The sequence below is a fragment of the Cibotium barometz genome, chromosome 56 (assembly GCF_041138505.1).
Source record: "Cibotium barometz isolate CiBa-2024 chromosome 56, ASM4113850v1, whole genome shotgun sequence".
NCBI classification, from domain to species: Eukaryota; Viridiplantae; Streptophyta; class Polypodiopsida; order Cyatheales; family Cibotiaceae; genus Cibotium; species Cibotium barometz.
In genome coordinates, this window is record NC_141101.1 from 49,514 (window position 1) to 193,692 (window position 144,179).

A 144,179-nucleotide genomic window follows, 5' to 3' on the forward strand; every position below is an offset into this window, starting at 1 on the left:
AAGAGGGCACTAAATGTAGTAGATTCTTTGGCTCCTTTTCTTGCACACCTGTTTAACAGGGCACTAGCAGAGGGTTTGCCTGCGGAGTGGACGATGCACACAATTGTGCCGATCCACAAAACAGGGGATATGCTCGATCCGAGCAACTACAGGACGGTTATGGTTGGCCACGTGTTGGCCAAACTCTATGGTGCAGTGTTGGAGCAAGAGCTTAGCTTATATGCTGAGTGAGCAGGTTTACGCTCATCAGGGCAGGCAGGCTTCAGGAGAGCTTTCTCTACCACTGACCATGTATTCACTTCGAGATGTATGATAGATCAAGCCAGAGTGAGGAAGAGAAAGCTCTATTGCTGCTTTGTGGATTTCCGCAAGGCATTTGACACATTACCACGAGAGAGGCTCTTTCAGTGCCTGCAGTCTCTTGGCATACCAACAGATATGACATGGGGCATCTATGCATTATATGAGCAGGTTTTTGGGCGAGTCAGATGCCCATGAGGTATGTCCGAGACTATTGCTAGCACCACTGGGGTGAAGCAAGGATGCCCACTTTCCCCCACGCTATTTGGGTTATACATTGATGAGGTGGCTGACTTCATTACATGGGGAGGCGGAGATGGAGTTGATCTAGCAGGTACCTCAGTACATATTATGCTTTATGCTGATGATATTGTATTAGTGTCTGAGTCTCCAGGAGGTCTACAACAGCATCTACATGCACTCGATGATTTTTGCACACAGAGGGGTCTTACTGTGAACCTTGGCAAAACCAAGGTTATGGTCTTTCATACATTGAGACAGGGCAAGAGTCAGCTGACATTCACTCTCGCAGGACGCCAGGTGGAGGTGGTGACATCATACGTGTACCTAGGGGTTACCTTCTCTGCAGCAGCCACGCGCTTTGGTTCAGCAGCCAGAGCCAGATTGACACGGGGATATGCAGCATTGGCTATGCTAGAGAGACAGTGCAACCAGGCGGATTTTCAGGAGCCCCGGACGAAAGGGTGGCTATTTGACACATTAGTCACACTGGCAGTGATGTATGGAGCAGCGGTATGGGCGCGAGGACTTGCTACCCATCGGTGGACACAGATAGAGAGACCACAGGCCCTCATGATGGCACGCATGATACGCAGCAAACCGTCAGTACCTCATGACATTATCCGAGCACAGTTTGTTGCGCCTCCTATGATGCTAGAGGCCATATTCCAGACTATATGCCTGCTAGACAGATTCAGAGAGATGCCACAGGACAGATTGTCATACAGAGCTTTTGAGGCATCTAGACAGCTGGCTGAGGCAGGAGATAGAGGATCATGGTATGCACAGGTCACACATTGGTTCTCACAGCATGGCCTAGACATGGATCATCTACCACCATTCCAGTATGACAGGGATGCACCACATATCCGTCTCTCTCATAGTGAGAGGAACAGAGTATTGAGACAGGACCTATGGCAGCTCTATACACGAGAGACATGGATATCACCTACACAGCCTCTTCCACCGAAGATGCTATACTACAGAGATCACTTCATGAGTATCACTGATGATGGATTTATAGAGAGGCCTAGATACATGGAGGGCTTTTTACCATACGGCTCCCGAGTAGCTATTGGTCAGCTTAGAGTCTCATCACATCAATTGGAGATCGAGACTGGCAGAGCAGCACGGATCCCCCGAGAGGAGAGGGTATGCAGATTGTGCAGAGAGGAGGTGGAGAGTGAGGAGCATTATGTGTGCAGATGCAGAGCATATGCAGCCATCAGAGAGAGATATCCCATTTTATTCAGAGAGCCACATTCCCTACGCCAGATCTTTGAGGCAGCAGACCAGCGCATACTGGGGAGATTCATTCTAGACATATAGCGTCACAGAGAGACATCATTACAGGCTCAGACAGCTCCAAAGGGGGGACGACAGACACAGGTTACTACATTTTTTCAGAGATCCACCCCACTCCCAGCCCCTACACAGCAGGGAATTACTCTCCAGAGAGCAGAGACACTCAGAGCCCGCAGGAGACAGAGGACACCTGGCTTTCGGACACCACGCCTATACCAGAGAGAGATGACAGAGATCAGAGCTCAGTTTCACAGAGAGGGTGCGGAGCGACTGGCTCACTTCAGAGCAGACCTAGGCATGTTCTTCAGGGAGCTGTGGACACCCCCTTCATTGATGTATACCATTCTATACCCCCAGTATGGTACAGGATGGAGCTAGCTAGGTTGCATATCATGATTGTATACTCCATGCATATAGCTTTGCATTCTCCTAGTAGTAGAGCTCCATCACCTCCCCCACTCATTGTACTTATTGCACACCCAGATTCAGCTTTTTTAGTTCAGTACTTTTTCATTTTGTTGGGATGACGGAGGATACCCCACACAAGTACACTGATTTGTCTCATAGGCCGAGTTCGGTCTTTTGGAAGACGTTAATATTCAAATAGATTTCTTGTACCTCATCAGTGATGGCCAGTAAATTATACTTGTGGCAGAGTGCCGCAATATCTGAAAGCTCCTGCCTGCTGAAAACTTTGCCTGTTGGGTTGTGAGGGCTGCTCAAGACAAAAGGAATTAATATCTACCTGTCCAGAAAGCACTCTGCATGTTATTGCTTACATTATACAGTGTGAAAACTAATGTGGAGAAAAAGGGCTTCTTCACAAGCACGTGTAACAAATACCCATCTACCACTACTGCTCTCATACAAGCACTAAGGCTGGCCTCATGCAGATACACCATACCTGTTTACCACCATTGCTTTTGTCCTTGCGCTAATGCTGGCCTCAAGCTTATCTATGTTTAAGCTCCAATATGGAGGTTCCATTGATACATAGACCTAAGAAAAAAAAACACTTCCTCAAACTAATGTATCATCCAAAAATTCTCAATAATTCAAGTATAGTCGGGCTAAAGTAGTAAAACCCAACTTACTTACTGGAATACCTCCTGCCAAAAGTATGCAAGCCTCATATGTCTCATAGGCTGGATCCAATAGCAGCACCTCATCACCCTCATCCACCACTGGGCAGCAAGATCATAACGTTTACATGAGCAAAATATTGCTCCACGATTAAGCTTTAGAAAACTATAGAACAGTTCAAGGTGGTTAGAAATGATAGGTACGATCATACAAAACATATTCGATAGGAGTACGGAAAGTATTGATGACATAAATTACTCATTAAGTACGCCAATAATTTTCTATTTTGATTAGTATAAATATAAATTATTGTAAATTGGGAAGAATTGTGTATACGTAATGTGTGCAAGCTGCATGGGAAAGCACATGGGATATATGGATGATGCATAGGGATCGCCTAATAAGGAAAACATGAACTTCAAAATTTTTATAGAAGCGTGTGCATGTTGTACAGTGTATGGTGCGTCCATATGCGCGTGTGCATGTATGGATCACAAGGTTCAGTGCAAGTACAGAATGCAACCATAGAACAGTTTGCACATCTTCCACATAAAATTTCTTTACTGATGACTTTGAGGGTACCAACACCAACCAGCCAGCACTGAGGCTGCAAAAGCTTCCGATTGACCGCAGCAAACTGTCACATTTAGAGGATCTATTTGCACTCCTTGTGTCGAATTAAAAACTTCTGCCACCATCTCACATACAGCTTGCACATGCCTGGAAATCAAAGGCATATAAGTAGACAGAAAATTTTGATGGAAAAGAGAAATCTCAGTGCTGACCACCACCATTAAAACTAATATGTACTGCAGGGCTAAAACATGAGATAGATGAGCCAGTGACTTCTATAACATTCTGAGGCAAACAAAATTCACAATTCAAAAACAGAAGAAAGAGATCACAAAGCCACCACTAACAAGACTAAAGACTTTGAAGGCGAATGCAAAAAATGGCTCACAGAGCAGATAAACGCAAAGCTTCCAAAGGTAGGAAGGCAGCCAGAAGATCATCCACCATGGCATCTAATAGTTTTTCCCAGCCGAACTGCTAAAGCTAATTACTCACATATGTGTAACCTTTATCACACAAAGTTGTGTACTGGCCAATGATGGATCATTTACTTGGGTTTTAAATTGAAGACTTTATCTGCCTGTTTAGTGCCACCCTCCTGAAATAGTAGAATTTAGATTGATTTTCAAAGGTAAACAGTATTACTAAACTTGTGTTTTGTCTGGCGTTTCACTTCAAAACGTTTCATGCACTACTGAAACACACACCTCTCCCAAAGTCAAGTTGTGTGTGTTGTAAGTAAAAATTATGGTTTTTCTCTTAACTTTAGCAATTAAACCTGATTAAGCTTTCCCTAGGGTTTAATTATGATGCTAATGTGCTATGGAGTGTTGTAGAGTATCCTGGGAAGCCATTTCTTGGACCTTTCTATTCTTCTCTCTCTCTTTCCAGAAGCTTGAAGTCGCTTTACTGCTTTATTGTGTTCCAATATCCTATGGGGCAAGTATGCCGGTGGCAGTGGGCTGAGCTCCGCCTATGGCCCACCTTGCCAGCAACCACCCATTCCGAGTGCTGCCTCACTCCCCTGCTTCAGCAACAACTGCCCGCTACTTCCTGCGCACAACTTTGACAGCACCTATGTGCACCCAACTCCACATCACCACCCACCTGCAGTAGCTACACAGCTGTCCAGCTATTGCCTGTAGACAAGCTGCACTGGTCACCATGTGTGCATGCTTCAGCCACGTCATCTGCCTAGCGGCACACCTAGCCTCGTCAACAATGCCCACGGCCTGTAAGCTTCGCCTTCTCCCTATCATCGCCAGCAGCCCTCAGTACAGGTCAAATCAATTTGGGCCTTTTTTAATTTTTGGCAAAAATTGACTAATTAAAGGTCTGCATTCACCAAAAATTTGGGGCTTCTTGCAAAAAACAGCTCTCTGCACCTAATTAGAGCTCCTGCAGGATTTTTTCTGAAATTTCAAACAATTAGTTCAAATTGAATTTGGGCCATTTTAAATTCAAAGCCTCCTGCATCGATTTGAAGCCGAAGCAGTGTCATGGAGTCATGGCAACGCTGCCATAAAAAGCTGGCATCGACATTCTACCAGCATGGAGGTGGTTAAAGTGTCTAAAAATATATATTTTCCCTGTTTTATGTGTGGGCCATGGGTCCTCTGCCTGGGTTGTCCCCCCCGAAAAAGATTTGTAATAAATGTTTGTCATGTGTGAATTTGTTTGTATCGCCTTAATGTTATAAAAGGCTCCATTATTTACCCCTATTTACGTCGCCGGGGGGGGGGGGGGGGGGGGGGGGGGTGGGGGTGTTTTAGTATGCTGATGTAGGCTGTCTTTATCTCGCAAGGTAGGACTTGACCACTCAGTCCTTTGCACTGAACCATGCTACATGAGCCTCCGAGCCATGCTACTTGAGCCTTTGAGCCATGCTCATGAGTCTCAGAGTTAGTTGTGGGTAGCATGTCTAGTTTCTTTGCTAGTGTTGGAGTAGAGACTATTGAAGGTCATCCAAGCATCTCCACCTTCACTCTGAAGGCGGGTTTGTTGGGTATTCGGAGCTTCGCGTGTATGTGTACCCTTGTTTGTGTACCCACATGTGCCTGCGTGTGAACAAACCCTATAAGGATTAAGTGTGTTTGTATGTGTGAACACTCTTAAGTGTATATGTATGTGTGTGAAGCCACCCTTAGGTGTGGATAACATAAGTGTGTGCCATGTGTCATTATTGTGTGTGTTTATGTGATTCCCTTAAGTCAAAAGATAAGGCTCTAAGCCTATAAAAGCATGCACTTGGTGTAAGCATTGAACACCTATCTAATCAATCATTCATTGAGTCGTGCAGATTTGTGTTCTCTCTACAGTTCGTCATATTCTCTCTCTCTCTCTCTCTCTCTCTCTCTCTCTCTCTCTCTCTCTCTTACAGCACCCCATGAGAGAGAGATTGAGATGAGAAAATTACAGTGGATATGTAGCCCTAGGGGCACTAGAGAGACAATGTGCCTACATTTAGTTTTAGGAGCCGCGCACCAAACTCTGGTTGTTTGACACATTGGTCACACCTACACTCTTATATGGCTCACCCATATGGGGACCCAGCCTCTACCACACGAGGAGGGAGCTGCTTGTCGACCAGGCCGGACCAAAGAGAGATTTCTATGATGGATGGTAGGTACTAGAGAAACCACTGGTGACTATGATCGCACGCATGATTCGGAGCAAACCATCGTTACCTCATGAGATTGTCAGAGCACAGATAGGAGCCGCACCAGTGGTTAGCAAAGCCCTGTTCCAGTCAGTGACATTTTTGCAGAGGATATGGGAGCTCCCCAGACAGAGATACCCACACCTAGCACTTATCTCTTCCAGGCAGTTAGTAGCAGACAGCGATACACGATGTTGGTACGCCCAGATGTGTACCTGGCTGAGATTACATGGCATGACGATTGATGCACTCCCTCCATTTGATTACAGCCTGGACTGCCCCTTCTTGGACCTTAGTCGCTCTGAGCAGAATAGGGTGATCAGGATGGACATCGTGAGGCTAGATGCAGAAAGGACATGGTCCAGCCCCCCCCTACCACTAGGCACGAAGATGGCCCACTTTCGGGACCATTTTCTACATCTCTCCCCATATGGCTTTGTGACACGTTCTACATACATGGACACCAATCTCTCACATGGCATTCGCAGTGCCATTGGACAGATCCGCACTTCATCACATCAGCTAAGGGTAGAGACTGGCAGATACAAGGGGATGAAGCCAGAAGACCGCATTTGTCAGAGGAGCACTACATATGCCGATGCACCGTGTACTATGAGATACGAGGGAGATATTGGTGTCTCTTCCAAGAGGGTTTTGGACCAATACGACATGTGATGGAGTTTGAGGATCAGAGGTGTTTGGGGCTTTTCTTATTGGAGCTCAGACGCCATCGAGAGGCTCTCCTACGAGCCTGGACAGCACACTAGGATCCACCCCGCCAACGAGCCATGACAGATTTTTTCAGGGCCAGGACCACCTCGGCAGATACGACCAGGACCTCCACTACCCCCTCGGCGAGCTAGACGTCCCATAGACGTCCTTCAGGAAGAGTCACCCTTGACAGAGCCATAGCACTTTGTTGAGCGAGACGCCCACGCTTACCAGGACGTCGTGCACGGCCGCTTCATCACCGGTGGATTAGAGCCATCATCACCTGCTGCTACAGGAGACGACTTCCCCGCCACTTTAGTTTCTCTATCTTACAGCACCCCATGAGAGAGATACTGAGATGAGCAGATTACACCAGTCTTATGCTAGTTTTATACACTTTTGTTGTACCTCAATAGGAGTATTTCCTTTCATAGCTGTTTAGGACTGTTTTAGGACTTCTTTTAGTCCTTTTTGTCTTACTTTTGATGAGACACCATCAGCTGTGTACTATGTTTTGATCTCATAGGCCATTTTGACCTTTCGCAGACATTAATATATCTTTCTTTCTTTCTCTCACCTTCTTGTATCACTCATGATGGAAATCTTGGATGGGCCCTGGTCTAACATACACGGTTGATGACTGTTTTTATTCAGCTCTCCCATCCCATCACTTGTTGTACCCTATACCTAGCCTCGATTTTTCATCTTGTATAATCTCAGAGTCTGAGATCTTAGCTTTCAGTTTTCAGTTTTAGTTTACTGTTGGCTTTTCTTATTTCATGCATGATGAGATTTCATGGACACTATGTACACATCATGTTGATCTCATAGACCCTTTGGGTCTTCTGGTGAAGATGTTAATATAACTCTCTCTCTCTCTCTCTCCCTCTCTCTCTCTCTCTCTCTCTCTCTCTCTATCAGGAAGGACATTGTCAGACTGGATACTCAGAGGACATGGAGTTCACCTAGTCGTCCACTGGGGACGAAGATGGCCTTCTACAGAGATCACCTCCTATGCCTGACAGAGGATGGGTTCATCATCCGTCCACGCTACATGGACATACACCTTTCCTTTGGGGTGAGATGTGCGATCTGCCAGATCCGCACCTCGTCCCACCAGCTGAGAGTGGAGACTACCAGATATGGGCCTAGGGCGGCCGCACCAGAGGACAGAATATGCCAACTCTGTCACACAGAGCCCGAGACAGAGGACCATTACATATGCCGATGCCCTGTATACTATGAGATTCGGGGGAGGTTCCACTGCCTCTTCCGAGCTGGGTTCGGACCACTTTCCAAGATCATGGACTTCCCGGATCAGAGATGCCTGGGAATTTTTCTTCTAGAGCTCCGTAGACACAAGGAGTCCTTAGTGAGATCCAAATTAGATGTACTTGCTCGAGGACCAGCACAGAGAGCTCTCACCGACTTCTTCCATACCAGCACTCCGAGGGCCGATCCACCCATCATACCCAGACCACGGGCTAGTGTAGGAGCTCGGCCGAGAGGTGTGACACTCGACAGAGCCATTGAGTTATGCAGAGCTCGACGCCCCAGACCCCATGGCCCTCGCCCTCGCCCATGGCCATGCCACCACAGGAGGATCCGGGGCATCATCTCCCATCATCGCAGGACCTTCCGGCGCCAGCTCAGTTTTACCACCTCGAGCACCATGTCGCAGCGGCCCATGAGGGATGTATTAGGGTGATATGAGAGCTCTCTGCTCATGTACCTAGATCAGATTTTAAAGTTCTAGATTTTTGTTATCTTTCTTTATTACTATTTTGTACCCAAGATGATGTACCTCATGGATATGATGTAACCTTTTGGTCTCATAGGTCTTATTGTGAACCTTGGGAAAATACATCGAGACAGGGCAGGAGTCAGTTGACATTCACTCTCGCAGGACACCAGGTGGAGGTGGTGACATCATACGTGTACCTAGAGGTTACCTTCTCTGCAGCAGCCACGCGCTTCACCATGGGTTCAGCAGCCAGAGCCAAATTGACACGGGGATATGCACCATTGGCTATGCTAGAGAGACAGTGCCACTAGGCGCATTTTCAAGAGCCCCGGACGAAAGGGTGGCTATTTGACACATTAGTCACACCGGCACTGATGTATGGAGCAGCGGTATGGGCACCAGGACTTGCTACCCATTGGTGGACATGGATAGAGAGACCACAGGCCCTCATGATGGCACGCATGATACACAGCAAACCGTCAGTACTTCATGACATTATCCGAGCACAGTTTGCTGCGCCTCCTATGATGGTAGAGGCCATATTCCAGACCATATGCCTGCTAGACAGATTCAGAGAGATGCCACAGGACAGATTGTCATACAGAGCTTTTGAGGCATCTAGACAGCTGGCTGAGGCAGGAGATAGAGGATCATGGTATGCACAGGTCACACATTGGTTCTCACAGCATGGCCTAGACATGGATCATCTACCACCATTCCAGTATGACAGGGATGCACCACATATCCGTCTCTCTCATAGTGAGAGGAACAGAGTATTGAGACAGGACCTATGGCAGCTCTATACACGAGAGACATGGATATCACCTACACAGCCTCTTCCACCGAAGATGCTATACTACAGAGATCACTTCATGAGTATCACTGATGATGGATTTATAGAGAGGCCTAGATACATGGAGGGCTTTTTACCACACGGCTCCCGAGTAGCTATTGGTCAGCTTAGAGTCTCATCACATCGATTGGAGATCGAGACTGGCAGAGCAGCACGGATCCCCCGAGAGGAGAGGGTATGCAGATTGTGCAGAGAGGAGGTGGAGAGTGAGGAGCATTATGTATGCAGATGCAGAGCATATACAGCCATCAGAGAGAGAGATCCCATTTTATTCAGAGAGCCACATTCCCTACGCCAGATCTTTGAGGCAGTAGACCAGCGCATACTGGGGAGATTCATTCTAGACATACAGCGTCACAGAGAGACATCATTACAGGCTCAGACAGCTCCAGAGGGGGGACAACAGACACAGATTACTACATTTTTTCAGAGATCCACCCCACTCCCAGCCCCTACACAGTAGGGAATTACTCTCCAGAGAGCAGAGACACTCAAAGCCCGCAGGAGACAGAGGACACCTGGCTTTCGGACACCACGCCTATACCAGAGAGAGATGACAGAGATCAGAGCTCAGTTTCACAGAGAGGGTGCGGAGCGACTGGCTCGCTTCTAAGCACACCCAAGCATGTTCTTTAGGGAGCTGTGGACACCCCCTTCATTGATGTATACCATTCTATACCCCCAGTATGGTACAAGATGGAGCTAGCTAGGTTGCATATCATGATTGTATACTCCATGCATATAGCTTTGCATTCTCCTAGTAGTAGAGCTCCATCACCTCCCCCACTCATTGTACTTAGTGAACACCCAGATTCAGCTTTTTTAGTTCAGTACTTTTTCATTTTGTTGGGATGACAGAGGATACCCCACACAGGTACACTGATTTGTCTCATAGGCCGAGTTCGGTCTTTTGGGAAGACGTTAATAAAATCTTTCTTTCTTTCTTTCACGAGGATGCAGCTTGAGCATAGGAGAGCTTGCATGCCACGAGTCTTACCCGCGAGGAGAGAAGGCAAGAAGGCCTTCTATCGAGATGGTCGGGTCATCATTGATGGCCGGCCCATGGATTAGCGGTTTGGAGCCTATGGGACACAGACCAGGCCACTGACAAAGATACACATGGCAGTATGGAACTGTAATGGTTCACTATGGGTGCAGCCTGGACGATTGGAGCATGTTATGGTGGGGAGAGACATCATACTTTTGACAGAGACACATCAGAGCCCAGAGAGAGGGCTACGTCAAGTAGAGGGATTCCAGTGGGAGTCAGCATACAAGAGGACCACACGCCAGGGTACCTCGAGAGGGTCGGGGGGAGTAGCAGTTCTATTTAGACGGGAGCTACAGGGGAGACTGAGAGTGGTAGCACAGGATCCAGAGGCCAGATACATGTGGATCAGCTTATAGCTCTCACAGGACAGGGTTATATACATAGCTCCATGTTACTTTTCTCCATCAGGATCCTCCTATGTCATTACAGAGAACATGCCACAGGAGGAGGAGACAGGAGCCTCTTGTCTGTCAGAGGAGGAGGAGACAGGAGCCTCGCCATACACTTGTCTGTCAGAGGAGATTATGCATTATTCTACACTAGGGGAAGTATTTCTTACGGGCGACTTCAATGCCCACACACAGAGCAGACAGTGTGAGGTGTATGACTATGATGACATGGAGATCCTCCACCCTATGGATCCAGAGGAGATAGGGGCTAGTCAGGCATCAGAGGACACTGGACCAGACAAAGGACATTATGGGGACCCTTGACTAGAGTTGGGAGCCAGGCATCGTCTCGTTATTTATAACGGGATGCTACAGTGGCTGGGATCAGGAGGGCTAACATGCTTCCCACATGGGGGTCATAACGGACCGGAGGCACGGTGGTACATCATGGGGTCTTTGGAGGCATCACAGCTTCTCACCTCATTCTCCATTCCACCTCGTCCTATTGGGGCATATCATACATACTTGGCATTTTCACTAGCCAGATCACCAGTATCACCAGCCCCCCACATACCGACGCCACACACTACCATCTACTTCACACATGACATGGCAGACATATACACTGGCAGAGTAGAGGACGGGCTCCTACTCATGGATCCCCTGGCACCTATGGATACCATTACAGCCCAGCTGGCATCACTCCTACACACGGCTGCATTACAGAGCTTCCCACATCGTGCCCACTCAGGAGAGCCTGCGAGATCTGGGACTATGCCCCAGAACAGATGGTATGATGACGAGTGCAGAGCCCTATACTCACGGCTCCACATACAGAGAGCCTTGGGAGCCATTACAGAGCAGGAGTCGAGGAGAGAGATGAGGAGACTTACTCGCCGCAAGAGGCGGGCCTTCGCAGAGATACAGGAGCTAGAGATCATTCATTTCTTCATGAGTAGAGATAGCCCTGTCTCATGGCGGCACTTCAGAGAGCCCCGGACACCGACACCTATTGCAGACCCACAGACATGGCACACATATGCAGAGGGCCTATACCACGCCCCACAGCAGCCACCTATACCTCAGCCACCACAGGAGCCTCGACCTACCACAGCTAGTTTCTTTACCCACTCAATGGTACAGGAAGCTATCCGCCGCCTATAGCATGGACGGGCCGCCGACCATATGGGCCTGCAGGGTGAGCATCTCATATATGCAGTAGATTCTTTGGCTCCTTTTCTTGCACACCTGTTTAACAGGGCACTAGCAGAGGGTTTGCCTGCGGAGTGGACGATGCACACCATTGTGCCGATCCACAAAACAGGGGATATGCTCGATCCGAGCAACTACAGGACGGTTATGGTTGGCCACGTGCTGCCAATCTCTATGGTGCAGTGTTGGAGCAAGAGCTTAGCTTATATGCTGAGCGAGCAGGTTTACGCTCATCAGGGCAGGCAGGCTTTAGGAGAGCTTTCTCTACCACTTTGAGATGTATGATTGATCAGGCCAGAGTGAGGAAGAGAAAGCTCTATTGCTGCTTTGTGGATTTCCGCAAGGCATTTGACACAGCACCACGAGAGAGACTCTTTCAGCGCCTGCAGTCTCTTGGCATACCAGCAGATATGACATGGGGCATCTATGCATTATATGAGCAGGTTTTTGGGCGAGTCAGATGTCCAGGAGGTATGTCTGAGACTATTGCTAGCACCATTGGGGTGAAGCAAGGATGCCCACTTTCCCCCACGCTATTTGGGTTATACATTGATGAGGTGGCTGACTTCATTACATGGGGAGGCGAAGATGGAGTTGATTTAGCAGGTACCTTAGTACATATTATGCTTTATGCTAATGATATTGTATTAGTGTCTGAGTCTCCAGGTGGTCTACAGCAGCATCTACATGCACTTGATGATTTCTGCACACAGAGGGGTCTTACTGTGAACCTTGGGAAAACCAAGGTTATGGTCTTTCATACATCGAGACAGGGCAGGAGTCAGCTGACATTCACTCTCGCAGGACGCCAGGTGGAGGTGGTGACATCATACGTGTACCTAGGGGTTACCTTCTCTGCAGCAGCCACATGCTTCACCATGGGTTCAGCAGCCAGAGCTATATGCAGCATTGGCTATGCTAGAGAGACAGTGCCACCAGGCGCATTTTCAGGAGCCCCGGACGAAGGGGTGGCTATTTGACACATTAGTCACACCAGCATTGATGTATAGAGTAGCAGTATGGGCGCCAGGCCTTGCTACCCATTGGTGGACACAGATAGAGAGACCACAGGCCCTCATGATGGCACGCATGATACGCAGCAAACCGTCAATACCTCATGACATTATCCGAGCAGAGTTTGTTGCACCTCCTGTAATGGTAGAGGCCATATTTCAGACTATATGCCTGCTAGACAAATTCAGAGAGATGCCACAGGACAGATTGTCATACAGAGCTTTTGAGGCATCGAGACAGCTCGCTGAGGCAGGAGAGAGGATCATGGTATGCACAGGTCACACATTGGTTCTCACAGCATGGCCTAGACATGGATCCTCTACCACCATTCCAGTATGACAGGGATGCACCACATATCCGTCTCTCATAGTGAGAGGAACGGAGTATTGAGAGAGGACCTATGGCAGCTCTATACACGAGAGACATGGATATCGCCTACACGACCTCTTCCACCGAAGATGCTATAGTACAGAGATCACTTCATGAGTATCACTGATGATGGATTTATAGAGAGGCCTAGATACATGGAGGGCTTTTTACCACACGGCTCCCGAGTGGCTATTGGTCAGCTTAGAGTTTCATCACACCGATTGGAGATTGAGACTGGCAGAGCAGCATGGATCCCCCGAGAGGAGAGGGTATGCAGATTGTGCAGAGAGGAGGTGGAGAGTGAGGAGCATTATGTATGCAGATGCAGAGCATATAGAGCCATCAGAGAGAGATATCCCATTTTATCCAGAGAGCCACATTCCCTACGCTAAATCTTTGAGGCAGCAGACCAGCGCATACTCGGGAGATTCATTCTAGACATACAGCGCCACAGAGAGACATCATTACAGGCTCAGACTGCTCCACAGGGGGGATGACAAACACAGATTACTACATTTTTTCAGAGATCCATCCCACTCCCAGCCCCTACACGGCAGGGAATTACTCTCCAGAGAGCAGAGACACTCAGAGCCCGCAGGAGACAGAGGACACCTGGCTTTCGGACACCACGCCTATACCAGAGAAAGATGACAGAGATCAGAGCTTAGTTTCACAGGGAGGGTGCGGAGCGACTGGCTCGCTTCAGAGCACACCCAGGCATGTTCTTCAGGGAGCTGTGGACACCCCCTTCATTGATGTATACCATTATATACCCCCAGTATGGTACAGGATGGAGCTAGCTAGGTTGCATATCATGATTGTATACTCCATGCATATAGCTTTGCATTCTCCTAGTAGTAGAGCTCCATCCCCTCCCCCACTCATTGTACTTATTGCACACCCAGATTCAGCTTTTTAGTTCAGTACTTTTTCATTTTGTTGGGATGACAGAGGATACCCCATACAGGTACACCGATTTGTCTCATAGGCCGAGTTCGGTCTTTTGGAAGACGTTAATAAAATCTCTCTCTCTCTCTCTCTCTCTCTCTCTCTCTCTCTCTCTCTCTCTCTCTCTCTCTCTCTCTCTCTCTCTCTCTCTCTCTCTCGGCAGTTACCTTTTTACAGCGGCTCTGGGAGCTCCCTAAGCAGAGGTACTCCCGATTGGCATTGACCTCATCCATACAGTTGGTAGAGGATGGAGATAGTCATTGTTGGTACGCTCAGATGAGATCATGGTTTGACCTACATGGTTTGCGGATAGAGGCACTACCACCCTTTCAGTACAGTCTGGATTGTCCATTTTTGGATCTCACCCGCTCTGAGCAAAACCGCGTGATCAAGATGGATATCATCAGAGTGGACACAGAGAGGACATGGACTAGCCCCCTTGAGCCCTTGGGCACGAAAATGGCTCATTACAAGAGCCATTTTCTACACCTCTCACCGGATGATTTTATTACCCGCCCGGCGTACATGGATGTACACCTATCACATGGGATACGTTGTGCCATTAGACAGATCCAGACCTCATCACACCAGCTCCGGATTGAGACAGGGCGATATGTGCATCAAATCATGGATGACCGCATTTGTCAGCTATGCTACCATGAGGTAGAGACAGAGGAACACTACATTTGCCGATGTACAGTCTATTATGAGATCCGAGGGAGATATCACTGCCTCTTCCGAGAGGGTTTTGGGCCGTTACGCAGGGTCATGGAGTTTGAGGATCAGAGATGCCTGGGATTGTTTCTACTTCAGGTCAGGAGACATAGAGAGACCCTCTTGGCAGACAGGAAGCCGAGCCATGATGTACCTAGACAGAGGACCCTGACACATTTCTTCGGCACCAGCACCAGCAACCCAGGCCACACACCTCCTGATACCTCCTCCATTGGGCCATCAGGGCACCGACCACGCTCCCAGGGAGTCACCACTAATAGAGAATTATCTCATGTCGTGCTCGTTGGCCACACCCACCAGGATCCTGACCACGGCCTCCTCACCATCGCCAGATCAGAGCCATTATTGCTCGGCATTGGAGGCACCTACCTCGCTTCTACGACCTCTCCATTCTAGACAGCCCCATGGCGGAGATACTTGATCTAAGGAGAGGGCAACACTTCAACTGATCAGCATACATGGATCTACCTGATATACATTTTTCAGTATTTTCCAATATTTTCTACTCAGTATCATCTCGGAGTCTTACAGTTCTGTTCTTATAACTGTAGGACAATTAGTTTATTGTACTTTTTAGTCTCATTTAGTTGTTCTCTTTGATGAGACACCAACTTCAGATGTACTCTCAGTTTTGGTCTCATAGGCCACTATGGCCTCTTAGAGACATTAATATATCATTTCATTTCATTTCATTTCTCTCTCTCTCTCTCTCTCTCTCTCTCTCTCTCTCTCTCTCTCTCTCTCTCAGATTGACGGGCGGAACCTATGTACCAAGCTAGGACTAAAGGAGGATGAGCCGCTCCCATTCACTAGAGTATGGAGGACAACCCTGTCTATCATTTCATTTCATTTCTTAGATTGACGGGCGGAACCTATGTACCAAGCTAGGACTAAAGGAGGATGAGCCGCTCCCATTCACTAGAGTATGGAGGACAACCCCAAAGGACTCCACCAAAGGCAAGGCCTTAGTGCTACAGTTCTTGGACGAGGAGAGTAGGATGAGCTTTATGAGAAGACGGGCTATCTTGAGGAGCTTGCCAGGGGACCCCATCTACTTCGATGATGACCTCACATGGATGCAACTGGAGCACAGAAGATTATGCATGCCGAAGATCAAGGCGGCACGCAAAGAAGGGAAGAAGGCACATTATAGGGATGGTCACATCTACATTGATGGGAAGAGGGTCGAATAGCGCCATCTGGCCTATGAGACACGGAGGAAACAACATGAAGACAAAGAGATACACATAGCAATCTGGAACTGTAATGGAGTCCTATGGACACATCCAGGGAGACTTGAGGAGGTGATGGAGGGCCGGGATATCATCTTGATGACAGAGACACATGAGAGCCCGGAGAGGGGCTTACCACGGGTTGAGGGTTATCAGTGGGAGTCAGCTCACCGACAGGGGATGAGACAGGCCACCTCCCGAGGTTCAGGAGGTATTGCAATGCTTTTCAGGCATGGGTTACATGAGCATGTTCGAGTCGTAGCACGAGACTCGGAGGCGAGGTACATGTGGATTAGCTTACGCCTCTCGGAGACCAGATGGATTTATATCGCCCTTTGCTACTTTCCTCCGAAGGGGTCGCGGTTTGCCACCACCGAGGAGCCGGGTGGAGGAGAGGCTAGTGAGTCTCCATACTTTGTCTTATCTGAGGAGATCTTACACTATTCGACACTGGGAGAAGTCTTCTTGATGGGGGACTTCAATGCACGGACTCAGAGCAGACAGTGCGAGATCTATGACTTTGAGGATCCCTTGAGACTAGAGCCGCTAGCTACAGAGGATACAGGGACCACTCGGATCTCCGCTGATGGAGGAGCTGACAGCACTGGATATGGGCAACATTTGCTGGAGCTTGGGGCCCGACACCATCTCGTTATTTATAACGGGATGACTCAGTGGCCAGATTCAGGTGGGTTGACTTGCTTTCCAGTGGGAGGCGGCAGTAGTACAATGGATTATGTGATGGGATCTCGGGAGGCAGCAGATATGGTGTCTCACTTCACCGTACCACCATGCCCCATTGGGGTGGATCATACATACCTATCCCTCACTTTCAGGAGCTTATTGGAGACCCACCCACCCATCATACAGCCACCACGCACTATTTTTCACTTCACTCAGGACCTAGCCGAGGTGTACGACTATCATGTTCATGATCAGCTATTTGCCTTAGATCCATCGGCACCCATGGCCATGCTCACCTCCCAGCTCTCACATGTACTGCACTCCGCAGCCGCGAGGAGTTTCCCATACCACATACAGACAGGACGGCCACCTACATCTGGGAGCATGCCCCAGAACCGATGGTATGATGATGAGTGCAGAAACCTTTACCGCAGTCTCCGAGTGCAGAGGGCTCGCGGGGAGATCACCCGGAGGCAGGCAGGCAGGAGGATGCATACTCTCACCCGCCGTAAGCGGCGAGCTTATGAGGAGGCTCAGTATTGGGACACATATCACATGCTCATGAGCAGAGATGCTGCTGCTGCTTGGAGGAGACTCAGAGAGCCCCGTCCACCCACACCTATTGCCGATCCTCAGACCTGGCAAAAATATGTAGAGAGACTTTATGATGTGCCTGCACAGCCCCCTATACCACAGCCCACAGAGCCATGCTCCATAGTCTCCACCTTCTTCACCCCACCTATGGTTAGGAGGGCCATATGCCGACTCCAACATGGACGGGCGACAGATCATACAGGATTACAGGGAGAGCATCTCATCTATGCTATTGCTACATTGGCACCATTTCTTGCTCATCTCTTCAACAGAGCTCTGTCAGAGGGGTTTCCGGCTGAGTGGACGATGCACACTATTGTGCCGATCCATAAAGCGGGAGATGTACTAGACCCCGGGAACTACAGGACCATCATGATTGGCCATATATTGGCCAAACTATACGGGGCAGTTTTGGAGGCAGAGCTGAGCACTCATGCAGAGGTTGGGGGATTGAGAGCAGCAGGCCAGGCAGGCTTCCGTCGAGCCTTCTCGACCATCGACCAAATTTTTACATTGAGGTGCCTGATTGATCAGGCCAAGGCACGGAGGCAACGGCTCTATTGTTGCTTTGTGGATTTCCGCAAGGCATTTGATATTGTGCCCAGAGAGCGCCTCTTTCGGCGACTACAGACACTAGGCATACCTTCAGACATGATGTGGGGTATATACAGGCTATATGAGCAGGTCTTTGGGAGAGTCCGATGCCCAGGAGGCTTGTCTGACACAGTTGCTAGCACCATTGGTGTGAAGCAGGGGTGCCCGCTCTCCCCCACGCTCTTTGGGCTCTATATTGATGAGGTGGTCGATTACATCACACAGGGAGGAGGCTCTAGGGGTTGAGCTATCAGGCATTACTGTCCCATGTTATGCTTTATGCTGATGACATCGTCTTGGTATCCGACACGCAGGTTGGGCTTCAAAGACACCTTGTGGCTCTTGATGACTTCTGCACACAGCAGGGGCTCACAGTGAACTTTGGGAAAACCAAGGTTATGATCTTCCACACTTCACCCGCAGTCAAGAGCCACACTACTCTCACATTAGCAGGAGGGCGGGTCGAGGTGGTGAGCTCTTATGTTTACCTTGGCATCACATTTACTAGCTCAGCTGGACGCTTCTCCATGGCTCAGGCAGTCCGAGACAGAGTGACCCGGGGGTATGCAGCTCTTGCTGGCCTTGAGCGTCAGTGTCATCAGGCACATTTTCAGGAACCCCGCACGAAGGGGTGGCTCTTTGATACATTAGTGACACCAGCCTTGATGTATGCAGCAGCGGTTTGGGCACCAGGGCTTGCAGCCTCCACATGGGTACAGCTGGAGAGACCACAGATCTTGATGCTCTCGAGGATGATACGCAGCAAACCATCCGTCCCGCACGACATTGTTCGAGCTGAGTTTGCTGCACCACCTATGGCAGTGGAGGCATTGTTCCAGACGATCTCCTTTATATACAGGATGAGGGAGATGCCCATGGAGAGATTATCCCGCCGAGCTTTTGAGGCATCCAGACAGCTGGCCGAGGCTGGACACATTGGATCTTGGTATGCACAGATGCTACAGTGGTTCTCACATCATGGTATAGACATTGAGCGGTTGCCACCTTTTCAGTATGATCAGTCTGCTCCACGGGGTTACCTCTCTCTCAATGAGAGGAGCAGAGTGATGAGACAGGACATATGGCAGCACTACATACAGGAGACATGGACAGCACCAGAGAGCCCACTACCACCGAAGATGCTGTATTACACAGACCACTTTATGAGCATCTCAGAGGATGGGTTTATACATCGACTGCGGTACATGGATGTATACATGCCACACAACTCTCGCGTTGCTATTGGACAGCTACGAGTCTCATCACATCAACTAGAGATAGAGGCTGGGAGAGCGGCACGGGTTCCTAGAGTTGAGCGGATATGCAGATTGTGCCGCGAGGAGGTGGAGACTGAGGATCACTTTGTATGTAGATGTAGAGCCCACCAGGGGGTCAGAGATAGATATGTAGGATTGTTTGAGGAGCACTCTTCACTACATCAGTTGATGGAGGCCTCGGACCAGCGACAGCTTGGCAGACTACTACTAGAGCTTCATAGTTCTCAAGAGAGACTCCTCCAGACACCCGCTCCCACTAGGGGTGGGAGACAGTCCCAGCTCACAGATTTCTTCCAGAGAGCTATGCCAGTGCCAGCTGATGTACCACGTGGGGTGACCGCACAGAGAGCAGAGGAATTGAGAGCCAGGAGGAGACCTAGACAGACCGGACATAGAGCACCCCGACTCCGTCACCGAGAGATAGCAGCTATCCGAATGAGACACCAGATGGAGACACAGGAGAGGCTAGCTCGCTTTCATTCAGACTCAGGGTACATGTTCATGCCATTCACAGCCTCAGCATCGGCGATGTATGATATCTTATATCCCTCTTATGGCACTGGATGGAGTTAGACATAGATCTGCATAGCATGCTTGTACTACCCCTTCAGCATATAGAGATGCATCTTGCCTTAGCACTCCATCCAAATCCCCACCCCCCTTATATTGTTTGTATATGGGCTCCACCGATCCATGATGATTCACAGTTGTATCCAGACACATGCACACTTTTTCTTTTGTTTCTTTTCTTCCGATGACCGGAAGAACACAGTTGTATTATTTTTTGTCTCATAGGCCGACTTTGGCCTCTCGTAGACGTTAATATATCTTTCTTTCTTTCTTTCTTTTCTCTCTCTCTCTCTCTCTCTCCAGCCATATCGACCATCCTGCACAGGTCTGTAGAGGCAAGCCAGCGGCTGCAGCACAGAAGGCGCATAGGGCTGAGCAGGCTTTCTCTCTCTCGTGGAAGGTGGCAGATTACAGGAGAAACAAGGGGGGCGTTGCTGAACAGTGACAGCCGACCAGTTTAATCTCTCTCTCTCTGTATCCATGTACTCATGTACCCCATTTTGACTAGTAGCATTAGCTTCCCACTCTCCCTAGTTGCTGCTTCCGGATGCTCCCTACTGATGTATTGTAGGGCTAGATACTTACCTTCAGTTCTTTCTTTTCTTTGCCAGATAGTGTATCAGATGTCACATGGTTGTAACTTTGGTCTCATAGGTCACTTTGGCCTTTTGAAGACGTTAATATAATCTTTCTTTCTTTCTCTCCGCCTTGCAAACAGTCGGGCGCAGGAGGTGCAGTCGGGCAGAACTCTCTCTCTCTCTCTCTCCACATTGAATTCTCTCTCACGCTCTTGTGAAGGGTACGGCAGGAGACACAGAGGCAGACAGGCGACTGGCTGATCCTCTCCTTGGGCACACAGTCGGGGGCTGCAGCATACGTGGGTGGTTTTTCTTTGAAAAAGCTGGTCGGCTGGGCACACAAGAAAAAACGATCTTCTCTCTCTCTTTGGCGACAAGTCTGGACTGCACATGGTAAGAATTTTTGGTGTGAGAAGGTTGGCGGGCTTGACCTGTGCGCCTGCTCTATGTTCACCCACTTGCACGCCTCTCTGCTGTACTCTGTGCGCAGCCAATTCTCAGTTCTGTTCCCTTTTCTCACCCAAGGCAGCAACTAGTAGGGGAAAACATTTCTCAACCCCTGGAGGAAGAACAGGATGGTGAGACAACCTTTCACACCCCCACGAAGGCACCAAATGCCTACCGCAGAAGACTGAGGGAAGGAATCATGTCCCCTGGCTCACGAAGGATTACGAAGATGGCCCGACGAGATGAGGCCCTTTATGAGGAGCTACCGCTTCACATAAGGACAGAGATGAACACCATGCGACAGGAGCTTGAAAAGGAATGGACCAAGCAGATGCATGCCCAAAGGAAAGTGATATACGAAACGCTGAAGGAAGAGATATATGTCCAATTGAATGGAGAAATGCAAGCCCAAGTAAGGGTTGAGATGGAATTAGCCCAAGCCTTGATGCACACGGAAATGAAAAAAGAGATGCAGAAATGGAAGGATGACATGCTCCGAGAGATTGGCACAACAGTTGCATCGTACGAAGGCACTTTGAAGACATGTATGGCTGACCGTGAAAAAGACATCACAGAAATGCAAAACACTTTGGAACCATGTAAGGCAAAAGTGGCTGCAGGTGAGAAGGAAATGCATTCATGGGCTGAAATTGCGAGTGCCACAAAGAAACAAATTGAGGAAGTCAACCCATGAATTGAAGTAGTAAAAAAACAGAAGGATAAACCAGTCAATAAAGTAGAGGTGATGAATGCTACATTGGAAGAGGAAGCCAAGAGACGGGCACGTGCCTTACATGTATGTGTAGTTGGGTGGGAAGATAAGGGAAATCCCCAAGAGGATGCAAAAGCTCTTGCAACAAAAATTGGAGCCACTGATGTACCCATTACCGGAGCATGGCGAGTAAGGATGGCCCTTAAGGGGGAAAAGATTTATTTGGATGAGGACCTTACACCGGCACAGATAGCACACCGGAAGGAACACATGCCGCGTGTGCTTGAGGCAAGGAAAGAGGGGAAATGGGAGGTATACAGAGATGGCCGAGTCATCGCCGCTTGACGGTGCGCGGCCTATGAGACCTTGCGATTCACGGTGTGGAATTGCAACGGAGCCCTTAGAACAGATGCAGGATACTTTCAGACACAGTGATATTACTATGTATACGGAGACCCATCAATGCACAAACAAGAGGCTTCCTGACGTCCGGGGTTATAGATGGGAATCAGTTTTCCTCAGCCAGGCACAGTGGGAGGTACTAGAGGATCTGGAGGAGTGGCAATACTTTACAGGGAGGAGCTTCGTGACAAAATACATGTGGTACATAGAGATGCAGATGCGAGGTACATATGGGTCCGAATATGCAGAGAGGGGCTCCGCGAGCTATATGTGGCGGTATGCTACTTTCCCCCAGCCCACTCCAGGTTTGCACCATCAGGAGAGTCGCCCTATATACCACTATATGATGATATCATGAGGTTTGCTAGCATGGGAGACATATTACTATTGGGAGACTTTAATGCACGTACAGGCACAGAGCAGCCAAAGTTGTATGATACTCAAGAGGTTATGTACCGAGAGATCATGGCAGAGGATGTAGGGTTGCAGAGATCAGCACACGATGAGGGGGAGATTACAGATTATGGCAGGCATTTTCTCACACTCGGGAGTGCACATGGGTTGGTCATATACAATGGCTTATCGAGATGGCAACGATTAGATGCTCTCACACACTGGAACTCTAAAGGGGGAGCGAGCACAGTGGACTACTTGATGTGGGATCTCCTTCATTGATACTTGATGTGCGGGGTTTCACGATTTCCAGTAGGCCCATTGGCATAGCAGCGGATCATGCATACCTGAGTTTCACACTAGTAGGTAGATCCCCGAGAGATGGGCCAGCCACTCATCTACCTAGGTACCCGAGATATCAGTTTACACGTGAGACAATTGGGGTTTATCGAGATGCAGTATCTGATGGCTTGTTCGCCTTAGACCCGCATAGCCCTCTGGACGAGATCACGAGAGGATTGGCAGGTGTACTACATGCAACCGCCTCATATGCGTTTCCCTGCACTATGATCCCTTCCACCCACCCCTGCAACACTGCCCCGCAGAACAGTTGGTATGATGATAAGTGTCGTGAGACACGAGCACAGCTACAGCGTGAGATTGCCATTGGGTCTCACACGCATAGACACGCCAGGATGATCTTTCGGCGCCTTGTGCGGAGGAAGAAACGAGCCTATCTGGCTAAGCTAGAGGAGGAGATCTACCAACTCTTCCTGGGGAAGGACAGCAAAAGGGCATGGAAGATGTTTCAGGAGAGACAGCCTGGTACTCCGATTACTGCACCTGAGGCATGGCATGCTATATGATGCACCAGGACAGCCCCCCACCCCCCCCCTCCACTGGGAGCTAGACTGGCTAGCAGCACCTTTTTTACTATGCCGATGGTGCTAAATGCGATAGACAGGTTACAGAATGGAAAGGCATAGGATCATGATGGGCTAGTTGGAGAGCACTTCTCATATGAACGAGACACTTTGGCTCCGCTCATTGTACATGTGTTTAATCGTGCCATTTGTGAGGGTTTCCCAACGAGCTGGACAGAGCATATCATTGTACCACTCTTTAAGAGTGGGGACCCCATGGTACCAGGCAACTACCTGACGATCATGATTGGTGATTACTTGGCCAAATTATATGGCTCTATATTGGAGTCGGAGCTGAGCCGATGGGCAGAGAGGCATGGTCATCGAGCACATGGACAGAGAGGCATGGTCATCGAGCACATGGACAGGCTGGCTTCAGGAGAGGATTTACTACCTTGGATCACATACTGACACTTCGGGCACTTATTGAAGAGGGCAGGGCACAGAAGAGAAGGATATACTACTGCTTTGTGGACTTCCGCAAAGCCTTCGATACCGTACCACGTGCCAGGCTTATGCACAGATTTCATGACATTGAGGTACCCGAGGATATGCAGTGGGGGATATATGCTTTGTATGCGTCTGTGAGTGACAGGCAGAGTCCGAGCTCCAAGCGGACTATCTGATAGGGTGACCAGCACGATAGGGGTGAAGCAGGGATGCCGCTATCGCCCACCCTCTTTGGACTGTACATTGATGTAGTCTCTGATTATGTAGATAGATTGGGAGGCCTAGGGGCATGCCTGGCAGGGGTGTTGATACCCATCTTGTTATATGCTGATGATATTGTTCTAATCTCAGACTCTCCAGAGGGATTACAGAGACACCTGAATGCATTAGAGGCTTTCTGTGCGGATAGAGATTTGACAGTGAACCTTGGGAAAACCAAGGTTATGGTGTTTAACACCACACAAGCATGGGTGATGAGATCAGAGCCTCGGTTCACTTTCCGAGGGGAGCCGGTAGAGTACGTCAGGTCATATGTCTACTTGGGAGTTACTTTCACACAACCGCGTTTCTCCCTGAAGGAGGCAGCAGCAGCTAGATTAGCTCGAGGGCATGCAGCCTTGGGGGCACTTGAGAGGCAGTGTGCACACATACAGTTTCAGGTGCCACACACCAAATTGTGGCTATTTGATACGCTTGTCACACCGAACCTCCTGTACAGAGCTCCAATTTGGGGGCCCAATACACATCACAGATCTCAGAGAGGGACAGATGAGGGATGGAGGCAAATGGAGAGACCACTGATTATGATGATTGCCCGCATGATTCGGAGCAAATCATCAATACCACATGAATTTGTTTGGGCTGAGCTGGGTGCCCCACCAGTAGTAACCGAGGCTCTATTCCAGGCAGTTACCGTTTCACAGCAGCTATGGGAGCTCCCTCAGCAGAGGTACTCCCGATTGGCATTGACCTTATCCATACAATTGGCAGAGGATGGAGATACTCATTGTTGGTACACTCAGATGAGATCATGGTTTGACCTACATGGTTTGCGGATAGAGGCACTACCACCCTTTCAGTACAGTCTGGATTGTCCATTTTTGGATCTCACCCGCTAGAGCAAAACCGCGTGATCAGGATGGATATCATCAGAGTGGACACAGAGAGGACATGGACTAGCCCCCTTGAGCCCTTGGGCACGAAAATGGCTCATTACAAGAGCCATTTTCTACACCTCTCACCAGATGATTTTATCACCCGCTTGGCGTACATGGATGTACATGAGATACGTTGTGCCATTGGACAGATCCGGACCTCATCACACCGGCTGCGGATTGAGAGAGGGCGATATGTGCATCAGATCTTGGATGACCGCATTTGTCAGCTATGCTGCCAGGAGGTAGAGACATAGGAACACTACATTTGCCGATGTACAGTCTATTATGAGATCCGAGGGAGATATCACTGCCTCTTCCCAGAGGGTTTTGGGCCGTTACGTAGGGTCATGAAGTTTGAGGATCAGAGATGCTTGGGATTGTTTCTACTTGAGCCCAGGAGACAGAGAGACCCTCTTGGCAGACAGGAGGCCGAGCCATGATGTACCTAGACAGAGGACACTGACATATTTCTTCGGCACCAGCACTAGCAACCCAGCCCACACACCTCTTGATTCCTCCTCCATTGGGCCATCAGGGCACGGACCACGTTCCCAGGGAGTCACCACTGATAGAGCAGTTATCTTATGTCGTGCTCGTCGGCCACGCCCACCAGGATCCCGATCACGGCATCCTCACCATCGCTAGATCAGAGCCATTATTGCTCGGCATCGGAGGCGCCTACCTCGCTTCTACGACCTCTCCATTCTAGACAGCCCCATGGCGGAAATACTTGATCTAAGGAGAGGGCAACACTTCAACTGATCAGCATACATGGATCTACCTGATATACATTTTTTAGTATTTTCCAGTATAGTATCATCTCGAAGTCTTACAGTTCTGTTCTTATAACTGTAGGACAATCAGTTTATTGTACTTTTTAGTCTCATTTAGTTGTTCTCTTTGATGAAACACCAACTTCAGATGTACTCTCAGTTTTGGTCTCATAGGCCACTATGGCCTCTTAGAGACGTTAATATATCATTTCATTTCATTTCTCTCTCTCATTGACTTCCAGGACCAGCGTTGCCTAGGCCTCATCCTGCTTGAGCTCCGCAGACACAAGGACACCTTCTTGAGAGAGCTTCGGCCCTAGCCACCTCGCCCCCTCCCTCGCCAACCAACCATCACCAGTTTCTTCCAGACCCAGGAGGTGGACGACACCGATATAGTGGACCCTCCACGAGCTGCTCTAGACCTACCTCGCCCGAGAAGAGTTACCTCGGACCAAGCCTCCGCACTCCAGCGTGCCCGACGCCCCCGGCCCCTCGTCGGCCACGATCACCTCATCAGCTCCAGATCTAGGACATGCTCCACCGCCATCGAGCTACCTTTCCACATGACATAGCTCAGGGAGACCTCTCGGCCATACTCATTAGCCCCATGCTTGATATTTTGGAGAGTGGTACACCATCTACTCAAAGCTGATGCTGCTCTCATGTTTCTATGTTCTTAGTATTTCCATAATGAGTTTCCATGAACAGTTTTGTATCACCCAAGTGAGATAGCTATGTTTATGTTTTCTTTCTATTTTATTTTCCATTCCATGATGAGATATGCCGTGGACATTATTGTATCACTTTGGTCTCATAGGCCCATTGGGTCTTTAGTAGACGCTTAATATATCTTTCTTTCTTTCTTTCTTTCTTTCTCCTAATAATTACAAGACGATCATGATTGGCCACACATTGGCCAAACTCTCTGGATCAGTGCTAGAGGCGGAGCTCAGTTCATTTGCAGAGAGCCAGGGATGCAGAGCCTCAGGATAGGCTGGCTTTCGGAGGAGCTACTCTACCCTTGACCACATCTTCACCCTTCGTGCCATCATCGAGGAGGGTAGAGCACGACATCCGAGGACTTACGCTGATTTGTGGATTTCCGCAAAGCTTTTGATACTGTACGCCAAGCCCGCTTCCTACACCGTCTACAGGAGATGGGAGTCCCATCTAACATGGTTTGGAGCATCATCGCCCTCTATGAGTCCATCGACGGACGAGTGAGAGCCCCAAGAGGTACATCACAAGAGATTTCCAGCACTATTGGGGTGAAACAGGGCCGCCCTCTATCACACACTCTTTTCGGCCTCTACATTGATGAGATCTCGAGCTTCATTGACGGATTAGGCAAGGCTGGTCCCACACTGGCAAGCATATTGATCCCCATACCACTTTATTGCAGATGACATCGTCCTCCTCGTAGACTCAGCCAAGGGGCTTCAGAGACAGTTGGATGCCTTACAAAGTTACAGGACTTTTGCACTCAGCAGGATCTCTCTGTTAACCTTGGTAAAACCATGGTAATGGTCTTCAATACCTCTCACCCCTTCACATCCAGATTGAGCTTCACATATAGAGGGGATCTTGTGGAGATTGTCTCATCCTATGTCTACCTTGGTATCACTTTCAATGGCCCACGCTTCACCATGCTTCCCGCAGCACATGCTAGAGTGACACGGGGTTATGCAGCCCTGAGCTTACTTGAGCGGCAATGCTTCCAAGAACATTTCCAGGAGCCGAGGACGAAGGGCTAGCTTTTTGACACCCTCATCACACCAGCCTTGATGTATGGAACAGCCTTTTGGGGGCCAAATTTATCCGATGAGGATTCGCAGCGAGTTGAGAGCCCCCATGTCATGATGTTCTCCCGTATGATCCACAGCAAGCATCAGTCCCACACCAAATTATCCAGGTAGAGTTTGCTGTAGCCCCGATGGTAGTGGATGCACTCTTCTAGACAATCACTTACCTCCAACACATCAGTCACATGGATCCCCACAGGTACCCAAGCCCTAGAGTCCTCAAGACAGCTAGCACTTGAGGGCAACTCTGGAGTATGGTATGCACTAGTTTCCACTTGGTTCTCAGTATATGGGCTCCGCATGGACCGCCTACCCCCCCTTCAGTACAGTTTGGACTCCCCTTTTCTCCGGCTCTCTCACGAGGATACCAACCGGGTTATCCGGTTAGATCTTCTCAGCCTCTACACCCATTGCACATGAATCACACCTTCGGAGCTCCCCACGAAGATGCACTTCTACAGAGATCACTTCCTCACACTCACTAAGGATGGATTCATCCAATAGCCAGACTACTTGAGTGTTCACATGTCCCATGCCATGTGGATTGCGATTGGCTAGATACGGGTTTCATCCCATCGCCTCAGAGTGGAGACAGGTAGAGCAGAGCGCATCTTCAAAGCCGGGAAGCTTATACGGAGACCCAGAGAGGAGAGGATCTGCCAATTATGCCACACAGAGGTTGGGACGGAGGAGCATTACATATGCCGCTGCCCAATATACTATGAGATCCGCGAGAGGTTTCACTGTCTATTTCGTGAAGGATTCGGTCCACTCTCCAGGATCATTGACTTCCAGGACCAACAATGCCCAGGCCTCTTCCTGCTTGAGCTCCGCAGACACAGGGACACCTTCTTGAGAGAGATTCGGCCCCAGCCACCCCACCCCTCCCTCACCAGCCAACCATCACCAGTTTCTTCCGGACCCAAGAGGTGCAGGACACCGATATAGTGGATCTTGTGGACCCTGCACGAGCTACTCTGGACCTACCTCGCCCGAGAGGAGTTACCTAGGACCGAGCCTTCGCACTCCAACATGCCCGAAACCCCCAACCCCCCTGTCGGCCACGATCACCTCATCAGCTCTAGATCCAGGATATGCTCCAGCGCCATCGAGGTACCTTTCGACGTGGCATAGCTGAGGGAGCATTCTCAGCCATACTCATTAGCCCCATGCTTGATATTTTGGAGAGTGGTATACCATCTACTCAGAGCTGATGCTGTTCTCATGTTTCTATATTCTTAGTATTTCCATGATGAGTTTCCATGGACAGTTTTGTATCACCCAAGTGGGACAGCCTCCCTCCCCAGCCCCCCCCGTCCAGACCGGAGGACCCCAAGATTGACCTCCTCCCAGGCTCGGAACCCCCCAGCAACTTTCCGTATCGCCTTTCCAAGGCAATGGAATCGGAGTTGGACCGCCAACTCCAAGAATTGTTGCAATCTGGCTTCATCCGCCCCAGCGTGTCGCCATTTGCAGCACCGATCTTATTTGTCAAGAAGAAAGATGGGTCTTCCTGTTTGTGTGTCGATTATCGTGCACTCAACAAGCTGACTATCAAGAGCAGATTCTCGATGCCTCGAATTGATTATATTCTCGAGAGGCTGAATGGAGCAAAGGTGTTCTCAAAACTAGATTTAAAGAGTGGGTACCACCAGGTGCGGATTGTGGAGGGGGACATCCCCAACAGGGTTAGTTCCGTACGTCGTACGACTGAAACCGTACGTACCTGCTGTACGGTACGGTACCGTACAGATTCGTACGATAGCGTACGATTTTTATTTTTTATTTTGTTTTTTTATTTTTTTTGGGTGGTGTTGTTGTTGTTGTTGTTGTTGTTGCGTGGAGCAATTTCAATCTTCTAGAGAGCCATTCATCGCCCTTTGCAGCCTATAGGGAGCTGTTTGTCAGGAGCGTGTGCACTTGCCATTGCCATATTAGGCAAGCGATCATATTGCCTGATGAGGAGGAGGAGGCAATCTTCATGGAGCTCTATAGTGAGCTTGTGGCAGCAGATACTTGCAGCACTAGGAGTCAGCATGGACGGGGCCGAGCAGTTGGAGTTCATAGGCCTCCTCCTTCGGTATCGGCAAAGGGTGGCCTTCGCACATATGGGAGACGGGGATCCTCGAGCTCCAATCCCCGCCTTCATGATGATATTCCATTGCCCCCTCATGATGATACCCCACTGCCTAGAGAGCCCTTGTTTGATGATGATGGCAACCTACTTAGCGAGAATGATCCCCAAAGTGTCTCGTCCACCTTCGAAGAGTCCTCTTCAGAGAACTCTCTTGATGGACACTCTAGTAGTGATCATGTTGATGATCATGCAGATGTTGGTGATGATGTAGACTTTTGATATGTTATAGCTCTCTAGGCATTGGGCATCTATCTCCTTCTAGCCCATCGATGATGTATTGTAGTATGTAGTATCATGTATGTACGCATGTTGGCGGTCGCCCATGCCATGAGTTTTTGGCCTATCCTTTTGTAGCAATTTTGTACTCTAATGGCATGATGACATTATGTTCATGGTTCTACGATTTTGTAACTTCTTGTCTACAATTTTTAAGTTTAGGAAGTATTTTTAAAAAAAAAACGTACTAATATCGTACCGTACCTCAAAAAATTTTAAGGTACCAATTAGTACCGTATTTTATCGTACCGTACCGTATCGTACCTTTCGTACTAACTAACCATGATCCCCAAGACAGCCTTCCGTATAGAACGGGCCCAACTATGAATTTGTGGTCATGCTATTTGGCTTGACGAATCATGCTATTTGGCTTGACGAACACCCCAGCTACATTTAACCGCATGATGATGCGTGTTTTCCGGGATTTGATTGGAAAGTGTGTGTTCATATTTCTGGACGACATACTAGTATTTTCAGCTACGGTTGAGCAGCATGACGTTGATGTGGAGAAAGTCCTTAAGTTGTTGGAAAGCAACGAGCTCTACGTCAATGAAAAGAAGTCCGAATTTTATCTGTTCCAGGTGCATTACTTGGGATATATAATTAGTGCTGAAGGCATTCGACTTGATCCGGCTAAAGTGGCCGAGATTGTCAACTGGGAAGTACCTCAAACAGCCTATGACATTAGATCTTTTGTGGGTATATGCGAGGCATACTCCACTCACATCGACAAGTTTTCTGACCTCTCGGCAGATCTCACCGATCTGCTAAAGGGAGTGAAGACAAGACGGCAAAAGATTCGAATGACTCCACGAGCGTTGGAGGCATTCCAGAACCTCAAGGTGGCTTTGTCAGAAGCGCCTTGTTTAGCACTTGCCTCGTGGGACGAACCATTTCAAGTGATCACCGATGCGAGTAACATCGCAATTGGAGGTGTTTTACAACAGAATGGTCATCCAGTAGCTTACATGTCTCGTAAGTTACTGCCCGCCGAGAAGAACTACTCAGTTTATGATCGTGAACTCCTAGCAGTGATACAGGCCTTGAAACATTGGAAACATTTCCTGTATGGCCGTGACTTCGAGGTTCACACTGACCATCAGGCGTTACGCTGGATTCAGACAATGCCAAGTGCACAGTGGAGTGATCGACAACACCGCTGGAGTCAGATATTCCAGCAGTTCGGTGGTATGATTGAGTACCTTCCAGGAAAGGCCAATCCAGTGGCTGACGCTTTGAGCAGGGACAAGTGTCTACGATTTAGACCACTAGACTTGATCTTGTTGGTACAAGACTAGAGGACATGAAGCACACGTACGCGGATTCCGAGGAATTCGGTACACAATGGGAACAGGCATTGGATGCCACAGGACCATGCCACTTTCTGATACGCGATGGTTGGTTTTTCTACAAAGGCCGACTGTGTGTCATGAAGTCGTTCAGGGTAGCTCTTCTCCATGATGCCCATGACGCCATTACAGGTGGTCATAGGGGCATGAATTCGACTCTGGAGAAATTGGAACGGCAATACTATTGGCCAAAGATGAGGCGTGATGTGTTTACATATGTACAACGCTGTGACATTTGTCAAAAGGTGAAAGCTCCTCGTGGAAAGAAGATAGGGTTGTTACAGCGCTTGCCAATTCCTGAGGGTCCTTTCCAAGACATTTCCAGGGACTTTGTCACGAATCTGCGAGGATGTTGCCCAGTTGTTCATTCGACATTGGTACCCGATTGGCGGGATTCCTAGGACCATAGTGTCAGACCGAGATGCCAAGTTTACCAATCATTTGAGGGCATTGTTTGATAATTTTGGTACTAAGTTGAATTTTTCCAGTGCATTCCACCCACAGACAGACGGCCAGACAGAGATATACAACCAGTTGGCCTTTGATGTGCTGAAGTGTTATGTCCACGATCAGCAACGTAAGTGGGAATCGTATTTGCCTTTAGTTTAAGCTGTTTTGAATGATTCTTTTTCTTCAGCTATTGGCAGGACTCCATATGAGGCAGCGTTTCGAAGACCTTTCCAGTCATTGTTAACTAGGACTTCGTCTTCAGTACCGGAGGCGAACAGAGTGACGGAGTCTTACCAGGAGATTTTAGAGTCAGTAAAGAACAGATTGGCTAAAGCGCAAGAGGCCTACACTTGACAAGCCAATAAAGACCGAAGGGATATGAAGTTTTCGGAAGGGGAGTGGGTTTATCTTCGGATTATGAAGCAAAGATTGAAGCAGGTGGGTAAGCGATGCCCAAAGTTGTCTTTCAGGAGCTTCGGACCTTTTCCCATCAGGAAAAAGATTAATGAGGTGTCTATGCAGTTAAAGCTACCTCCGAGTTGGACTATGCACGATGTATTTCATGTAAGTCGGTTAAAGCCATATGCAAGTCCAACCCCTTCAGAGGTCAAAGACGAAGCGGAACCAGACATTGTGGATGAAGTAGAAGTTATGGTTCCAGAACAGATCCTTCTGCACCGTTTCAAGCATGGCTCAAGCCGAAGACTACGACAGTTCCTCACAAAGTTTCAGGACCGAGGAACTCATGAAGCGGTATGGCTCGACAAAGTTTTTCGAAGACTATCCGGCGTTATTGACGGATTATTTGGAGGCTATGTAGCTTCCGTCAAGTTAAGCAGAAGGGGATGTCACGTGCATCCCGCACTTGGATGCCACGTAGACATTTTTGTACAGAAAGTGCAGGACCTAGGATGGTGAACTGGTCCCATGTGAGCCCAGTCCGGGACGAGTCAGCCAGGGATCCATCTCAGTCGTCCGAGGTCAGGTGTGCATTGTCCTGCACATGAGTCTAAGGTCAGGTGTGCACTATCCTGCACATGAAACAGTGCCCGTCCGCGCTGTGAGTCTCCCTCTAGAATGATGTCAGGTCAAGGGCAGGGTATTCGCAACCAAGAAAAGGTCCAAGATTGCTGTATTTTCTTTCAGATTTCTCATCATTCTAATAAAGCAAATACACCATCCGTGGTGGGGGCCCTACAGAGGGTAATTGGGACCCAATACTGTGTCCTCTCCACCTCTCTCCCTCTCTCTCTCTCTCTCTGCGCGTGGCTGCAGGCAGAGAGCACGACTCTCTCTCCTCTCCCGTTGCGCCCCCCCCTCCCGCTGCTTGCCTCGCCCCCCTTCGCTCTCTCTCTCTCTCTCTCCCTCCCCCCCCCCCTCACTTTGTCCACATCTCTCCTTCCCCTCCACCCCGCCTGTGCGCCTTCTTGCCTGCCTGCACCCCGCTTTTTGACCCCTCCATCTCTCCCTCTCTCTGCCCATGCTGCCATTTAGGTTTCTAGCTGCGTTACTTTCTGAATTTCAGATCTGCAATCTCTCTCTCTCTCTCTCTCTCTCGCTTCTTCCATGGCTTCCCCCTTGCGCAACCCGACGAAGGCGACCTTTATGGTCACAAACAAGAGGATAACAAATGTGGAAAAGGAGATGAAGGAATGGAAGGCGGAGATGGAGGGATGGTGGAGGGAGAAAGCCAACTTTCTCCAAATGGTATTCAATGAGGGTAAGCGGTGGAAAGAGGAGAAGGAGGACCTCATAGCAGAAGTCAAAGACCTTCACGGGGAAGTCAACACGCTTAAAGGCGTAATTTCAGCTCTTCAGAGGGAGCTTGCAGAGGCTAAGGCAAATGGTGGACTTGAAGAAGGTGAAATTCAGCCATCCATGATAGAAGAGCTCAAGGTTATCAAGGAACAAGTACGGGCAATTAAGGAAGAAGAGAAGCAACACGAAGCAAAGACTTCCTCATGGGTGGAAGTCATCACCAAGACTCAAAGGAAGATGGATGAAGGGGAGAAGTGGATAGAGGTCGCCAAGAAGGGTAAAGGTAAGGAGATAACAACCCCTACACCTACAATCATTAACATGACTTTGGAAGAGGAACAACGAAGACGTACACGTGCTTTGCATGTGAGGATTACCAGCCTTAAAGACGGGGATAAAGTTGAAGAGGAGGTGAAAGAGCTTATGGTGTTGATGGGGATTGACAGTCCGGCACACGCAAAAGCCTGGAGAGTGGGCAAAAAAAGCGGAGGCAACGGGGAAACAACAAAGGAAAGAGCTCTCATACTTCGCTTCCCCTCTATTGAGGCGAAGGAGTTCTTGAAGAGGCGACCCACTTTAAAGAATACAGGCATTTTTCTTGGTGACGATCTTACTCTTTCACAGCTTGCACATATGAAGGAAGTCATGCCAGAGATTAGGGCGGCAAGAGAAAAGGGAAAGATAGCATTTTATAGAGAAGGGAGGGTGGTCATCGTGGAGCGACGCTCTACATGACGGTGTGAGACCTATGGGACCAAATTAAAGCTGGCAGCCAGGAACTGCAATGGATCCCTCAGACTTGATGTAGGTGCCTTTGAGGACAGCTTTAGAGATAGAGATATAGTCTTCTACTCGGAGACTCACCAGGCCCCTGGTTAGATGATGCCACAGGTAACAGGATATAGATGGGAGACAGCTTGCAGAGTAGGGACGAGATCGGTACACAATAGTAGAGGATCAGGGGGGGTGGCAGTTCTTTTCAGGGAGGAGCTGCAACCGCTTCTACACATCGTTCGGAGAGATGATCAGGCCAGATATATGTGGGTGAGACTGAGGGCCGACACAGGCAGATTCCTATATATTGCCATATACTATTTTGCTCCTAGTACATCGACATATGCAGCACCTAGAGGGTAGTCTCCTTTCTCTGTGCTAGATGATGACATATGGGAGTTCTCTAGGGATGGAGACATCATCCTGTTAGGGGACTTTAATGCCCGGACGGGCAACCGCCAGCAGACAACCTTTTATGATACCTCAGAGGAGATGCTGAGAGAGCTAGACACTCTGGATATGGGATTAGACAGACGCTCACAGGATGTGGAGTGCACAGAGTATGGGAGATATTTGGTAGATATGGGGACTGCACATGGGTTGGCCATACTTAATGGCTTGCAGAGGTTTCCGTCAGCAGCTGGATTTACTTGCTTTCCACATAGACATGGTGCTAGCACAGTGGATTATGTTATGGCTATGCCGAGCTTTGTTTCATGCATTGAGGACTTCACAGTTGGATCTCGGCCCATTGGGGTAGTAGTGGATCATGCATTGTTGACATTGACCATCTCTTTTCACCTTACCACAGCTCAGAGGACACGAGGGGCAGATCACACTCGATATACTTTTACTTCAAAGACTGATGCTGTCTACAGAGATGGAATTTATAGACGTCTGTACACAGAGGAGCCAGGGAGACCTTTGGAGGAGCTGACCCATATACTGACAAAGACTTTACAGGATGCAGCGAGAGAGGCATATCCACATACTCAGCCTGGACAGAGACAGCGTTCTGGGTGTATGCCCCAGAACAGCTGGTATGATGAGGAGTGCAGAGAGACAAGAGGGTACCAGGGAAAAGAGTTCCCAAGCCCCCTAGCCGGATATTCATGCAAATCTAACGCCAGTCACACCACTTACACACCCAATATGAAATTGCCTTTTTCACAGATTCAGCTATCTTTAAACAATCATTTATTGAAACCATAGTGTCACTGATCATAATCCTCCAAAATATCTGGTTGAATCCTAATTTCCAATCATTCCTTCATCGGTGTACCTATGGCATCATTGGCAACCAGAACGCTCACCACCTGTCCGTTGAAGATCAGCAAGATCAACCAACAGATCCATATAAAAGAGCCATGGACTCATCCGTTGAGGACCAGCAAGGTCAATCAACCAGATCCATGCCTGGTTTCAGAAAACAACTCTTACTCCTTGTTCCAATATCTACCCCGATGCATGTGTGGGTATCTTCGGCGACCCAGAGCCCGAGCACCGTATGGTCAGCACCCTCTAGGATCCTTCTTCGGAGGTCACCTAGCGCTTCACTCATAGGCCGCTTCCTTGGTCCCTCATCCACCGTACCGAAAGCTCACCATTTAAATCGAACCGAGGCTGGTCAAGACCTCGCCCAACCTTGCCCGACTGCAGCGGGAGGTTGCTTTGGGAGTCACTACTCACCGACAGTCACGTATTGCCTTCTGGCGCCTTGTGCGAAGGAAGAAGTGGGCCTTCCTTGCTCAGCTAGAGCAGGAGTTATACCAGCTGTTCTTGAGCCAGGATTCGAGGGAGGCTTGGCGTTTGTTTCAGGAGTCCTCCCCTGCTTTGGCCATCACTTCTACAGAGGTTTGGGGTAGTTATGCAGCATCTCTATATACAGTTCCTGGACAGACGCCTTTTCCTGACCTGCCAGCACCATGCCCACCACAGACATGTACTTTCTTTACCGCAGAGATGGTAAGGAAGGCCATTGATAGGATGAAGACTGGGAGAGCATATGATCATGATGGATTGGTCGCTGAGCACTTTATTCATGTGAGAGACATGCTGGCAGAGCTTCTAGCAGTGATGTTCAATCGTGCTGTGTGTGAAGGCTTACCCGAGACTTGGAGTATGTCCACCATCATGCCTATCTTCAAGTCAGGGGACCCTATGGAGCTAGGGAATTATCGCACTAATATGATTGGTCACACACTAGCACGATTGTATGCATCCATTCTTGAGCAGCAGTTGAGTAGATGGGCAGAGAGAGAGAGGGCATTCGAGTAGAGGGACAGGCAGGGTCAGGAGAGATTTCTCTACTCTTGACCACATCTTGACTCTGCGGGCCATTATTGAGGAGGGCAGGTCGCATGGGCGACGGACTTATTGTAGCTTTGTGGACTTCCGCAAAGCATTTGATACAGTGCCCAGAGCCAGATTGATGAGGCAATTACAGGAGATGGGGGTACCCACAGAGCTCATATGGGGGATTATGGCTTTATATAGATCAGTTGCAGGACAGGTACGCACCCCAGAGGGGGTCTCTACTTTGGTTCACTCCACTATAGGAGTGAAGCAAGGTTGCCTGTTATCTCCTTCATTGTTTGGTATGTATGTGGATGAGGCTTCTGACTACATTGAGAGATTGGGGGACAGAGGAGCCCAGCTAGCAGGTACATGGATCCCACTATTGTTATATGCTGATGATATTGTGTTGATCTCTGACTCCCCTGAGGGTATGCAGCGTCATCTGGATGCTTTACATGAGTTTGCACATGATAGTGGATTGTTTGTCAACCTTGGCAAAACCAAGGTTATGGTGTTTAACACCACACCACAGTGGGTTAGGCGATTAGCTCCCACATTTACATATGGGCAGGAGATTGTGGAGTATACAGATGCATATACATATCTTGGGGTAGTATTCAGTAGTTTTCGATGAGGAGAGCAGCAGTGACTAGATTGACTAGAGCACATGCAGCCCTGGGTGGTTTGGAGAGGATGTGTTCGCAGGTTCAATTTCAGGAACCTCCAACGAAACTTTGGCTTTTTGACACTCTAGTGACATCAGCTATGCTTTATGGAGTACAGATATGGGGACCTTCAGTGGGCCATCACAGCACAGGCGGGTGGAGAGGTATGGAGAGGCCTTTGGTATCTATGATTGCTAGGATTATTAGAGCCAAGGCCGTGGTACCTCATGAGATTATTCGAGCAGAGCTGGCGGCTGCCCCTTTGCTGATTGAGGCTCTTACGAGATCATTCTCCTACATACATGGCTTGTGGGATCTCCCCCGAGACAGATATGCACGCCTCGCCCTCGAGTCCTCCCGACAGTTAGCTTTACAGAAAGACATGGCTTGTTGGTATGGACAGATGACATCTTGGTTCCAGGCACATGGTTTTAGCATGGATAGATTGCCTCCCTTCCAGTATTCTCTGGAGGCACCCTCTCTCACTCTCACACGGACAGAGATTACTAGACTCATCCGTCAGGATTTAGTTCAGCTGGACATTAGGAGGACATGGATACAGCCGACTGAGGAGCTGGGCACGAAGATGGCTTTCTACAGAGAGAATTTTCTTCAGCTCAGAGCAGATGGCTTTGTGATCAGACCCAGTTACATGGATATACAATTGTCTCATGCAGTACGATGTGCTATTGGTCAGAATTGCACATCCTCACACCAGCTTGAGGTTGAGATTGGCCGATATAGAGGTATACCAGCTAAGGCCAGGATATGTCGAGTATGCCATGGGGAGCCAGAGACAGAGCTACATTATATATGCCATTGTACTGCATACTATGAGATACGTGGTCGTTTCCACTGTTTATTCAGAGAGGGTTTTGGACCACTTTCCAGAGTCATGGGGTACCAGGACCAGAGGTGTTTGGGATTGTTCTTGCTTGAGCTGCGGAGATATAGAGATAGCCTGCTTAGGCGCACAGAGAGCCAGACTCAGAGGCACATTACAGACTTCTTTAGTCCAGCCATCACTGCCCCAAATGGACCACAGCAGCACCAGGACATGGATACCGCCCACACCAGCGGTACACTGATTGATCGTGCGATTGAGCTTGGGTGGTCCAGACACCCACGACTACGGAGGAGGGCATCCCAGCATAGACGGAGGTTGCAGCGGCGGATTCGGATTATTCTTGCGAGACATGCGGGACACCCAGTCAGGGTGCTGACCACAGAGGATATTGAGGAGATCCGCCAGCGTGCGATGCGGCACATATTATGAGATGGAGGCACCTCCATAGTGTACCCCCCCGTCCCACATGATATTGTATCCCCTCACTGTACTCCACTCACCTCCATAGCGTACCCCCCCCCTCACTATATTCACACCCTATAAGGGTTTCTGTTTACCTTCCAATTCCAGTTTCATTTTCTAGGTGCCAGTAGTATCATCTTTATTTTTCATTTTCTGGTTTTTTTATCCAGACATTGTATCAGATCCACCATGATGTAACTTTTTGGTCTCATAGGTCATTATGGCCTTTTGAAGACGTTAATATAACATTTCATTTCTCTCTCTCTCTCTATTTTCTACACTTCTCCTTTCAGTTTGTGCGTTAATTTCCATCGCGAAAAGAGTGCTGAATTCTGAGTATTGAAGTTACCGATTCTTCTCCGAAGCTTCCACATATTACATACGTCTTGCGATCAAGACAGATTCAAGAGGTAAGGATGGTCCAGATATACTTGAAGTACAAGCATATACGTCTTGCGATCAAGACAGATTCAAGAGGTAAGGGATTGTAACTCTAGCCCTCTTCATTATATATATATATATATATATATATATAACGGTTGGTCCACATATATTTGAAGTACAAGCATATACGTCTTGCGATCAAGACATATTCAAGAGGTAAGGGATTGTAACTCTAGCCCTCTTCATTATATATATATATATATATATATATATATATTGGAATGGAATTGATCATTATTTTGCTTATATAATGGTTATTTGTGTCACGATTGTGACGTATGTATGTATCAGATCCTCTCTTCATTGCTGATTCCTGTTGCAGATGCAAAGAATAACTAGCCAAGGGAACCCCTACCCTCGACTGGTTGCGACTCTTCGCCAAAGGATGTACCTCTTCATCGAATAGCCACATCCCTTCGACGAATGGTTGTATCCCTTGATGAATGGTTGTGCCTCTACATCGAATAGACACATCCCTTAGCCTAAAGTTGTATCCTTTCGTCTATGGTCATGTCCTTTCGTCAAAGGACATGCCTCTTCAAATGTGTCTCTTCATCTCCTATATAAGAGAAAAAAGAGTGTACACGAGTGTGAAGCACTGCCCCCCCCCCCCCTCCGTTGGCGATTCGACGCTTTACCCCCCCCCCCCCCGGCTGTCAGGATGCCGCCGACTGCACTTTCGCCTTCATCCTCTCTCCCGGCTCTGTCCACATCACACTGTGTGTGCGCTCTTGCCATCCACGTGCATGCTTCATGGACAATTTTCCAGAGGAGCCCTACATGCACATCCCCTACCTGAGTTACATCGATGAGATCCCCGAGGCTCTCCTTCCCAAACACAGCCCTCTTCGTGCCCCCACTCCGGAACCGGTGCCACTTTCTGCCGATGCTGGGTGGATTCCACGTCTCCCGGACTCTCCTATCCCAGTAGCCCCGGCCTCACAGGTGTACCGCATACATGTCAGCAGCCCGCATGTAACCAAACCCGACACTTGGGCGATCTGGACTATTTTCCTCACCTGCGAGCCACTGCACCTTGCTCATTTCAAGTACTTCCTGTCACGGTACCCTCAGTTGGCACACTTTCTTCCAGAGTGCAGTGTGGATGGCCTCCGCAATATCTCCTCCACGCGCCCTCCTGTGACATTCTACTGCGAGATCTTCGTCCCCAATTATACTCCATTATCTCCGGTGCCCAGCCCTTTGGCGGAACCAAACGAGGAAGTGGAAGCAGACGAAGTAACCTCCGAAGACGATCCCAAGGAAGTGGAGGACCCCGACTTCGAGTACGAGGATCCCGTTACTGCCTCTCCAGCAGCTGTTCCTTCCATCCTACATCCCGGGTGGACCTTTCCTGCTTCACCTCAGTACTCTCTCTGAGTTCTCCAGATGTCGACTTCGCACGACAACGTGCCACCCGCTGATCCTCACATGGAGGCCTTGCAGATGACCACTCTTCAACAACACATCAATGCGATCACAAATGGAAGACATGCAACAACGGCACCAACACCAGCGCGAGGGATCCAGGAAGTCACAGCGAGCGCGTCGATCGCGTTCTCCAACATCATCATCATCCTCGGTGGGCCAGCTGGACAATCCCTCAACTCCTCCCGATCCGACCGCCGAGGTAGACAATGTTGAACTCAAACTTTTGTATAAAATAATGACCACAACACAGACAAGAAAGATGGATATCAAGTTACCTGAGCCCTACAATGGCCGCCGCGATAAGCGGTTAATCGATCACTGGCTCTACAAGATGGAGGTTTATTTCTCAAATACCGAATTGCCCAAAAATAAAAAGGTGGCATTGGCCAGTACCCTCTTGAAAGATACCGCCTTCCTTTGGTGGCGACGCAGGATTTCAAATGGCAAGTCTACTCTGACGTGGGATAAATTCCGGCGTGCTCTTCGCAAGGCTCAGCCTGCAAATGCGAACTTTCATGCCAGGTCTTCTCTCCGCCGCCTGAGTCAAACTGGCTCCGTGGCCGCGTACATCTCAGAGTTTCAAAAACTGGCTCTCGAGATAAAGACACTCAGCCCCTCTGACCACTTCACAGCTTCATTGACGGGCTTGAACCCACGATCCAAGACGAAGTCCATAAGTACAATCCTGCCACCCTGGATGAAGCAATCTCGTATGTCGAGCGCATTAGTGATTACAAGCGTCCTCCCAGGAACTTTTCATCCGGCGCCCGTTCTTACCAGCGGAATCGACCCAATGGGACTAGCCAACCCTAGCGTCCCAATCCTGGACAACCAAACTCTCGGCGACCATATTCTCGACAAGAGTCCTTCCGGTTGCGCTTCTTCGGGCAAGCTCCCGCGTCAAACGTAGGATCCTCTCAGACCGAATCCTCTGGCGGCAAAAACCGAGATCTTGGTCCCAACAGGACCGTCGCAGCAATGATCAGCGCAACTTCAAGCGAGAAACCTCTTCAGGACAGCAAACCTCTTCATCAACTGCCACTTCATCCCAACCTAGTCGTCCGGGCCTCTGTACAATTTGTTCTGGCGATCACCGATGGTATGAATGTCCTCAGCGCCCTAAACCCTCCAACACTCCGCGCAATTCTCAGGTGGACAGTTGCCACCATGCTGATCATGACCCGCCTCCTGTGAAAGACAAAAACAAACAAATATCTTGCTCTGTTCGCGTTTCTGAAGTTGTCAGTACCCTGATGCTTAATGGCCAAAGTACCAACCCTGTTCTGGTGAATCTTTCCAAGCAGGTCCTTAGCCTTCTGGGTTTCATTGGCGACCATCCCATCAATGTGCTGGTGGACAGTGGCTGTTCCACTAATTTTGTGGGCACTTCTTTGGTTCACAAGCTTCGCCTACTGACCTGACATTTTGTGGATGCTTTTCAAGTAGAGCTTGCTGATGGTTCCTTCCTTAATTGTAACAAAAAGGTGCAGCAGCTTCAGTTCCAGATTCAAGATTACCAAGATCACCTTAATTTTTCAGTGATGCCGTTGTCACATTATGACATGATACTGGGACAATCTTGGCTGTATAGATATGATCCAGTGATCAGCTTTCGTTCTCATTCAATCCAATTATACCATGATGGTCGAGAGCTGAAACTTCGTGGCCTTTTCAGTGCCAAACCCATCACTGTTGTTTCTGCCCTGCAAGTCCAACGCCTCGTCCGCAAACGTGACTGTACAACATCCTTGGTCATGTTACGGGAGATTGAAGCAGAAACTAGTGAGCAATCTCAAGCCTCGTCATCAACAACTGCTTACTTGGAGCAACCCTTCTTCAGGCCTTTTCAAGATCTGTTTCCGAATGATCTTCCGACGACATTGCCTCCTCGTCGTCCTGTGGATCACCCGATTGATCTTATCCCAGGTCAACCTCCTCCAACCCGAGCTCCATACCGTGTTTCTTACTCTGAATCTCAGGAGATACAAAGGCAATTACAAGAGTTGCTGGACAAAGGTCACATCCGCCCTAGCAAAAGTCCCTTCGGAGCCCCGGTTTTGCTTGTCAAAAAGAAGGATGGATCAATGCGGCTTTGCATTGATTACCGTGCTCTCAACAAGCAAAGGTGTTTTCCAAGATTGATTTGAAGTCCGGCTATCATCAAATTTGTATCCGTAATGGAGATGAATACAAGACAGCCTTTCGGACAAAATATGGCCATTATGAATTCTTGGTCATACCTTTTGGGTTAACCAATGCCCCGGCCATTTTCATGACCCCGATGAATGAAATTTTTGGGCCGTACTTGGACAATTTTGTGATCGTTTATCTCGATGATATTCTGGTTTTTAGCCGATCTATGGTCGATCACAAAGAGCATTTACAGATTGTCTTTGAAGTACTACGCACCAATGTGCTGTACATCAACAAGAAGAAGAGCGAATTTTTCAAGAACCATGTGGAATATCTTGGTCACATCATTTCTGCTAATGGGATTGCAGTAGATCCTAAGAAGATTCAGGCGATTGCAGTAGATCCTAAGAAGATTCAGGCGATTGTGGATTGGCCTTTGCCTCTCACCATTTCAGATGTTCGATCTTTCTTGGGACTTGCTAACTTTTATCACAACAAGGTGCATAGATTTTCAGAGATTGCTGTCCCTTTGACAGAATTGACAAAGCTGGACAAACTTCAGTGGTCTTCTGAAGCTGAGCAATCCTTCAATGATCTCAAGCATGCCTTGACGACAACCCCGGTCTTGGCCATTGCAGATCCCACCCAGCCCTTTGATGTAATGACAGATGCCTCAGATCGTGCTTCTGGTGGAGTTTTGATGCAGAATGATCGTGTCATTGCTTTTGAAAGCAGGAAGTTTTCAGCCATTCAAAGCAAGTATCCTATGTATGATAAGGAGTTTTTGGCAATCGTGCACGCTTATCGGACTTGGAGACATCTTCTTCTTGGAGCAGATTCAGTTGTACGTACAGATCATCAATCTCTGACGTACATTTTCACTCAGCCTGTAATGAACTCTCGACAAGGCCGATGGATTGAATTCTTGGCTAATTTCCACATGACTATCCAGTATGTTCCTGGTCTTTAGAATGTGGTTGCAGATGCTTTGAGCCGCATGCCTCGAGCCACTAATTTTGCCATCACAGATGTGCAAATGGAAATCCCTGCTTGTTTCAAAAATGAGTATTTGACTGATAGAGATTTTGGAGATGAGTTCTGTGCTCTCAAATCTTCTAATCCCAGTCCTGCAGAAATGAACATGTTTGCAGCCTACACCATCATAGATGAATTGCTGTTCTTTTCTGATCGCATTTGTGTGCCTCACAATACTTCATTGCGGAAGATTCTCATTCAAGAGCATCATGAAGTTCCTTATGCTGCTCGTCCTGGTATCAACAAGACATATCGGCTTTTGTCTACTACATACTTCTGGCCTCAGATGCAGCAAGATGTTATCAAATTTGTCAAAGCAGCTTGTCATTCGTGTCAGATAATGAAAGCCTCTCGACAACTTCCTCAAGGGTTACTTCAACCGTTGCCAGTTCCCAATGAGAGATGGGAAAGTATCAATATGGATTTTATTACTACTTTGCTCGTTCATCCAAAGGCAATGCTCAGATTCTTGTGGTGGTTGATCGATTTTCCAAAATGGTGCATTTCATTCCTTGCAAGATGTGGCATCATTGTTCGTACAACATGTCTTCAAATTGCATGGTTTGCCAAAGACCATCATCTCTGACAGAGATCCAAAGTTCACTGGACATTTTTGGACGTCTTTGTTCAAATCTCTTGGTACGAATTTGTTGTTCAGTTCAGCCTATCATCCTCAAACAGATGGACAGACTGAAAGAGTCAATTAGATTTTGGAAGAAATGATTCGACATTACATTCAATCCCGTTTGGCATCATGGGAAGATTATTTGCCACTCGTGGAATTTGCTTATAATAATTCCCATCATTCAGCAATTGGATTAACTCCATTTCAAGCAGCATATGGGCATACTCCTCTTGTGCCTACAAACTTTGTTTTACAACACAAAGTGGCGTTGGCAGATCAGTTGGTTCAGGAGATGCAAGATGTGCTTGTGCAAGTTCGAGATAAATTGGTCCATGTGCAACAAAAATATCAAAAACAGGCCAACAAGCATCGTCGACATGCAGATTTTCAAGAAGGAGATTTGGTCTTGTTGTATGTGGCACCTCACCACTACAAAACAGTGAAGTCAGTTTTTCCAAAGTTGCGACCTCGCTTCTATGGGCCTTTCAAGATTCTTAAGAAAAATTCAGTTGTCAGTTACAAGTTGGAACTTCCACCTATGGGGGAAGGTTCATCCGACTTTTCACATTTCTTGGCTCAAATAGTATGTTCAAGGAGATTCGCCTGTTCCAGACTTATCTTCATATGTACCAGAAATTGAAGATGACCATATTATCCTTGTTCCAGAAGTAATTCTTGACGTGCGACAGATGGAAACAAGAAGAAAGTTGACTATTGAATTTCTTGTGAAGTGGATGGATTTGGATGAGTCTGATTCCACTTGGCAAACAGATGAAGACATGCAGCAGTACCCTAATCTTCTTCAAGAGCTCTTTGACAAACGGATGTCTATCATTTGACACATGGGTTTTATTTTAAATGGGAGGGAATGTCACGATTGTGATGTATGTATGTATCAGATCCTCTCTTCATTGCTCATTCCTGTTGTTGCAGATGCAAAGAGTAACCAGCCAAGAGAACCCCTACCCTCGACTGGTTGCGACTCTTCGCCAAAGGATGTACCTCTTCATTGAATAGCCACATCCCTTCGACGAATGGTTGTATCCCTTGATGAATGGTTGTGCCTCTACATCGAATAGACACATCCCTTAGCCTAAAGTTGTATCCTTTCGTCTATGGTCATGTCCTTTCGTCAAAGGACATTCCTCTTCAAATGTGTCTCTTCATCTCCTATATAAGAGACCTATTGTACTCAGTTTAATCAATTCAATTCAATCTTCTCTCAAGTGTTCTCCTGAAGTCTCTTGTTCTCTAAGTTAAGTACTTAAGTAGTAATTAGTACACAATATGAGGGATTAACAACATAATCCTCACAATTTGGACATGCTCTAGTTTGGGTCGCAACCCAAGGAGCAAGATTTGTGTTTGGGTGGCAACGATGCCAGATATTTTGGACTTCATAGTCAAGCGGTCATTGCGACTAGATAGCCCAGCTAACTATTGATGAACAGTCGGGTGGTCATTGCGACCAGATAGCCCAGATGACTGTATTGGACTTCACAATCGGGCGGTCCTTGCGACCAGATAGCCCAGATGACTGTATTGGATTTCATAGTCGAGCGGTCAATGCGACCAGCTGGCCCAGATGACTATTGATGAAGTCTTGGGTGATCCTAGTGACCAGATGGCCTTGAGGATAGACTGAGCGGTTTCCCTTGGGAGCCAGATAGCTCAACACCGTTTTCGATGAAACTAGACAAGACAATCCATGAACATGAGGATTATTACTTGTGCATTGCATACTGATGTATGTTTGAATTTCTTGGACTTTGCGTGTTGTTTTTGATTTGTGGACAATGCTTGGATTTATGTCATGTGATAGTCCACTGGGCTCCAAACTACCTAGCCAGTACCTAGAATACCCAGTAGACGTGAACAATGCACACCTATTTGTTGACTATCTTCTATCTAGTTTTCGCAAGAGGTAAGTATGCATTTATTTTATCTAGCACATGCAATAGGCCATGAATAAGTACCATCAAGAACAAAGCTATTGGTCAAAGAAAAGGCATTGAGATGTTGCTAGATGAGCGAATGACACCATAGATATCCGGAAAGACCAGATGCACAAGCTCACCAGACAGGGTTAGTACTGGAACATGTGGATATACTTGGAACATATGGAACACTTGTATGCAGTTGAGGACAACTGCGATACAAGAGGGAAGGAATGTAACTATTTGGCCCTCTTAGCACTACGCACATGATGGAACCTGTGCCCGGACACCGGACAGGTAGAATAAGGTATGGGAACAGGGCCATGAAGTTTTCACAAGGAAAAGCACCAATCTTGGTCAAAAAGCAGAGAAAAGCAAAGAGTCAAATTGGGTTGACCGCGAGCCAGAGGCACTACTGGCAAGAGGAGATTGAGCCGTTGTTTTCTTACAAAAAACAACAAGAGTCGTGTGTGCTCTTGAGCTCCCTCCCATTTGATGCATCTCCTGCGCCCCCCCACCCCCCTCCCCCTCCCCCACCCCCCCGTTCCGCCCCTTGCCCGCCTGCCCTGTTCATCTGCACCACTCCCCCCAGCCCTCCCTCTCCCTCTCCTTCGCCTCCCCCACCCCCCCACCCCCCCCCCTCTCACTTGCCCCGCCAGCTTCCCCTCCCCCCTTCGCTGGCTTACCCAACACCACCTACCTCCCCTTCTCCTACGCATGCCCCCCCCTCCCTTGCCCTTGTTGCTGCCACCTCCCCTCCTCTCCACCTCCCCTGCCAGTTCCTTCTTCCTCTCTCCTCTCTCCCGCTTCCCACCCCCCCCTTTTTTTCTTCTAGTTTTCCCCTTCCTCACAAGTTGATTCTCAGGTTCTTCGGGGCATTCCTCTATTCGACAAGTCTCGGCTTTTCTAGTCTTCGCCCTCAAGAGGACTCCATGGCAGCTACTCCATCATCCCCGACCAAGGCCACCGTTGCTTGCATATCCTTTTCTGAAGCGGACCTTCAGATTCTCACCACGATCGTTGCAACGTTACAGGCCTCCAGCCTGGTTTGCAAGATTGTTGGTAGCCGCCCTACACGCGGACAACTTAGGGATCTTTTACAGGTGAGCCTCATTGGTGACCCTGCAAAGATCACAGACATTCACCCTCTGGGGCGTGGATACTACCAAGTGGAGTTCGACTTGCCAATGGCGTCAAACCGAATCATGCAAGTGAGCCCCCTTGCATTGCGTACGGCGCAGGCCTTCTTTGCGCCGTGGCGGCACGGCTTCGATCCTGCGTCTGACCCTCTGGCTGGTGTGTCGGGCTTCCCAGTGACAGTTTGCTTCCCAAGTCTTAGGAAGGAATACCTTCCTCTTCTCCTAGTGATTGGTGGTGCCATCGGGAGAGCGATGGAATCCCTCCCCCACAGCTGCCTCAGCCCTTGCATGGGCAGCCGGGATTCCATCCCTCTACATCTGTGTTGCCTTGTCGGATTCAGTGCCACACGTTATATCTATCCCGTGCCTCCAGGGAGACCCTGTCCTTCAGCGAGTGGAGTATTCAGGCCTTCCAGGCCAACGTTTCATTTGCAGGTAGATGGGCTATCTAGCCAGAGATTTCCCTTGTGGCAGCAAGACCTCATAGTGCTACTCCTAGACTTTGAGAAAGCTTATGACAGCGTGGATTGGAGCTTTTTGAAGGGCATGATGAGCCAGATGGGATTCCCCATGGAGTGGATTTGTGGAGTCTCGAGACTTTACTCAGCGTCACGCAGCCAGGTTCTCATATAGGGAGCCCGTGGCGACATATTCCCCCTTTCCTACTCGGTTTGGCAGGGCTGTCCTTTGGCACCTTACCTCTTCCTATTCATCGTCGAGGCCATGAGTAGTTTTCTCTCAGCCCAGGAGACCGGGCTTCAGGGACCACATCTTCCCCTCCGCACGTAGGAGGAGTTGCTTGACTCAGAGTTTGTAGACGACACAACAACTTTCCTTTCAGGAGATGTGGAGAATCTCCAGAGATTCGCGGAGGCAATCGAGATTTTCTACCGCGCATCAGGAGCACATATCAACTAGCTCAAGTCATGTGGTTTTTGGGTAGGCTTAGCACCCGCCCGGACTTGGTCCCCAGTTGGGGCACTCCAGTTCGTTATCTTGGTTGCCAGGTGGGCATTGATCTCTCTCCTAAGCAGCAGCTCGCCCCGCTTCTTCTGAGTATTTGGAGAAACTTTTATATCGAAGTTCTGCGAGGCTCTCCCTAGTAGGTAGAGTGGTGGTGGCGAACGAGGTACTTCTTGCCACCATGTGGTACATCACTTTGTGTTGGGCCTTCTCTCGGGCATGTATTGGCCAGGTACAGCGATTGATTCGGAACTTCTTATGGGCCGGCAGTGTGACAGGAGGCCAGCCAGGGCCAAGGTGGCATGGAGAGTGATCATTCAATCACGCCGTAGGGGGGGCTAGGCCTCATTGACCCTGCTATTCAGAGTCGTGCCCCCGATGGTGAGCCCTGGAAGGATTTCCTATTGGCCGCCCAGATTTCAACCTACACCCCGAATCTTGGGTGCCCTTGGCTGCAGAGTACTATATAGATTTTCACAGAGGTGCGGGCCTACGGTTTTAGTCTAGCTTTCAAGAACAGATTTGCAGCTAGCTTACTTCAAGCTTGGGATCATCTCAAGCCAGCCCTTAGACAGATAGCTCGGACAGCCTTAGAGGAGCGGCTTCGGTAGCCTTTGGTGTGGAACCCCTAATCCATTTACCCAGTGGCCACATGTTGGGGGCCCGACCGCATGTATCATGGGGCGCCTTGAGCATAGGAGGTCTCTTTAAGGTTGGATCGCACGCAGGTAGTTACCCCGGAGGTGCAGGAGAGGGGCCTGACAAGGGTCCGGGGTAGAGACAAGCTCAGCATTGACATTGACTCAGCTATCCCTCAGGAGTGGCTGACACCTATCCCAAACCTGACTCCCCCAATGTGGCTAGGTGTGTTTACTAGACATGATATTCTCATGGCAGTCCACGGAGCAGATGAGGGCAATGGTCTGCTCACTTTTTCTATTGGATCCCATTGCAGACTAGAGAGATCCGAGCTTCCCTTAGAGGACTTCAGGGGCTGCACCTTGCAGAGAGTGAGGGCGATTGGCTTTCGGGTACGGGAGTGACACATAGACCCACTACCGGCCAAGGTGGCCAGGAAGAGATTCTGGCGACTATGGATATGGGAGTGCCAACCTCTCACGTGCCTCCAGTGGGACCCGAGAGAGTGGACTTGGCATGATCCCGTTGATCGGGAGCAGACTCTGGATGCCCCCTTCTTTGCATATACTGCGTGGCTAGGTGGTTGGATCCAGATGCCAGAGATTGATGGCACTTCGGCAACAGCAGCACATTGGCAGTCATCATAGGGCCTCTCACAGCGTTTCCTTTCAGATTTTTGGAAGAGGCTATGGGACAATTTTCGGCCTAGAAAGATCACCCTCTTTCTTTGGCTAATGGCACATAGGAGCTTGGCGGTTGGCACTTGGTTGGCAGTTGGAGGTAGGCCAGTAGCTTGCCCGCGGTGTGGCCACCCTCAGGAGTCTCAGCAACATTGTCTTTGGGATTGCCCAAAGGCTTAGCAGATCTGGCAGCGAATTCTCTGCGCATCTTTAGTATGGACAGGGCCTCGACCCGGATCATTAAATGGGGCATTGTCGCTTGGGCCACAAAGGCTGTGGTGGTCAGGGCTTATGAGGAGGATGGGGGAGGGCTAGCCCTTCAGGTCTCTCACCATAGTATTTCAGCAATGCCAATCACATCCCCACCTACAAATCACTGGCAACTAGGCTCATGCCAGAGATGGGAGATTTGCAGCAGCATTGCAGCCCGGCACATTTGGCGAGCTAGATGCAGCGAGGCCATCAAGGGATAAGCTAGGGATTTGGAACTTGGATTTGGATTTGGATCTGGATCTGGATCTGGACTTAGATTCATTGGACCTGAGTTTGTTGGATTTGGATTTGGACCTGGTACTAGCCCGGTGAGAGATTCTTGTGGGTCATCCCTGTGGTGTGCTCGACATCAGAGATCTCGTGCCTCAACATCGATTTCGACTTAGATATTTCTACATCAATATATTTGTTTGCTTTTGTATTCATTGTTGTATTGATCCTAGCCAGCATGCCCTTGGACTATTCCTGAATAAATTCCTAAAAGGGGGCAGGGCCTATTCCTCACTCAGTGTGTGTGTACTGTGCAAGTTCCCTAAACCCTATTAGCATTCATCTCCTATTTGTACCATATTACACTGTAGGGAGTGAGGACCTATGATGTGGGTGTGCCCACCCGCGGGAGGAGTCCCCGTTTTTGTCCATGTTTCCCAATTTCGTAGGCGTGTCGTGGGGGGGCTATTTTTGCTTTCTCTGGTCGGCCTGTAGGAGTCGGCTGGCCATGAGGGGCCCGACCAAATGTTGGCCGACCAGGTCATGTTGGCTAACCTGGTCGTCGGCCCATGTAGGGGCTGTTGGCCTTGTTTCTGCAGGCCGACTGCATGCCCTAGCCCATATATATAGCACACCTTGCCCTTCCACATTGTTGTACAGGATATATTGTGTCTATAGCAGAGTTCTACACTACTACTCTCTTGCACCTCTACGTTTTTTGCTCCCAAATTTCTGTCTCATTTCCACTGCACATTCCGACATGGTATTAGAGCCTAAGGTGGCTTGAAGCGTACCATGCTTTCTTCTTCCGATCTTCCTGCCTCTTTTTGGGGAGAAGCTCTGACCACTACTGCCTACATCATCAACTATTCTCCCACAAAGGCGATTGCTAATATGACACTAGAGGAGGCTTTTACACGATAGAAACCTTTAGTTTCACATCTCAGGGTTTTTGGCTGTGATGCCTATGCTCTTATCTCTGATTCTGCCATGTCCAAATTTGATCCCAAATCCAGTAAGTGCAAATTCCTTCGTTATAGTTCTCAATCCAAAGCTTACAGATTATGGGATCCAGAGACAAAGTCCTTAGTGATTTCCCGCGATGTTCACTTTGTTGAAACCTCGTTCGATGATTCCCGGCCTCACCCCAAGCTTACTATAGAGGTTTCTCACCCTCCTACTTCTTCCTCTTCTTCCACGGCACCCCCACCTAAAGTAGCCAAGCTGGTGCACCTATGGGAATGGGAAAATTTCATTTGACTTGGAATGCGATTGAAACTGTATCTATTGAAGAGGGACCCGTTTGTCTTCCAATTGTAGACTTGTTGAAGTGAAGGTTGGTGACTTGATTGACCTAGTGAAAAATATCTGCATGCATGGACTTATCAACCTGCTCCTCAATCGAAACTCCTCTTCTCTATCCCTTAAGAGGGTCTTTCTTGCTACTGTTCTGCTTCATCTTAAGAGAAATGCTGGATGCTGGCTCGCTTAAGACTTGAGGTCCTAGTTTCAGCTTCTTCATCTTGGGCCTTTTGGCTATTTCACTTGAAAGTTGTAGAAACAATGAGTTCCTCCACAAAGCCTGATGGGGGCTTTCTTTTTTGAGATCTACTCACCTTCTTCTTCCTATCGCTAGTGGGCATTGACATGGACCAAAAGGATTGAACCAGCATTGAAAGGTTGCAAATTAAAATGTGCACTAGACTCATTAAGATCAAGCCTCCATTGCCAAATGAGATCATCCTCAAAGCTTTGCACCTTGAATTTGATGCAATCTTCAAGACCGTGATCTTGTGTGACTTATGAAGGGGAGAATGGGTATGCACTCTAACCCTTCATCTCAACTAACACAAGTGTGGGAGCATCTTTAGTTTTCAGGCTATAAGTGCACATAAAGATAATTAACAAAGTGTACAAATATTAGTGCCTAGAAAGTGAAACAACATGTATAAATGAACTTTGTAGAGAAAAGTATATTGCTCTCATTAATCTTTGAACTAACCTAGAAATGTAGTCATCAAAATATGTTCAATAGTGTGTAATTTCAACTTTTGTAATTTGCAAATGTTATTTCATTTCAGCATATTGATTTCAAAGCTTTGTAATAGGTGGATTTCATTGATGGGTAATGAAAGTGCATATACACTTTCTTGTAAACACATGATAAATATGTGTGTACTGTTGGACATGTCATTTCCAGCCCATTTTATGCCACTTTTTATCTAGATATTTATCTACTGTAATTAGGGATTTATCTACTGTAATTAGGGATTTTTCCCATATTTTTCAGCTATTTTATAGCTTAGTTTAGGCTTTTTTAGGCATTTTACTTCATGTGTGCCTCCTCCTTTACCTCATGCTTAGCATCCACTACTTTATCTAACTCCCTGTGTGATAGTCACTTCCTCTCTAAATATTTATCATCTACAAAGAGCCAAACGCAATACAATGTCCAAAAAAATCCTCAAACTCCCATAAATTCAATGTTGGATATTAATACTCCACCCTCATATTGCCTCATATGTATTGTCCAAGCACCAGCTAGCTCATGTTTAAATAGCCCCCATTATGAGGAGTGGCCATGGTTAAATAGCATGGGCATCAGGTTTTCTCGTATTCACATGAGATGGTGGCCTAGCCTAGAAGGCCATATGGTTGGAGAAGGCTTAGATTAGATTTGGCACCTCCCAAATAGGCTACATGCTACAGTGAATTGTTACTCCATAACGGTCCACCCATGGATTAGGTGAACTTTACTCTTGGACACCTTAACCTAACATTGTGGGGACCCAACCAAGTCCAAGATGAGCCCAGATGGCCATGGGAGGTGGGATAACTGCCTGGCAGTTACTAGTACATTTTTATGGGCCGGGTCTACACAACGGATAGTGGCACCAACTTGACCGTGAACCTATGCAATCATGTCATGGCCGCCCTGCATATACAGGCCTATATAGACACATAGCCAACCCCCTCTCCACACAACTCATTAGTTATCACTATGAGTGCACCACCTACCTTCTACTAGTACACAACCTCCGTCTTAGTAGTTCTAGATTAGCCATCAAAGCTCCCTTCATTGGAACACGGGTGTGGGGCTTTGCCATCTATTGTATCACTCCACTAATACAATATTCTTCTCTATCTCTGTTATTGTGCAATTTTAAGTTTTCAAGTTTTGTGCTATGAAAGAACCTACTTCTTGTGAGTGTTCTCTTGTTTATACCACACGTTGTATCTTCTTACATGGTATTGAAAATATTAACGGCACCAATTACCCTCTAAGATCAAGGCCATCTTGTCCTCCTATAAGCTTAGGGACACCATCATTGGTGTTGACGCTCAACCCCACCCAACAAGAGATGCATACGTCAACCTTGTACGACCTGCTGCTGCTACTGACCTTGCCCTTGCTTGGAGACAAAGGGATGTCGACTTTCTCTATTCCATTCGTCACTAGCATGGAAGATAGTGTGTTGACCATGGTCTAACACGTCTTGAAAACTACAAAAGCATGGACTATGTTGTTGAGCTTGTATGAGAAGACAAATCTCTCAAGGATTCAAAATCTCGAGAATCAACTTAACCTCGAGAAGTTGCGTGCATCCATTGATCCCGATGCTTATGGACATGTTTATCCTCATTAGCAAGTATATGGGCAGATTTAGGGGCCATTCAAGCCTATTAAAAAGCAACCTAGTGTTCATTCTAGGCATCTCGTCTTGCAGACAAGTGGTTGAGCACCTTGCCCACAGCAAGCATTTAGCCCAAGAGCAAGCAATAGGAGATCAACAAAGTTGTGAATTAGCAAGTCTTTGCATGCATCAATAGATCAGTATGCATAATCGGATCTAAGTCAAGATACAAGTTTGTCGTACATGTTTATGTTTTACAATATAATTAGATTAGCTCTATCTCTCCTTCTCTTCTGTGTGTTTGCTAAACATAATCTCTTTTGCCAACCATTAATCACATTCACACTTCCGCAATGCATGTCACATTGGTATCAAAGCTTAGATCGGCCTAGGGCAGTCCTTAGCTAGCGTATTCCATAGGTTGAATTAGGGTTTTCTCGATGGCTTCTCTCCTGAGGCATCAATCAGTTCAAGGCCACCATGATGCCTCCAACATCAATCTAAACTAAGATGGATTACATTTGGACATAAATTGAGCTACCTAATTTTCTCAGAAAATGCAGTTTCACAAGGCCATTTCTCAAAATACAAAGTTACATAATCACAACTGATTTGTTTATCTTGATCAGAGATGCATAGACCTCTTCATTTAGATATACCACTCATGAGTCACAAACACTCATCACCTCTTTTCAAATTGAAAAGAACATCATGAAGTGGGGTAGAGACACCTTCACTTCAGGGCGATAGACTAGACCACGGCAATAGACTAGACCCAAGGCATCTCAAAAGACCGTCCCGATGCGCCCATTAGAGACATTTGTATAGCGCCATCTACTGGTAATGCAGTTTGGGTGATGAGACACTGAATGTCCCATGCCCAAAACCAAGCACCCACCTGCTACCAGCTAGAGATAGGTAGCTTGATTCAACCTTGGCATGCTTCTGTTCTGCAGCCTATCCTTGATCAAGGAGAGCTTCTTGTAGAGGCTTGAGATAGGTATTATATATACCTAGATGAATCCAAGAACATGCCCAAATTCACCTTATAATGCTCATGCACACACTCTAGGTCTCTAACAGTGCTATGTGCATTTGTACTCAAGGTTCCATCCCCTATCCCCAACACTCTGAATTGAAACATTTTGCATCTTACATAGTTGTGGTACTTTTGCGATAATGTAGTTGTCATTTTTTGTTTTCCTGCATTAAATGGAGTGCACATGAAAGCTCTAATTTGGTGGGGTTTCATTATTTCAAAGACCCTTGTGATCTTCTATTCAAACATCAATCAAATTTCTTTCTTCATTCTCGTAAACTCGAGACTAGATTATGACGAAAAAGCACATTTTTCCTAGAGAATCTAGCGAGACAAAGAACTAAACAGATAAAAAGGCAATCCTGGCATAAAAAGAACATTAAATACTAGGATAAACACATTGAACACCTTGATTTAAAAAATTGGCCGTACCTGTACTGATTGTAGTCAGCGGAGATGGCAGCAAATGCAGCTTGTTTAATATGAGAGGGTGCAGGGAAATCGGGAAACCCTAAAAGCATGACACTTTTGGTTTCACGGACTCAAAGGGTACGATAAGATGACTCTCTCTCTCTCTCTCTCTCTCTCTCTCTCTCTCTCTCTCACACACACACACACACACACACACAAAAAAAAACACAGAGCATCGACTGCGCTTTTACCTTCAGCAAGGTTGATAGCATTGCGGCTGTGGGCAAGGCGCGACAATTGCTGGATGGGCGAAGGCTGGAAGGACGAGGTGCGACGAGCCAGAAAGGACCCATAAGGCGACGGCGATGAACCCATTTTTTTACTCTAGCCACTTGTCTGCCGTTCACTTGCACCCATAAATTAATTTTGATTGACATACCATGCCAGCGTGGAACCGAAAGAGGAGGGCTCTACCATGCTATGGACAAACATATTTTGATGTACAATTTTCTGACAGAGAGATTCATATGATCGACCCACCACATCATATGACTAGGACAATATTAGACTACGACCAAAGTCCCATAAGAAGATAACCCAGCTCCCATGCCCACCCGAGATTGTCAAGGTGCCCATTCAAGCCCCGCAACCCGAGGACAATTATCACGAGAAGATCTCCCTTCTCGTAAAACTACGGACTAGCAGCTTGCACTGGCATGCATCCTTCTTAGTAAGGTCCCAAGGCTTTGTACACACCGTCTCCTAGCCATCTAACCACCTTTCCTAGTGTCTAAGAAAGGATAGCTGGATGGAACTTCCCTATTGTGCTCATTGTGTTAAGGATACATAGTATTGCAGGTGCCTATTTGACGTTCCTACGAAGACCATGGCTTTGCCTTGACAAAATCAAGCAAATTTGGGAGGAGGATAGGATCACCATCAAGCGAGGGAAGAAGAAAATCAAATTTTCAGTTACACTTAGAGAGCATGTGGACCCCTCGAATCAGTCCACTTCATATAGAGGTCTCAATCTCTTGGATGGGATAGATGAGGATGAAGATTGCCATATCGATAACGTAGCAAAGGTATAGGATGCACCCCAGATAATCAAGGTAAGTCAAGGAAGAAATATACAAGTTCCTCACTATGAGATTCATTTATCCAGTGGAAAAGGCACGCTAGATTTCACCTATAGAAGAAAAATGGAAAACTCAAAGTATGTATGGACTATAAGAGGCTAAATGTAGCAACCATCTCTGACCCATTTCCTTTGTCATTCATATATTCAATGTTGGATGCAATCGATGGCCATGAAATGTATTCCTTTTCGGATGGTTTGAGTGGTTACAATCAAGTTAGAATGGTTGTAGAGAGAAGACCCCTTGGGGGAGTGTTTGCCTCCCCAATGCTATGACTTTCGGGCTAAGGAATGCATTGGCTACCTTCCAAAGGATGGTGCAAGAGATCTTTTATAAATATCTCACCACATTCATTGGACTCTTGACGTCTACAAAGCACATGGATGCCAAAATAGTACAGAAGTGGAGGAAGCTATGGGTCGACAGAAACACAAAGTTTCAAAAAGGGGGTACTAAGATACTATTCAACTCTAAGATAAGACCCCACCTTGGTAAGCTAAAGTTAAGAAAGGCAAGACATACATCATTTATGATGTAAACAAGAACCTTTCTGTTGTGTGAGCACTTTGGATGGTATGGCAATGCTAATTCTCGTAAATGGATTCAGTCTCAGACCATATGATGAGAATCCTCTACCTTATGTGCAAAACAAAAGGGCTAACCATGAGGAGCCACCTGTTGACAAAGTGTCCCTAATGCCTAGTGACCAATGCACAATAGCCAATCCCATCATGACATCTGTCCACCTCATGTCTATCAACACTACCTTCTTGTGTGCATGCTGTTAAGGCTCACCCTAACCCTCCTTGGTCGAAACACATCCAAAAAGAGATTACCTGTGAACCACAACTATCGTGAGGATCTTTCCAATGGCCGAGCTCGTAACCCTCGAGGTCTCCAAGCTCTACAACTCCGTGAGAAGCAATTCCACTGCGTCTCCCACAAGCGTTGTCACAACGCCGCGTTGCACTACGCGTCCTCGTCCCTCCTCTCACCTCACTTCACTCACACACACTCACTAGCATGCATTAGGGAGAGAGATTAGCAAGAGGATTAGCAAGAGCAAGACTCAATTGCACAATGGGAGAGTATCTTGTATTATGAGAGAAATTCACTTATATATATGGCCATAAGTGTTCACACTCACTTAAACTATGGCCGACCGGGCACTTTAGGCTCATAAGAGGCCTAATGCTATTACAATGACTACTCTCATAATATATCCATGAAGTACATCACTTAGGACTTCATCCTAACTTGCTACCACACACTCTTAAAGCGAGAATTGCCATAAATACTCCGTCACACCATTATGGGCGCCCGTCCAAGTTGTAGCTTTTGACACTATTGCTTCATATCTTGAATGTATGACCCTTTGGTGTATCTACCGTGACTCCTTGAATGGCGGTAGCTCTTGTTAATCTTAGAATGAGATTAACATTCCCCCCTTCCCGATAACGATCGCGTCCTCTCGTGATCGTGTTGAAGACCTTTGTGTGATGGAGAATGAACAAGCTTTGTCGATGGCTTTGATATTGAATGGCATTCAATGGTCTTTATTCCTCCGGAAGAAATAAGAAAATCTAGTTAATGAATGAACGGGTTAGTGTTGGGAATTCCTAACAGGTTGGGGGGTTTTGCGAACGATTGCTTTTTTGTATTTTTATGAGCCCCTTTTTTTTTCTTTTTTTTTTGGCTCACTTTGTTTTTGGCAATCATCGGCAAGGTTACATGAGATTTTTGTTAGTGGTGGTGGGGACACTAAGAGATATTAATAATGGGAGAGAAGAGAGAAGGATCCGGAGGAACATAGACATAATCATCAAAACGAGATGGTGATTCTCAGTTCCTCATTTGATTCATTGAAGCGACATTCATCATTTTAAGTAATTGGCTTGTGATGATGTCCTTTTGTGTGGCAAGAAGATTCTTGTCAAATGTTGTTGAGTAGGACCTGATCCTGTCTTCTTCTACCCATGTGCTTTTTACGTTTTTATGTATATTTAAGTGCTTTTTTTTTTGCCGCGTGAACTTCTGTTTCACGCCATGAAACACTCTTCACACGTGAACCGGACTTCACGTGGAAATTAAATTTTGATTATTATTATTATTTTACCGCGTGAACGTCTGTTTCACGCCGTGAAACACTCTTTAACGCATGAACCGGACTTCACGTGGAAATTAAATTTTGATTTTATTATTATTATTATTACCGCGTGAACTGCTGTTTCATGCCGTGAAACATCCTTCACGCGTGAACCGGACTTCACGTGGAAATGAAATTTTGATTTTTATTTATTTATTTATTTTTTCTGGACTTCTGTTCACGTGATTTTTCCGTTCACGTCATATTTTCGTTCACGTGAGATTTCCGTTCACGTGAGATTTTCGTTCACGTGGGATTTTTCTTTTTTTTTCACGTGAACTGGTTTTTCACGTCGTCTTTCACGCATGAATCGGACTTCACGTGGGATTAAATTTCGGTTTTTTTTTAGTCTAGTGAGAAATACGAATTTTCCTTTTTAGGGAGAATATTTTTTAAATTTAGAATGAAAGGGATATGGGCATTTTCCCAAAAAGGTAAGTGGAATCAAAAAATCAACCCTTTAATGACACACCTTACACCTTTCATAAATGACTCCCAAAATGGACAAATTGACAACTCATGAGCATTCTAATTAACCACCACTAATCCCTAATTAATTCACTCAATTGAGCACATCATTGGATAGAGCAAGGAAAAACTAATCTATGTACATCAACAATTGTATAAATTAATCTAAATTAGGGGATTAATTAGACTCTTAATTATAGTCTCCTTTTTAAGGTAAAATTAAGCAAAGAGAGTTAAATTTCTCCAATTGATCAAACAATTGATGTGATTATGTGTTTTGATGCATCTAGATGCTCTCAAAAAACTCAAAAACCTCAATTTTCACTAATCATATGATCAATTTAGATCCCAATTAACATATTTTCTAATTTTTTAGCCTCTTGAACAAGATTAATCACCCTTAATGACAAAAACCAGTCCATTAAGAGAAATTCGTCAAATTCAAGAGTTTTTTTATGGTTTTAAGAAATTTTTTGAGAGATTAAGCTACTCCTTATGCTTGCTAACACTCTAATCCAAACAATTTCAACAAAAAAACACATAATTAAACTAAAATTAATAATCTTAGAGCTATGTTTAAACTAAAGAGAGCTAACATTCACTAAGAAATGCATTTTCTTGCATTGTTTGATGCAATGGATGCAAACTAAGCCTAGTACAAACTATTTGCAAGCCCTAAGAACATGAAAACCCATAAAAACAACAACAAAAACAACACATTAATCTAAAAATTAAGTAAAAAGCATTCTTTTCAAAAACAAAAAAGAGAGCTATTCTACACCAAATCTCACACAAATCACCATCAAATCCATATCTTTTTCATGGAAGACCATTAATCAAGATAATGGACAATGGGTTATGCATAGATTAGAGATAAAACGATGGAAAAAGTCAAGGGATGGCTCCTCGACAGCGGCGCCAAAAATGTTAAGGCTCACCCTAACCCTCCTTCAAACACATCCAAAAAAAGATTACCTGGTGAACCGCAACTGTCGTGAGGATCTTTCCAATGGGGCCGTGCTCGTAACCCTTGAGGTCTCCAAGCTCTACAACTCCTTGAGAAGCAATTCCACCGCGTCTCCCACGAGCGTTGTCACAACGCCGCGTTGCACTATGCGTCCTCGTCCCTCCTCTCGCCTCACTTCACTCACACACACTCACTAACATGCATTAGGGAGAGAGATTAGCAAGAGCAAGACTCAATTGCACAATGGGAGAGTATCTTGTAGTATGAGAGAAATTCACTTATATACATGGCCATAAGTGTTCACACTCACTTAAACTATGGCCGGCCGGGCACTTTAGGCTCATAAGAGACCTAATGCTATTACAATGACTACTCTCATAATATATCCATGAAGTACATCACTTAAGACTTCAGCCTAGCTTGCTACCACACGCTCGTCCCTCCTCTCACCTCACTTCACTCACACACACTCACTAACATACATTAGGGAGAGAGATTAGCAAGAGCAAGACTCAATTGCACAATGGGAGAGTATCTTGTAGTATGAGAGAAATTCACTTATATACATGGCCATAAGTGTTCACACTCACTTAAACTATGGCCGGCCGGGCACTTTAGGCTCATAAGAGACCTAATGCTATTACAATGACTACTCTCATAATATATCCATGAAGTACATCACTTAAGACTTCAGCCTAGCTTGCTACCACACGCTCTTAAAGCGGGAATTGCCATAAATACTCCATCACACCATTATGGGCGCCCGTCCAAGTTGTAGCTTTTGACACTATTGCTTCATATCTTGAATGTATGACCCTGTGGTGTATCTACCGTGACTCCTTGATGTAAGATAATGGCGGTAGCTCTTGTTAATCTTAGAATGAGATTAACATTCCCCTCTTCCTGAGATGACGATCGCGTCCTCATCGTGATCGTGTTGAAGACCTTTGTGTGGGAAGAATGAACAAGCTTTGTCGATGGCTTTGATGTTGAATGTCGTTCAATGGTCTTTGTTCCTCCAGAAGAAATAAGAAATTTAGTTAATGAATGAAGAGGTTAGTGGTGTATTGGGAATTCCTAACAGGTTGGGGGGTTTTGCGAACGATTGCTTTTTTATATTTTTATGAGTCCCTTTTTTTTTGCTCACTTCGTTTTTGGCAATCATCGGCAAGGTTACATGAGATTTTTGTTAGTGGGGACACTAAGAGATATTAATAATGGGAGAGAAGAGAGAGAAGGATCTGGAGGAACATAGACATAATCATCAAAACGAGATGGTGATTCTCAGTTCCTCATTTGATTCATTGAAGCGACATTCATCATTTTAAGTAATTGGCTTGTGATGATGTCCTTTTGTGTGGCAAGGTTCTTGTCAAATGTTGTTGAGTAATGTTGTTGAGTAGGACTTGATCCTGTCTTCTTCTGTCTATGTACTTTTTATGTTTTTATGTATATTTAAGTTCCTTTTTTTTTGCACGCGTGAACTTCTGTTTCACGCCATGAAACACTCTTCACGCGTGAACCGAACTTCACGTGAAAATTAAATTTTGATTATTATTATTATTATTTTACCGCGTGATTGTCTGTTTCACGCCGTGAAACACTCTTCAACGCGTGAACCGGACTTCACATGGAAATTAAATATTAATATTAATATTAATATTATTATTATTATTACTGCGTGAACTGTTGTTTCATGCCGTGAAACATTCTTCACGCGTAAACTGGACTTCACATGGAAATTAAATTTTGATTTTTTTTAAATTTTATTTTTTTCAGACTTTCGTTCACGTGATTTTTTCATTCACGTCATATTTCCACTCATGTGAGATTTTTGTTCATGTGAGAAATCTGTTCACGTCATATTTTCGTTCACATGAGATTTTCGTTCACGTGGAATTTTTCTTTTTTTTTCACGTGAACTGGTTTTTCACGTCGTCATTCACGCATGAACCGGACTTCACGTGGGATTAAATTTCAGTTTTTTTTTTTTAGTCTAGTGAGAAATACGAATTTTCTTTTTTGGGGAGAATATTTTTTAAATTTTGAATGAAAGGGATATGGGCATTTTTCCAAAAAAGTGTAAGTGGAATCAAAAAATCAACCCTGTAATGACACACCTTACATCTTTCATAAATGACCCCCAAAATGGACAAATTGACAACTCATGAAGCATCTTCTCATTGAATGCTCATTATCCTTAATGAGTTATGTAAAAAGGTGATTAAAGATTAATCTAATATTAATCCTTTCACTAATCTTTCTCTCTTTTACACTAATCAAGGACTCTAATTAACCACTAATCCCTAATTAATTCACTCAATTGAGCACATCATTGGATAGAGCAAGAAAAAACTAATCTATGTACATCAACAATTGTATAAATTAATCTAAATTAGGAGATTAATTAGACTCTTGATGCATCTAGATGCTCTCAAAACACTCAAAAATCCCAATTTTGACTAATCATATAATCAATTTAGATCCCAATTAACATATTTTCTAATTTTTTAGCCTCTTGAACAAGATTAATCACCCTTAATGACAAAAACCAGTCCATTAAGAGAAATTAGTCAAATTCATGAGTTTTTTTATGGTTTTAAAATTTTTTTTGAGCTAGTAAGATACTCCTTATGCTTGCTAACACTCTAATCCAAACAATTTCAACAAAAAACACACAATTAAACTAAAATTAATGATCTTAGATCTATGTTTAAACTAAAGAGAGCTAACATTCACTAAGAAATGCATTTTCTTGCATTGTTTGATGCAATGGATGCAAACTAAGCCTAGTACAAACTATCTGCAAGCCCTAAGAACATGAAAACCCATAAAAACAACAATAAAAACAACACATTAATCTAAAAATTATGTAAAAAGCATTCTTTTCAAAAATAAAAAAAAAGAGAGCTATTCTACACTAAATCTCACACAAATCACCATCAAATCCACATCTTTTTCATGGAAAACCACTAATCAAGATAATGGGCAATGGGTTATGCATAGATTAGAGACAAAACGATGGAAAAAGCCAAGGGATAGCTCCCCGGCAGCAGCGGCGCCAAAAATGTTAAGGCTCACCCTAACCCTCCTTGAAACACATCCAAAAAAAGATTAACTGGTGAACCGCAACTGTCGTGAGGATCTTTCCAATGGCCGAGCTCGTAACCCTTGAGGTCTCCAAGCTCTACAACTCCTTGAGAAGCAATTCCACCGTGTCTCCCACGAGCGTTGTCACACCACCGCGTTGCACTACGGTTCCTCGTCCCTCCTCTCACCTCACTTCACTCACACACACTCACTAGCATGCATTAGGGAGAGATATTAGCAAGAGAATTAGCAAGAACAAGACTCAATTGCACAATGGGAGAGTATTTTGTATTATGAGAGAAATTCACTTATATACATGGCCATAAGTGTTCACACTCACTTAAACTATGGCCGGCCGGGCACTTTAGGATCACAAGAGGCCTAATGCTATTACAATGACTACTCTCATAATATATCCATGAAGTACATCACTTAAGACTTCAGCCTAACTTGCTACCACACGCTCTTAAAGCAGGAATTGCCATAAATACTCTGTCACACCATTACGGGTGCCCGTCCAAGTTGTAGCTTTGGACACTATTGCTTCATATCTTGAATGTATGACCCTTTGGTGTATCTACTGTGACTCCTTGATGTAAGACAATGGTGGTAGCTCTTGTTAATCCTAGAATGGGAGTAACATTATGTCACATTCAGTGCTGCCCCTAGTTGCATGTCCACACACTAATCATGCACATTATCCGCTATTTGAGGCCCTAGATGCATGTTGTATGGATAGCCTTGGGGATATTCTTTTCACAATTATTAGGGTTAGCATTAAGCAACCAACTAATGATGTCAGTGGGGCGTTGTAACACATCCACATGCAGGAATGCACGATGACCTTCCCCCGCTAAACTTCATGATGGGGAGGGTCATCATCACAACAAGAAGATTCTACACAAGTAGGCTACACAAGAATCCTAGATCATCACCATCATTAGGAATAATATCAACATATAAAACATAAAACCTATTTGCCGAGTTTTTTTTCAAATGAGTTTTTTAATTTTGTTTTGGATTGAGCTTTTTTTATCTATTTTCCTACCAATGGGTTTTCTTTAATCTACACACATCGATGTTGAGAATCATGGATCAAGCTCTCCTAAATGACAAGACATTTACCTAAAGATAAACTAATCCTACACTAATCACAATGCTAAACTAAGGTGGATAGAAATGAAAAAAACTCATAATGAGAGTGTGCTAATTAAGATGCACTCAAGTACAATTAGACACCAAGATGAATTAGCTTGGATACATAAAGAGACTTGAGATAAGTGCAAGTGATATATTTGCATTGCTTGAAATGTCCCCCTTTTATATGAGGAGAGTACAACTTGGCTTTTCTCTTACATGTGGGATAGGTGGTTTGATGTCGGTTACAAAGTCTGTTTTGACTTTTTACTTTCTACATTCCCATGTGTGCTATGAGCAACTTTGGCTCATGTGCTACTTTGGCACTTCCCCCCCTTAATGCTACTTTGGCTCTTAGGTGAGGGATGATTTTATAGGTTGGGTACATCATCAGTCATCCCAGAGACTAGATACAAGCACTTTTTGTAGGAAGTAGGATTCTTTTTTCAACAAATTTTTATTTAAGAGATGGGTAGTGAGAGGATTTTTGATCGCATGCTCAGTTGGCCACATTTACAAAGGTTTTTACTCAGGCATTTTTGGAGTAATGCTCCTTCTTGGTCACAATATGTGATGATAAATTTTCTTTGAGATAATGATCCGATTAAGGACTTATGTATCAATGCACACTTTGAGATGTATTTGATGCAAGCATGCTATAAGTTTTACAATATGAAGATTTTGACACATGTGATGATGCCCAAATTGCACACGTTGGTGACAAGAACCAAGATGATAAAGTGTAAACAGCCTTTTTTGGGCCCCACATATTTGCATGTGAACCACCCTTTAACGATAAGCTTTATTAAACCTTAGATGGCTTTTTTTAAATTTTAATTTTAATTAAAAAAAGGTTTTTCAACCTTATCTCTTTCGCGTGGACGACCTAGGTTGTGGCTTTTCTTCAATCTGCACATTGACGGTCGTTTCGATGAAGGAGCTGCCTAAGATCTGATGTTGCCGTTTTGTTGCTAAGCTGGGATGTTAAAGATGCGATGATGATGTTGCCTCTCTTCTTCTTGTGTGTAGATTTTCACCGTGCCCATGCGTGATTTTATATAGTTGCAAATGTTGTTTGCTTTGTTTGCAGAAGCTGCCTATGTTACAAATGATGTCTATAACTGTTGATATTTTGGCCTGCTGTGTGCTACTTGAGAGTTGGCTAAGATATTGAAGTAGTTGTGAGACTACCTACTGCGACCGACTGCTTGGTGTGATGTGATGGCTGTTGACTCTGGCAAGATGACGTCTATGTAGCAGTCACCTACTGTGGGCTAGAAGTGATGAAGACGTGCTGTAGTTTGCATTTCGGTGATTGTTGAATTCATTGTTCATGGTGTGAACCGTAGGGTTATTTTGCACAGGAGCTGACTTGGAGTTGCCTATAAGATTGCTTGTACAAAGCCCCTTGATGGTCTTCTTTCTCTCTAAACTTGACAGGTTTACTTTAGAGATAAACAAATTTAGCTTTTTTTCACTTTCCACGATCTCTCTCTCTTTCAAGATGAAAATAAGGAATAAAATGAACAATTTGAAAGGGAAAAGAATGAATTTGAGAAACCCTACTATTAATAAGACCACTAATCACTTGCTAATGAAATATCTAATCTCTTCTTAATAAACTAAACCTAAACTAAGAGAGCTAGACCTAGGCTTTGATACCATGTTGAGAATCATGGATCAAGCTCTCCTATAATGACAAGACATTTACCTAAAGATAAACTAATCTTACACTAATCTCACAATGCTAAACTAAGGTGGATAGAAATGAAAAAAAACTCATAATGAGAGTGTGGTAATTAAGATGCACTCAAGTATAATTAGACACCAAGATGAATTAGCTTGGATACATAAAGAGACTTGAGATAAGTGCAAGTGATATATTTGCATTGCTTGAAATGTCCCCCTTTTATATGAGGAGAGTACAACTTGGCTTTTCTCTTGCATGTGGGATAATTCTTACTTGGTGATGTGCCTACTCACACTCACTCCATACTTTCCTTGTGCTCTTTGGCACCACATTTCTCAACAATCGACACGCGAGCGCACGCACGCACACACACACAAACATGTGTATTTATATGAACACACACACATGTATGTATTGTTGCCATATATATAGGCAGTGATGTGTGTGAACACACTTAGGACCGCCGGGGCACTTTTTCCCTCTATAGGAGGTTTTTTTCCTTGGCTTGTTGTGTGCATTTTTGCTTCTTCTTCTCCAAGCTTTGTGTGCTTTCCTACAACCCTAATTCCAACAATTGGTATCAGAGCAGGCATCGGCTCCTAGGGCTACACCGCTAGCACCCTCCGACTCACGTTCTCCGATTGAGGTGAGATTTCACGAGCGGTTGCAAGTCCCTATACTCTGCAGATATACCTGTAGGGCCTTGCGTTCTCAGAATTTGCATCTGAGGTCGTTTCGGGCTCCGTTTTTGCATTACAATTCAGTACAGGTGTTTTCGTCATTTTGTGCAGAAATTTTGACAGTGTAGTTTTTTACAAAACAAGCATATGTATTCTATTGTGGACCGTGCTACATAGCACGAGTTGTTTTTTGTTCAGTCTTTGCCCCATTACAGGTAGCTTTTGCATCAGTTTCAGTCAGTGGCCATGGCTGATAACAGCAATGATGTATTTCGCATGTTGTCTGCTGATGACAAATTGGATGGAGACAGCAACTACCCACTTTGGGCATACATGATGCAACATGTTTTGGTTGCAAAAGGAGTGTGGAACATTGTGTAGGGTATGGATGTACGTCCAGGTTCTGTGGATGTAGGATCTGTTGAGGATGTTGCAGGTTCTAACAGCTCTACTGTTGCTGCTGTTTTACCCAAACTGCCGCTGAACAAGCTCGTTGGGATGGTAAAGATGCGCAGGCTCATGCCTTGATTGTACTTTCTGTCAAACGTAACATCACTCCACATATTCGTTCAGCTAAAACAGTAAAACAGGCTTGGGATATTCTAGCTGGTTTGTATGCAGGTCGTAACGAGGCAAAAATCTCTTACCTACGTAAAGAGCTAGAATCGAAGATTATGTAGGAAGATGATGAGATGAATGTTTTTCTTGCTAAGATTAAAGATCTCAAGGAACAGTTGATTTCTGCAAGGTGAAATTATTCCTGATCATTCTCTTGTGCAGACTGTTCTTGATGCTTTACCCCAGAGTCATATCAGACTTTTGCTTCCACGTGGAGACTTGTTACTGAGGACAAACCTGATGTTGTCAAGTATGATACTTTAGTCAACAAGCTCTTGCAAGAAGCACAGTCCAGGAAAAACAGGGCTAGGCAGCGTGCAGTTGATCAGGCATTTGTTGCTGCCCAGCAGAGAAGAAGTGGTAAGGCAGCCCCTTCCACTGTTTCTTCTCCTATTAGTAGGTCTGCAACTTCTTCTCCTTCCACAGGTAGCAACAATAGGTCTGAGAAGGCTCTTGATAAAGGCAAGAAAAAGATCAGGTGCAACTATTGTAAGACAACTGATCATGTACAAATGCAGATTCTGCAAATGTTGTGCAGGATACAGAATGGGCGTTTAGCGTGTATTGCCAGTATGACCCATCTGTACATGATGCATGTTTGGCAGTTTCTGTTGACAGTGGTGTTACAGTGCTGAGAGCAAGGGTTACAAATTGTATTATCCGCGGTCAAAGCGTATCTTGATTAGTCGAGATGTTGTTTTTGTGGAAGATGCTGTGTAGCCTTTGTTATCATGTACCAAAGAGACAAGTGTGAGCTCACGGGATGTATTTGATACGTTGTTGCCTCTGTTTACAGGTGGGAATTCAAATGTAAGTCCTAATGAGGTAAATATTCAGCCTATGCAGATTTCAAATGACATCATAGATCAGCCTATTTCTGATGCAGATTTACAAGATGTAATTTATGAGGATAGGGCTGAAAATGAGCAGGCTAGAGGTATGCCTAAATGGCTGGTGCAAACCTTGCGTGATAGTAAAATTGATGCACCTATGTCTAGTCGTACTCGTTCAGGTTTTCAGCATGCCTCTTATGCATCAGATTGTTATGCTTTGGGTGTGTCTAGTATGTGTGAAGAGGAAGAACCTCTTTCATTTGATGAGGCATAAAAATCAGAAAATTGGTTGGCTGCAACATGCAAAGTGAATATGATGCTATAATGAAGAATGGTACATGGTCTTTGTGTGATTTGCCTATTGGTAAAAAGGTCATTGAATGTAAGTGGGTTTTTAAGTTGAAACGAAAGCCAGATGGCAGTGTTGATCGCTATAAGGCTAGACTTGTTGCAAAGGGTTATGCTCAAGAAAAGGGCATTGATTTTGATGAGACCTTTGCTCCCACTTGTCGTATGACTACCATTCATAGCATTTGTGCATTGGCAGCTCATAATGGTTGGAATGTACATCAGTTGGACATAAAGACTGCGTTCTTAAATGAAGATTTGCATGAGGAGGTGTATGTATCACAGCCTCGTGGTTTTGTTCAAAGAGGAAAGGAAACAAAGTGTGCAGGTTGAAAAAGGCTTTGTATGGTTTAAAGCAAGCTCCACGAGCTTGGTATGAAAAGATACATGCATATTTGACTGCACATGGTTTTCAGAATAGTCCAACAGAAAGCACTTTGTATGTTAAACGTGTGGATGATGTACATCTAATCATTGCTCTCTATGTCAATGACATGCTGCTCACAGGACCAAATGAGAGTCAGAGGGAGAGCTTGAGTTTCTTGCAAGCAAACATACACACACGTGGGTCATCAATGTCTGTGGCACTAGTTGACCTCGATATCTCAACACTCCCCCTTGAACTCAACTTCACACACTACACTCCAAGTAAGCTCCTAAACATGTGGAGCTTCTCTATACCAAGTGACTTTGTGAAGATGTCCACTTGATCCTCTGTGTTCAGTATACCAAATTCACATCATGTGCTAGAACCTTCTTCCTAACAAAGTGATAATGCGCCTCGATGTGCTTTGTCCTAGCATGAAAGACTAGGTTATTGGCTACCTATTGGGCCAACCGCGTGTTGGCCAGACTAGGTTATTGGCTACCTATTGGCCAGACTAGGTTATTGGCTATCTGTTGGTTGGCCAACCACCATATGCTACTCATGTTATCAAAACAAATCACAACGGCCCTATCCATGGCCTCACACATATCACCAAGTAGCTTTTGAAACCAAGCTACCTCACAAGCTACCATAGTAGCACTCCTGTACTTTGCCTCTATACTCAACAAGGTAATTGTTGCTTGCTGCTCCAACTCACAACAGCAGCACTCCCAAAAGAAAACATAAGGCCATTGGTAGATAATACTACTAGCCTAATCAACATCTATGTACCCATGCAGCTATATCTTTTTGCCAATCTCATAGAAACTTCTATAATCAATTATGGACTTTAGATCTCTTGTCTATGACACTACCAGCCTAATCAACATCTGTGTACCCATGTAGCTATATCTATGTGCTAATCTCATAGAAAATTCCATAATCAATTGTGAACTTTATGTACATAAGAATCTTCTTAACCACATCCAAGTGTGGCTTCCTGGGGGCCTGCATAAACTAACTCATAAGTTTAATAAGATAGCTCAAATCTAGCCTCTAGTAATGGTCATGTAGATCAAGCTACTCACTATATGCCTATACATAGTGGGGTTCTCTAAAAGCTTACCTTAGATACTCACTTGTATCTATAGAAAGCTTTATGTTCTGCTTCAATGGCACTAAAATAGACTTATAGCTTGTCATACCATACTTGGATATAACATGTCCAAGCTATACTACCTTTGTAAAATGCCATGAGGTGATCTCACCACCTCTATACCCAAGAAATATCGCAGCTCATCCAAATCCTTCATCTCAAACTTGTGCTTCAAAAGCATCCTGACATCATGTATGTTAACATCATTATCACCAGTGGTGGTGGTGGTGATAATCAAGTCAGGGCCACATAAATGACTAATTGCATGATCCATCTATCTATATTTTTCACATAAAGTGAGAAATATACACTAAATATCTAAAATCCAATGGTAAGAAGATAATCCTCGATCTTATTTAACCATGCTTTGGGTGCCTCCTTCAAGCTATATAAGGCTTTACATAACTTGCATATAAAATTATCACTCTCATAACCCGTGGGTTTATATTATGTATACTTCTTCTTACAAACCACCATACAAGAAGAAGGCATTCTTTACATCCATCTGATGCAAAGACCAATCCTTCGCTATAACTATAGCAATGACAACTCTCACGATTTTTATTCTCGCCAACCAGGTTAAATGTATCCTCATAGTTAATGTCATGGGTCTGCACATAACCCTTGGCAAAACTAATCTTGCCTTATACCTATTCACTAATCCATCCAAGTTATGCTTGACCTTATACACCCACTTATATCCTTTACCTTCTTTTCCTTAGGCAAAGACACTAACTCCTTTGTTACATTATCATCCAAGACTACCACCTCCTTATCCATGGAACCTTTCCATTTTTTATTTCTAAGTACTTGCTTAAAATAACTAGGCTCCAGCTCCTCTATTACTTTAACCATGTGAGCACAATGATGGATTGTATATCTAGTATACCTTAACCTATCAATAGGGTATCTAATCCTCATACATACGTACACCTGGATCACTCATAAGTGTCCTCAAAATAGCCCTAGTTCTCCTTGCACCAAGAGTAACTACTGATGAAATGCCAAGCTCCTCATCAAGGCTCTTCTCGGAGTCACTAGAGTCACCATCCACATATGAGCGACCTACTAAGAGATCAGGCATAAAAGGTTAATCTACCTTTTCCTTCTCTTTGCATGATACATGTGTACCTACATCTGTTCTCAACCTGCCTGACCATGGGCTAACACTTGATCCACTGCTAGAGGACTCTCCAAGTCCACCACTAAGAACCTATGGGTGGTGACTGCTACTCTACATGTGGGGTAGTATCATTACTTCTTAAATCTGTATCTTCTATTGCCTTCATTGGTGTACATACCGGCTACTCATCTAATCAAAGACAACATCTGGTTATAAAATATATACCCTTTTCCTCCATAGCATAACCCATGAGGATACATTTGTCTACCTTTGGATCAACTTTGTTCATCGAGAATATGCACAAACGCAATACATCCAAATACTTTCAAGTGAGACACATCTGGTTTTATGCATGCAAACTTCTATTCAAGCGTCATACCATGAATAGCTGCAATGGGGGTCCTACCTCCTTAGCTCTCACATGTATTGGAGCTCTGATACCATAAAGAGAACACAAGGGTGAGGGAGAGCTTGAGTTCTTTACAAGAAAACACACATACAAGAGAGAGATAGACATAAGAGAGAGAGAGCTTGAGTTCTTTATAACAAAACACACATACAAGAGAGAGGAAGACACAGGAGAAAGATAGATGGCTAAATTTTCTTCTATCTTCTTCTCTTCTCTTCAACCATAAAACTAAAGAGATAAGAGTATATACTACATGGGAAAGTACTCTCCTACTATAACATATACTAGTTGGTTTTTAGTGTAAATCTGCCTATATGAGCTGTTGCTATAACTATGACATACTCTAGTAATCCAAATACAGTTGTCACATTGCTTGTACTCCACTGGCGGCATACTAAACATAATCTCACCAATTATGCCAGTGACATAAGTGTGAAAGCTATTAGCTAGGCCAGTCATCATCATCAATATCCGCAGCACTAGTTGAGCTCGATATCTTAACAAAAATTGTGGCCTTCCTAAAAATGATCTTTACACCAAAGGAGGAGGCGTGCACCAACGAGACCAACCCCTAAGAATTGCACCCTCTACCCCTAACTATAGCTTGGCAAACTTGAGGCTCCCGCAAGTGCAACAGGTTTGAGAATGGCCAGACCCGAAAGATCCAAAAGGTAATGTTCCTTGATACTCCAACCCTCAGCACATCGGGTGCTAGCCCAACCCCTAAGAATTGCACCCTCCACCCCTAACTATAGCTTAACAAACTTGAGGCTCCTGCAAGTGCAACAAGTTCGAGTATGGCCAAACCTGAAAGATCCAAAAGGTAATGTCCCTTGATGCTCCAACCCTCAGCATCTCCTCTCTTCAACACTACTATCCCTATCACCACCACTACCACATGCTTAGCTATCCCTAAAACCTTCCTTGCTCACCATTAACTATCTAAGAACACTAGATCACCCAAAAACCTCCTACACTACCCAAGCTTCCATCGCATCCAAAACCACCTTCTCAACCTCTCTGTCCATCATCTTGATAGCCTCCACATCCACCTTCACTCCGACCACCACACTCTTAACCTCCTCTATCACCCTGGCCACTGCCCCAATAGCACCTCCTGCCCGCTAAGCCAACTTGCCTTCTCAATATCCACAATTTCTCTCACCATTATCTCATTATCACAATCTAGGACCATCCCTGGAAACTTCATAATAGATGCGGTCAAAGTTAATGAAGCATTGTAGTACCTACAAACTTGCCTCTTGCAGTTAGCCCTTTCCAATTGGGAAAAACAAAGGAATGGCTTACAAAGGCCATTGTAGAGAAACAACATTTGTAGAAACAATTACACCAGCTCCTAGTAGTAACTAATGTCATGTGCCTCGAAAATTGTCACACAAAGGAAGAGTTGTTGAAGGCACATAAAGACATCAAAGTGGTAGAATTAAATAGGGCAGTGCGCTTAGCATAGAAATTTAGCAAACCCAAAAAAAAAAGTGGTGGATGCAACCTACAAGGCTGAAAGCATAGGAGCCCAAGCAACATAAACTCTTCAAATCCTATCAAGAAGATACAAGAGGGTTGCCCTAGAAATAGCCCAAGCTAGATTAGCCGCTCTTGAAAGTACAGACCTTGCAAAATGAACATACACACTTTAGTGCGACCAAAATGCAAGAATGAGAATAGTATGCCATGGAATCCTATGCACAAGAGCTCTAGAACCATCTTACAAAACTCTAGAAAGCACTAGAAAGGTCACAACCCACTTGCAAAGCCCTCCCTCCTCAATAAAGAAGATAGAAATCTTGACGAGGGAGGAGTAGGTGGTGAAAAATGGTGTAGTAAATAGAACATATGACCAAGGACATGCTACAACCTGAATCTAGAGCCTTAGCATCAATGAGTGTTCCCAAAACCCAAGGAGCACAAGAAGTTCACGTCCTAAAGGCACAACTCTGGCACAAAGAAGAAAGAGACTCAAACTGACAGATCTAACACTAGTAACCATGGAGATGCCCCTTGTACATACAACAAAATAAATAAAAATTTGTACAAAGAATTATAGAATTGCAAAGCTAAAATCAACTGCCAAAAAATGCCAACCTTAAAGTGCAAGATAAAAATCCAATGGAGCGTGCAACAAAGGAAAAGCACTACACTAGCACAACAAAATGTAAACAATTGTGTAAGCAAGCTAGCAAAGACATCCAAATCCTACAAGATGACGTAGCTGCACATAAATTGCTTACGAAAGAATTAGAAACATCAAACAAACAAGATATGATAAAGATACAAAAAATCATAGAAAAATATAAAGAGAAAACTTCTGATTTATAGGTCGCTTTTGCTATCACAGAAAACACAAAATAGGTCCCACAACATGCCAACATAACATCACTTGGCCAGAATGGAAGAACCACCCAGAAAGCTTGTCTAGAATGCATAAACACAAACTGGTTGGGCCTTTGACTTCAATGCCATGCAAGAGTAGCTGAGAAGATAAACCTCTTGCTCTTGGTATCTCACTTGATCCTGTATGAATCAACCACATGCATATGTGACTGCTAGAAATAAAAGTCCTAAAATATGCAACATAAGGCTTTTTATCTAATATGTCATCCTGCTTGATCCTGTATGAATCAAGCACATGCATATGTGACTGCTAGAAATAAAAGTCCTAAAATATGCAACATAAGGCTTTTTATCTAATATGTCTCTATGGGGGTTTTATTCCCTTCACTACCTTACCTATTAAGAATATGTACCACAATGTTCACTACCTTGGCCCATAAAGATTTGGTAACCCTTTGCCTATGATCATTTTGATTATAGTGCAATTTTTTGTGCTCTACAACACCATTCTGTTAAGAGGTATGAGAAGTTGCAAGCTCTCACTTCACTCCATGCTCCTTGTTTAGTAAGCATCAAACTCAATCGAGGTGAACTCTCCACCTCGTTCTGTTTTGAACTTCACCTTCTTTTTTATCTCATTCTCTAGTAATTTATGCCAATCTTGGAATTTTCCAAAAGCATCAGCCTTGTCCCAAACACCCATATCCTCCTACTAAATTTGTTAACCAAAAACATCAGCCTTGTACAATCTTTGAATTTTCCAAAAGCATTAGCCTTGTCCCAAACATCCATATCCTCCTACTAAATTTGTCAACCAAAAGCATGTAGTAGGGAGGAGCCACCCAATGCAATAGTGGACATTTTACCATATACATTAGGAAGCATTAGGTATAGAGGATCCTTTGCCCATTAGACAAGCTTCACATGCATTAGACACCTCTGGAAAAGCTGAAATATTTCACCATCCTAGTTCTTTGCATTTATTTCAAGATAACATAGCTCATGTGCCCCATGTTAGTTCTGGTGGAAGTTTAGGGGTGGTGGAAGACTTACTAGTTATTGTGGGGGGTGTGAGAGTACCCGTTATGTGGAAGTAGTTGGTGAGGGCAGAGAATCGGATTCGGTGTACTCCCTATCCCAGAGAATCATCATGACCTTGCCCTTGGGGAGTGCAAGTGTAGCTGTATTGTCAGCTGAGTTGATTGTACTTGTAGTGTTTTGGACCCGACGACTGCTTCTTTGGTCTCACCTGTGGGAACCACATGAAACTTACAAGCCAATGGGTTAGAGACCGTATGTACAGTTTGTGTAAAAGACCCAGGGCTTTGTATACGTTGTCCTCTAGGAAATTGTATACGTTGTCCTCTAGGCAATTGAATTTTGGCATGGACACTGTGAAGACATGATTTGCCTAGGGAGACCCATGTTTCCCATGCAAAAGATTGTGGCTAGCTGTGGGAGATAGCAAGGCACGTTTTCTTTCCATATTTCTGCCAAAGGGAAAATCTAGCCAGCCCCGAAGGGTGGTTGTTTCATGTTGGTGGGGAGCTATGCTTACGCTCTTCCTCAGAAGCCCCTCTACATGATCTACCATCTGCATCAATGATCAACTCCGATAAAGCATCTACCTCTTCAACTCCATCTTCACCAACAAAGTCTAATGCCAAAGCCTCGCAATCAAAGCTATTTCTGAAGAAGTTCCCCAAGTGCAACCATCTATTTCTAAAAAGCATCTCAAAGGAAAATCCTTGACCTCGACAACTCCTCGTTCACCACCCTCACCATAGGAGACGGCTGCATGCTCAAAAGCCTCATCATCGATAGCCACTCCACAAGCGACTCCAACCTCATCAACAATGGCCATGAGTCTCAAACCCATAACCTCAGTCCAACCAATGTGAAGGAGGGTCCTAACCCTTCCACTTCATCTTTAAAAAAAATCCCATCACACAACAACCGAGATCACGATATCTTAATGGTATCAGAATGTGGGTGGAGAAGCAGCTACTTGTAGCTCAGGGCTACTACAAAGGTTCTAATCCAATTTGGGTGCCTTGACAATTAAAGCATCTTCCTCAATGCAAAACTCAAATGCCAAGGAAGAATAACAGTACTCCACAAACTTCATCCACAAAAGACTAAGCGAGTTCCTCAAAGAACTCTGGAAACTCAACAAGTGTGGGTACCAAAAAGATTACTGCAAGCACAAGGGTACTACCAAGGTAATACCAACGCTTGGATTCCCAAGTGCATCCAGAAGTTCCCCAAGGTTGCTCAAAGAAAGAAACAAACGCATCAACCATTAACTCCTAATGCTCATCAACAATGGGCGCCTGTGAAGGTGTTTCAACAACAAGGATACTATGATGGTAATCCCATTATATGGTTGCCAAAATTGAATAATGGGAAGAACGCTTCACCAACACCTTCAACCCTAGCAGCTTCACCTAAAATTCCAGAAGAAGGGAGGCCCAAATAACACCAAGCAAGCCATTTAACCCTTCTCGTGCAGATAACACATACAAAAGAGCTTGCTTGTTCAGCCAAGCCAATGGCAAACAACTAGAAGCTGTACCTATCGCTTCGACAACACTTGATCCACAAATTCAAGAATTAATTTCCACGCCTGCAAACGGAGACTTATGAGTGTATCAAAGAAAAACTCACAATTCTCTTTTCACCCCTCTGGATGAGAAGCATAAGTGTAGAAGCTACGCGGTAGACATAAGAACATATTCTCTCAAATAGGGAGTAGACACAAGAACCTTTTTCTTGCAAGGTGGTAGTTTTAAAAAAAAACTTCACGCTTTAAGATTTGCTATAAGATCCCTGTCCCCACCGCGCAACGAATTCAGGGGTGCTAGCAGCGGAAGTAGCACTTCTTACGCAGGGCAGGGTCCCACACTCAGGGCCTCGCCCACGGATATTCGGACAAGAGACTAATCCATCGGTTCTTCCAACCCGGAAAAACTTCCCTTGCCCGGAAAGCACGGGCGATTCCTCCAGGATAACTTTTCTCTAACGTAGTCAAAAGCCTTAACTAATTGAACTGATCTGACTGAACCCGTAAGTCCCATAGTCAGATCAAGGAAAAGATTGTACTTGGATCATAGAGACCAATGCTTTTTTCCTCATTGAGAGGCACAGCCATTGATTCTTTTCCATAGAACAATTTTTGTCCGGGATTTACTTCATCTATCGAACCAGAACAGAATTGAGTCTCAATTTAGGGATCCATCAGTCTCATAGGGTTAGCCAATCACCCAACCACTGTAGTGATGGGATCCAATTAAGAATTTGGTTAGGTTGTCCCGGGTAAAAGGGAAAAGAGTTCCCAGGCCCCCTAGCCGGATATTTATGCAAACTTAAAACTAGTCACACCACTTACACACCCAATATGAAATTGCCTTTTTCATAGATTCAACAGTCTTTAAAACAATCATTTAATGAAACCATAGAGTCACTGATCATAATCCTCCAAAATATCCGGTTTGAATTCTCATTTTCAATCTTTCCTTCATCAGTGTACCTATGTCATCATTGGCAACCAGAACGCTCACCACCTATCCACTCAGGGGCCTTTTCGATAGTTCCTAGCTCATAGTACCCAGTAATATATTCACTTATAAAAATCCAGATGGACTCTCCGTTGAAGATCAGCAAGATCAACCAACAGATCCATATAAAAGAGCCATGGACTCATCCGTTGAGGACCAGCAAGGTCAATCAACTAGATCCATGCTCGAATTCAGAAAACAACTCTTACTCCTTATTCCAATATCTTCCCCGACGTACGTGTGGGTATCTTTGGCGACCCAGAGCCCGAGCACCATATGGTCAGCACCCTCTAGGATCCTTCGCCAGGTCACCTAGCGCTTCACTCATAGGCCGTTTCCTTGGTCCCTCATCCACTGTACCGGAAGCTCACCATTTAAATCAAACCGAGGCTAGTCAAGACCTCGGCCGACCTTGCTATGCGAGACGTCCTCTGTTGACTCTCCGTCAGCAGTTGTAACTTTAACAGAAAGGTCTCCACGACCTCATTCACAAGACAGTCAAAATGCTTCCCCAACATCATTGACATAAAACAGTCATTTAAAAATAGATTTCATATACAAATATAGTTCCAACAATATTTCCATCTTTTCTCATCACTCCACATCCTTTCACATTAGTCCCCATCTTTTCTCATCTTCCCATAATTTTTTTCTTCTTCATCGATCCCTATCACATCACATCATTCCCACATCAAATCACATCCAATCGCATCATCCACACATCAATCTACATCATCCATACATCCATCCACATCAATCATCATCATCCATACATCCATCCACATCAATCCACATTATCCACACATCCATCCACATCTTCCATACATCCATCCACATCAATCACGTCAATCCACATCATCCATACATCCATCCACATCAATCCACATTATCTACACATCAATCCATATCATACATACACCCATCCACATCATCCCAATCAATCCACATCATCCATACATCCATCCACATCAATCCACATTATCCACACATCCATCCACATCTTCCACACGTCAATCCACATCATCCATACATCCATCCACATCAATCCACACGTCAATCCACATCATCCATACATCCATTCACGTCAATCCACATTACCCACATTCATTTCATAAGTATTCCCATTCTCATCTACATCTTTTTCTATCTCATCACTTATTTCCTCATTTATCGTCATCAGATCACATCCACTTGCATCTACCCATACATCTCATCACTTCACATACATTAACATCTATCCAGTTTACATCGCATCTTATCACATCCATTTCACATCACACCTCATTCATTCACATCCCGATTCACATGCTAACACATTCATTCATGTCTCTTATCATTCATTCACATCCCGATTCATATCACATCACATCCATTCACATCCTTTATCATTCATTCACATCCCGATTCACATGCTATCACATTCATTCACATTCTATATCATTCATTCACATCCCCATTCACATGCTAACACATTCATTCACATCCTATATCATTCATTTACATCCCGATTCACAGGACATCACATCTCATCTATTCATTCGCATTTATTTGATTCACATCACATATCATCACATCTATTTACCTCTCATTCTCATCACTTCTATTCTCATCACATCCATCCATCCATCCATTCTTTCCCATCTATCTGATTCGCATCCCATCTCATCACATCTATTTACCTCTTATTCTCATCACATCCATCCATACATTCATTCCCATCTATCTGATTCGCATTACATCTTATCACTTCTATTCACCTCACATTCTCGTCACTCCTATTCTCATCGCAACCATCCATCCATTCATTCCCATCTATCTGATTCGCATCACATATTATCACATCTATTTACCTCTCATTCTCATTACTTCTATTCTCATCACATCCATTCTCTATTCATTCTTATCTATCTGATTCACATCCCATATCATCACATCTATTTACCTCTCATTCTCATTCCTTCTATTCTCATCACATTCATTCTCTATTCATTCCCATCTATCTGATTCGCATCACATATTATCACATCTATTTACCTCTCATTCTCATCACTTCTATTCTCATCACATCAATTCTCTATTCATTCTCATCTATCTGATTCACATCCCATATCATCACATCTATTTACCTCTCATTCTCATTACTGCTATTCTCATCACTTCCATTCTCTATTCATTTATATCTATGTGATTCATATCACATGTTATCACATCTATTTATAGAATGTAAGAGAATTCTTATTTTTGATATAAAGATTCCTTACGCATATATTTATGCATAAGAATAACTTCAGTGGGAAATAACACTTTTATAAAAATCCGTTTATACATCTATTTATGCATAAATTCAATTTTAAGGAGTAACACTTTCGAAATTAAAAATAAATCTTTTATGCATCTTTCTATACATAAATTCAATTTTAATGAGAATAACTCTTTTGAAATAAAAATAAATTTCTTTATGCATCTTTCTATGCATAAAATCAAAATTAATGAGAATAACTCTTTTGAAATAAAAATAAATTTCTTTATGCATCTTTCTATGCATAAAATCAAAATTAATGAGAGTAACTCTTTTGAAATAAAAATAAATTTCTAAAATCAAAATTGATGAGAGTAACTCTTTTGAAATAAAAATAAATTTCTTTATGCATCTTTTGATGCATAAAATTAAAATTGATGAGAGTAACTTTTTGGAAATAAAAATAAATTTCTTTATGCATCGTTCTATGCATAAAATCAAAATTGATGAGAGTAACTCTTTTGAAATAAAAATAAATTTCTTTGTGCATCTTTCTATGCATAAAATCAAAATTGATGAGAGTAACTCTTTTGAAAAAAAATAAATTTCTTTATGCATCTTCTATGCATAAAATCAAAATTTATGAGAGTAACTCTTTTGAAAAAAAAATTCTTTCTGCATCTTTCTATGCATAAAATCAAAATTAATGAGAATAACTCTATTGAAATAAAAATAAATTTCTTTATGCATCTTTCTATGCATAAAATCAAAATTTGATGAAAGTAACGCTTTTATATAATAAGAAAAATTCTTTTATACATCTATTTATGCATAAATTCAATTTTAATGAAAGTAAAAATTAATTCTAATGAAAATAACACTTTTATAATAAAAAATATTTCTAATATGCATTTTTCTATGCATAGAATAAAAATAACATTTTTAGAATACACAAGCGGTGGGGATTACTCTTTTTGAATAATAAAAAGATAAAACCTTTTTCACCAAATTTAAGAAAATTTTGCCATAACCTCCTTTGTATGGTTGATCATTTTTCAAAATTTTCACTCTAAAATTTACTAGAAATTATCTAACATGATTTAAATTATTCTAATCTAATCAATTTTCACTTTATTAAGAGTAAACAATATGAAAAGTTTAATTCCATTAATTTGATTACACATCTAGGATAAAGAAAGGCTGAATTCAATAATGAAGAGAAGGGGGAAAGCCTTTCCAGCAAGGCATAACATCCATTTTCATTTTAAAGAAAGCAAATATCAGAAAACCATAAAATAGAATAAGAAAAAGTAGAATTTCTAACTTACTAGGAGTTTTGTGAGCTTTCCTTTGGGATCTACTCTTGTTTGCAACAAGAGTGGCCACCAATTCTTTTGAAGAGGAAATGGTCAAAAACAAATGAATTATCAATGAATTCACTGTTTTTGGCTCTGGGGAGGAGTAGAGTAACAGTGCATAAAACACTATTAACCATTTACAAAGGGGGAGGCTTCATTTATAGGAAAAAGTGAACCTCTAACCAAGCAAACTGATTCTAGAATTTTCCTGATCAGTTTGGTCAATTTTTGACCATTTTTAGGTCAGTTTAGCTTACTTTTTGGATCTAGTTGAAACAGGAGAGAGGAGAGATGAAAATATCTCATTATTTGTGAGTTTTAAACTCATCCTTCACGTGAAATAGGTGCCTCCTTCATGAGGGGAATTCCCTCACACTGAGGTGTCAAAAATGCATCATTTCCTCTAAATATCTCTTCTTTTTTAACTAATAACCTTGTCCTTAGTCAACTCTTCATCTTATGTGAGTATTTACTCATTTTTGGGAGATTTTTCTTTTATTCTTCAACTCCTCCCTACATCTAGATTAAACTTATTGGTCCATAGGAACCTTAATCCAAAATTTTTAGAAAATTTGGACCCTCAGGCTAAGGTCCTTTTTACCTATTTTTAATTTATTCCAATTGCATACAGGAAAGTTCTTTTTGAATTTTTGTTTCAGGGAAAATCATTTTAATAAGAAGGGGTATTTTAATAAGAAGGGGTATTTTTCCATCCAAAGATATCTAGAAACTGAATTATCTCTCTCTAAAATATTTTCTCTCTCTAGGCCAAAACAGATAGAAACAAGATCTGTTATTAATCTGAAAAGGGAATTGATTATAGGGGGAGAAATTGGACATCTTGAGGGGTTGGGGGAGGAATCTTATAGATTTCATGACTTAACACCTCATGCTTTAAGCTTTTATGCTTTAAGCCTTCACACACTAACAGTTTACACTTTAAGCGTTCATGCTTTAAGCTTTCACGCCTTAACACTTCACGAATTAACATCTCACGCTTTAAGTCTTCATGCATTAACACGTCATGCTTTAAGCCTTCACGCATTAACACGTCACGCTTTAAGATTTCACGCTTTAAGCCTTCATGTCCTAGCACTTCATGCTTTAATCTTTCACATGTTAAGCTTTCATATTGTGACCTATAATATGCTGCTTACTAATTCCCCACATCACTCCACTGTTGTTATTGCTCACTTTACTAACACTCTTCCAATCACCAGAAAGAAAGAAAGAAAAACAAAAGGGGGTCACAGTATGGCCTACCTATAAAATGGTAGGATATCACAAGAAACTCCTAATGATCTTCAATAGCCAATACATTTTTATTAAGCTTATAGCTTACTATTCTTTATGAGTACAAATCCATACTCATGCAGTGGAGGACATTTGCACCCAGAGCCTCACCATCAATGACTTTCTAGGTACATCTCTGGATGGGGGGGCCATGGTGGGCAAAAGCCTGGTCCATGATGGGACAACCTATCACTTGGAACTTTCCTTCAAATTGCAAACCTCTCCAAACACAAGTCTTCACAACACATTGGTCTCTAATACTTAGTGAAGATATCTATATTATCCTCGCAAGTCAACATAATTCTTTCATGTCTCACCAACAAGTGTAAAGAGTCCATTTAACTCATTTACTGTACTTCATGATTATCCACTCTTCATAGAGTACTTAAATATACATAAAAGCATAAAAACCACATGGAAAGAATCATGTAGGAATAGGACCTATTTAAGTACTCTTCATAGAGTACTTAAATATACATAAAAGCATAAAAACCACATGGAAAGAATCATGTAGGAATAGGACCTACTTAACAACATTTGACAAGAATCCTGCCACAAAAAGGAACATCATCAAAGGCCAATTTCTTTAAATGATAAATATCGCTTCAATTAATTAGATGAGGAACTAAGAATCACAATCTCGTTCTGATGATTTTGTTTACGTTCCTCCGGATCCTTCCTTCTCTTCTCACCCATCATCATTAACATCTCTTAGTTTCCACACTATGACAAATCACATGTAACTCTGCTTATGATTGCTAAAAACAAAGTGAGCAAAAAATAGAACCATATAAAACCATGCTCACAAAAATTAAAAAATGCAATCACTGGGGCAAAAAACCCCCCACCCCCCACTCCATTAGGAATTCCCGCTAATCTCTAACCATTTCCTTTACTAACTAGCCTTTCTTATTCCTTCCCGAGGAACAAAGACCATTGAACATCACTCAACATCAAAATCCATCAACAAAGCTTCTCAATTCTCCCCACATAAAGGTCTTCAACGCGATCATGAGGACAGGGGGGAATGTTAACCCATTCCTAGGGTTAACAAGAGCTACCGCCATTATTTTGCATCAAGGAGTCAAGATAGATACACTAAAAGGTCACATATTCAAGATATGAAGCAACGGTGTCCAAATCTACAACTTGGATGGGCGCTCGTAATGGTTTGACGGAATACTTATGGGCGATTCCCGTTTCAATAGAGTGTGGTAGTAAGTTAGGTTGAAGTCCCAAGTGATGTACTTCATGGATATATTGTGAGAGTAGTCATTGTAATAGCATTAGGTCTCTTATGAGCCTAAAGTGCCCGTGCGCCGGCCACAGTTTAAGTGAGTGTGAACACTTATAGCCATGTATATAAGTGAAAATCTCTCATAATACAAAAAACTCTCCCATTGTGAAATAGAGTTTTGCTCTTGCTAATCCTCTTGCTAATCTCTCTCTTTAATGCATGCTAGTGAGTGTGTGTGAGTGAAGTGAGGTGGGAGGAGGGACGAGTACACGTAGTGCAACGCGACGAAGTGACAACGCTTGTGGGAGGTGTGGTGGAATTTCTTTGCAAGGAGTTGTAGAGCTTAGAGACCTCAAGGGTTACGAGCTTGGCCATTGGAAAGGTCCTTATGACAATTTGCGGTTCACCGGGTAATCTCTTGTTGGATGTGTTTCAAGGAGGGTTTGGGTGAGCCATAACAGTTGTGTCTCAAGGGGAGGTGGTACATGGGTGGGGGCTGGAAATAGATCTGCTATTAGAGGGGGAGATACGTGGGTGCGCTCAGGGTCTCTATTCACATCGGGGTGCATGTATGGAGGTGCACCACTAGATGAGGGCTCTTCATAAATTGTTTCACTCTCATGGCCAAATGTGTTTGGTGTGGGGCGATCACATAAATTGCACCACTAGATGAGGGCTCTTCATAAATTGTTTCGCTCTCATGGCTAAATGTGTGATCACATGTGAAAGTACAATGGTCGGGGGGTCGCCAAATAGAATGGAGGCACTTGGGGCATGTAACCATGATCGAAAGGTGTCCATAGTGTGCGTTGAGGCTTACGAAAGCTTTAACGATGTGTGGACCCAAAATAGGAGTTTTGGCTCTCTTTTACCTTGTGCATGAGACGAAAAAGGTTCTTTTGAGGTGTTTCGTGTGTGTAAAAACGACCCTAGTGAATCGGGGAGGTAGACCATACGCACCTCTCAAGATTTGGAAATTTTGAAAAAAAAAATTAAAATTTTCTTTTTTGTGGAAGGTACGCCTGTATGCTTATGAGCTGTATGCTCGTGGCTTACACTGTGCTCCCTCAAAAAAATGAATGACAAGGGAACCTTCAAAGTAGATGTAGTTGATGACAAAGGCTCTACACAAGAGCACAAAACAAAGGAAAACCATCACAAAAACACCAAGATGCAATGGTCACTAGACCTACCAAAGGAGGAACCCACCCACTCACAAGTATGACCCAACTCATCCTCATTGGCGGGCAAGTCATCATTAACATGCTCCACATGCGGCTCAACCACACTAGCTCCGCTTTTTCTTTTTGTTTCACCTACAAGTCCACAAACAAGATTAGGAAATACAAATATCATTCTTCACATTAAGATCTCCATAAATTTCTCTACTTGCCTTGTGCTGACAATGTTGAGATATCGAGCTCTAGTGAGGCGGTGGTGGACACTGATGACCCGCCTGGGGGATAGGCCCCACACTTACACCACTGGCATGGTTGGTGAGATCATGGGAGATATGCGGCCAGTGGGATGACAGGCTGTGTGACAGCCACTCTAGAGACTGGCATAGTTATAGCGCCAGCTCATTTAGTCGGGTTCACACTATAGAGAACCCGTGTATGCATTTGGTTGAGTACCTTTCATATTGTGTGTACTCTTATTCTTGTATATGGTGTGTTGAGTGTTGAGTAGAGAAGAAGAAGATTTTCAGCCTCTCACCTTGTGTGTTCTCTATTAGGGTTTTGTGAGTGTGTGTGTGTGCTTGCAAGAGCTCAAGCTCTCTTCCCCCCTGCATCTTTTCATGGTATCAGAGCCTGGTTCGTGCTAAAGGCTGAGCTGCAAGCAAGAGAACCACAGGAAGCTGTGCGCTTTTGCCGCACAGGTCGTAGCTGGGGACTTGCCGGACACCGTATGCGAGCCACGAATGGCTGCAAGCATACAACCAGGGAAGGAAGCTCAAACAGAATGCCAAAGGGTGTGTCACTCACCGCTCAACCGCCGCCTTGAAGGATTCCCGCGTCGCAGCCGTGAAGGAGGAGCCGCCGTCGCCGCTCTACCGCCTCTCCGCCGCCGCCGTGCCGCTACACAGTGCTCGATCGCTCTCTCACTCACTCTCTCTCTCTCTCACAAACGCAGGAGAAGGAAACCAAAGAGATAAGGCAAGAGCACTCTTGTATTCACAACACATGAGAATGAGGATTTTAGGGTTACATTTGACTCTTATAGGTGACTTGGCCGTTCACACTTGGGCGCCCATACATGGCCGGCCGATCCTAACCCTAACCCTGCTGATATTCAAGGTGCGCCTCTCATCGGCGATCACCCAATCCCTTTATCCTTAACATATGGTGCCGACAAGCCCGGCCCATGACTCAGAATATTTAAATTAATGACGTAAAACATAATACGTCTCAATGTCCGCCATGGGTTAACATGCCCCCCTTCCTGATGTAGATTCCGTCCTCGGAAGCTATGGTATGGTAAGCTCGAGAGGGTTGTTGTGGTAGACCGTCTGCAAAACAGGGAAGTAGAGTGAAGATATGCTGGAATTCAAAAAATATAAAGTGTATAAATTCAAGCATGTTAGACCACAATGGATGTTGCTATGAGAACTTAGTTTAAGGGTCACATGAGTGAGCTAGTGTAGCAAATTAATAGGAGTTTAAAATTATTGAAAGTAAATCAAGAGTAAGCAAGGTGTCAAAGGTTAATCAAGGTTTATAACTGGCCTAAGTCAAGGAAAATAACCAAGCTTAATAAATAAACACATGACCACACTGTGTCTACTCTAAGAACAAGTTAATACCACAAGCCTAGGGAAACAAGAAACATCAGAGTTACAGGAGCTTTTTGCCTCTTTTTTTTTGTTTTTATTTTTTGCACGTGACAATTTTTACACAATGGCGACCTTCCTAAGGCAAAACTAACATCGATCCTGGTACCATGTTTAACACAAGGCATTATCCAGGAATCTATTAGCTTACTTTAGGCAAGGCTACCCCCTACCAACCAAGGCATCGGTCTGGAGTAGAATACTCCTCGCCTACCAAGTATCAATAAGGCGATAGGCCAACATTAAAGCACATCATAGACTTGTATTGCCATTTATTGTAGGCTTTTTTTTTTAATCTATTTCTTTTTTATCTTCGCTCCTGAACTATAATTTGTCTTGCATCCTTTCGACAAGGGGGTAATAGCTATGTCCTAGAGGTCAACACACACATGGCCAGGTGTCAAACATTAAGATGGTTTGACCCTAGACCTAAGACAATCGTATTCCAAGGTTAACTAAAGACGTCATGCTGCCTAGGAATATTTCCAATAAAGTTAAGCTCATTAATGATTTACACTAGCATGCAAGCAATTTCAAAAACTAAGTAGTATATTGACAATTTCCATGTGGTCATTCATTATAGTGTATGCAATTGATTGAATAGTAAAAACGAAAGAGAGTGGGTATGGAAGAATTACACCTGTAATTGGAGATCTCCTTGATTTGACGAGACAACTTGCAATTTGATGTAGATATATTTTGATGAACGTTGCGGCAGTCTCAGGACTTGAAAGCGAACCCACCTCAAACTTTTCAACCTGTACAATCAACTAACAAGCACTATACCTCGAGAGGCACATCAGTGTGAAAATTTCAAGACTTGTTTAAGGAATCTAAACTAGAAAAAACTTGAAAACACTAACCTACCTACAAATCACCACACTACTACTGAGGATACGGTAAGAGGATGTTGTAGAGTCCTGGCTCTAGCCCTAAGGCTAAGCCTCTATCCGCATCATCCAAATAAATAAAATCAACCTCAGTAGTGCCATGAGTTTCATCCGTCCATTCATCATTGTCAGATATTTCCTTTTCATTTTCCCATCCACATAGACTCATCAAGAATGTAACCATGCGAGGATAGTCATCTTGTGGAAAAGGAAAGCATTGGGCTATCGGGGATATGTCCTCTACGGAGTAGGGGTCAGTCATGGTCAATAGGCGAATTAGCCATTCTAATTCCTCAACATTTTCCTCTCTGGCTAATACATCTATATGATCCCATTCAGTTTCAATTACAGGATAGCACATGTGAAATATCTGAGAAAGGTACAGATGATACCTCTCATCAAAGGCGGGAGTGGATGAAGTGTATGATGATCGTGCATCTGCCATATCTGCAAACACAGATATAGCATCAGTAGGTTTGTGAGACAGGTCAATCTAGTTCTTGATTGTATATGGATATTTATCCTCTTTTTGTGCTCTTGCTCTTTTTACTATTTTTTGTTTTTCTTTTCTTTGTTTTGTTTTTTTTAAATGTATGAAGCTATATATATACATCCCCTTGAATTTGGCAATTACATGGTCAGGGGAGAAGGTTAAGGAGGAAGCATTAGAATGTCGAGCGTGAGTACATGCTCCCCCTTTCCTTGGGTAGATCATATTATTTGCAATGATGTTGCAGCCTCTTGGAACCAATTTGTCCAGCGGGTCATAGGTTGTGATGTGGGCAGATAGCTTTTTATGACCCTTGTGGCCACATCCAATTGTAGAGATGGTAGTGTACGCTCCCATTGACGAATGGAGGAAATGGTTTCCGGCGATACTATTACAAGGGGAGACGTAGACTCATCGGTTTTTTGTTAGGTGTTCACAAGAGTAGGTGTAGAGCATGTAGAAACTTCTATATGAGTGTGTGCCTGGCATGAGGAGCTAGAAGCTTCATGTAGCTCCCCCCTTCCTGAGCTAGGTGGTAATGATCGATATCGTTTGGGAATCCAAACTAACTCTGGAAGAAGTGGTGCGGAGCACTCTGTTACCTTTCCCTTACCACGGTCTTGAATTGTCATTGGGGTGGCAACAATTGGTTTGCAAGGTTTTACAGGTGATGTAGAGGGATTCACCTTATGTTTAGGGACCCAAATCTGGTCATTCCCCTCGTAGTACCCTTGGGCTACTAATAATTTTTTAGGGATCCATCGCGATGTTACATTGCCCTTTCTCGGGTGGGTAGCTACTTTCCTTTTACGAGGCTTCTTGGTGGCTGAACGAGATTGAGCAGGGGAAGTAGCTGTTAACGAAGCTTTGGGGACCCATTTGTATGTACTCTTTGGCATAGTAAGCGAAGCTTTAGGGACCACCTTGCCTGTTTCCACTCTTGGCGTTGAAGCGTTAGAGGGGTGGCCAACAATCGAAGATGGTTTTGCCACTGGACTTTGTGATTTTTCGTTATCTAATATTTGAGTGGATGACTTAGGTGCGGGATTTTGAGCGGTCAGACCTAGTGTTGGTTCTTGCGTTGTGACTTGTCTAGTTGCCCAATCGATATTGCACTTGGTGGCCATCATCCATTTGCGCCCTAAGATTACAGTCCCTTCCATGGTACCAGCAGGCATAACCAAAAAGCTTTGAATTATGGTTCCCTTGTCATAAGCAACCGGAGTGTGCAGAATTCCTGATACAGGGGTTTTCTTCTTGTTGATTCCTTGAACTTGGATAGAACTCTTGGATAAGGGTGGTTTTCCCAGTTGACACCACACGCCATATGATAGCAAATTGTGTTGAGCTCCTGTATCCAATAATGCATTATACAGCACCTCCCCGTAAGGACTCTGTAACTCAATTGGGTATCTTAGAGGTGGGTCAGATTCCAATGCATCCTCCTCTGCTTCCTCGAAAAATACTTGCGTAATTCCCAAGTTGGCTTCTCGTTGTCTCCTAGCACGCTGTTGACGTTCTTTGGCTTCAACTCTTGCTTGTATCTTTTTAAGCTCAGCTTGTTCTTTAGCTGCCTTCTTTTGATGGATTGCATGTAACTCCTCCTGGCTCAGGGGGTCATAGTATCGTTTGAATTTACTCCCATTAAGGAATCCAATGGTTTCAACTCCGTCGAGAGTCTCCACTCTAATGGTACCTTGCGGGGTAATTTCACATACTCTATATGGTCCCTTACCAGCATATTTGAGCTTCTTCTTTTCGTTTCGCACTCCATACATCAGGACTTTATCCCCAACCTTGATGTCCTTGTCCTTTAGATGGCGATCAAACCATTTTTTCCTTCTATCCTTCTCCACAAGGGCATTGTATACAGCCAATTGTCTTTCTTCGTTTAGCCGCTCAAGGATATATAGACGCTCTACTAAGGGATTACCATCCCAACCCTCTTGAGTAGCAACACGAAGACTAGGAATGACAAATTCCCACGGCATGACTGCTTCTTGGCCATATACCATTTTGAATGGTGTGCAATTGATAGCCACTTTGTACGCAGTACGATAGGCCCATAAAGCTGTTGTAAGCTTTAGATCCCAATCCGTGCGATGAGCTTCAACTGTCTTTGTCAAAACAGAGATTAATGTCTTGTTTGTACTCTCGGCTTGGCCATTCGCTTGCGGATAATAAGGAGTAGATTTATGATGGGATATCATGAAATTTGTTGTGAGCTCCTTAATCACTTCATTTATAAAATGTGTACCATTGTCGCTCACAAGTTCAAAAGGACAACCGAAGCGTGTGATTATATTTTCAAAGAGGAACTTGGCTGTTGTCCTTGCATCTGCCTTACGTGTTGCTTTTGCTTCAGCCCATTTGGTCATATAGTCAGTGGCCACGATAATATAGCGAGATTGTGTGTTTCGGGCCGCTGGACTAATTGGACCTACAAAGTCTAAACCCCACTTTTCAAATGGTTGGTTTACTTTGATTGGATGTAGGGGCATCTGATCTTTCCGTTGGGGTTTCTTGTATCGTTGGCATTCATCGCAACCCTTCACAAAGAGTGATGCATCTTGGAACATAGTGGGCCACCAATACCCTGATTGTAAGATCTTTCGCGCAGTTAAGTCTCCTGAGAAGTGACCACCGGCTACGCCCATATGTGCCTCTTGCAAAATGTATAGATACTCATCCTCTCGGGCACAACGCCTAAGAACGTCATCCTTTCCTTTTTTATAAAGAGTCCCGGCTATCAGGCAGTAGGGTTCGCATTCTTTGATTAGCTTTCGAGCTAGATCTTTACGAAGCTCCTTGGGTGGAAAGCCATTAACCAAAAAGTTAACAATCTTCTCACTCCATTCAGGCATTGTCTCCACCATGAACAGGGAAGTGTCCGGTAAGTCATCATCAACCCCTGTAGGAGCCTCACCATTAGGTATGCGAGACAAATGATCAGCCATAACATGTTTTTTGCCAGGTCTCACAACAACAGTGAAATCAAACTCAAGAAGAATCAATAGCCATCGTGTGATTCTTCCTGTGGAGCATGGTTTGTTTACCAGATACAACAATGCTTGATGATCTACATAGAAAACAAACTTGGTGGCAAGGAGGTAATAACGAAATTTCCTTACTGCATATATCATTGCCAACCCTTCTCGTTCCGTAGTGGTGTAGTTCATCTCAGCATCGTTCAACTGGCGACTGGCAAAGCTAATGGGGTAGTCTAGCTTGTGTTCTCCAGGTTGAGTTAGCACACACCCAATAGCAAAGTTTGATGCATCAATATGCACATGGAAGAGTAAATCCCAGTTAGGCATTCTCAAGATTGGAGCACTCGCCAAGGCCTTCTTTAATAGCTCATAGGCACGGTCACATTCTTCGGTCCAAATAAACTCGATGAGAAGCTTATACAATGGTCGAGCTATCTCGGCGAAGAAGAGAATAAACCTTCGATAATAACCAACATGGCCCATAAAGCGTTGGACTCCCTTGTAGTTGGTGGGTGGGGGTAATTCCAGAATGACCTTGATTTTACTCTCGTCAGTGGAAATCCCATTTTTGGACACTATATGCCCTAAGATAACTCCGTGTTTAACCCAGAATTGGCATTTGAAAGGATTCAAGGAGATGCGATATAATCTACACCTTTCAAATATTTTTCGTAAACACATCAAGTGCTCGTCCCAAGAGGAATGAACACAAAGATCATCTAAGAAAGCTTCACAGAAGTCCCTTAGATATTCCTTAAAGGCCGTGTTTATCAATCGTTGGAATGTTGCAGGTGCATTGGTCAAACCAAAAGCCATGACGCGGAAGGCAAACACTCCAAACTCCGTGATAAATGCTGTTTTAGCTTGGTCCTCGACTGCAATTGTGATCTGATTGTAACCCGAGTACCCATCTAAAAAGCTATATGCCTCCTTGCCTGCCACTCTTTCAAGCACATGTTCAGAATACGGCAAGGGGTAATGATCCCTTCTGGTGGCTGCATTAACCTTTTTGAGATCAACGCACACTCTGAGTTTCCCATTTTTCTTTGGCACGATAACTATCGGAGAAACCCATTCTGAGTGCTCAATTGGGTATATGAATCCACATTTTACCAGCTTTTCAATTTCCTCTTGTACAATCTTTGCGTACTTAGGATTCATTGGGTAGGGACGTTGCTGGACTGGTTTAGCGGTGCTAATCATTGGAATTGTGTGTTGCACCACCGAGGGTGGAACACCCTTCATATCATGATATGTCCAAGCAAATATGTCCTTGAATTCTTTGAGAAGCTTCGTAAGTGCAGCTTCTTCTGACTGGGTGAGGTCTTGAGCAATAAAAACTGGTTTAGACTCCTCACCCGGATCTGCTAAGTCTATCTCCTTAACTACCACAGGGCCATCGTAGACACCGCTACTCCCATTGGTAGGCGTTCGTTGGGCTTTTGTGTAGACCACTTTACGTTCCCCTGTTGTAAATGGTTTGAAATGCTCGGGTGCGGGGTGTAAGTCTACTGGTTCTTGTTGTGCCAGGTTTTTTTCTTTCAATTCCGCTTCCTTTTGTTGCTGAGCCAACTCTTGGTTTTGCCGCCTTCTTGCAGTACGACTTAGTTTTGGCTTCTCATCAATTTCTAATTGGGCGACGTCATGAGGTTGCGGAATACACCACATGACACTTTGGAGGTATTGTCCCCAATTATCTGCTAACTTTCGATTAGCGTCAATGGCTCCTACATAACTAAGCCATTCTGCAGTGGATCTTTCCTTGTTTATTGCAGTTTGTACATTAGCTCGATAGCGTTGGCGCTTATGTCTCGTTTTCTTCTTACCAAGTTTTTGATTTTTGTTTCTATCATATTCAAACTCACTTGGTCGATCTTCACTTGTGTCCCCCTCACTCTCGGATGAACTGCAGGAGGTCACTGTCCTAGGCCTTGAGCACCTTGCTTCCACATTTGGGTGAATATTTGATTCATTTTCCCCATCAGGCTCAGGGTTAGTTTCTTCTTGAGATTCATACTCAGAGTTGCATTGGTCAGAGTCTTCGCTACTTTCAGTGTCGGTGGAGTTTGCCACGTTCTCGCCATCAGGAGTTAAGTGCATAACACCTATCATGTTTATTGGCACTAACGGTGGCATATCTTGCCCGTCAGGTGTTACCCAGCTTGTGCCTCTATTTCCCCATGTGTCTATGGTTGCCGCTAGGTGTACCCAATCCACGTTATCCGACTCAGTCATACCCGGTAGGACATCCATGTAAGGAGAATCTTTCCCATCATCAGTCTCTTTTTTGCATGTATAGCAATACCTTAATGGGGCGGAGTGAATAGTGGTATCCGATCGATTATCAATGATAACCTTGCTTCCTAAAGGATGTGCACGACCATTCTCAAGATCAACTCGAATGACAGAGTCCTGGAATTGTAGGTAGACATGGTTTTTCGACCAGTCATGCACCATTTGTGCTTCCCTCATGAAAGGACGTCCTAAGATCATTTGATATGACATAGGATGCTTGGAGAAATCCATTACAATGAAGGTATGTTTTACCTTGTATCCCAGAACCTTGATCTTAAGGTCCCTTAACATTCCAATCGGTTTAGCAATAGTTCCGTTTGCCATCTTCACCACTATGTTTGTGACTTCGAGGTGGGGTCTCCCCATGGATTCCCAACAGTTTTTAGTCAAAATGCTCACTCCAGCACCACCATCAAGGATTCCCTTTAGAGTTAATCCCTTGGTAGTAATGGGTAGGGTGGCATTAGATTCGTCACCTTCAAAGTATTGTCCCAACTTGTTCACAGGTATTTCAACGACCAAATCTTCATCTAGGTTGGGTTGTAGATCCCAATGTTCCCCTTCATCTTGAAGCGTGTCGGGTCTATCCATATTTGCAAATTGTGGTAATCCCGCCTTTAGTTCTCCATTGAGAAATGCCCGAAGAGCTAAGAATAGCTCAGGATCTCCGTATAATTTGGATATGATCGTGGTTCTGATTTCAGAGGACATGAAATCCATTAGCTTGGACACATTCAATGGTACTTTTCGAGATATCGCTCCTTGACTAGGAACTGGTGAAGATGGAATCACTTCCTCTTCAATGGGGTCAGGCATTCCCTCACTAAACATTCTTTCAAGCAAAAAGGGTGTTTGCCCACTTCCCGATGTCCTATCCTCACTTTCTTCCCGAATGATACTAGGTATAGCTAACGGTTTATGGTTCCTGTGAGGCTGAACTTGCGTAGGAAACACTGTGTCTGGAATGTTGATTTTTCTAGGGTTTGGCTCCAGTTCTCTTTGTGTTTCTTCCACCAAACCCCTTAAGTGTTGCACTTGTTCAATCTCCTCAACTGGGTTTGGGTAAGTTCCAATCTTTTTCTTGAGGGTTTTTGGCCCACGTGGCTTGTCTTGGGGAATCTCAGTCAGTTTGGGTGGTCGAGAGGGCATTAACTGACTTGGTTGTGGGGCCGAGGAAGTCTCCTTCTGTTTCCCCTTATTTCTGTACTCGTTTGATTCTCCTTCATTAAGCTCCCGAGTGGGTTCCTCCCTTAGGGTAGTGGCTTTGGTCCCCATGGTTTCTATTGAATCAGAATCGTCTTCAGGATCATTCATATACACGGGGTCGTCTCCTGTCCCTATGTTAATCTTTGAACTGGGCTTGGAGCTCGTGGCATTAAGCGATCTCTTTCGTCGTGTTTTCTTTTTCTTTGCCTGAGCGATTGATGCAGTATCCCTCTCTTCAAGAATGTAGTTTTGATTTTGAAGCATTGACCGTGTAACTACATTCGCGGGTACAACGGGTGTGGTTCCTCGTGCTTGGTTGGTGACCTCAACCAAATTCAATGGCGTAATCTTGGGTGCATTAGGATTATGTGGGCATTGAGCGATCAAATGATCTATGCCACAACGATTACATGTAAGTACCGGCATTCCCGATGTGCTCCCTTGATTTGGTTGCATCTGAGGAGCGATCTTCTGTAACCTATTAGGGCACTCCGCTACACGATGCGGTCCACCACAATCATAGCATTGAAGAGGTGGTCTCCTTGCCATGGTATTAAGGTTTTGCCCTCTTGTGGCGAGAGCAGCCGCTTGATATACAGGCTTGACTTGCCCAAAATGATCCTCCATGTAGTACTGGGGAATCATTTCAAACGTATCAATCCCGTATGGAGCAGTAGGGTCTATCTCCTCTTCATAATCCCCACATGCACTATGTGACTCACAACCCATCTGGTTTATTGGGGTAATCCTTGGATGTGGAGGTTGTGGTCCTAGCACTGGCGGTGGTAACGGCACAGACTGGACTACATTCGGATTCCTTGGAACTATGTGCTGTGTCGGTTGCTCGATAGGTTGTGCAGGCATTAGCGCGGGTACTTGAGGTGTGTTTGACCAAGCTAGTGGTGCCTGGTTTGCCAACATTCGCTTAAGTGTTAGGCAATCTTTAGATTGATGGCCATACTTACCACATGCATTGCAATTCCCATTGAATTTGACTCTGAATGTGGGACATTCACTCGTGCTATGTGGTCCTAAGCACACCGAACACCATTGTTGCTCTCTTCTTGGGTACATATGGCTATTCTGAGGAGCTCGATTACCCCTAAAGTATTCTTGGAGAGCCTTAGTAAGGTCGGTCACAGACATTTCAGATATCTTGGGCTCCTTGGCAATAGGTTTCACCGTCATTGGCTCGTGCCCAGATACTTGCGAACTAACGGATTTTGTTTCTGAAGACACCTTTTTACCTGCAAAATCATCAAGTTGTCTTCTAACTGGATTGCATTGGCAGTGACTACTTCCCACGTTGTAAGACCTCTAATGACTAGGCCATTGTTAATGTCCTCGTGGCGCAATCCTCGGATGAATCTATCGAGGAGTTGGTTGTTATTGAAGCGTTCATCGGGAGTGCAACGAGAATTTAGGTGCTTCAATCGACTTATAAAGTCTCTCACTGACTCCCCTTCCTCGCGTTCAGCTTTTTGGAGTTGAGATGCTACTCCCCAAAGCACACCCTCACGTATGTATTCTTTCAAGAACAATCTCTTAAGAGTGGGGTAGTGAGTGCGCTCTTCAACCCTTAAGGTTCGATACCAATCTCCGGCCTTCCCACTTAAGGTTAAGCCCAAAGCTTTACACTTATGCAACTCATTGTGCTCTTCCAAGGAATCACACACGTGTTCAAAGACTTCAATGTGCTTCCTAATATCCTCGTTACCACTGAAGTTTTGAGTGAGCTTAGCCACTTGTACTGCCTTGCTTCTAGGTTCTCTCTCAGGCATGCCCCGCATGTTTTCCGCAATGGATCTTCCGATCGTCTGAGCAAACGCTGCGAGATCACCTAGGTGAGCAGGCATAGCTGGTGGAGGCACTTCTGGGATAGCCTGGCTGATAGGAGTTGGTGTTGGTCTGAGTATGTTGGCAAATGACGTAGGATATGATATGTAACTAGGCCTAGCTCCCCTTGGATAATGGTTATGATAAGGCGGTCGTGGAGCATACGCCATTGGCATACTAAGAGGCGTAGGAGCTACCTGAGCATGAGTAGCGATAGGTACATAGGGTCGATAGGCACTGGCACGCACTGTTGTAGGTACTGTTCCACTAGGTAGTGGTGTCGTACTAACTACAGCGGTAACAGGTGCACTTTCAGCTATGCTCATCATTGGGGTAGGCATTGCGGATTCCCTAATGGAAAGTTGAGCCAAGGTTGGAAAGCTAAAGTTACTACTCGTGGGCTCAACCTGCATTGAGACTCCAGGTGAAACAACATATGAAGGGTCTATGGGACTCACCGAGGGAGTCTCCAATTGTGATAGGGTTGGTTGTTTGGCCTTGTCCGTATCCAAAAACCTCATAGGGCCAGTGGAAACTAGGTTCACTCCCCTATTTTGCCTCTCAATTTGGATAATTCTATGAATCACCTCACATATCATGTGTTGTTGCTCCTCTAGATTAGTGGCGCTAGATGTAGATCGTAGGACTTCTAACCAACCTACATGGTATGTGTAACCTGTGTATAGGTCAGTTAGAGTCTCTGTGTATAGATCATATTCCCAATTTTCATTGAGAAATATCCCATCTAGACTTGGTGTGCCAAATGGTTCTCTTGAAGTGGACGCAATGTCACTTCTTATGGATTGGCTTCTAGGGACCTCTACTTTAGGAAGAGCATCGGAATGTGGTAGCTCAGTAGGGCCCTCATTAAACGAAGTGGGTAGAATATCCACATGGACACCCTTTGGGAGGGTAGGGTCTACATAAGATGTGAATGGCGAATCTACTACCCCTCCCTCCTCATTTACTTCGCTTGTCGCATGTTCAGAGCGTGTAGCTCTACTAAAGGTCTCTATTAGACGACTAAACATGCTAGATCCGGGTTGTGGGGCCCACACTGGCATGTTTTGGCTTGTCTCCTCAGGGTTCTTGGTAGGGTGCCCTTCCATGGCTTCTGAGTCAGAGGATGAGTCACTATCCACTATTCGTGGATCTTGGGTTGCACTCCCTTGGGTTCCAGCCGAAGGCCAAGATGCCAACGTGGAGGGATGGTGTGAGCCTGCGTAGACTGAAACGCTTTCTAGTGGTTCAGGCTCTAGCACCCGACCAGAGCGTAGATGCATGTGACGTGGGTACCCTACGTGCGTTGGTAACTACCCTTGAAACTCACACAAGTGGTTTCTTGGGTATTTTGTACCTCGTTTTTACTTGTTTTTAGATTGTTTTTAACTCGTTTTTGACCCCCTTACTTACGGTCGAACTTGGACTAGGGCGTGTGATAGCTCGAAACGAGCGTATCGTTTAAAGGGTCCTAGTGTGCTTTACAGCACCGTGTTCGCCTATCTAGAGCTCCTGTAGTCCTCAAAATAGTCCGTTTCCTTTGGGGGGAAGGGGCAAAAGCCTATTTGCTTGTGGAGGAAAGGGTGAGGGCTTTATCCCACATGCTCACTTTACTCCTTGGGGAGTGGGCTACATATAGGGCACGACTTCCCATAAGCTCTCACTTGAGAGAAAGCTATGGAGGCTCACTCTCCTATATATATATATCAAAAGACCGAGACCGAGACCGAGGCCGGGGTCGTGGGTCAATTGGGGTTTTTTCTTTTCAAATTTTTTTTCTCCAATTAGAAAATCTTTCCTCTCTGCCTCTCCACACGTTTGGTTCTTTCTTTAAAAATAAAATTTAATTTTTTTGTTTTTTATTTTTTGAATTTTTTTTAAAATTTTTATTTTCTGTTTTTTTTTGGGAGATAAGTTTTCTAGGGTTTCTTTAGGGTTCAGTCTTGGCCGCGGCGCAGTTCGCACACAGCCCAGATCTGGGGATTCAGAAACCCCCCTCACACCACGCAGAAAACCAGATAACCGATCGTGCGCCCACACGCAGAGCGGAAAAATAACAAAATAAACAGAAATGCAGAAGACAAATTGCAGAAACAGAGATTGTAAACCACAGAAACACCTCAACAGCAAACACACAGTCGCTTTCCTACAGTGTAGATTAAACTTCACGCAGCAGCCGAGCTGCAAACTGGAGCTTGGTGCAGGGCAACTCCCTGGCAGCGGCGCCAAAAATGTGCGCTTTTGCCGCACAGGTCGTAGCTGGGGACTTGCCGGACACCGTATGCGAGCCACGAATGGCTGCAAGCATACAACCAGGGAAGGAAGCTCAAACAGAATGCCAAAGGGTGTGTCACTCACCGCTCAACCGCCGCCTTGAAGGATTCCCGCGTCGCAGCCGTGAAGGAGGAGCCGCCGTCGCCGCTCTACCGCCTCTCCGCCGCCGCCGTGCCGCTACACAGTGCTCGATCGCTCTCTCACTCACTCTCTCTCTCTCTCACAAACGCAGGAGAAGGAAACCAAAGAGATAAGGCAAGAGCACTCTTGTATTCACAACACATGAGAATGAGGATTTTAGGGTTACATTTGACTCTTATAGGTGACTTGGCCGTTCACACTTGGGCGCCCATACATGGCCGGCCGATCCTAACCCTAACCCTGCTGATATTCAAGGTACGCCTCTCATCGGCGATCACCCAATCCCTTTATCCTTAACATATGGTGCCGACAAGCCCGGTCCATGACTCAGAATATTTAAATTAATGACGTAAAACATAATACGTCTCAATGTCCGCCATGGGTTAACAGAAGCGGTACGAGGGTAAGAGCTTCAACTACTCTTCCCTATTGTGTTGGTGACTACACCCTTGTTGGGAGCTCTACGGGAGGCACCGGCAAACGGTCTCTGATTGAGGAGCTTTCTTCGCGGGAGTAAAGCTATAGGGCAACTATACAGTCCTTTGGACTAAAATTTTCGGGCCGAAAACCCGTTTCGGGCGCGTCTGGACCTCCGTTTTTCAGAAAGCAGGCGATTTCAAGCACTGCGAGTAAGTCATCGATTCTCTGCAGAACTCTGTTTTAAGAACTGCAGGAAGACAGATTGACTGTGCAGACACTGTGGGTGCTGCAAAGAGGTCTACAGTTGCCATTGGGTGTATGTATGTGCATTGAAGTCACTGGTTGTGACATTTGAGAGTACTGCAGTACCGCTGTGCAGAAAATACTGCAGGTTGTGCAGAAAAACCAGAGTGCAGTTTCTGGTGAAATTGTGTGTTTGGCAAGATGTCTAATGATGGCATAACACAGATTGTGGCTGAGAAGCTGGATAAGAATAACTTCCATGCTTGGAGGTTCAGGTTGACAAATTTCCTGATGGGAAAAGGCTATTGGGACTACATAGAAGGTGAGCATGAAGAGGCACCGGAGATACCGGATATAAATCCGACTGCTGCAGATGTGAAAGAGTTTAAAGACTGGAACCAAGGAGCCAGGAAGGTTATGTATTGGCTTTCCATTAGTATACAGGACACCATGATTGGGCACATTCAGGATGCCAAGTCCCCCAAGGAGGCGTGGGACACCTTGGTAAAGCTTTATGAAACAAACACCAAGGCACGTAAGATACAGTTGAAGAATGAACTTCATACTGTGGAGAAAAAGAGCATGTCTGTGAATGACTATGCGCTGAAGATAAAGGGTATTGTGGAATCCCTTGCATCTATTGGTGTGTCAGTAGATGATGATGACAAGGTGGAAGTCTGTCTATGTGGTCTCGGGCCACAATACAAGGCGTTCAAGACGTCTATTCAGACTCGGGAAAACATTCCCAACTTTACAGATTTGGTGTCTATGCTGATTATCGAAGAGAAGAACTTGGGTGAAGACCAACAGTCTTCACAAAGGAAAAATAGTTCAGAGCAACAGGCTTTCTACACGAGTTCAGGAAGAGGACGAGGTAGAGGAGGCCGTGGACGCGGTCAAGGAGGTGGCCGAACAGGTAATCAGAATTATGGCCAGCAGCAGCAGCAACAACAACAGTCCCAAAATCAACAACAACAACAACACGCAGGTGGAAGAGGCAAATTCAGAGGCAGGGGGAGTCAAAGAGGCCGTGGAAATTGGCAAAGGCAGTACAATGATGCACGTGAATGCTATTATTGTGGTAAGCCTGGACATGTGCAAGCAGAATGTTATAAAAAGCAGGCTGACATGCAAAATGGGAAAGTGCAGTAAAACAACTATGTATCCTCAAGCAGAAATAATGAGGATAATGAGAGGTTGTTTGTTATGCAGCATGTCGTGAATGCCATGTCTGAAAATGTTGATGCAGCACAAAAAGATAATGTATGGTATGTGGATTCAGGCGCTTCGAACCACATGACGAGTCATGGGGAGTGGTTCAAGGAGATGAAAAACCCGGAAAGACCAGGTTTTGTGGAAACAGGGGATGACACTGCTCATCCAATTGCCCACGTTGGAGATGTGCCATTGTCTATGCAGGATGGCAAAGTGAAGTACCTTGCAGATGTACTTCATGTACCGAACATAACAAAGAATTTGGTTTCAGTTGGCCAGATGATTGAGCAGGGTTTGCAGGTTAGGTTTAACCCTGATGGGTGTTATGTTGAAGATTTTAAAGACAAGTGCAGGTTGGTTGCAAAAGGCAACAGAGTGGGCAGAATGTTTACGTTGAATGTAGACATGCCTGAAATGAGTGCTGCGATGTTTGCAAATGGTTCAGGAGTTGTTGCAGACACAGACATATGGCATAAAAGAATTGGACATGTAAATGTTCAGAGATTGAAGTCTATGCAGACAAAAGGAATCGTGACAGGGCTGCCAAAATTTAAGGTGGAAGGTATGCAGAAAATATGTGAAGCATGCCAATTTGGGAAGCAAACAAAGCATGTGTTTCCACGTAACAGATATGTGAGCAAAAATGCACTAGATGTTGTGCATTCAGATGTATGGGGTCCTACGAAGACCGTGTCTATGGGAGGCTGCAAGTACTATGTCACTTTCATTGATGACCACACAAGAAAAGTGTGGGTATATTTCATGAAGGAGAAGAGTGAGGTGTTCACTCACTTTCAGAATTTCAGAGTTTTGGTTGAAAAGCAAACAGGGAAATACGTAAAGTGCCTAAGGTCAGATGGAGAGGGAGAGTACTTCTCCAATGAGTTCTCTGAATTTTTGAAGAAGAATGGTATTCGGAGACAGTTTACATGCAGATACACTCCGCAGCAAAATGGAGTTGCTGAGCGGAAAAACAGGCACATTGCTGAGATTGCGCGAGCATTGATGGAAGAGAAGAATATGCCGCATTGCTATTGGGCTGAGGCTGTTTCTACAGCAGTATACATCATGAACAGGACTCCAACTGCAGCCATACATGATGTAACTCCAGAGGAGAGGTTTACTGGCAGAAAACCAGATTTGTCTCATCTGAAAGTCTTTGGATGCATTGCATATGTGCATGTGCCAGATGAGCTGAGAACTAAGCTGGATCCGAAAGCTGAAAAATGTGTGTTTATTGGATATTCCCTTGAGCAAAAGGGATACAGGTGTTATAACCCTGCTACACGTGAGTTGAGGGTAAGCAGGGATGTTGTTTTTGATGAGATGAGCAGCTGGTATGCTGCTGAAAAAGAAGCTGTTGGGGCTGATGTGAGTGGAAGTGTGGTTGCACAGAATGCAGGTCAGCAATCACAGTCTTTGAGTGGACCAAGAGAGTCCTCATCTAGTGCGTCTGTTGATAGACCATGGATTGGCAGGCTGCGTCATAATACCAGTCCTGCAAATGTGATTACTACATCACGTAAAGGAAAAGAGAAAGTGGTTGAGCCCCTTGGTATGCCTGACATTTCTGCAGGGCATTCTCATGTTGATGGAGAGTCTAGTGGCTCAGATATGAGCCTTGATGAGGAGCTTGGGATCCCAGCTATGAGAACACCTGGTGTAAAGAAGGCTATGGAAGCCATGAATGAGAAGTTGCGAAGATCTGGGAGAGTGAGAAATCCTGTGCAGAGATTTACCTATGATGGTTATGTGGCACATCACTATGCATATATGGCAAAGGTTGTGCAGGTTGTTGAGCCCACATGCATTGATGAGGCTGTTGGAAATGTGTGTTGGGAGAAAGCTATGGATGAGGAGATGGATGCACTATATGGAAATGAAACTTGGGATTTAGTGCAATTGCCTGAAGGCAAGAAAGCCATTGGATGCAAGTGGGTGTACAAAGTTAAACATAACAGTGATGGAAGCATAAACAGGTACAAGGCTAGATTGGTAGCCAAAGGATATGCGCAGACATATGGGATTGATTATGAGGAAACTTTCAGCCCAGTTGCCAAGATGGCAACGGTGAGAGTTGTGATAGCAGTGGCTGCGTCAAAGCAATGGTCTTTACATCAGATGGATGTAAAGAATGCATTCTTGCATGGGGATTTGCAAGAAGAGGTGTATATGTTGCAGCCACCTGGTTATGAGGATGTGGGTCACCCCGAGCATGTTTGCAGGTTGAAGAAAGCCTTGTATGGCTTAAAGCAAGCACCAAGAGCATGGTCTGACAAGATTTCTGAATATCTTGTCACTATTGGCTTTCATGTAGCCAATGCAGATTTATCATTGTATGTGAGACATGGTGATAGAGGAGTTGTGCTTGTTGTCATCTATGTAGATGACTTGATCATTACGGGGGACCATGATGCAGAGATCTTTGATGTAAAGATCTTGCTTAGACAGAAGTTTGAGATGAAGGATCTGGGGGAGCTCAGATATTTCTTGGGCATTGAGGTGATTAGGTCACCACATGGTATTGGATTACTGCAGAGACAGTATGGCTTGGACATGTTGTCCAAGTATGGTATGACAGGCTGTAAACCTATTTCTGTGCCATTGGATCAGAATGGCAAGTTGAGTGCAGATTCAGGAGAGATCTTGGAGGATCCTACTATGTACAGGAGCATAGTAGGAAGTTTGATCTACATGACGATCACCAGACCAGATTTGAGCTATGCTGTTGGGTTGGTGAGTCAGTTTATGCAGGTTCCACGGAAACCGCATTTGGATGCTGTGAGACGCATACTGAGGTATGTGAAGTCTACTTTACATTGTGGACTATTCTATGAGACTGGGACAGAGATATGTGTACATGGGTACACAGATGCTGATTGGGCTGGTAGTATCTCAGACAGAAGATCTACCAGTGGATTCATGTTTTCTTTGGGGAGTGCTGCTGTGACTTGGAGCAACAAGAAGCAGCCTACGGTTGCTCTATCGAGTACGGAGGCCGAGTACAGAGGAGCTGCTATGGCAGCATGTGAGGTAGCTTGGTTGAGAAAGCTACTTGCAGATTTGGGTCTATCAGTGGATAGACAAGTTGTCATTTTCTGTGACAACATTAGCAGTATACAGTTGGCCAGGAACCCAGTCTTTCATGCTCGTACGAAGCACATAGAGGTCCACTACCACTTCGTCAGAGAGAAGGTCTTGGCAGGAGACCTTGACCTTGTCTATGTCAGCACAGAGGATCAGGTAGCTGACATCTTCACCAAAGCATTGGGTACAGAGAAGCTCCGCAGATTCAGGGCTTCGCTTGGTGTACATGAGATGGAGTTGAGCTCGAGGGGGAGTGTTGAGATATCGAGCTCTAGTGAGGCGGTGGACACTGATGACCCGCCTGGGGGATAGGCCCCACACTTACACCACTGGCATGGTTGGTGAGATCATGGGAGATATGCGGCCAGTGGGATGACAGGCTGTGTGACAGCCACTCTAGAGACTGGCATAGTTATAGCGCCAGCTCATTTAGTCGGGTTCACACTATAGAGAACCCGTGTATGTATTTGGTTGAGTACCTTTCATATTGTGTGTACTCTTATTCTTGTATATGGTGTGTTGAGTGTTGAGTAGAGAAGAAGAAGATTTTCAGCCTCTCACCTTGTGTGTTCTCTATTAGGGTTTTGTGAGTGTGTGTGTGTGCTTGCAAGAGCTCAAGCTCTCTTCCCCCCTGTATCTTTTCAGACAATAGGGGATCATCCACAGTTGTCGTTCTCATCATAGAATGCGTCTTGAATGCCTCTTTCTCTCGATCCAGGATGTGGCCTTTCTCCATGTCCAACCACCATCGACAATTATCCAACTCCCAACGGCGGTTGAGGGAATGGAAATTCTAAGGGTACATGGTGGTTTCCATATTATCCAAAGAGATCCACCATTGCCTTGCCTAGACAGGCATAGAACCCCTAAAAGCCGGCTCTCCTTCAAATAGAGTAAATATTTGTTGAGAATATAATGCACAGAAAGGTTTCTTGCAACACTCAACCAAAACACAATCAATATTTAAAGCCACAAAAAGTGGGTTCCGAAGTGAAAAGACCAGGTTGTACCTGAACACTAGTGGAAACATGTATCTCCTTGCCTCTATCTTCACCTCCTCATAGTAATCTTGTAGTGTGCAATCTAATGGCAACACAATCCCATCTGGGATGGACACATAGTCCGCCAAAATCTTAAGAGCACGTTTTTGGATCTTATCCAGAACGAGCTCCCTTGGGAGCCACCTGAATTCACCACACCAAAACACATGAAACCAAGAAGCAACAACAATTCATGAAAAGACACCATTCATATAGCCATTGAAGTAGTTGGAAGATCACATTCGATACTCGTGGTCGCATTTGAGAAGAGTAAACATAGCTTTTGTAGTCTTGTTTGCTTCAAAAAGTGATAGCCATCACAACCTCACATTCATGCTCACATCACACAAAGCAAGTAAATTAAGCTTCTCCAATGAAACAAAACTATATTCACTCCATCTCAAAGAGAGTATTGCCTTCTTCCATTCATCACCATATTCAAGATCTGCCAAGGCCAAAACAATCTTCAAATCTAGGGTAGAAGCCATTTAATACACCAATGCTATACCTTGCCTGTTATGTCTGAATACTTTTAAGACATACATTGCATGTTAGAAGCCAATGAACACACCAATGCTATACCTTGCCTATTCTGTCCGAATACTTTCAAGTAAGATTTTCAATTTCTTTCTTCTCCAACTTTGCAAACTCCTCAGAGGTATTTGTGTAACAAATAAATATTATCTTTAATTTTGCATACCGTAATAAATTGTTCGTTATCATTTACCTTGTAAACCAAGAATTTTCTTGTGAGCTCAGGTGTACACATAGCATATTGGTTTTCCTGCATTTTCTTGCTCATGTACACGTCATTTGTTGGCCATTTTCATACCTGCGATGGCTCGGTGTGTGACCATCTATGGTTCTACGGTTGGAACAAAGTTTGTTATGCGTTTGAGCCAAAGATACAATGAGCTATCTCCGTCAGAAATTCAAGAACACTTTGTGCTCTTTGGCAAGAGGTTCACTCTACATCCAATGACTTTGGGTGCAAAAAGTACAAAGATTGAAGCTCAGGCACTTGTTGATGGGACAGAGGGTTATCTGTTGGATGTAGATGTTCAAGCATTTTATAAGGTCAGGTTACAAACTATCAACTTGGTGGTGCTTGATGAAGAGGAATCAGTGCATAAATATAATGTGGTGGATCAAAGATCCTCTTTGCATTGCTTGAGTGTTTTTTATCTGATTCGTGTTCAACCTAGAGGGAGCAGTATACATGTTGCATTTGAAAGTGTGCATTAAATAGATTCTGTTGATGAGCTTCCTATATCCTACGATGGATATATTGCTTTTGAGCTCCCTTCATCTGGGTGCAATTCTTCAATGCACGGAATGAATCATAAACATGATGGCCATGTATGGGCAGACTATGTCACTTGTTCAAGTGATTGGTTTGCAGGTACAATGCGATTGAGTAGGTGTGCAGGTCACCTACGTTGCTACAACCTGGAGTGCCCGCACATTGTGGTAGCTTCAGTTGTGAATAAGACTCACTCGATTGGGAGACTGCGGAAGGTGCCTCAAGTTGGGATATTGGGAGAAGATAGTGGAACTATTGTGTGTAGTCATTGTAGACTTCCACCAGAGAGTGTGAGGCAGTGTCCTACTATCATATATTATTGTGTTCCAAAAGAACAAGAGAATTATACAAGATGTGCAATGCATTTGGGTTACGACCATCCATGTGCAGAGGGTATTAGAAGGGTACAAAAGAGAATAATTGAAGATAAAGTATACTCGCATCATGCAAAGGGGAGTCTGCATGTAACACCTAAGCAAGTCGAAGTGAGTGTGGCCCAAGAGCTAGTCCTGGACATTTTGATTTAAGATCGTGAAGGGAGAGAATGAGATTTTGGTGACAAGGAGTTGAATGACCTACTTAAGACTGTGACTCCGCTGTCAGATAAGAAGAGAATTCAGAGATGCATTTAAGAACCAAAAGGGAGCAGTGTGTGTGGCTCAAGAGGACTCAAAGCCATTTTGGATCTGAAAAGAAAGATTGGTTATCCATTTTTGCATAGCATTCTTTTCCTAGGGTAGTTGGGTTTGGACATGCAACCACATGTTTTCAAAATGTCAACTCTCGGTCCTGGGGGTGGAGTAGACTTCGTGAATAGAATGAGACCGGGTGGTAACTTGCAGGAGATGTGGGTGCATTTTGATCACATGCATCATGTTCAAGGTTGGTCTACAATGGGGGCTTTTGTTTATGATCCTTTCCTCAAGGAAATTCTAACCATTGCTACATGTGAATTTAAGGTGGAGGATAGATATGCTCATAAAGAATTTTGGAAAATGTTGAATGTTGTGCAGGAATGTGGTTATGCTAAACCTGAGTTTAGGGGTTTTATGGTTGGCTGATGAGGCCGGTGCAAATTGGCTCGCAGTGCGCTCTGTTTATTTTTCTGGGAAGCCTAACCCAGAAAAAGAATGATCATGTTCTTTTCATTGGGAGCAGAGTATGGTGAATCATACAAAAAGTGTATTAGACCACCGTTCCATGAGGAGCACAAGGCCCTATGTAGAAAGTGGAAGAATGCAAGCTCGGATGTTGCAGCGGTAAATTGTAAACAAGCTTTACAGTAGTGGTGGAGAAATGGACATAGTGTGGAGGGTGAGTTGCCTTCAATGAAAACATGGCTTGTATGGTGGGAAGTATGTGCACTACATTGGAGTTCTTGGTTTTTGGCACAAGACAAAGATGGTCCTTTCATGCCGACCATAAACCTTTCTGAGAACAAGCACTCAAGCATGCGAGCAATTGTTGGTTATAAGAAGCAATTTTCTTTATATGGGGCTACTGCAGTTGACCTTTCCTTGGCTGTGTTGCAGAGTGCACATAGTAATACATACTTGGTGGGTGGCTATACTAAGACTAGACCTAGACTTCAAGAAATCAAGGAGCGCGTCCTTTCAAGAATGTTGGGGCTTCAACGAGCAAAACACTAATTGACTTGACCCATAGTGCAATGGTAGAGGCTAATCAAGGAGCGCGTCCTTTCAAGAATGTTGGGGCTTCAACGAGCAAAAGACTAATTGACTTGACCCATAGTGCAATGGTAGAGGCTAATCTCGGTAGCCCAAAAGTGGACCAGGAGTAGAAATCTGTGCGACATAAAAGACCTATCTTAGCATCTCCAGGTGTTGTGCTAGAGAATGATAGCGATAGGCCGGAGTACGTGACTATGATAGTTAACAAAAGAGGACCGACTGTTCCAACAGCTTTAAAATCTAGGCAGCCCAATATTTAAGATAAGAAACTAGTCCCCCCTCCATTAATCTCCTCGTCACCCTCTTCTTACAAAACCAACTTTCTTTCGACAACCCCACCATCCTTCTCACTCTTCCTGTTCACCCCCTTGCCTTCGCAAACCTTGTCAAAGTGGGCCACCCTCCTGGAGTACGGATAAGCCATTGACACTGATGCCTCCATTGAGCTTACAGTCCCCATTGCCCTATGTCCATACCCCTACACCTCTTCCAAATCTATCAGCGCCCTCACCTTCCTTGATCAGCTTGGTTGGACAATAGTGTGCTTTACTTACAAGGCCCTCCGTTGTCGTGCCCTCCCCCCTTACTCCCCCTATGGCCTCCTTGTCCTCTACACCCACAACTACCACCAACTGGAGGTCATCGCCTCCACCACCATCCTTCAGTTTGACGATTCCCACATCACCTTTTCCCACGATTTCACCCTTGAAGAGGTGTGCAAGGGTAAGGCCTTCTTCTTCTTCTTTAAGAGCCTAATAACTACCCTAAAGGAGACCTGGTCAATGACAACAACCTACGACGAAGGCCATGATCCCCCACACAAGGAGATCTTCTTGCCTCCCAACCTCACCCACAATCCCACTCCCACCTAGGCTCCAACTCTCACAACTGCCACCCAATCCACCCCCCACTAATGCCCACCAACGCTCCCTCGAACGCCCCACCCTCAACGCCAACTTCCCTTCTCTAACCTCTTCCCCAGTGACCCTTACCCTCTTTCCCTCACCTCATACAATCCCTCCTCATGTCACCTTGCCACCCCCTTCACACACCAGCATCACTGTCACCCCCTTCCTCCCTCCATCTTGGATTGGGCCCACCACTGCTCCCCAAGGACATCCCTTCTACATCAGCATGCTCACATCCACTCCTCAATGCCTTGCTCGAACCACCCCCACTACCTCCATAACTCCTCCGCCTCAACAAAACCAACCTGCTAACCTCCCCTCACCCACACCCCTTGGAAGAGGGTGAAATCCCACCCAAACCCCCATAAGAGCAACATGAGGTGGATCCCCCCCTCAATCCCCTCAACTAGCTTGATCCTCTGGATCGCACACACCGAGTTTGAGCTGGCCATTCACATCCTACTAGATCTCCAACCAACAAGCACCACTAGCAAAGATCATCGATCGCATAGACATTTATGTTCTTCAGCTCTACATCAATGCCAAGCAAGATGCATGGAAGTGATAGCACCCGCACCGACAACATGGAGGCAACTCCGATGCTTGGACCCTCACGTTCGATCTTATGACGAGCAGTCAGTTTGGCAGCATATCTTCTTACTTAAGCCGGCAGATCTAGACTGAGTACCACAAAGAACCCTGCCATCTTCGCATCAACCTGGGCTACCTCCCCATCCACCTATTGCTGGGTGTGGGACCTATTCCACACCAAACAACCCTAAGCTGCAATTTAAATTTCCATGGTTTAGTCCTCCTACGTCCTGTTGAGATATCGAGCTCATCTAGTGAGGCGGTGGACACTGATGACCCGCCTGGGGGATAGGCCCCACACTTACACCACTGGCATGGTTGGTGAGATCATGGGTGATATGCGGCCGGTGGGATGACAGGCTGTGTGACAGCTTTTAGAGACTAGCATAGTTATAGTGCCAGCTCATTTAGTTGGGTTAAACCCTAGTATGTATTTGGTTGAGTACCTTTTCATATGTGAGTACTCTTATCTTTGTATATGGTGTGTTGAGTGTTGAGTGAAGAAGAAGATTTTCAGCCTCTCACCTTGTGTGTTCTCTATTAGGGTTTTATGAGTGTGTGTGTGCTTGCAAGAACTCAAGCTCTCTTCTCCCCTGCATCTTTTCATGGTATCAGAGCAGCTTGGTTCATGCTAAGGGCTGAGCTGCAAGCAAGAGAAGCACAGGAAGCAGTACGAGGGTAAGAGCTTCAACTACTCTTCCCTATTTGTGTTGGCGACTACACCCTTGTCGGGAGCTCTACAAGAGGCACCGGCAAAACGATCTCTGATTGAGGAGCTTTCTTCGCGCGGGAGTAAAGCTATAGGGCAACTATAGGGTCCTATCGGACAAATTTTTGGGCCGAATACGCGTTTCGGGCGCGTCAGGACCTCCATTTTTCAAAAAGTAGGCGATTTCGAGCACTGCAGGTAAGTCAACGATTCTCTACAGCACTCTGTTTTAAGAACTGCAGGAAGACAAATTGGCTGTGCAGACATTGTGTGTGCTGCAAGGAGGTCAACAGTTGCCATTGGGTGTATGTATGCACATTGAGGTCACTGGTTGTGACATTTGAGTGTACTACAGTATCGTTGTAAAAAATACAGCAGTTTGTGCAGGACAAACCAGAGTGCAGTTTGTGCAAGACAAACCAGAGTGCTGTTTCTGTTAAATTTGTGTGTCTGGGAAGATGTCAAATGATGGCATAAACGAGATTGTTACTGAGAAGCTTGATAAGCACAACTTCCATGCATGGAGGTTCAGGTTGACGAATTTCCTGATGGGAAAGGGTTATTGGGACTACATAGAGGGTGAGCATGAAGAGGCACCGGAGATACCGGAGATCAATCCGACTGCTGCAGATGTGAAAGAGTTCAAGGATTGGAACCAAGGAGCCAGAAAAGTTATGTATTGGCTCTCTATCAGTATATACAAGACACCATGATTGGGCACATACAGGATGCCAAGTCCCCCAAGGAGGCGTGGGACACCTTGGTAAAACTCTATGAAACAAATACCAAGGCACAAAAGATACAGTTGAAGAATGAACTTCATACTGTGGAGAAAAAGAGTATGTATGTGAATGACTATGCATTGAAGATAAAGGGTATTGTGGAATCCCTTGCATCTATTGGTGTTTCAGTAGATGATGATGATAAGGTGGAAGTCTGTCTACGTGGTCTCGGGCCACAATACAAGGCATTCAAGACGTCTATTTAGACTCGGGAAAACATTCCCAATTTTACAGATTTGGTGTCTATGTTGATTATAGAAGAGAAGAGCTTGGGTGAAGACCAACAGCCTTTACAAAACAAAAATAGTTCAGAGAGTAAGCTTTCAACTTGTTTGCATCCTCCCACATGCCAGCATCACTGTAAATCTCTGACATAAGCAAGTAGCTGGAAGCATCTCTGAAACCCATTTTGACAGTGTAATGGAAGCATGTTCTTCCAACAGCCACATTGCCATGGGTTTTGCAATGGCTGAGTAAGGCCATGCATCCCACTATATTGGGTTTAAATGGCATAGCATGGAGTAGGTCTTCTGCCTCAGCCAGGTGCCCTACACGACCAAGCAGATCAACGATGCAATTATAGTGATCGACTATTGGAGTGATGCCATGGTCATCCCACATCGATTTGAAGTGGTAAAAACCCTCATGCAACATGCCAGCATTGCTGCATGCTGAGAGAATCAATGTTACACCATTCGGCCTAATATCTTCTTGTTGCATGCCCTCGAAATATTTTAGTGCTAAGTTGTAATTGTTGAGATGGGAAAATGCTGCAATCATGCCACTCGAGGTCACCTCACTGCGCTTTGGCAACCTTGCAAACACACTACAGGCCTCCTCAAGTTTCCCACATTTGACATACATGTCGACAAGGGCACTGCCAGCATACATATTTAGGTCAGCTCCTCTCTCAATTACAAGGCAATGCACCAGCTTGCCATGATGAATAGCTGCTAAATTTGAACATGCTTTCATTGCACACACAAGTGATATAACATTATCTGGTTGCATACCCTCCTCTTGCATTAGATCGAAGATCCCAAGAGCCTCGTTATCATCCCCGTACTCCACATATACTGCCATCATTGCATTGTATGCCACGGCATTTTGCTTTGGTAAACCATCAAACACCTTGCGTGCATCGTCAAGGCTTCCACATTTATGGATGCACAATGGACAATGCCTTCTTTCGAAAATTATAAGTTTCAAGTCACAAGACTCCATTTTCCTGAGATCTTGAATAAACTGGAAAGAGACTCAAACACACATTAAATTTTACCATCTTAAACTTGAGATCAAAGCTACACAAGAGAATAGACCGTATGCACAGTGTATTATGCTCTGTATTATGCTCAACTACAACTCCTTGCTTGGTCAACCTAGGCACATATTAGACAAAAGTTTCCACAAGTTCTTGGGGAGGTTTGGCCCACTAAGCTTTGCAACCAACAGCAGCTATGGACTCTAACCTCACTCAAGTGAGTGCTTGAGACACGCTGCTCAGGCATGACTATGAAAAATGTGATCAGCCACACATGCGTAGGTGCTACATCAGTGAGAAGAGAAATTAAAGCCAGTGTATGGGAATAGGTTTGAACCGCACCCACATACGCAACGAGGAGCATGTAGGTATTCATGGTATATAAATCGTCGAGGCAATCTAAACCCTAAACCCTAAACCCTAAACTCCGTTCCTGCTTCAAGAAAGATCCCAAGATGGCCCAACTCCCTCTTCCGATGATATGTTGGCGCAATGGGAAGAAGCTAAAAAACTTCCTTGTGCGTGCCAAAATCGGTTGTCCTTATCCTCATCTTCGACTCTCTTCTTTTCACCCTCGCCGACACCCCTCCCGTACCTCTCCTCGCCCCTTGTAAAAAACCCTGCCTGTTTTGGCATGGTATACCTCCCTGCCTCCTTGCCTGTTTTGGTAATGTTGACTTGCCTATATGGCACTGTTCCTCTTTTGGCAATCTTGCCTCTTTTGGAACTATTGACTTTCCTATTTTGGTAGCCCCCATCTCCCCTCACTTTGAGGCCTTTTTCCCTCATTTTGAGGCAATCTTCCCCCTTTTTTATGCACCTCTCCCTCATGTTGAGGACCCCCCTCCCCCTCCTATTTAAGCAAAGCCTTGTACTCTCATTTTTTCATTGCACTGATGAGTGCCTCTAATGCACGAAACTAGTTTGCAAGTTTAAAAGTGTTTGCATCAAGGCTTGTCTCTTCTTCTTCTCTCCCTCACCCCCCTCTAGGGCTGCTCGCCTTGCCTTTGTTTTTAAACTTAAATTTTAAACTCTAAAGCTTTCTACATGGCGCATGCCCCTAGCTCCCCCTCCCCCTCCGCTTCCTCCTCATCCCCCTCCTCCTCCCCTTCCCCCTCCCTCTCTTCCCTTTCCCCCCCCTCTCCCTCTTTCTCCTCCCTTGTTCATGCTCGGGACTCTCTCTCACCCTCCTTACGAGCCCGTCGAGTCTCCTTCACCTCTCCAGCACAATCCTCCTTCCTCCACCCAAGGGCCTCCTAAACCCTAAACCCTAAACCCTAAACCCTAAACCCTAAATCCTATCTCCAAAAGGCTCTCATCCAACTAGCCTCCAACGACAACCTCATCATCAAGCCTGCGGACAAAAACCTTGGCATTACCCTTCTTGTCGTGGTATGTCCAAGAGCGCCTCTGCCACCTTGAGGACCCTCTACCTACATCTCGGTTCCGAACCCTAAACCCTAAAATCCTAAACCCTAAACCCCTAAAAACCCTAAACCCCTAAAACCTAAATCGTAAACCCGAAAACCTAAACCCTAAACCCTAAACCCCAAAACCCTAAACGTAAACCCTAAATCCTAAAAACCTAAACCCTAAAAACCTAAACCCTAAACCCTAAAATCCTAAAACCCAACCCTAAACCCTAAACCTAAAAACCCTGAACCCTAAACCCTAAACCCTAAAATCCTAAACCCTAAACTCTAAACCCTAAATACCCTTAACCCTAACCCTAAACCCAACCCCTAAACCCTAGACCCTAGACCCTAAACCCCTAACCCTAAACCCTAGACCCTAAACCCCTAACCCTAAAACCCTAAAAATCCTAAACCCTAAACCCTAAATCCTTAAACCCTAAACCTTAAACCCCTAAAACCCTAAACCGTAAACTGTAAACCCTAAAATCCTAAAATACTAAAAACCCCTAAACCCTAAACCCCTAAAACCCTTAAACCCTAAACCCTAAACCCCTAAAACCCTAAACCCTAATACCCTAACCCTAACCCTAAAACCCTAACCCCTAACCCCTAAACCCCAAACCCTAATGCCTAAAGCCTAAACCCTAAACCCTAAATCGTAACCCCAAAACCCTAAACCCTAATCTCGAACCCCTAAATCCTAAACCCTAAACCCTATACCCGTGTGTTTGTGAAGCTATAGAAAGTGCAGGTTATGTGACCATGGACCCGGAGGTGGAGATAATGGATGCTGGAAAGGTGATAGACAAATGCTGGTTCGGTGATGTGGTAAAGTATGAGGAAGAGGGTGTGTCAGAGATACCTTTCTTTGACACAAGAGATGATGGTCCTGACATGGTTCAACAATCGGGTGCGCATGACAATATGGATCTCCAGTGGCGGATGATAGTGCTTGGTTGGATGATGCCTTGGAGGTTGTCTATGATTTGTTTGAAGAGCTTGGGGATTTAAGGGATGGTGAACAGGTTGATGCTTATGTGAGTACGGAAGTGTGTGTTGATGATGAGGAGTTTTGGAGTGCTGTGAGCAGGCTATGGAGTGAAGAAATTGAAGACGCTGACCAAGACATGCAGCACGTTGCTGATTTAGGTTCTTTGTATGACAGTATTGAGGAGGGTTTGGCTGGGATTTCTTTTCTAAGAGTGTAGCTGCAGATGATGCAGAGCCTTTAGACATTGACCAAATGGGTTTCCAGCTAGGTAGCTGTGAGATGAGTTTGACTATGACTTGCAAGATGTAGATATTTGAAGAAGTTGTAGTGTTTGGATGATTTGAATAATGATTTACAAGAACAAATGACAGGTGGTTATGCTGAACATGTGTTCGATGAAGCTAGTGATATAGGAGCTCAATGGGTTTATGAAAGCTAGATGGGAGTGTGATAAAAGACGTGTTCACTACATCATTTGATCACTTCTTTGGGAGCACGTTGACCATCACTGCCTCATTGGTACAAGATTTTCCCATTGAAGACTAATGGCTCTGAATTAGGAGTGTAGCAATGAGGAGTCCATTTTCATCCACCATTCATGAGACGACTAGGTGGTTGAGTTATCTTCTTATCCGAGCAAGTGGCATCTCATTGACATTGTCACTCATTTCTAACCTTTAGTGCATATGGAGCTTGGCTGGTCTTGTCAGAAGGATCGGGATGGAGAGGTTGAGGGATTAACTATCGTAGTAATCGTGGGCATGTGGCTTAAAGGAAATTATGCATCAGTCCTAGGTGCCATAGTTGATGCAATGCCATGCAGTGAATTAGTATTGTCTTGGGCGGGGGCAGCTTTGGGATCTAAGAAAGTGAAGCTCATGCTAGTCTCTGCCTTGAGGCTTCTTGATCTCTTCCCTTACTAAAGAGGTTTCCCCACAAGTTCCATCAAGGCAACACCAGAAGTACCAACTTGATCGGGATTTTTTTGCCGTGGGCGAGGCCCCGAGTTAGAGGCTTTGACCTATGCAAGAAAAGTGCTACTTCTACTGCTAGCACCCCAAAATTCATTGCGCGGAGGGGGTAAGGATCTTTCATTTCCAGAGAAGAGGGTCGTACACCATGATCCTTAGAAGGCCTTACATATGAGACTTTAGGGAAACCAATCATATTCGTAGTGAGTTTTTCAGAGAAGAGGGTCGTACACCATGATCCTCATAAGGCCTTACATATGAGATGCAAGCTAGTTCACCATTAGGGAAATCAATCATATTTATATACATAAGGATAACTGATCCTTGAAAGTAAACTTAAAAATAGGGAATAATCTTCCCATGGGTCGAGGCATTCTTGCCACCCAATGAGTCTGACATAACCACTCAGGCTACTTCAATTGATATTTGTAGAGACCCACGTAGAAGCTCACACCACACGTTGATTAATATCTATAGAGATTACAACAAGATATTGGATGGTTAAGACAAGGACCAAGAATATGAGCCCCTCCCAAAGCCTGCCAACTCCGAGAACTTTCTAAATTCATGTTCTTGCAACCATGGGCACTCTTGAAAATAAACTTGAAAATAGGGGAGACCTATCCCATGGGTTAAGGCATTCTGGCCAATGAGTCTTGACACAATCGCTCGGATCGCTTCAATTGATATTTGCAGAGCATGCAACACAAAGGCTCACACGACATGTCGATTGATATCTCTAGAGCTTGTACCAAGATACTAGATGGTGAAGATGAGGACCAAGAATATGAGCCCCTCTCCCAGAGCCTGTCGACTCCGAGGACTTTCTAGATATTCAAGTTCTTACAACCATGGGCACTCTTCCACAAAAACTCGAGACAAGGTTTACAACACAAGTGGACGATGTCAAAATTACCTCCATGTTTAAGATAGAACTAGTGGTGGAACCAACTCGCCTAGAGCTAGAGTTCCCCCAAAAAGACCACCTAGTTGTGTGGCATGCCTTGGTTGACACTAAGGCTAGCCATAATGTTTTGTCCTGTGAGACGTGGACCTCGTTACACCACCCGCATCTGTAACCATTGCCGTGGTAAATCATTCCCAGTCTATTTTCAATTATTTAGAAGCATAGTCTCTAATTAGATCTAAACCTGCATCATGCAACTTTTATGTGACCCCCATAGTACATTGAAATAGAGCATCTTTCTTGGGAGGGGATGGATCATGGCCACAACAAAGAAGAACCACAAATACTCAAGATCCCCTTCAAAATGGTTATAATGTACCCCTAGTGGATGAGGACATCCTAAACCTATCAGCATCCCAAGCCTCATACCACCACCTTAAGTAACCTCTAATGCTAAACATCATTCTCGCCTCGTCTCATGTCAACCCCCCCCACCAATTTGGAGATCCTAAACTTTGCTAGCAAAGACCACCCCCGAAACCTCAACCTCAGCAACCCTTCAGGGAGGTCACCAAGAAAGAATGGGTACACCCAAGAGTACCTTAGCTAGCTAAGGAAAGTACGATGCCATGCAAGGACATGCAACCACCATTTGGCCCGAAGCCCAACCATGAGTAGAGATCCACCAAGTGGGAGCCCCTTGCAACAATGCTCTACCCAAAACTCAAGCCCCCTTGGATCCCTGTCAAGTTGTTAGACGCCAAGGGCTTCTACAAAGGGAACCTCACATTTGCAAACCCTAGAAGGAAAAAGATCCAAGCGATGGTCTCAATACCCAGTACCACCCCATAAGTCTACGATTTGTTGGATCTCGATAAAATGGCTAGAAGCATAAGGATTCTACGAAAGAAACCCCCACATTTGGGTGCCAAAATCAAAGAAACCTATACCCAAAGCCCCACAAACGCACCATTGAATGTCAAATCCAAGTGGGTGTGGAGGCCCAAGGCCATGCCTCTGGTGCCAACCCCAAAACTTAAGTAGAAGTGGAGAGTAGTGGCTTTCAACCCAACTCATGAGCTGACACCACCTTAAGAAAAGTTAGAAAAGCTCATGGACATTGAGTAGTAAGAGGCAACACCTTGCCCATCTGCAGTGGCCCTATACGTACCCTTGTTCCCATCAAAGAAGAGCCACCCATGCTGCAAAATCATAAAGAGAACCATGCACACACGTATGTGGCACCATCGAGCAACCCCGGGACTCAAGAAGATCACCATGACTCCACAACACATGTGTGCACCATGCCACAACCAACTTACTAGCTGGAGCTAGAAAGATAAAGTTTAATCAAGTGCACATCAGCAGCAAATTCAATGGTAGTGATGTCAAGGCTTTTATGACCAAAATTAAGAACATACATATGCACCTATGAGCGCATAGCACATACACATACCCACACTCACCAGCATGCGCACCCACACATACATGCATGCACACTCAACCCTCCCCCTATGAACTATCCCTCTTTAGGTCCTTTTAATTTTTCTCCCACTTAGATCCTTTAAATTTCTCTCCCTGAAATTTTGAAACACCCCCTCCCTAAGAAAAATCACACACACACACACACACGCAAAACCCACACACAACCTTACCAATAATAATAATAATAAATAAATAAAAATTTATCTCATGTCATCACGTAGGCTCACATCTCCACGTCACTACATAGGCTCATGTTGCCACATCATCATATCAAAAAATCATTTAAAAAATCACAAGTTTGCCTCATGTTGCCACATCAACACCTGAAAAAAATCTTGTAAACTTTTTTTTTTGACTCACGTCACCACATCATTATGTAGGCTCACATTGTGATGTCATCATGTAGGTCACGTTGCCACATCATCACACCTGAAAAAAATATCTTGAATTTTTTTTTGGCTCACATCACCACTCATAGGCTCACGTCGCAATGTCATCACGTAGGCTTAAGTTGCTACATCATCACTCGAAAAAAACACCCAAAAAACTCTTTAAAAATATATTATTATTATTATCATCATCATCATAATAATATGAGAAGTAGAACAAGCAAAAAGAAGAGACGAAGAAAGGAAGCGAGAAAGAAGAAAGAGAGCAAGAGAAGAAGAGAGAAAAAGCAAGAGGAAGTGTGCAATAGAACAGAAGAGAAGAAGAGAGAAAGAGAGAGAAATAGAAAGAGAGAGAGAGTGATAGGGAGGGTGCATGAAAACCTCTCTCCCGAGAAGAGCACCTAACCAAGGTGAAGAGCCAGCAACGCCAACCAAATCCATCAATTACAGTGATTCAAACAACCATTCTCTACATCTCCCTCCAAGGCACAAAATGGGCCTACATCCATACTAATCAACCAAGGTAGATATGCTCAAAAGGTCAAAGCAGCGCCACATGCCCAAGGTCGGCGGCAGTGTTTGGCATTTCAAAGTTTCACCTTCCAACCGCGCAAGCTCTGTATTGCTTCTCTTCTTTTTGCGCCGACATCGCCATCATGCTGCTTCAAGAAAGTGGACCGAACAGCCACCAACGTTTCAAAAAGAGGCTCAAGTAACACCCGGATCCCTTTAGCCATGTCTGACAAGCCACCCATAGTTTGTGGTTTACCCATACACCTACCATATTTGGTGTCCTAAATTCTTCCATTCTCATGGGCAACCCAATGGTTCCCACCTGCCTTATCATAGCCAAAGCTCGTTACACATGAACTACCAATTTCCTATCTCAAATCATGTGTAAGAGTCAAAGAAAGTAGACAAATAAGTGTCAAAGAAAGTAATTTATTGGAGTTTTTATCTGACGAAGCTTCTACATGGGCCCACCTTTTGCCCAATGCCCATGCATGCCACCTACAATATATACACATGCTCTACATGTTATAGACACATAGACACTTGTTCATACAGAAACCTACAGAGTAAGCCTCATCGTCAACAACCCTCTAAGTACGTTTTTGAATGGGGAGACCATGGCGGGCACAAGCCTATCCCATGGTATGACTATCGCTTGGACCTTCCTACAATGAGCAGGAACCTTTCAAGGTCTCGTCTTTGACCACACCATGCCTTGATATACACCGACCGCCTCTATCCCACAAGCTTGACAGTGACATCCCTCAAGCCACAGAGGCTGCAGGTCTCTTGCAACTATGGGCACAACCATGCGCAAATCCGCTACCATGCTTTAAACACTCTTCTAACCTTGACTCCCCAAGATAAAGGATGTCAAGTAAATGTCAAAGAAAGAAGCTAAGAGAGTCGAAGAAAACAATTGTACTAGAGAAGTTTTTGTTTGGACAAGTGTACACACACAGACACACCTTCTGTCCATTGCCCATGCATGTCACCTGTATATTTCACTATGGACATTTTTTTCACTTCTTGCATCTCTCATGGCACACATGCACATATACACCTATAATTAACCTCGTCAATGCCCTCTAGGTACATCTCTGGATGAAGGGACCATAGCGGGCATAAGCCTAGCCCATGGTATGATCCATTGCTTGGAGAATCCTCGACCTTTTGACCTTGCAAATACCTCCAACGTGCTTCCATGCCTATATCCTCTCCTTCGACTCCAATTCAACACCCACAAAACCTTGCCTTAGCCACACGACATATCCTCCACAAAGAACCCCAATCTCTAAGCATCACGTTGTGAGATTCGAATATAATATCCTATCACGTACCAAGACATCCTAGACCACCATCTATCATGCCAATCATTCCATGGGAGCCTAGCACTCATTCCACCAATCATCATAGGGTGTGGACCACTTCTACCTACTATCTCATGTTGAAGGGTCCACACCACTTCCACAACCAATGGAGGCCTAGCATGAAGTACCTCTAAATCGCCTATCACTTCCCATGCCACCTCGACAAGTTGCTTGCCATCAGGGGCTGCCTAAAGCTTCCTATCACTTTGCTCTACATCTTGCTGGCCTTGAACTAACCACTTAATCTCAACCACCAACTCCATGGCCAACTTTATGGCATATCCTGGACTATCCACACCGTCCACACCATGGTATATCTTGGGCCATCTCCATGGCATATAATGCACCATCCACACCATGGCATATCTTGGACCATCTCCATGGCATATCCTAGACCATTCACACCATCCACTTTCAGGTAGCAACTACACCACCAACTTGGGTGACACGAGAATATGATCACCATTAAGAAGGGAGATTATGTTAACCACTCCATTGGTTAACATAGTTTTGCCTGCCTGACCTACCGTACGACACTTTATCATCTTACCCATGTGAACAGGCACTTAAGTTTTGTAAGATGGTGCTAGAACATATAAAGCGGCCTTACCATGAGCTTAATCTCAAATGGGAAAAGTCTACGAACTTACATAGTTCCTTACGACTAGTAATAGAGTACATAGTTGTTTAAGATTAGTGATCATTTTTAAGTTTGGCAAGCCTAGTGTGAAAACTAGTCACTTGTATATAAGTCATTTTTTACAATAAGCAAGACACAATCATTCCCCCGCAATAGTTTTTCTTGTGAGCTTCTTTCCTCTTCTTGTTTGCTTGCTATTGAATCTTACATGCTTGATGGATGTATGCTACATAGGTTTAATTGTTTGCTTGCTTGCTTGATAGATGTATGCTACATAGGTTTAATTGTAGGTTTGCTTCTTGCTATACCTTCTTCTTCTTCCCTTGCCTTTGTGAGAGAGAGAACCACCATGAAGACGAATCTCTTCTTGTTTGCTTGCTTGCTATTAAATCTTACATGCTTGATGGATGTATGCTATATAGGTTTAATTGTAGGTTTGCTTCTTGCAATAGCTTCTTCTTCTTCCCTTGCCTTTGTGAGAGAGAACCACCATGAACACGAATCTCTTCTTTCCTCCATCTCTAGGCACTGGCACTGGGAGCTCTCTCTTCACCCCTTTAGCATTCCGATGTAACAACAGAGTGAGGATGCGACAGACGAGCTAGCGCACCCACATGGAAAGTTTTGCAAATTGTGGCTCTAAGGCAAGACCCAATGACACATGCCTCAAACAAGACTAAGGTAAGCTCTTGACTTGAAAAAAGGTCTATTAGGAATGAACAATTACATGCTTCCTTTATAAATGGCAACAAAGCAACTCATGACTGGCTTGCTTTCCATCACTTTTTTAAAGACATAGAGCAAAACCCATTATAAGTGTGTAAACAAATCTTGACTTAAAAATTTACATTTATTCCCATTGCTCATAACCAAGAGAAAATTATTATAAAAAACCCTAATCATGACCATTGTATACTAACTTCAATATAATAGTAAACACAAAAGCAAGATGTTTAAATCTAGAAATCATCAATCCTTCTCAAGAGTGTGATTTATCTTTAAGGAGCTATGGATCAATCATCATCAAAATAAGTATCCATACAATTCTAGGCATTATTGTGCTTTCTAGATGAACTCGTGTATTTCAATTTTGTCACTGAAGCTCAAAATTATAAATATTTTTTAAGTTTTCTCATCTTTTAAGGGTCCCTCACTTTGTCTCTAGGAGTAACCTTTGGATAAAATTGCATCCTCACGTCTAAAAATTGATCAACTTGGGTGGCAACTATTAATAGAAAAAGGAGTGACTGGTATAAGATAACTAGTGTTTAGACTACATTCAACTTATGCAACAGATGGCATTTCCAGTGGTAACACCCCTCCTGGGCTATAACCCAACGATAGCACCCACACCTCCCCAATAAGGAGGTGTTAGGTATGAATCTACCCACTCCCTATAAGGAAGTGATAGCATGTCCACCCCCTCCCCCCCCCCCCCAAAAAAAAAAAAGGATCAATGCATGCTGGACCAGATAGTATGCCTTTGAGAACAAATGCCATTGGGCACTTATTTTCATCACTGGCATCTTATGTCGTTTAATGGCTTGGTCATGTGTGTGCATTGATATGAAGTAAAGGTGTGGGTAAGAAGCATCCCAAAGACACATGGAGTGTTATTCAAAAATAATAGATACATCTTTAAGAAGACATATTACAACCATGAGTTCACGACATACATGCTTGTTTCAAAATATGGATGCACAATGGACAATGCCTTCTTTCGAAAATTATAAGTTTCAAGTCACAAGACTCCATTTTCCTAGGATCTTGAATAAACTGGAAAGAGACTCAAACACATGTTGGGGTAAAGGCGTTATGCCCACCCTTATAGTGTGTACAAGCCCATAAGTTATAGTACATAGTACACTTAGTACTTTTAATGTACTAAGTGCACTATGTGTGCTAGTGCAATATACATGTGTGATAGGGGAGTCACACACTCATGCCTCATGAGTTGACTTATCCCCACAACTCTCTCTCTCTCTCTCTCCCTTACTTCTCTGTGTATGTCTCCCATGAATGAACTCTAACCCTAATTCTTTCTTCTCTCCCATCAACTGGTATCAGAGCCATTCGGTGCAAGCAGATTCTTCAAGAATTGTTTGCCCTTTTGCTGGTCGTTTGCTCATTCTGTGAGTCGCCTTTTTGCTGGTCGCCTTTGTGCAGCACTGGCTACTGGTCGACTGTGTGACCAGTCGCAGGCAGGTGGGTGGAGAGAAGCAGCAGCGTGGGCAGGCTCATCCACGCTGCCCAGCAGGCGAAACCACACTCACTGGCGCTAGGCGAAACCACACTCAGTGCTACTAGGCGAAGGCAGCATAGCAAGCGAAGGCAGCAGCCGTAGGCTGGGCGTCAACATAATTAGGCGAAGCTAGGCGAAGGCAAGGCGTGTAGCGCTGGGCGAAACTGAAGCGCCCGGCGTTGAGCGAACAAGCGCTGGGCGTAGATGCGCTAGGCGAAAGCAGCCATTTTTTGCGTTTTTTTTTTTCATACGAAGGCGTGTCAGGCGCCACCCGACTCGTCGACTGCAAGTGTAGGCGCCTGGTCGTATGTAGCGCTGCTACTCGGTGAAGAGGCCAGAAGCGAAGCTGGGGTTTTTTTGGAATCTCTTGAAGCTCTTCAGTAGAGGTGAAACCAGGAGTTTGTCACCCAGTCGTCCTCATCCCTACCTGCACAGCTGCTGCAGGAGCATCAGCATCTGCATCAATACAGCACCAGCATATTCATCACGCCCCCCCCCCCTCCTGCAACAGAAATCAACCTGCAAATCAGAGAAATTCAGAATTTCATAGGTACTTGCCTTTAATTTTTGCGAATTTCTTATCAATTAAATCAATTGAGCAGGTACAGGTGCCCAATTGCTCAATTTTTGAGCAAAATTGGCAAAATTGGGTGACATTGGTCACAATCAGGATCAATTTGCAGGAAATTGGTCACAATCAGGTTCAATTTGCAGGAAATTGGATGTCGAAATTTGGGGCTTTTGATGTAATTGTGCAATTAAGCACTCATACATGCTGTATGATGTCAAAAATCGCACATTTGGGCAAAATTGCAGCAAATTGCAGTGCAAATCAAGGGGCTTTTGTGCCGATTTGGTTGATTTGCATGCAGGCAATCGCATTTGATGCTGTGGATAATGTGCTGATGCCTTACAAGCACTCAATGTGCCTGTAAATCAAGGGGCTTTCATGTATTTGATGTATATGTGGCCAGGGGGAAGCATCGTGAACACACAGGATGCCTTCATGTGCGTCAATGTACCATGTATGATCAGAAATTGATCTTAAATCAAGGGGCTTTTCAAGTTTGTATGCTTGTTAAGCTTGGCAAAGCAGCAGGCAAGACATTTATGCCTTGAATCCTCAGAAATCAGCTTGCAGTCAAGGGGCTTTTGCCCAATTTCTGTTCGGGACTGTTTTATGCAGTGTTCGGGACTGTAAAAGTCTGATTTTTACTCATTTGGACAGCCAGGAGAGCATTTATTGCTACTGTACCTGCTGGTACAGATTTGGCACAGCTTTGTGCATGTTTTGGCATGGCTGTACACTGTTTTGAGTGACCAAAAGGTTCAAATTCAGCTGCTGTACTTGCCGGTACAGGTTTGGTACATCATTGGTGAGCACTTGGTACTGCTGTACAGTACTTTGGAAGGGCAAAAGAGCACATTTAAGGTGCTGTCCAAAATCTGCAGCAACCAGATTTTGGTGTTTTCATCACATAAAGTGGGAGAAAAGTTGCATTCTTGCTTCCGCAGTGGGAGATAAAGCTTGGGAGAACATTTGTGAGCACTTTGTGTGCTTTGGGTGCAGTGTTTGCACATTTGCAGGGAGTCAGGCATTGACAGGTTGCATATTGCTATGGCAACCACAGGTGAGAGCTCTTCATTGCTTCACATCAAGAAGCTTGAAGGCTCGCAGAATTATGATATTTGGCAAACCCAGTGCTACAATGTGTTGCTCCAGAAAAAGCAGCACAAGCCTATCAAAGAAAGGGGTGTAATGCCCGCTTCTCTTACTGCTGAAGAGTGGGAAGATATGGATGAGCTGGCAAGATCTACTATCATGTTGTCTGTGTCAGACTCATTACTTTTCAGCATTCGTGAAGAGAAGACAGCTTGGGGAATGTGGCAGAGATTGCAGGACTTGTATGCCCAACAAAGTGCCTCAAGCAAAGTGTATTGGTTGAAGAAACTCATAGGTCTTCAGATGAAGGAAGGGGCGTCTATGACAGCCCATCTAAATGAGTTTAATGGTATTGTCAGCCAGGTCATTAATCAAAAGTTGGCAATGGACGATGAGTTCAAAGCCACTTTTCTGTTATGCACTTTGCCAGAGAGTTGGGACACATTCAGGACAGCCACTAGCAATTCGAATGCTATGCTGTCATATGCAGATGTTGAGGGTGCTCTTCTTCAAGAAGAGATGAACAGGAAAAACAACTCTGTTGGAAAGTCCAATGCAATGAATGCACGTGGGAGATCCCAGCAAAGGGGGAAAAGCCAAGAAAGGGGAAGGAGCAAGTCTCGCTCCAAAAAGGATTTGGAATGCCATTATTGTGGCAAGAAGGGACACATCAAAAAGCAATGCTACAAATGGAAAAATGATCAAAAGGAAAAGGGAAAAGGCAAAGACAAAGAGAAGGATGAAGCCAAAGATGTAAAGCCAAAGGGCAAAAGTGGAGTCAAGATCGAAGAAATCAATGTGTCACATGCAGGTGGCAGTGAGGATGAGGTCCTCTTTACGTCTTCACTTGATGCCCATTCACTTCTTACAGGTGGTCATGGTATGCACTCATGGATCATTGATTCAGGTGCCTCCTTTCATGTCACAGGTTGCAGAGACTTGTTTGTCAGGTACACTGCTGGCAATGAAGGAGTGGTTTATTTGGGTGATAACCATGCATGCAAAATTCTTGGCAGAGGTGATGTGAGGCTTGTGTTTTCAGATGGCTCACAGCTTATGCTCCATGATGTCAGGCATGTGCCTGAGATCAAAAAGAATCTGCTTTCTACTGGACAGCTTGATGATGCTAATTATGTTACCACATTTGGTAGTGGAAAGTGGAAAATTAGTAAGGGCTCACTGGTTGTTGCCAGAGGCTCTAAGGTGGACACTCTTTATTTCATGCATGCAGGTGTTTGTCACCATGCTAATGTAAATGCAACCGAGCTGCCGGAAATTTCTATGTGGCATAGCCGGTTGGGACACATGAGTGTCAAAGGAATGGAGCAATTGTCTCGTTTGGGTTACTTGCCTTCTCTAAAGTTTTCAAGTTTTCAATTTTGTGAGCATTGTATATATGGTAGGCAACTACAGTGCCCCCACAAGAAAGCTCTTGGACAGAAAGATGCTCAGTTAGAGCTTGTGCATACAGATGTATGTGAGATGCCTCAGCTTTCTTTGGGAGGGGCAAAATATTTTGTGTCTTTTATTGATGATGCCACACGCAAGGTGTGGGTTTATCCTCTTCGTTTGAAGAGTGATACATTCTCAGTGTTTGAGAAGTTTGTTGCTCTTGTTGAGAATCAAACTGGCAAAACACTGAAGGCTTTGCGTTCCGACAATGGTGGAGAGTATACGTCCAAACAGTTTCAGGACTTTTGTGATGCTAAAGGCATCAAGAGGGAGCTCTCTACTCCTTATGATCCTCCACAAAACGGGACAGCAGAGAGGATGAACAGGACCATTCAGGAGAAGGTCCGTTCTATGTTGTCACATGCTGCATTACCTCATGGTTTTTGGGCTGAAGCTGTTATGACAGCCGTTCACCTTATAAACAGGTCACCTAACACGAGGCTTGGTGGGAAAGTGCCAGAAGAAGTATGGACAGGGAAGCCTCCGTCATACAAGCACTTGAGAGTGTAGGGTTGCGTTGCGTACGTGCACATACGCAGGGAAATGCGCACCAAACTTGATCCCAAGTCTCACAAATGCATATTCCTAGGATATGGTGACAGAGGTGAAATGGGGTATAGACTTTGGGATCCCATGAATAGAAAGATCATACGCAGCAATGATGTCATTTTTGATGAAACATGCATGTATAAGGAGCCTGCAAGGCAACAGGAGCCTGGCAGAGTCATCTTTGATGATGATGGACATCATGGACAACAACAAAGGGCTGTAAATCAGCCATTACAGCAGGAAAACCAGCCCTTAAATGGTGCTGAAAATGGTCCAAATGGACAGCCAGAGATGGCAGAAGATATCCCTATGGATATACCACAGTTAGAAGAAATACCGGGCATGATTTTTCAGCCTTATGGCATGGAACAGGAGCCACCAATGGGTGATATGCAGGCTGGACAGCAACCTGCAAATGATGGTCATTGGGTACGGAGGTCCACAAGACCCTCCAGAGCCCCTGACAGGTTTGTTCCAGGGGTTGACTATTTGATGCTTACTGACTGTGGGGAGCCCTCATGTTATAAAGAGGCTTTACAGAGGGCAGACAAGGCTCTATGGGAGCGTGCCATGAAGTCAGAGATGGATTCTCTGCATAAAAATGGAACTTGGAAGTTGGTGCATTTGCCTGCAGGCAAGAAGGTTTTGCCATGCAAGTGGGTATACAGGCTCAAAGTTGCACCAGATGCAAAGCCAAGATACAAAGCCAGGTTAGTGGCTAAGGGCTTCAAGCAGGAATATGGTGTGGACTTTGATGAGATCTTCTCTCCAGTGGTCAAAATGACCACACTTAGAGCTGTGTTGGCTTTGGTTGCGCATGATGATCTGGACTTGATTCAGATGGATGTGAAGACTGCTTTTCTTCACGGTGATCTCCATGAGGAGATATATATGCAGCAACCAGAGGGTTATGCAGTAAGTGGAAAGGAGAAGCTTGTATGCAAGCTGAAAAAGAGTCTTTATGGGCTCAAACAGGCACCAAGAGAATGGTATCATAAATTTGATACATTCATGAAATCACAGAAATTCAGGAGAAGTGACATAGATCACTGCTTGTACACCAAGAAAGCTTTGGATGGCAGTCTATTGATCCTCATCTTGTATGTTGATGATATGTTGATTGCCGGGAAATCTCGTAAAGAGATGGATGCCTTGAAGCAGAGGCTGCATCAAACCTTTGATATGAAGGATTTGGGTGATGCAAATCACATCTTGGGTATGCGGATACTTCGGGACAGAAATCAGCATGTGTTGTATTTGTCTCAGAAGGAATACATTGGCAAAGTCTTGCAGAGGTTCAATATGGACGGGGGGAAGAAAGCTAGTACTCCTTTGCCTCCATATGTGAAACTCAGTGCTATGGACAGCCCACAGTCGGATAGTGACAGGGCTGATATGGCCAAGATTCCGTATGCTTCAGCTTGTGGCAGTCTCATGTATGCCATGGTTGCTACTAGGCCTGACATTGCATTTGCAGTGGGAGTGGTTTCTAGATACATGGCCAACCCTGGCAAGAAGCATTGGGAAGCAGTGAAAGGTGTCATGAGATACCTGAAGGGCACACAGGATTTGTGCATTTGCTTTGGCAAACAGGATGCATTAGTGCATGGTTACACGGATTCGGATTATGCCGGTCATCCAGATAACCGGAAGTCTACTACCGGTTATGTGTTTACATTCACAGGAGGTGCTGTGTCATGGATATCCAGGATGCAGAAGTGCACAGCCTTATCTACTACAGAGGCCGAGTATATTGCAGCCACAGAGGCTTGCAAGGAGGCATTATGGCTATCTCGGTTAGTGGTTGATTTGGGCTATACAGGGGATATTCCATTGTTGCATTGTGACAGTCAGAGTGCCATCCAATTGGCAAAGAACCCTGTCTTTCATGCAAAGACGAAGCATGTGGATGTGAAGTATCACTTCATCAGAGAGGTGATAGAGAACAAGCAAATTCAGCTTGTTAAGATTCATACGGATGACAACCCGGCTGATCTGTTGACAAAGAGTTTGCCTCCGGAGCGGTTTGCTCATTGCAGACACTTGATGGGCATTGGATGAGGCCATTTTCAGCCTTGATATGGCCTTGTATATTATCATGTACATGCTGATTTTTCTTTTCCTTTACTTAAGGGCACTTTGCCTTTAAGTGGGAGGTTGTTGGGGTAAAGGCGTTATGCCCACCCTTATAGTGTGTACAAGCCCATAAGTTATAGTACATAGTACACTTAGTACTTTTAATGTACTAAGTGCACTATGTGTACTAGTGCAATATACATGTGTGATAGGGGAGTCACACACTCATGCCTCATGAGTTGACTTATCCCCACAACTCTCTCTCTCTCTCTCTCCCTTACTTCTCTGTGTATGTCTCCCATGAATGAACTCTAACCCTAATTCTTTCTTCTCTCCCATCAACACACATTAAATTTTACCATCTTAAACTTGAGATCAGAGCTACACAAGAGAATAGACCCTATGCACAGTGTATTATGCTCAACTACAACTCCTTGCTCGGTCAACCTAGGCACATATTAGACAAAAGTTTCCACAAGTTCTTGGGGAGGTTTGGCCCACTAAGCTTTGCAACCAACAGCAGCTATGGACTCTAACCTCACTCAAGTGAGTGCTTGAGACATGCTGCTCAGGCATGACTATGAAAAATGTGATCAGCCACACATGCGTAGGTGCTACATCAGTGAGAAGAGAAATTAAAGCCAGTGTATGGGAATAGGTTTGAGCCGCACCCACATACGCAAGGAGGAGCATGTAGGTATTCATGGTATATAAATCGTCGAGGCAATCTCTCCTTCAATGCTCTTTTTATTGGCAATGCCTATGCACAATCTTGCTCCATTCAAGTTGATAAACAAAATGTGGCGAGACTAATATAAGCAGCTCTTCAAGTTTATGATTTGAAACTAGAATAGAGAGACACTAGGCAAGCAATGGAGGTGTGGAAGGACAAAAAGCTTTATAAATACCCCTAATCTCATCCCTTCAATTCAAGGGGGACAATCCTCACGAATGCCTTTTGGTATTCTTTCCACATACGTTTCAATAAGGTGACACACCCTTGGTAGGAATAAGTGAAGAAACGCAAGCAATGTGCCCCATGCCTCATATGTATGGTCAAAACGCTCCTTTGGTTTGCCCCATGGTACTCCATCTCAATTCTCAGCCCACTGGTTTTACAAGTGAAAGAACTGTAACGGCCTTTATTATGAACAAGTAGCCAGATGTGATAAATATGGTTCTTCAATTCATAGCTTGCCTGGTGCAATTCGGAGGTAACCATTTGCAGATGAAGTGTGCACCTCTGTAACTCAGGTGCAGTTATGTGTGATTCAAGTAATGTCCACAAGTATGAAAGAGAGGTTTTTCTTGACATGGCTCTTACGGTAACAGGTGTGTACTTAGCCAAAGGTTATTCTGGGTGCTTTTATAGCCATGGGCTATCCCCGCTAGTTTCTTATAATTGTGAGGTGACGGTCTTCCCCACCTCTAATATATCGACTCAAAGCACCGGCCGGCGAGCAAGTGAATGAGACAACATTGTGATCCCTGAGACAGGAACGTTACAGGTGTCAATCACCATCGCCCTTCCCCAGCCACCCCCCCAGCCCTTTTCTCCCTCTCTGACTGGAGAGTTTGATAGCACAACCCTTGGGTATGCAATTGATCAAATTTTTAAAAAGTCAGCCCCTCTTAAACAGTACGCTCACGTTGCTGTTTAGAGATGAGCAGATACTGATCAATATTGTCATACCCCTGCACATACACTGGTATTATAGCCAGCCATGCCCGCCATAAATACGTTTTGCAATACTACATGGAAGCCCGACTTTACACATGGTGGTAGTCTCCTTCTTTACATAAGACTTCTAAGAGGCTCGTGAACTGTGTTTGTCAAAATTATGCACCAATCATTTGATATTCTAGCAATCAATTCAGATTAAGTCAAGACATGGAAAATACCCCTTTGCCTTCAGTTGCACACTGACCTGTGCAAGCTTTGCATCAATATCCATACTCGTTGGGTGACCTCTCTCTCCCCCGACAAAAGTATTTTCCTTCTTGTCAACATGAATAGATGCTTCCCCTGGCTTCTTGAATGCACGGGCATGTTTTCTCCATGCTTTCAACTTGTTTGCATCCTCCCACATGCCAGCATCACTGTAAATCTCTGACATAAGCAAGTAGCTGGAAGCATCTCTGAAATCCATTTTGACTGTGTAATGGAAGCATGTTCTTCCAACAGCCACATTGCCATGGGTTTTGCAATGGCTGAGTAAGGCCATGCATCCCACTATATTGGGTTTAAATGGCATAGCATGGAGTAGGTCTTCTGCCTCAACCAGGTGCCCTACACGCCCAAGCAGATCAACAATGCAGTTATAGTGATCGACTATTGGAGTGATGCCATGGTCATCCCACATCGATTTGAAGTGGTAAAAACCCTCATGCAACATGCCAGCATTGCTGCATGCTGAGAGAATCGAGATGAATGTTACACCATTCGGCCTAATACCTTCTTGTTGCATGCCCTCGAAATATTTTAGTGCTAAGTTGTAATTGTTGAGATGGGAAAATGCTGCAATCATGCCACTCCAAGTCACCTCACTGCGCTTTGGCAACCTTGCAAACACAGTACAGGCCTCCTCAAGTTTCCCACATTTGACATACATGTCGACAAGGGCACTGCCAGCATACATATTTAGGTCAGCTCCTCTCTCAATTACAAGGCAATGCACCAGCTTGCCATGATGAATAGCTGCTAAATTTGAACATGCTTTCACTGCACACACAAGTGATATAACATTATCTGGTTGCATACCCTCCTCTTGCATTAGATCGAAGATCCCAAGAGCCTCGTTATCATCCCCGTACTCCACATATACTGCCATCATTGCATTGTATGCCACGGCATTTTGCTTTGGTAAACCATCAAACACCTTGCGTGCATCGTCAAGGCTTCCACATTTGGCATACATACCAATGAGCATGCTGCCAACATAAGCATCCAGTTCATATCCATCTCTAATGGTATCACTATGAATCATTCTTCCATGATGCAATGATGCAATAATAGAACATGCTTTGAGGACCGCAACAAACACGTGAGCACCCGGCCACACATTCGATTGCTGCATTTGTTTATAAAGCTTGATGGCCAGCTTTCCCTGTCCCAAGTTGGCATGTGCTGAAATAATTGCACCCCATGCAAAACCATCTGGTGCTAGCAAGCTGCTAAACACCTGACGCGCTTCTAACAAGCTACCACACACGGCAAACATCCGGATCAAATGGCACACGAAGAAGGCATTTGACTGGAGCCCACTTCTGATGATGCGAGAATGCACCTCCCTCCCTGTTGACAAGTCTTTTTTGTTGATGCAGCCATGTAGTAACCAATAGAATGAGTCTTCAAGCTGACCACCTTTCTGGTCTGAAAGGTCTAGAGCCCTGAGTGCCTCCGACAACCGCCCCTTCTCACAAAATCCTCTCAAGTTTCCGTCCAACCCATGATTACCTTCACTATCTGCTACCCTGCATAAATCAGGACACAAGCTAAGGTAATGCCAACATATACTAACCAGGGGTTACAGGTGTGTAAAGACAAGAACCACTCAAAATGATGTGATTCTTTTCTCGAAGTAACACCTATAAGATATCCTCTCACGGTTCTTTACAACCAAATCTCTGACATTTGCTGCTCTTAGTCCTGGACTGGCTTGTGCTGGAGGTTGCCCACCTCTGGATGATTCCATTTTCACCTGGCGAGGGATGTCAGACTGCCCAGCTCTCTCGATTAAATCATGTAGAGAGTCTGGACAAAGCTTCTCTCTCTGTCACACATCAAGCAGCCTAAGCTTTAGAATCAAGTTATGATAAACTCCATCCGTACCATTCCAGTCTCATATATACATACAAACATCCATCCATCCATAGGTGCATACATGTATGCATGCATAACATGGATGGAAATCCGTGTATCACAGGCTAGAGAAGGAGAAATAACCAACTGGTTGTTAAGATACGTCTTAATCCACTTTGGAGTGTTAAGCTTGACCACAGCAAATAAGTAGTGAGAAATATACTAACCTTGCTCCATCTGACGTGCCAAAGAGGTGAAGGACGTGGAAGCGAGGACCACAGGATCTGTGTCAATTCCTCTGCAGCATTCGGTGTGATGCCTTGCATGTCCTGGGAACAATATACTGGCACTTGTGGCTGTGATTGATACTATATCAATAAAATTATAAAATGCTATAAGCACAAATATTTATGATAACATGCTTATGTGCACTCTCCGACTCTATTCACCGAGCACCTAGAGCATCGGACCCTCGCGCCTCTGCACCTAGAGCATCGGGGCCTTCTTCTCCAGAGACATTTGGCACCACATGCCACTGGTTTGGCTTCCCCCCAATCATTGTTTTCAGTTTTCCGACTGTTTTGGACGAGGTTGTATTACGCCTGTTTTGGGATTTTAAAAAACGTGCTGACTCCATTTGTGTGCATTCTCCTCACTTGTAGTCCATTTTTGTGTCTTGTAAAATCGATAATCTAGTAGTTGACTCATACCTAGGCGACTAGATTATTTTACATCATATACACATCAGCAAAAAAACTACTGAGAAAACGGTGCATACTTTCCCCTCGCCTGCAAAAATAGTATCTAGAGGGGTTTGAAACATCACAGCAAAGTGAATGCGAAATGAAAGAAGAAGAGGGAGAGCAGAAATACATGGAGATGCAAGCAAATAACAAAGTATACGATTGGAGATGAGAGGAAAGAACAAAAAAAACAACTCACATCGCCTTGAAGTTGTGGTTTTGCAAGGGAAATGCAAGGAAACGGCTGCAACGTGCCATTTTGGAAATGGAATTCACAGCTGAAACCCAAAGATGCTGATCATACGCCTAGCTGGGATCAGAGGTGGAGAGTAGCTTACACTCGCCATCAGCACAACCCCCCTCCTAGTGGCTTAGTGCTTTCACCCACCACGACATCCCCCTTAGATGGAGGGCCCGCACTCATTTTCTCAGTTTGCCATTAGGATCGACTGACTCTCTGCCCCTTTGAAGACTTCACCAGCGGCTCACTTTAGAGGATGAGGATTCTTGGCTTCTAAGTCACTCTTCTAAGTCAGATCGACCCCCAAGGTCCCTTTTCTCTCTCTCTCTCTCTCTAGTGGTGTTGACCCCATTTTGGGTTAACTTAGCATCTCTCCATTACATAAGAGAGATAGCATAATAAGTGCCATGAAATGGCACTATAAATGTTATAAATGGCACTATAAATGTTATAATTATGAGAACGGCTAGTAATGCCACAAAACTATGTATCTTGTAAGCTTTCAATCCATCTTTCATTAAGTTTGGGCGTTCAAGTGTGAATAAGGGTCAATTTGTATAAATAACGATATTCTCATAACGAAGAGACACAATCCCCCTTTGTGTCAATTGACTCTCGTCTTATCTCCTTGCACTCTTGTATCTATAGTGTGTGTGAGAGAGAGTTGAGAGGAAAGAGCTACATTCTTGGTGCATGTTCCTCTTATGCTTGTGTTCTTGATTGTGAGAGTAGAGAGGGTCCTTATATGGAGAAACACAACCTCAGGGTGATAGGTTGATGAGGAGGTAAGATAATGGAGCTAGCTACTAATAGCATATCTTGGAATCTACATAGATATTATCTTGGATATTGGCATACCCAACGACAAATTAAGGTAAGCATTGTCCATTGCATTAGGAGAGGGATGGTGTAGAATGTAACATTTTTTGCGCCACCCGTGCCGATCGGGGACTCACCAGTCCTTTTTTTCTCTATTTGCACTCCCTATCATCTTCTTACAAATCTCTTTCCCCTTAATATAGTTGTCTGAAGCTACGTGATTGGTAGAGAAGAGAACAAGATGTGGATAAGGTTGTAAAGAAAGATGAGAAAAGAGATAAAGAAGGGTTTTTTTCATTGTTTTAGCATTTGAAGTTGTTATTTGCATTGTTTGAGAGTTAGAAAAGGAACAAAACAAGCATTTGCATCAATACTTGCAAGGTGAGAACTCTATACTCTCATGACCGTAATTATGTAGGGAATATCCATTTGCTGTATTTTTTTTAAATCTTTAAAAATCAAAAAAAAAAGAGCTATTGATTCCATTGCTTGATATCATTTGAACATTCATGTTGCAAAGAAACAATCTAGAAAATTTAAACTAGAAAAATTAAGTTTTGCACCCCCAAATCAGTGATCTTTAGTCGATACCTACATAATTATGTCACTGTGATTCTGTAGTCTATAGAATCATGCCCGTGATTCTCTCACAAATCTAACTATCCCACCTACCTCGAGATTACACATTAAAAAGCGGCTTATCTCTGAAAAAATTCATCTTATCTAATCGTGATTACCGATCATGCCCGTGATTCTTGATCATGCCTGTGATTGTGTTGATCACAATTGTGTGAGTACCACGTCATAAATCATGATTAAGAATCACGCCCGTGATCATCAATCATGCTGTTTGATCGCCACGTCACCAAATCACGGAGGTTATAAAACTTGACAATTTAATAAGATAAATATCTGAAATAGTTACACTAGGGGTATCAGGGAACTCATTTGAACAATCATTGGACTTGTTTGGGTGAAGACCATCGTTGTGATTTTGTAGAGGATCATGGCCACCATGACTCTCAACCCTGCAAAAATCATGTCAATGTCAATGAACTGATATCTTAAAAATCAACAAAGAAAGTGCTCAAGGATGTTTGAAGGGACTTTATTCTTATCTGTAAACAGCTAAGAATAAACAATAATATTGACATGATTTTTATCATGTAATCACAACCATGATCCCTGATCATGGCCGTGATTCTGTAGATATCTGCTAATTAAAGACCTAATTATTCCAAGTGTGCAAATACAAGTCTTGTCCAGTTAAAACCATTTCATGCACTTAAGGTTGGGAAGGCTTGTTGGCGATAACAGTGCATCTAACCAACCATTTCCTTAGGGTCAGCTCGCATGGCCAGCACACAAAGAAGTGTGTTTGCTTTGTATTGGCTAAATTCTTTTGAATAATCAAGTAGTGAGAAATCCATGGAGAATCCTCTTAATGAGGAAATAGCAAGGGAGAAAGGCACTTTTCTCTAACACTATCTACTAGAGGGTTCATGGGCTTAGCCTAAGGAATCCTACATTCATGGGCCTAAAAGGGAAGCTGTATAGGATGCCAAGGGATAGCCATCGAGCTTGGACAAAGAAGTGAGCACGAAAAGACTTCGAAGTACATGATAATAACTCAGGGATGAATCATTGCCAACGAAAAGAAATCCTCAACTCTTGGTATAGCATACTCCAAGAATACGAAGGGATCCTATAAGTGCCAAAGAACGGGGATAGTTTACTTGCCCACTTCCAGAGAACTAGAGAGAAAGAAAAGAATGAGAGAAGCACAAGCCCATTTTAGAAGGCTTGAAGAAGAGAAGACTAGCTTGGATCTCTACCAACAACAAGGAGTTGGCTGAGAGAGTGCTTTCGATATAGCAATGCACAGAGAAGGTTCTTCTAGCCTCAGTGGATTGAGGCATAAAGAAGACTTGGTCATACGAGGCAAGGCTAGAGAGATTGAACAGGCAATGGAGGAGGGCATGCCACCTCTAAAGCCTATTCTAGAGGAGCCTTGAGAAGACCTAGCCGCTCTTGTAGCACCTCTCAGGCAACGATGACCTATCGAGAGATAACTCAAAGTAGACTTACACCAAGGCTGAAGTAGATGTAATGTTAAGAACCCTAGAGTTCTAAGAATACATAAGAGGCATGTTGTTTATAACAAGGGAACCTGAGAGGAGCAGTCTTGGTAGATGATGATGTAAATAGGAGTAGTCTTGGTAGATGATGATGTAAACAGAAGTGTGGGAGCTGTTCCAATACCACTTGACCCAAGGATACATGTAAATTGACATGATGGAGCCACAAGAGGCCGAGGCAGGGGTGGGACAGCTATAAGGAGGATGACGTATGATGAGGCCCCACTATGGGAGTCAATTGGAGTAGCCCTTGAGTTGCAACACTTGCTGTCCGCCGCTGCTTGCCACCCACTTGACCTATTAAGGATGGCCGCAGAAAAAGGAAGGGGGATTGCTAGGGAGTTAGCTACCGCACCTGCACCGCAAAGAGCAGCACCAGATAAGCCTAATCATGTGGCAAGATTAATCTCAAAATTTTTAGGTGACAGTGATGCCATCCAACACCTAGAGATATTCAAATCAGTGTGCGACCAAACAAAAATATTTACATTCTCCCTTACGCTAGAAGGGAAGGCATGCCAATGGTATTGATCACTTAAGCCGGATGGTAGGATTAATTTTGCATAGCTTAAGAGTGTGTTCGTACCTAGTTTTGCACGAAGCGAAGATAAGTGGAGCCCTATGGCTCAATTATACAACATCAAGCAAGAGGAGCATGAGTCTATGATGAGAGATTACATCTCACATTTGAAAAACCTAAACTCAAGGTGTAATCCTAGGGAGAGGTTGACAAATGAACAATTGTTTCCATGCTTCTGTGTACGGGAGTAAGGGATACTAAGATACATGACTACTTGTTGTTGACTAAGCCAACATTGCTTGATGATTGTTATAAGCTAGCCATCGACTTTTAGGATAGTATGCTTGACCACAACCTGATGACACTAACTCGGGTCGTACAAGCAGCACAAAGACCTTAAAAAAACAAATAAAGGATATGACTCTAGATGAGCTAAGCACTACACTTCTAAATAAGATATAGCTAAAATAGGTAAGGGATGTACCCATAAATACACATCTATACCCTTGTAAGATGGGAGTTGGTATGGTGCTCAATATGTCGGCAAAATCACACGAGCACGGACTGTCCTCAATTATTGAGACCTTGCCTTTTTTGACTTGGGAACCATGATACAAGTGTGTGTAGATACCAACATGGCACAACAACTACAACCTCAAGTGCCTCAATCACCTTCTATATGGCAATAGTTATCTTTACGTGTACCACCTAGGTAAGGGCTTACACTAGGGGCAAATCGATCAATCGTGTAGAACCAAGTGAGGGGAATGTATATAGTAGCCGAAGTGTCTATACTGCTTGACCTACCACCACAACCATTGGCACCTCACATAATACCTGTTTAATCAAATGGTCATTAAAGAGGTGCCAGAGGAAGGAGAATATACACAAGAACCTCAGCAAACCACCATGGAGGAGATAAATGACATTTGGGAGGTAACCATGGAGTATTTTCTATGTAAGGAAACACACCAATGCCAGCATTCCAAGCTGTAGCACAATGGAAGGGTAGAGAGATTAATGCCACAACAAGGAGAATCCCATTGCAATGCTATCGCTGCCAGAACAGGACTGTGAGGATTCACAAGTTTCCAAACAAACCTTATTAAAAATTGTTAGAGGGCCAAGTGTGCCAGTGTACGCATTTGGGTACTCTTAAAAAAACTGAGAGCCAAACAACAGAGGATGAAAGTGAATGGGAATATGAAACAGAAATAGGATCTGAAGCTGAAACAAAAATTGAAACATCCATGGTTCCTTTGGAAGTTTCTATCATGGTATGGTTGGATTTCCCTACAGGCAATGATGTTAAGCATAAACGTGCATTGATTAGCCCTCAAGCTAGTCATAACATCATGAGTGACAATAGACACTTGGGTGTCATTGGGACAACCTAAACTCATCCCTATAGATAATAGTCTTGCAAAAGGAGCTAATGGACAAAATATTGAAGTTCCAGGTTACTTTAACTACACTACTCAAACAATCAGTGGTGATATGGAATTTACATTCCATGTTACCCTAGATTCCCTTGAGTATGATGTCGTCCTTGGTAGAACTTGGATAGGTGAATCATTATATTCAATAGATGAATCCATGCAAATAGTCACTTTGAATGCTCCTGCAAGCAATGTATAATTGCTATTAAACAGGAGAAAGAGACCTCGGAGGAGCTGGAACTTCCAACATATCTTACTGAAAAGATCCCTAGGATTCTGGTTGGATTGAAAATTTTCCATAAAATCACCACAGCTCAAGCACAGCTTTATCCAACACGAGAACACAATCTCATGACCCTCGAGCTATGGGATTTGTTAGGTTAACCAACACTCACAGCCCATCCAAAAAGAATAAACTTTACACAAGACTTGAACATGCCATGTTTGGGGTACTTTGAACATACAACGTATATTGAAACTAACCCCCTTACTTGTAAGTTTTTTGTGGTTAGTATATGTTGGAACCAGATTTGATCTTGGGACATAAATGGACTATTGCTGCCCAATCACCACTGTACTTTGCTAGCGATAGAGTCATCACTCATGATGGGGGTCAACAACGACAAAAAGTTGACAATATCATACTGCAAGGAAGAGGATCCAACTTTAATGGATGTCTATGATGATGAACACAAAAAGTTACAAGCCTCTTCCATAGAAGCCCCTCTACATAATAACCTACCATCTGCGTCTACAACTGACTCCATTAGAGCATCTACTCCTTCAACCCCATCCTCATCTACGAAGTTTGATGCCAAAACCTCGCATTCAATAGCTATTCTTGAAGAATTTCCCATAGCTCAACCTTCTATCTCTAACAAGGAATTCAAAGGAAAAGCCCCGGAGCCTATGTATCTTCATCGACAAACTCACCAAAAGAGACAACCACATGCTTGAAAGCCTTGTCATCGACATACACTCCACAAGAGACTATAGTCTCATCATCGTCAAAAATGCCCATAAGTCTCAATCCTGTAGCCTCAGCGCTAACCAAAGTCAAGGAGGGCCCCAAACCTTCCACATCAACCCAAAAGAAAACTCCACCACGCCAACCCCAATCAAGGTATCTTAATAGTATCAAGATGTGGAGCAGCTACTTGTAGCTCAAGGCTACTATAAAGATGCTAATCAAATTTGGGTGTCTCAACAGTCAAAGCCTCTTCCTCAACACAGCACTCAGTGGCCAAGGAAGAAGAAAAGTACTCCACAACACCATCCACAAGAGCCTATGCAAGTTCCTCAAAGAACCCACCAAGTCAACAAGTGTGGGTATACCAAAGCCACTACTGCAGACACACAAGGGTACTACCAAAGAAATACCAAAGCTTGGGTACCCATGCACATCACAAAGTCCCCTAATCTTACACAAAGAAGGAAGACTTAGCACCAAGCACATCGACCACCAGTTTATAATGTTCATCAAAGATGGATGCCTGTGCATGTGCTTCAACAACAAGGATACTATGATGGTAATTCCATCATACGGTTGCCAAAATCGAACAATGTGAAGAAAACCTCTGCAAGATCCCTGTCCCCTCCGCGCAACAAATCCGCGCAATAAACCTCTGAAAGATCCATGTCCCCTTCGCGCAACAAATCCAGGGGTGCTAGCAGCGGAAGTAGCAATTCTTGCACGGGGCAGGGTCCTTCACTTGGGGCCTCGCCCCCATGAATATCCGGACAAGAGACTAATCCTTCGGTTCTTCCAAAACCGAACCCGAAAAACTTCCCTCGCCTGGAAAGCACAGGCGATTCCTCCAGGGTATTTTTACTCTAACGTAGTCAAGAGCCTTAACTAACTGAACTGATCTGACCGAACCCGTAAGTATCATAGTCAGATCAAGGAAAAGACTTGCACTTGGATCATAGAGACCAACGCTTTTTTCCTCATTGAGAGGCACAGCCATTGATTCTTTTCCATAGAACATTTTTTATCTGGGATTTACTTCATCTAACATACCATAACAGAATTGAGTCTCATATTAGGGATCCATCAGTCCAGCCTAACCCCATCCAGTCCCGTGGGTTAACCGCCCAACCACTGTAGTGATGGGATCCATTTAAGAATTTGGTTAGGTTTTGCCCCTGGTACAAGGGAAGAGAGTTCCCAGGCCCCGTAGCCGGATATTCATGCAAACTTGAAACTAGTCACACCACTTATACACCCAATATGAAATTGCCTTTTTCACAGATTCAGCTGTCTTTAAAACAATCATGCAAACTTGAAACTAGTCACACCACTTATACACCCAATATGAAATTGTCTTTTTCACAGATTCAGCTGTCTTTAAAACAATCATTTAATGAAATTATAGTATCATTGATCATAATCCTCCAAAATTAATCCGATTGAACCCTAATTTCTAATTTTTCCTTCATGGCATCATTGGCAACCAGAACGCTCACCATTGACCACTCAAGGGCCTTTTCAATAGTTCCTAGCTCATATTAGCCGGCAATATATTCACTTATAAAAATCAAAATGGAATCTCCGTTAAAGATCAGCAAGATCAACCAACAGATCCATATAAAAGAGCCATGGACTCATCCGTTGAGGACCAGCAAGGTCAATCAACTAGATCCATGCCCAAATTCCGAAAAACAACTCTTACTCCTTGATCCAAATATCCTTCCCGATGCACGTGTGGATATCTTCGGCGACCCAAAGCCTGAGCACTGTATGGTCCAGCACCCTCTAGAATCCTTCGCAGGTCACCTAGCGCTTCACTTATAGGCCGCTTCCTTAGTCCCTCATCCACCGTACCGGAAGCTCACCATTTAAATCGAACCGAGGCTAGTCAAGACCTCGGCCGAGACCTTGCTACGCGAGACGTTCTCCGTTGACTCTCCGTTAGCTGTTGCAACTTTATCAGATAGGTCTCCATGACCTCATTCACAAGATGGTCAAAATGCTTCCCCAACATTTTTGACATAAAACAGTCATTTAAAAATAGGTCATAAATACAGTTTCTATAACGAATTCTCGTCTTTCCACATCAATCCACATTATTTAATCCACATCCATTTCATATGTATTCCAATCACATCATTTTTATCTCATCACATCTTTCCTCATTTATCCTCATCAAATCTCATCCACTCACATCTACCCTTATCCACATCTCATCACATCACATTCATTCACATCACATATCACATCTATCCCAATTTACATCACATCTCATTCACTCACATCCCGATTCACATCACATCACATCACATCTATTCCCGTCCATCACATTCATTTACATCACATCCGTTTACATCCATCACATCACATTCATTCATATCCACCACATTCATTCTCATAACCATCCCATCACATGCATTTTATCCACATTATATCACATCACTTCTATCCACATTATATCACATCACTTCTATCCACATTATATCTCATTCATACACATCTCATCTCATTCATCCACATCCATCCAATCGTTCACATGTACGACTACTCACATCTATCCATACATTCATATCTATCACTTCACATCCACATATATTCATGTCACATCACATTCTTTCACATACACAACCACATCCATTCTTTCACATACATCCACATCCATTCTTTCACATAATCATCCACATCCATTCTTCACATACACATCCACATCCATTCTTCACATACACATCCAGATCCATTCTTCACATACACATCACATCCATTCCTCACATACACATCCATATCCATCCATTCATTCATATCGATCTGATTCACATCACATCTCATTTCTATGCAAGTTTTCAGTTTGATTTTCTTTTGAATACAAGGAGTATTTCTTGAATCAGTATCCCCAAAACTTCTTGATCAGAATTCTGAATTTCATACCAGAATTCCTTGAACTCTATAACCTTGATCCACAGATCATATCGAAGGTCTCAAACTTAGTTTCAGATTTGGCAGGAGTTTTGAGTGTATTTTTCTAAACTGGTCACACCTTCTTTCCTCGAAATTGACGAAAGAGTTTGGTCTTGGTCATAGTCTGATTCAAGGTTCGAGTCGGATAAGATTTTTCCTAAACTATCTTTCTCGAAAAGGTTCGGTAATTCAGTTACTATTTTACTGAGTTTCTTTCTTTGTATTCACTTAACTGGTTTCTAAATTAGTTATGAATTCTAATGAGGAATAGATTAATCATTTATCTGAATATTTCGATCTCAAAAGATTTCCTGAATTCTCTTTTTACAATCCGTGTGAATATAAAACGAAAGAAATTTATCTCTTAGATTATTTAATTATTCATTTATCAAATACTCATAGAATTTAAGAGAATTCTAATTTTGATATAAAAATTCTTTATGCATCTATTTATGCATAAAAATCAACTTCAGTGGGAATAACACTTTTATAAAAAAAATCCTTTTATGCATCTAGTTATGCATAAAATCAAATTTAATAGGAATAACACTTTTAAAATAAAAAGAAATTCTTTATGCATCTATTTATGCATAAAAATCAAACTCTGACTCCTTATTCCATTTTCTTCCTCGAGGTATCTTTGACGACCCAGAGCCCGAGCACCGTATGGTCAGCATGAACTATCATCTTTCCACATTGTTCCACATCATTTCTCGTTATTCCACATTCTTCTACATCAATTCACATTGCTTATAAAACATCCAGTCATATATGTATTCCCATCGTCCTTCATCCATTCTCATCCAATCACATCATATTACATCTCATCACATCTATCCTCATCACATAACGTCACAATATATCCACATCACATCTCATCCATTCATATCACATCACATCCATCTACATTCATTCACATCCACATCACATCCACATATCATCACATCACGTTCACATCTATTTACATCACTTCACATCCATTCACATCTACCCAAGTCCATATCACATCACATCTCATCTATCCACATCATATCTAATCCATTCATATCTAACCAGATCCACATCACATCACATCTCATCTATCCACATCATATCTCATCCATTCATATCTAACCACATCCACATCACATCACATCCCATCTATTCACATCATATTTCATCCATTCATATCTAACCAGATCCACATCACATCACATCCATTCACATCTATCACACCCATTCACATCCCACATTCATTCACATCTCATCACATCCATCCTCATCTTATCACATCTCGTTCACATCCATCCACATTACATCACATCCACATCTACCCATATCACACCACATTCATTCACAGCTTATCACATTCATCCACATCCATTCATTCATTCACATGTACATCTATTACATCACATCTCATTCTCATCCATTTTTATCACATGACATCCTTTCACATATCATCACATCTCATCACATTCACATCCACATCCATTTACATCTCCTCACATTCACATCCACATCCATTTACATCCTATCACTTTCACATCGACATCTATTTATATCCACTTTTAGTACCGTTTTCTACTTTCGATACCGATAGGACTTTTCTAAGTTTTTGCCAATTACTTGGCCTATTTAAAGGTGCTTTTTCTTGATCCCATTGAATCTACGTATCAGAGTGTTGTTGAAGGTTTAAAAAGGAAAAATAAACCTTATCAGAATTGAATAGTAAAAACTCAGAAAAAGAGCATTTACATATTCTATTTTCATTCCTTAATCTTCATTAATGAGAACTTAATTTAAACTTCTGTTTACTCATTGGATCCTCGACCCTCCCAGGGATTCCAGATTCTCTTTTCTGAATAAGAATTATCTGAGTTTTCTCGATGGATATTTTCATATTCTTTCTCAAATTTCTCAAGTAAAATATATTCAATATTCTTCTTTTCGAGTAAAACATTCATGGGATTTACAAAAATCAATTCTACCCGTATTTCCCAATAAAATTAATAATGCTCAAAATTCCACTTTTGATAAATACTCATAGTTTGAATTATGCCAAAAATTTCTCTTTTACCATTTAATTACTTGGATCTCAAATATCATGGGAATTC

At 44.4% G+C, this 144,179-nt stretch overlaps 2 protein-coding genes across 7 annotated transcripts; both read right to left on the reverse strand.

Moving 5' to 3' along the window:
- Positions 1-2,406: 2,406 nt before the first annotated feature.
- On the reverse strand, positions 2,407-55,780 carry LOC147606765 (uncharacterized). Its single transcript, XM_086791129.1, has 6 exons — positions 55,636-55,780; positions 55,406-55,484; positions 3,521-3,648; positions 2,944-3,029; positions 2,750-2,844; positions 2,407-2,560 (listed from the first exon to the last, which is right to left on the reverse strand). The coding sequence occupies exons 1-6, from the start codon at positions 55,757-55,759 to the stop codon at positions 2,407-2,409; spliced, it is 666 nt and encodes a 221-aa protein (XP_086647255.1). The 5' UTR covers positions 55,760-55,780.
- A 73,555-nt stretch (positions 55,781-129,335) lies between these two features.
- Positions 129,336-133,473, reverse strand: LOC147606766 (pentatricopeptide repeat-containing protein At4g14170-like). Of its 6 annotated transcripts, none has more exons than XM_086790999.1 (4): positions 133,201-133,473; positions 132,486-132,587; positions 132,045-132,229; positions 129,336-131,930 (listed from the first exon to the last, which is right to left on the reverse strand). In XM_086790999.1, exons 2-4 carry the CDS (start codon positions 132,582-132,584, stop codon positions 130,331-130,333), a joined length of 1,884 nt encoding a protein of 627 aa, XP_086647125.1. In that variant the 5' UTR covers positions 132,585-132,587; positions 133,201-133,473; the 3' UTR covers positions 129,336-130,330. The 6 variants fall into 6 exon arrangements, with proteins under 6 accessions (XP_086647125.1, XP_086647126.1, XP_086647124.1 ...); XM_086791000.1 differs by having other exon boundaries at positions 132,486-132,601; XM_086790998.1 differs by having other exon boundaries at positions 132,486-132,614.
- Between the last annotated feature and the right edge of the window lie 10,706 nt (positions 133,474-144,179).

Excerpts from the sequence above, each read along its gene's own strand:
- LOC147606765 (XM_086791129.1), bottom strand. The coding sequence starts at position 55,759 with ATGGGTTCATCGCCGTCGCCTTATGGGTCCTTTCTGGCTCGTCGCACC. Across the intron at positions 3,649-55,405 it reads GCTGACTACAATCAGTACAG|GCATGTGCAAGCTGTATGTG; the intron begins GTACGGCCAATT and ends TTTGATTTCCAG. Across the intron at positions 3,030-3,520 it reads TGCAGCCTCAGTGCTGGCTG|TGGTGGATGAGGGTGATGAG; the intron begins GTTGGTGTTGGT and ends CTTGCTGCCCAG.
- LOC147606766 (XM_086790999.1), bottom strand. The coding sequence starts at position 132,584 with ATGCAAGGCATCACACCGAATGCTGCAGAGGAATTGACACAGATCCTG. Across the intron at positions 132,230-132,485 it reads GGCACGTCAGATGGAGCAAG|AGAGAGAAGCTTTGTCCAGA; the intron begins GTTAGTATATTT and ends GATGTGTGACAG. Across the intron at positions 131,931-132,044 it reads CGTGAGAGGATATCTTATAG|GGTAGCAGATAGTGAAGGTA; the intron begins GTGTTACTTCGA and ends TGATTTATGCAG.